General features: G+C 38.5%; 6 protein-coding genes across 10 annotated transcripts; 3 read left to right on the top strand and 3 right to left on the bottom strand.

Moving 5' to 3' along the window:
* Window positions 1-8599: 8599 nt before the first annotated feature.
* On the top strand, window positions 8600-28900 carry rimkla (ribosomal modification protein rimK like family member A). Its single transcript, XM_084721439.1, has 5 exons — window positions 8600-9294; window positions 19067-19297; window positions 21793-21879; window positions 24917-25120; window positions 27380-28900. Exons 1-5 carry the CDS (start codon window positions 9132-9134, stop codon window positions 27898-27900), a joined length of 1206 nt encoding a protein of 401 aa, XP_084577565.1. The 5' UTR covers window positions 8600-9131; the 3' UTR covers window positions 27901-28900.
* Window positions 28901-33319: 4419 nt separating this feature from the next.
* On the bottom strand, window positions 33320-42410 carry zmynd12 (zinc finger, MYND-type containing 12). 2 transcript variants are annotated; one of them, XM_084721440.1, is made up of 8 exons: window positions 42170-42410; window positions 39233-39362; window positions 37876-38047; window positions 37573-37742; window positions 36702-36824; window positions 36507-36600; window positions 35662-35807; window positions 33320-33560 (listed from the first exon to the last, which is right to left on the bottom strand). In XM_084721440.1, exons 1-8 carry the CDS (start codon window positions 42307-42309, stop codon window positions 33378-33380), a joined length of 1158 nt encoding a protein of 385 aa, XP_084577566.1. In that variant the 5' UTR covers window positions 42310-42410; the 3' UTR covers window positions 33320-33377. The 2 variants fall into 2 exon arrangements, with proteins under 2 accessions (XP_084577566.1, XP_084577568.1); XM_084721442.1 differs by lacking the exon at window positions 39233-39362 and having other exon boundaries at window positions 42170-42325.
* A 1063-nt stretch (window positions 42411-43473) lies between these two features.
* emp3b (epithelial membrane protein 3b (MAM blood group)) lies at window positions 43474-48409 on the bottom strand. Of its 2 annotated transcripts, none has more exons than XM_084720027.1 (5): window positions 47769-48409; window positions 46712-46799; window positions 46429-46531; window positions 45474-45614; window positions 43474-43976 (listed from the first exon to the last, which is right to left on the bottom strand). In XM_084720027.1, exons 2-5 carry the CDS (start codon window positions 46787-46789, stop codon window positions 43801-43803), a joined length of 498 nt encoding a protein of 165 aa, XP_084576153.1. In that variant the 5' UTR covers window positions 46790-46799; window positions 47769-48409; the 3' UTR covers window positions 43474-43800. The 2 variants fall into 2 exon arrangements, with proteins under 2 accessions (XP_084576153.1, XP_084576152.1); XM_084720026.1 differs by having other exon boundaries at window positions 46712-46802; window positions 47769-48404.
* Window positions 48410-49746: 1337 nt separating this feature from the next.
* On the top strand, window positions 49747-67415 carry ccdc30 (coiled-coil domain containing 30). 2 transcript variants are annotated; one of them, XM_084721437.1, is made up of 28 exons: window positions 49747-50000; window positions 50814-51045; window positions 52644-52826; window positions 53052-53172; window positions 53736-53926; window positions 54194-54274; window positions 54448-54525; window positions 54985-55141; window positions 55535-55606; window positions 56338-56457; window positions 56545-56659; window positions 56763-56955; window positions 57162-57260; window positions 57632-57760; window positions 57953-58090; window positions 59760-59938; window positions 60124-60391; window positions 60599-60721; window positions 61229-61399; window positions 61621-61830; window positions 63467-63624; window positions 63763-63928; window positions 64476-64597; window positions 64784-64925; window positions 65034-65170; window positions 66419-66536; window positions 66843-66907; window positions 67133-67415. In XM_084721437.1, the coding sequence occupies exons 2-28, from the start codon at window positions 51031-51033 to the stop codon at window positions 67338-67340; spliced, it is 3759 nt and encodes a 1252-aa protein (XP_084577563.1). In that variant the 5' UTR covers window positions 49747-50000; window positions 50814-51030; the 3' UTR covers window positions 67341-67415. The 2 variants fall into 2 exon arrangements, with proteins under 2 accessions (XP_084577563.1, XP_084577564.1); XM_084721438.1 differs by lacking the exons at window positions 49747-50000; window positions 54194-54274 and having other exon boundaries at window positions 51031-51045; window positions 54451-54525.
* Window positions 67416-70741: 3326 nt separating this feature from the next.
* On the bottom strand, window positions 70742-84552 carry znf362b (zinc finger protein 362b). Of its 2 annotated transcripts, none has more exons than XM_084721435.1 (9): window positions 84396-84552; window positions 80062-80125; window positions 79525-79786; window positions 79081-79185; window positions 77158-77476; window positions 75629-75853; window positions 74777-74855; window positions 73869-74027; window positions 70742-72975 (listed from the first exon to the last, which is right to left on the bottom strand). In XM_084721435.1, exons 2-9 carry the CDS (start codon window positions 80122-80124, stop codon window positions 72859-72861), a joined length of 1329 nt encoding a protein of 442 aa, XP_084577561.1. In that variant the 5' UTR covers window position 80125; window positions 84396-84552; the 3' UTR covers window positions 70742-72858. The 2 variants fall into 2 exon arrangements, with proteins under 2 accessions (XP_084577561.1, XP_084577562.1); XM_084721436.1 differs by having other exon boundaries at window positions 79525-79759.
* A 12762-nt stretch (window positions 84553-97314) lies between these two features.
* Window positions 97315-105569, top strand: LOC146325416 (tumor necrosis factor receptor superfamily member 1A). The gene is made up of 2 exons (XM_084720025.1): window positions 97315-97474; window positions 103849-105569. Exons 1-2 carry the CDS (start codon window positions 97387-97389, stop codon window positions 104214-104216), a joined length of 456 nt encoding a protein of 151 aa, XP_084576151.1. The 5' UTR covers window positions 97315-97386; the 3' UTR covers window positions 104217-105569.
* The last annotated feature ends 1746 nt before the right edge of the window (window positions 105570-107315 follow it).

The raw sequence follows: 107315 nt of genomic DNA, 5'->3' as shown, positions 1-107315 counted from the left end.
GGGCCAACAAATTTTCTAGCATGCAGAGTCGCATACATGGCACTGCATCACGTTTTCTCTACTACAGGCATCTTAGGGGGGTACTTCACCATGTTTTATCTGCTGAAAGGGCACTAGAGGACACTTCACCGTGTTGTGTCCACTGGAGGGACACTTGGTAGGCACTTCATCCCGTTTTCTCCACTGGAAGTGCACCCTAAACAAGGGTTATCATGGAATCCACTGGGATGGCACTAAAGGGCATTTTATGAAGTTTTGTCTAGAGACTGCAAGACCACTTAAAGAGCTCTTCATCACATTTTGTCCACTGGAGAGAAACTTAGACGGCGCTTTACCACATTTTGTCCACTGGAAGGGAATCTAGAGCTCATCATCAAGCCTCTGCAGAAGCCTGATAACAACCTGGGCCCCGTTTCCCAGAGCCTTCGTAGCGCTACGTGCGTTGTAAGTTGTATTTTAAGGTCTCCCTTAAGATTACAGGCTGTTTCCCAGAGTTGGGACAACCGCTAGGAAGGCTCTGGGAAACGGGGCCCTGATCATTTGAATCAGGTGTGTTGGTGCAGAGAAACATCTACAACATGCAGGGCAGTGTGTCCTGAGGACCAGAGTTGGGGAACACTGACCTAGAGAGCACACCGCATTTCGTTTACTGAAAGGGCAGCAATTTGCCATGTTTTCTCAACTAGATGGGCATTCGAGGGCACTTTACCACATTTTGCCCACTGGAAGGGTACATAAAGAGCACTTCATCACTTTTTCTCCACTGGAGGGGAACCCTTTAGGGCAATTTACTATGTTTTCCCCTCTGGACTGGCACTAAAAGGCATCTGACCTTTTCTCTACTGAAAGGGAACCTTAGGGAAGTACCATGTTATGTCCACTGGAAGGGCACCAAGGCACTTTATCATGTTTTATCTTACCATACAGGCATCCAAGAGGACAATTTGGTCCACCAGTGAGTACAAGTATATAAATTCTAGAAATCTGAAGTGCAGAGTGTAGCAACATAGTTCCTAAATTCTTCTCCATGTCTTGTGTAAACACATTGAATTACCTTGTTATTAAACAGTGCTACACAAATAAATAATCTTATCTTGCCTTGAAAGCTGCTTGAGGATGTTTTGATTCTGGTAAGAGGAGCAAATGAAAAGGAGTGGAAAACATTCAAGATCATGTGGCATGGTACACTTGGGTTCACATTAAAGCCCTCCTCAACTCGAAAGTGCATTTTGCTTATTGTTGCTTCACTTAGATGTTTGACCTTCAGTGTGTGGTCTTAAGCACTAGAAGACTGTTTTCATATTCACCTGGTGAACGGGACAAATTTCTCTGTGTTAAGTGTGTTAGTTTACAACATGAATGATTTTGTGACATCACAACTAGTTTAGAAACCAACAGTTGTGGTTAATTTAATATATATTTTTAGCAATTGAAAAAGTGGCATGGTGCTTTTCAAAGGAGTCCCCTGGTGCCTCACCTCAAGATGAATTAAAATGGGTTCTATGGGTCCCCAAGAGTCTCCCCTTTACAGGCACTTTATTCTAATCCAATGCAGTTTTGGGCAAAAAACAGTTTTTGCATGTAGAGTATTTTCTCAGATTCAGTTTCAATATCTTGGCACACCGGGATCCATAAACAATATTGAAGTTGCATAAATTGGGTATGACTGGAAAGCTGCGAGTCTTTTAGATTCATTGAGCCCAATTACATTCATGTGTGGTGATGTTAGCCCCCACAGTAGAAATTTCATTGTAATGAGACTTTTTTTTTTTTAAATTTGACCTCACTGTATAAAGTTACCTTTAGAGATCTGGGACATTCAGAGGATGTATGTCTTTGCTTGTTATACTGGTCTTTGAGCAATTTCCAGAAGTGGTCGCCATCTGGTCACTGAAAAATGTAATTCTTGCAAAAATCTCCAAAATACCATAATATGTTTAGATATCAAATCACAGCATTAATTTTTATATGGTGTTCCCTTGGGTTTTTGTGTCTTAATGTGGTATTTTGGAGGACCTTTTGACCACTTTTAAGTAAATTTTTAAGTGGTCAAAATGGTTAAAATGTGCACTATATCTGTGTAAAAATGGTATCAATCCAAAAACTGCTGAGGTATAACAGAGCATGGGAAGGGTCATCATAATGATCTAAGCCCTTACATATTCTAAAAAAAAAAAGAAAAAGACACACACAGTGCACACAGTGCACCTTAAACTCATGTTCAGATTCCCGGCTTTCAGATGATGTCGTCTACACCGTCTATGTGACATACACTGTTGACCTGCTATCCTCCCCAACATCCCCTGTTCCACCCTAAAGAAAGACATGTGTATGGTACAGAGGGGTGGACAGTAAAATAAGAAAAGATAAACTTTATTGATCCCACACTGGGGAAATGCACTCATTACAGCAGCTCAAGTTAGTACAGGTAGAAAAAGGAGTGTGATAAATAAAGTACAAATAGAATAGAAAAATAAGATACAAATAAAAAGGAAGAATAAAAATACAAGTTAAAAAAAAAGAATAACTGCCCGAGTATTTTGATACACACATGGCGTGTAGCAATATACTAAGAGAAAAAATATTTTAAAAAAGCATTGACATGTAAAAATTGATAAATTGCACAGACATACAGAGACTGGTAGTGCAAGATACAACAGTAGGAAATTCACAAAAGAAACGCAAAGGATGGTTTCACAGTATGAAGATATTATTGCACGGGATGATTTCACAGTGGAGATATAAATATACAGTGTATTGCACAGGAATGTCTCAATATCTGAAGGAGGATCTTTAAGCTTCCTCCAAACACCATTGTTCAGCTGTCAAAACAACTACAAGTACATTTCTGATCAGTATTCTTCTGATATAATTTCCTCTTCAATCTTTTAACACCACCAAATCAAGTCAGACTTGGAACTTGTTATGTGTTTTTGTCTGTGAGCTTAGTCACATGGATCCATCTGCACTGTGTTCGGCTCAGAGACAACTCAGTGCTGCACTCATCTGGATGGTGGGGGTGTTTGCAGTGGTTCATGAAGTATTTGTCATGAAATTTGACGGTTTCAAAGAAGCAATATTCCTTCATAATTGACACACTTTTGCCGCAACAGATTGTAGAACTGTAATGCTGAAAAACTGCTCTAACAACAAAAATGCAGGCAGGTGTGGGTAGAGTATTGAAAATCTACACTCAAGTAATGAAAATCTACTCTTAAGTAAAAGGAAATGACCATTTTAAAAATCTGCTCAAGCAAAAGTTAAAAAGTACCTGTTTAATAAAAAACTAAGAATACAAGTTACTTTTCATTTAAACATTTTTTAAGGTGTACTACACTTATGAAATTTAATATTAATGTTGGCATTACATTTGGTTAACTACTTTCTTAAAGACACCAATTTAAAAGCCAAACAAATTACTATAGCTACAAAATTAATGTCATTAACATTAAAGGTTAACCTTACACAAGAAATATTAACATAGCTAACATTAGCTAGCTAAATGTACCTGCAGATAGTGGCATAATCGGGGTAAAGTTACCTTTCGAAGCAGCTGGATTCACAAGTGCAAGAATCCATCTCGCCAGACTGGTTGAAGTTAGCCTGTAGTAAACATGATAGACGGATGGTTCATCCAATCACCTACCAAGTGTTTTATTTAAAAGTGCCTGCCTCTTTACAAAAATTTCCTAAGGACGACTTCCCAGGTGGTTCTGTGTAACAAACCATCTTGTGTGTCAGGTGAGGGGTAAACCCAAGTAAACTCAGTTTATCCACCTCTTACAAATGACCCTGACAGTTCACCCACCCGCTTTCAGATCAACTGTATCAATCAATGATGGAGAAAAAGGGCCTGTTTACCCACCTCTGTATTTTCCTCTACACTCCTGCATATAGGCTAATTGAAACAAAGTGTAAATGGCAAATGTAGCATACTACTTTTTTTAACGTATGTGTGTTACATATAACTGGCTACTACCCACCTTAAATGCAGAATTATGTTGAAAATAACAATTTGATAATGTTAATAACAACAGTATGTGCACACACACACACACACACACACACACACACACACACACACACACACACACACACACACACACACATTTCAATTATTAGCCCCCCTATGAAACTTAAAGGTTTTTTCCCAAATTTTCCCAAGTGCTTTTTAACAGAGCAAGGAATTTTCAACATAGCATTTCTAAACATACTAGTTTTATTTAGAAATCATAAATGATTTTCTCTTTGCACACAATAACAGAATTATTTCAGAAAAAACATAAGTTACCAGGATCAATATTATTAGCTCCCTTAAGAACTGACCTTTTTATTGAGCCATATCACAAACCACTGTTGTGCAATGATGTGCTTTAACTTTGTAATGCTCAGAGCTTGTAAAATCAAGTTAAAACTGAGGGTTATCTTCCAATTTACACACAGTATAAAAACTTAAGTGAGGGTTTGAGCTGTTGAGAAAAAGAACTGTTGGTGCTCACAAAGCAGGAGAAGGATATACAAAGTTATCACAGTGTTTCCAAGTGTCAGGAACTGGAGTGAAAAGTATCATCAAGAAATTCAAAGAGAGCCACACAGTACAGAACAAGCCTGGCAGAGGTAGGAAGCAAAAGATTTCAAAGACTCCGGACAGAAAACTAGTGAGAGATGTGTCTAAAGACCCCAGAACAACTACGAAGACACTAGTGAATGACTTAGCCAAGTTGGGAATTGTAGTCTCAAAAAAGGCAATCACTTGAGCTCTGCACAGGAAAAGACTGCAAAGTTGCATACCAAGAAAAACTCCACTTCTGCAGAAGAGACACTTTTAAGTCAGACTGAAGTATGCTAAGGACAGCCTGGAGAAAGATTATGCATACTGGAAGTGTGTGTTATGTTTGGAGAAAGAAGGGAGAGGCGTATAACCCAAAGAACACTGTCCCCACAGTGAAACACGGTGGTGAGAGTATTATGCTGTGGGGATGTTTCAGTGCGTCTGGAACTGAATCTCGTCAAGGTGGACGGAATCATGAAGAAAGAAGAATATGTGAAGATTTTGAAAGAAAACCTCAAGCAGTCAACAGCAAAACTGGGTCTGTATCATCACTTTGTCTTCCAACACCACAACGACCCAAAACATACGTCGCTCCTGGTGAAGAACTACCTCCAGAAGACCAAACTGAACGTTACTGACTGGCCTGCACAAAGCCCTGACTTGAATCCCATTGAAAAAATTGAACTGAAGACCAAGGTCCATGCCAGAAGACCATCAAATCTGGAGGAGCTTGAGAGATTCACCAAAGAAGAATGGGCTGGGATTCCTCAGGAGACGTGTCTGAGACTTGATGAAAACTACAACAAATGACTGCAGGCTGTTATCTAGAATAGGGGATACACAATTGACTATTAACATCAGGGGTCTAATAATTTTGGCCCTGGTGGTAGTAAAATACATATATATGTACAGATATATACATATATATCAGGATATCCCTCCCCAGCGACCTCTGATGGAGCCACTATATATATATGTATATATTTATTGATGAACATCAAACCTTTAGATTAAGAAATTACACCAAAAGCAAATGAATAATTATAAAAACTGAATTTCCTCTGGGCCAACTGTTGTAATCTGAGTCCACCACCAGAGGACGCTCTAACCAAAGACAATATATTGCCATAGTTCAGAAGACGTTTGGAATGTGTACTTTATGTGTGGTTTGCATTAATTTCACCAAATGTACTTATAAATGTACACTGGGAACTGTGAAAAGCCAACCCTTGTGCGTTATAACCTCATAGTCAACAACAATAATGAAATGTTTATTCATGGAAAAATGTAAACATACAGTGAGTGAATCAAGTTAGACTTTATGTTGTCAGGATATACTATTACTTAAACAGACCTGTAAGGACCTGTCTGTTTCAAGCGGGCTGTACAGTATTTTGCTGTGCTGCGTGTGAAACAAATGTTGAAAACATGGGGAATAAGAAGAGGGGGTTGGTCTTGCAGCGGAAAACGTCTGTCTGTTGTGGACTGCGACGTTCATCAGGAGGAATGTGTCTACTTGGGCGCCTTCCCCCTACTCTGCGATGATTGGGCAGTACGACTGGCTGTGCCCGGTTTGATCCTGTTGGCTCTCCGACGCTGCAGTGGTCCGAGCTCAGGGTGGATACTGAAGACGGCAGACAAAACACAATTACCGGCTATGCAACTTATTAAGGCAGACATTAAGGTTTTCCATTTTTAATCAGCAGGTTTGAGGTTACATCTCTTGTGTAACGTAAAGGCCAGTAAGAGCTATATGTCGAGGTAACATATATATAACGAACATAACAAAAGGAAGGATGCGGCAATAAGTTAGGTAGACTTGTTTAAGGAATTTGCTTTAACTTGAACATGTATGGTCCTTAACTCTCATGGTCATTAAAAGATGAGCCTCTTGTTTCACCAAGGATCATCAGCCGAAATGAGGCATCTAAATGGAAACTTGGGTAGATGGAATTAATTACATGGGTTATGGTTTCAAATTGTTAGATCATATCTACGCAGCTGTTGCTTTGATGCTCATTTTTTCTGTTTTGTTCATCATAATAAAATATTATATTATGTCAGTATTGACTCAGTGTGTTAAAAAAATGTATTGTAATCCTACATTTGGGCAACAGACCTTTATGTTTGCTATGCGTAGTGAATTTAGGCTATATAGCCTAATTCATTAATTAGGACTATCCTGAAACTGACATATTGTGAAAATGTCTCAGAGGTTCAGACCAGGCAGCCGGGCAGACAACTGTCTATGTAGCCCAGAGGTTTCTTTTGTAAACACTTGATAAACATCAATAAGCTGTTACAACACATTAGATAAAAACGGGTGATAGCTACCTGTTGCTTGCCAAATAGTGAGCCCACGTTTATTTGTGCTGTTCTCACTGTTTACTTTGTCTCCTCCATCACCAGCATTTATACCTGGGCACTTCAGTAAGTTAGTAGCATTTATCCACCGTCAGCATATCTTCTATCATATAGTCAAAAAGTTTCATTTACATATCAAATTAAGATATCATATTACCACATCCATACAATAAAGCTTTGGCGATATTGTTTACCTGGGTTATTTCCGCGAGCACCTTTTTACACTTTACAGTAAGGCTCCATTTCGCCAGTTATAGGCTAAATGAGTCGTTAATGGTGATATGTTGTATACTGTACAATAAGGGTCCCTTTGGTAATTATAAATGTTAGTAACTCATTAGTAAGATGAATTAGTATTAAGATAGCTGGATCTTGCCAAACAGTGAGCACTGAGGGATACATCGATCAAGGTGTTTACAACCTAACTAATAACCTAAACATATTCAAAGAGTAACGTTAGTTTGTTTGAACTTCACTTCCCATAATACTTTGGGGACTATAAACAGGAAATGTAAAATTGCCGTGTAAGTAGCAAGTTAGCTGTGTGCTTTTAGCCTATATGTTTTAACTTTCGGCAAATTCGCACTACTAAAACTATGCCGAATTAGCTATTAATAGGTCCTGTTTGCAGTTTACAAATGGGTGTCCAAAAATATATCTCTGAAATTACTTTTACAGTGGCGAAAACTTAAAAATGTGATGATTCTCAATGAAGTTCGGGAGAAATCAGGACAAACTTTTTCTACGTGGATTTATGGACGTTATTTGGATAATAAAGTCAACAAGTCTATGAAGCCTTTAAAGTTTAAATCTTACTGAATAAAAAAATGACATATGTCGTGTTTGTGTGATCCAGTTTGGTTACTACTCGTGGCTAGTATTCACACTGGCACAGAGAGGGTCGCGTCTAGAAGAGAACCCTAGACCCGCGGAAGATGTCGGAAGAATGATCATTTTAACCCAAATCATTATCTTTACTGATCCATAAGCAAGTGTATTATGTCCCTTGCGCGAGCTTAATCTTAAACACTGCGTTGCCAGATTGTAAAACAAAATTAAAATGCGCTACATACACAATGAACTAAAAAAGATTAACACATATATCGCGAGGGTGTCGCAGATCAAGGGTTCCCTTTTGGATACGTCCCAGAGAGAACGAGAACAACAGAAGTGGGTCAATCGCATAATTTCGCGCCGTTGTCACATGGAAGTGTTTCCCTTCCTTTTCTGTGTGGCACTATGAAACGGAAGCCGCACGTTATTTGAAAAACGCCTCAACCTTTAGTTGTTGATACAGAACAGAAGAAAAGAAGAGGGAAGGACAGGCTATTTGCCCTGAGATGACCTTGTTTCATCTCCTGCCACTTCGACATGGTGACAGCGATGTCGGAATTCGCCAACCTCCTCGCCTCGCAGACCGTCTGGTCTGAACCGGTTCGGGAAGTGCGCGGTCTCGTGCGCACTGCAGACACCACGCACTGATTCACACACAACACTCCACGCAACCTCACACAGGCCCCGCCCCACACTGGGTTTAGACCTCTCTAATTGGTTTGAATGGCCGTAGCTCGCTCACACCGCCCGGATGCTGTTTGGGCAATAAGACAGCCTCTGAATTGTGATTGGTCAGTGCCCTTCTAAACCTTTTATTTTGGGGCGGCCCCGCTGACTGTCCACGGGAACGCGGAGAAGTATAGTTGTATAGGAAGCGTGTGCACGTTTCAGCACCAGCATCTTGTGGATAGCGGCCAAACGGAGAGAAGAGGAGGGTTGACGTTGTAGTAGGGTAGCTTAAGTTCATTGTGACAAACCGACGAGTTTGCGGTTTGCAACGCCACACAGCCGCTGCGATCGCGGGAAAACTTTATTGATAGTTTTGTGTCGGAGGATATAAACCAGCAGTGCCGTGTCTTCAACTAACTGCGAAGACTAAATGGCTGCAAACGAAGGTAAACAAAGGTGATAAAGAATATAATTCGGTTCGGTCCAGACAACGGTTGACCAGTGGCCCTGTTTTTAGCCACATCACAGCCTGCTCCTACCGTTAGCCGCCGAGTTCTCTATTGTGTGAGCATCTCTCTGCTAACTATACCGCTGCCGCCCGCCCGACCCCTGGAGCACTCGCTGCCTGCCTGTCACTACACACCTGCCGCCTTTTCCACAGCTACAGTTGTGTGTTTTCAGCCTGATTTTTCTCAACTTTTTGAATCCAAAAATGTGTTCTCGGGTTTGGTTCGTGACCGACCGGCGTATCAGCCAGGAATACCCCCAACTTCAGATCCTCCGGGCACTGAAGGAGCGCTGCGCCGACGAGGATGTTGAATTCCGCTCTCTTCTCATGGACCAAATAGTGCTCACGATCAGCGAGGGACAACTAGGCAAGTATCACTCAGTTAATCAAAACAGGTCGTAAACTGTGTGGGTTAATGATGCAGTATAACTTGGATTATTTAGTCCACAAAGTTGATAGCATGTGTTCATTGTTTGGGGGTCGGGGGGAGGGGGGCTGTACTGCCGTAAAGCAAGGAGAGGGCTAGCCCGGTCTGCCTGCTAGCAAGGAAGCGAAGTGTGTGACCACAGCCGTGACCGCCTAACCCACTTTCCAGCTAGACTGCCTTCAGACCGAGGGGGAGCGATGCTACTTATTTAATTAATAATCTGATTACGCTGTCTTGGATGATAATATGCATTATAGCAACAAGGAAATAGTTTTTTCAATATTGTAGAAGCCCCATCATTAAAGTATAGGCATTTATTAGTGAGAACAAATTGAACTGGTGAGATCTGTAATGCACATAAAGACACTCAAGATTGCAGTTGTGGGTTTTGTGAGTATGCATGACACCAGGTAGATCTCCTTTAAAAAGAGGCCAGAGAAAAACACGTGAAACAGACAGGGCCATGTTTGAATGATCATTTCAGTATTGTCTAGATGAAATAGGTAGAATCTGCAAAGAGCTGCAGCAGAATGATAGTTGATTGATTGAATCTCAGGTGGTAGAGTGTCCCAAGCATGGCAAAATAATGAGAGAATAAGGGGATACAGGCAAAGGGCAGGGTCTCTACAGATACTGACTCCACCACACACTTTAAGTGAGTCATATGTGATGATGTAAAAGGATTATGTTTATATGTGTTTATGCATTGGTTCATATAGTCAAAACAGAAGCAAAAAAAAATTCGGTCGAATGAAGGAAAATAATAAGCAAATCTGGCATCTGTGGAGCCATAACCAAGTGCTGTTTATTGGTATCCCATGATAAATGACTAAAATGACACATTGATTCTCAAAACTTAAATCAATTAACCAGCAACAGGGGTCCCCAGCAGGAGGAGGAATAGAATATATTTAATTTTTATCACATTTTTTTTTAAAGTTGGAACAAGGGAGGAAGTATGGTTTGCCATTTTGATTTATTGTAATGTACACACTGATCCTAGTTTGATCATTGATTGACTATGAAGACTTCATTGTCTTCAGAGGAGATCCCTCAAGACAAAATCCTATCAAACTGGAGGTCCGTCATCAAATGTGTCTGTATATTCTGGGAGTCCTTGATATGAAAAAGTTTGGGAACCACTGTACTAATATACTGTATCTGTATATCTTACCTTATCTGTACTATTTACAGTATGTCATTATGACATATCTTCAGTTAGTCTTTTGTTATTATTTTGGCACTGCTTTGTCCAGAACATATTGTTTGTGTTCTTCCTGTTGTGAAATGACAACATGTTACAGTACTGACTCAGGAGGCCTTGATAAAGTGATGGTAACAGGAGGATCTCTCAACAAACAGACACATGTAGAATTCTTCAAGGCTGTGTGAAGTGGGACCGTGTCACCAGATGAGAGGCATGTAGGTCTCAATTAACACATAAATGGCGTAGGCTGGCACTGTCAAAGGCTGAGTAGTTGGGACAGGATGTGGAATGAATAGGGGTAAGACTGGGCAGCACACCCCTCGAAGACTACATACTGCAGACCTCATCATGGCAAAGTTTTATACTCACATGTGTTTAACAATAGAGTATTACAGTGGAAGTCATGACATTTAAGCAATTACATATATTTCACACTCCACAGCACAACCAAGGAATATTTGTGAACACAGACAAATAATTTTTCTCTTCTTTTTAAGTTAACAGCCTGCACACAGTGTTGGTACAGAAAAAAATCACTGATTACTGTCTGGTTTTGCTGCTAGCCAAATTTCAGGCAGAAAATGAAGACTATACTGAACTGAGGTTTTGAATGCCCAGTTGGATCTTATGTTTTTTACAGCTTCAGTACTATCACATGTTTGTATTGTAGTGTTTTTCAACACATGATTTTGAAAAAGTTTAGAAATATCAATAGTTTTACCATTCTTACACTAAAATGTGTTTTTTGCTACCATGGCTGAATGAGAGCATATTTTGAAGACAGGAAGGTAGACAGCTGTCTAGACCTGTAGCTTAGCAAGATACACTCAACTGGAGCAGAGCGGTTAGCATGACTTGTAATCCATGCCGGCCGCAAGTCTGCATAAAGTAACTGTCTTGACATCACGGATTAACAGCCAGTGGACAGATTGGCCAAGCTGTAGGCTTGTTACACAGGAAGCCATTGAGTATATACTCTGATGAGGTACATACAGCCCCCGTACATCTAGCATTACTGCTTTTATCTACATATTAATTGCCCACACTTTGTTTACACCTAGGCTACAAAAACTCTGGAAATGGAAAGTATTTTTCAATGCATCCAAACAGGAATTGGCAGTTTGACAGCATCATCTCTACTAAAAAAGAGTTGCTAATCCTTTTTAATTTGCAGACTGTATGAATCTTCATGTGCATTAGCCTAAGTGTGTGGAGTGCCAGAGGCAAGAATTGAGTTAATGCAGTTCTGGAATTTAAGATACTGAGATGTGATCAGTGAGTGTTAATTTCTGAACTGGAAATATAAGTGGTATTTTACCATAATGGGATCAATAATGCCCTTGTGGTCACTGACCACCTCTTTAAGTGGTTGGAATTATTTAGTGTGCCTGATGTCGAATTTACTTTTGCACACAATCTATAATCCGACATACATACTACTTACACTTCATCTGTGTAGATTTTTAGTGTATTACAACACAAGCACAACAAAGTGCACACAAACAAACACATTTCTCAAGTCTTATCTTATTCATACTTAATACTTTAAGCCAGAAACTCAGTTCAAACCTTAAAATGTTCCACATTATGAGATTTCAACTTTTCAGTCCCATTCATAGTAATTAGACTCCTTCCCACTTTCCAGCTATGAAAACTTTTTCTTCATACAAAGATATTAAACTGCATTGCTTTAATAGACATTTTCAAACAATGAAGTTGTTCTCCCAAACATTATTCAAGCAGTGCAGTTTAGCTCCCAGGTGTTACTTCACACTTAATCAGAATATTGTCAAAACTGCAACATAGCCAAATGCAATATCAAAACTGCACTAGCTTTTCTTTTGATAACGGTTAAATGTGTCACAACATACCACTATAAATGAAGCACTGCATTACAATTTCCATGCCCACTAAAATATATCGCAACATCTAACAAAATAATCACAATATATTTTTTTTTCTGCATATCCTTCAGCCCTACTTAGTACTTGTTATATTAGTATGTAAAAAGACAAAAATATGCCAAAATGAATACATGGCATTTAACATTAAAAATTACATAAGAATCAGATATTGTAGCTTTCTACTAGTAGTAGACGCTACATAAACAACCTGAACCTTTCACATATAGTATTTGTTTTAAGGAAGATCAGAAGGCAGTCACAATCCTAAAACTGATAACACATTTACAGCTCCCTATTTCGAAGGTTTCTTGTCGTCTTGGTCCAATTGTATGTTCTCAAGTCTGGTTGACATCCATGTTTTGCACTGAAGTTAATGGGTTCCATATGTCCCCAGGAGAAGAGATGAGTATGCACACACACACACACACACACACACACACACACAGGTTATAATCATGAACAATTATGGCCCCTCACATAAGACAGCCAAATCCAGCATTCAGCTAGCTAGAGGCATTTCACATCCCATGATTTGTGCTGTGAGATGTTAAAACAGAGACCAGATATGAAATAATCTTACAATCCTTTGTGAGGTACACTTCTACCCCAAAGATGATAAATGCAACACTCCTATGTCACTGACTAGGAAGATGGAACATTAAGGCCTCCAGCATGTGAGTGTGTATCAGCATCAACATACATGAGGCAGAAGTACTGTAGTTTTATTGCCAGTCCTTGTTGATTTTATGAGAAATGCGACCATTTTAATGATCAGCAGTATGGTGGGTACTTGATTTACATCTAAATTGCAATAACTTAACTTAATAACTTTTATTTTAATTACTTTATTTTTATTTATATCTTGCAAAATAACACTTCTGCTTAGTTTATTGCGTAAGCATTTAGGAAATATGTTAAGTCTTAAGATAATAAAGAGAGTGTACAGTTTTGGGGGGCTGTAACTTCATTGCATGTCGCAGCCTTAAAGGACAACACCTTGTTCATAAGTTAGCACACCGTAGCCTCATATCTCCTTTATCACATACAGCCTGAACAGGTACATTTGCATTTTATTGGTGTTGCTGAAGAAGCTCACAGTATTTTCTGTGTGTATGTATGATATATAACCACACATATCTTATTTTGCCCTGTGCCACACATAGAAAAGTAAATCTTTGCTCCAAAGTACATATCTCACATGCAGCAACGCACATGTATGTTACTCACTGGATTTTTGTGGTAATTACTACTTGCATCAACAGGCAGCAAACAATTCCAAGTACTATCAACCTTAACTGACACAGACAGAAAATCTGTTATACCTAATGCGTATTCCAAGAACAGCAGATTGTTATTAGGGAGACTGACACATCTTTCCATATCAGACCGGACCACGTTGCTGTGAATATTTGGCCTTTCTTTTTATACATGGTCATGCTGCAAATAAGCACTTGCATTTGTAATTTGCATAGCCGCAGTAGCCGAAGAGAGGAGTATCTGCTCTATGATTACTGGACTATAAGCCCTCTAACCTTGCATTTTCTGAAGCCGAATGATGTTGCATCACTGTAAAAACTGCGGTGGGAAAAGGCTGCAAGTGACCACAAACAAAGAAATCTTATTGAGAGAATGAAGGAGTCCTTTTCTTCTCTGACTTTTCTGTACTACCGCATAAATGGCGCACCCTTCAAGAGACAAAATGTACTATCAGGTTAGAAATTTGATAACAGCCACAAGCCAAAACTGGTTGACTGACCATTATTACCAGCCACTCTGGCAGGTAATGAAGACTCATTTGAAGATGTCACAGACACACCAGTTAAAATAGCAGTGGTTTTGTGTTTGTACCAGCTACTGTGACTGCTGAATACAAAATAGTTCCTACCCAGCATTATGTCAAAAATATAAAAATAGCCATTGAGTAAGGATTGGCAAGGCAGTGTATATACTCATTCTGCCACTACACCCAAATACTTACTCTTCCATTCCCTTTAGTAAACCTAACAAACTGATGTTTGAACGTTAAGTGTGATTTCAAAGACAACTGATAACTTCAAAAAATCTTCATGAAACATGTTTCATTCTGTTTGCTTTATCAATTTAAATACAGAATGTGGGTCTCATCACAGGATCCAACATTAACCATGGCCTGTGGCCTCAAAAAGTTACTCTGTGGCCACTAATACTGTATATTCATGTAGGTGGTCCCCTACAGCCACCAAGTTTAAGACCTTACTGTAACCCTTTTCTAGCTCAATGTTATATTTCCACAAACACCCCGATTAATGTCTTTTAGTTCAACATTATACAAAAACAATTAACTGTACTTGTTGCCAGGAAGCTAGAAGACGAACCAGAAACACAAAAGGTGAATTATGAAAAAAACAAAAAAAGGAACATTTTGGAGTGAATGGAAGCTGGACTTTAAGTGGTGAGAATGACACATTGTTTTGCCAGTTTCCTTAACTAGCTGAGAAGTCTGGCTTGTTGTTTTTATCTGAAACAATGCTTTCAGGGTAAAAGTGGACAACACAAGTGCCACAGTTAAGAAATGTTTTTGCCTTTTCTGTTTTGTTATTGTTGTCTGTATATAAGTTTACATTTGGGTCACCAAAAATGTACTTTGACCACCAGTGGGGCCAGTGCTTAAACATATTAGTGACTATCCCCTGCATCATTATTAATTGGTTAAGTTCTTTACAGTGATTAAATTAGACTAAAAGATTACTGTAAATTCTAAAATGCAATACGGGTTAGAACTATTTAATTTGATAATTTTTCTGTGGTGGTTGAATGTGTTTGTTGACTTGTTTACAAGAGCTGCAGAGTAATTTTTTAAGGGAAAAAAAAAATCAAAATTCTCTGATTATTCCAATTTATTAATTGTGAATATATTCTGTTTTTTACTCTGACAGTAGTCTGACAGTAAACTGCATATCTTTGGATTGTGGACAAAACAAGACATTTGAGGATGTCATCTTAGGCTTTGGGAAACAGTGGCCTGCTTTGTTCACATGTTCACCAAACAACTAATTAAATAACCAAGAAAATAATAAATAGATTAATGAACAGTGAAAAAAATCCTTAATTGCAGCCCTACCGCTAGCATGCTATTCAGCCTTGACTTTGCTAAATATTTTTGTTGTCTCATGGTATTTCTTGTCTGCCTCAGTTAGTTCAAGTACTGTAACTTGCAAAGTAGCTCTCAGCTGTACAGTACACCGACAGCCTCACAGAGGATATGTCAACCTACATGGCCTCTGTTCTCGATGAACAAAAGATTTTTTTGCTTGGCCTCACAGTCTGCCTGAAATATATGTTATTGTCTGATACATGTCACTGATGACAGATATGTAAATAAACCATGGAGGGCATTGTGATCCCAAACTGTGGGGAACCTGCAGCTCCATCAGGCTAATTTAGACAGGATACCCAGACCCAGACTGAGACTGCATTCAGGGCTGGCAGGACCCACTGGCCAAACACTGGTACAGTGCTTGTCGGCATCGGCTGCTTTGTGACGTTGCAGCGGTATGCATAGAATGCTTGTTATGCTTGTTAGCTTTGTCAGGCAGATTGAAAATGGGACGCGCATATATCGTCCTTTCACCCATAAAAACATTATGATTCTGCCGTAGATTTAAGAAAAAATCCCATCAGTTGTGTCTGTAAACAGGTCACACCCACTCTAAATGTAGACATTGTCACACAAAAACTTAATGTTGCCTTTGTTGTACACCAAAAAGGTCAGGAGGGGATTCTGACTGTTTTTGCAAATGGTCACATGACAGGCAGCGCAGTGCACACGAACACTTGCACAAATGAATAGGACTGATTCATCTGGCTGCCTCATTGGTCTCTGTTTGGTTCCCCTAGAGATGGAGACGAGCACCGTGAACAGTGAATACTGTCTGTCAAAAAGCATGAGACCACATCCCCTGACACTTCCCACTGTAACACCACTCACAGTGCCCTCAATGGCTGCACAATCAGATCAGTGTGTGAGAGTGTTGAATAGGCCTGGAAAAACAGTGAATCCTCCTGCTTCTATGCTGAGATTGTGTGGAGGAGGAGGAGGAGGAGGAGGAGGAGGAGGAGGAGGAGGAGGAGGAGGAGGAGTAGAAAAAGGGAGGGGTGGCAGTCTTTTCATGGCTTCATACTCCTTTTTTCTTGTGCCTCCATTTCCCCCTCCCCTCCTCTGTGTTAAGGCTACAAGACATCCCCGACCTTTTCTGCAAATACTACCTCTTTTCTGTTCCCCCCTCTTACCTGTCTATACACAGAATGACCCTGTGAAAGTGTTAGTCCCACCCATAGTATGTGCTTGATGCGCTGTCTATCCACTGACAAACCAATAGCTGTGTGTCTGATTATATTATGTATGCAGGAACCATCAAGCTTTTCGTGACCCCTTGTGATCTTAGCCAGCAGCGCTGTCACTGTTGTGAGTCTGCCGATTCTAAGATGGCCGCAATTCAGGTCACGGTAGAGGTGAAGTGCTGTGCCAGTGACAAATGTGTCTCCTCCCCTCTTTCCCATACATATATATGTGTATGCATACTCACACATATGCAGAGGTTCTCCTTGCCACCCAATCTGTTCTTCCTGATGAGCTGTTGGGTCTTATCGCCTGCTCAAAAATCTCGCAGTCTGTCTCTGTTTCCTCTTCTCATCCAGGGTGACAAAGTATCACCAGTCACCAGGGAAAGGCTGCCAAATCTTTGGCTATGGCTGCTGAATTTGCCATCTGTGTTCAGCAGATATCAAGCCAATATTCTGTTATTTCAAAAATCTTATTCTGTTCTGCTGATCCAGACTGAAGATTGCAAGTGAATGTTAAAATTTGCCACATTTTTAGCCTTGTGGAAATGTTAGTGTATACCAAGTCATGCCAGCTTTATTCCTGCCATCATATTACAAGCTTCTCTTTGTCAAGTCTCCCCTGTTTTCCGTGGCTTTTACATGCTGTGCTTCATTGAAATAGCTGATCAGTGACCTATTCAGATGTGCTCAGTTAGCCTGTTGTATTTCCTTGGCTTACATTTACATAATAAAAGTGGTGTCAGGCTGAGACATTGAAAACCAATGTCAGTTAGACTCTAAATAAAACAAAACTTCATCATTTCCAGATAACTTAATTTAAGGAACAACAGACCAGAGTGTAGTCAGAAATATCCTGAAATATTTAAACTTAAATATTTTATTTTTTTTTCAAGTCATGCTTTTCCTCCTGCTTTGTGTTCATATGTGATTAAATTCTTGCACCCATGAGTTCTCCTTACCCTACTGCCCTACATTGAAACAAAGTGACAAAGGTGAATCAGTAAGGATATGTCTGTCTCAGTCAAAGGGGAAGCTAGTATTAGGCAAAATGGCAGAAGAGCTGACAGCCTTGCAGAGGAATACTGTATATAGATACGAGCATTGTGTTGATACTCGCATCAGTTGGCCAGGCCAAGCTCCTCTTTTAAAAGCACCAGCCTTGGAGCTGGCTGCCTCTGCCTGGTCTTGTAACTCGGCCAACTCCCAGTCAGAGCTGTGTAGTGACAACTGGAGTGGTGTCCACAAACAGTCTCCACATGAGGAGTAATCTTTTCCACCAGTAACTGATGGATTCTAAATCTCACTAACCACTTTCACAATCTTTCCAGCTACTGCAAATAGGATTTTTAGGATGGGATGGTAGCTATAAACAGTGGTGTGTTACAGGTCAGGTGCTGCTCTAAAGCTTTATGTTTGAAGTTCAGGTCCAAGATTTTGTATAATTCCTGTACCCACAGACTGACAGAATTGCAACAAAGGATTCTTGTTTGGTCCTTAAAAAAATCTTAAAAAGCCTAAAATGTGATCATCTGAATTTTGGGCATAAAAATCTCTGTAAATGTCTTTTGTAGGATTTGGACAAGTATTTAAAATTGATTGGATTATGGAGTTAATGATGTATTAACTTCAGCCTTGTCTTTAAATGTGATTTTGGGAAATGTGTATGGCTTGTTGATTATTTTCTCAGTTAATCAAAAATGTTGATCACTATTTCCTCAAAGGCCAAGGTGGTGTCCACAAATGTCTTGTGTTGTCCACGACCAAAAGATATGCACTTCTGACATAGACAGGAGTAAAGAAACAAGACAATATTCACATTTATGAAGCTGAAATCAGAGAATTTTTACTTGTTTATTTAAAAAAGTGACTCAAAACGGTTAATCGTTGCAGCTCAAATAACGTGTGTTAATCACACTATAATAACTACTAAACAAACCCAGAACCAGTAACCACTAATTCAAAGTATGCAACTCGGTAAGAATTTATCTGAACACACCCTGCTAGCTTGGCATTAAGTGTGGAAAGGACAAAGTCTTACATTACTTCATTTGGATTAGCAGATTTCATTAAGAGGTTAATTCAAAATAATTAATTAATGAGGCATTTACTAATGAATGAATGAATGAATTTGGTCGTTGACTATGTTTATTATGGTCTTAAAATGTCTTAAAAAGTATTAAATTTAAGTTGTTGAAACCTACAGAAACCCTGTTAATTATGGTTATCTTGTGTCTACCCTCTCTTCTCCAACCAACCATCCCTCTACATAACCCTCCAGGTCTGCGAGTGGAGCAGGAATTGGTGACATCTTATCCACAGGTGGTGGTGGTACGGGTGCCCACACCCTGGGTGCAGTCGGATAGTGACATCACCGTGCTGCGCCACCTGGAGAAGATGGGTTGTAGGCTGATCAACCGGCCCCAGGCCATTCTCAACTGTGTCAACAAGTTCTGGACCTTTCAGGAGCTGGCCGGCCACGGTGTGCCTCTTCCTGACACCTTTTCCTATGGTAAATCGACATTCGCCTTTTTCACTGTGTTGATGTGTTGCGGTAGTTGTAAATAAAACGTCTGAAGCAGCATTTTTCTCCATGACTATGATCAGAAACTCAACTGATGATTGTGTGATGCAGATGGCTTTATTAATACACTGATATACAGAAATGGTCTTACTGTTGGTTTTGTTTGCTTCTGTAGGTCATATAGAGGCATCAGCAAAAAAAAAAAAAAAAGATACTGTTTCATAAACAGATAAAACAGTAAACAGTACATACAGCCATAGTTAATTGTATTTTTTACATGCCTTCTTCTCAGCTAGCATTCATATTGATTTAATTAAAATGCTGATGTTAACAGTACCTTGTATCAGGTCCGCTCTGTAGACTGTATTATTTCTGCTGAGGTGTTGAAATGTTGCTGTTGTGCTATTATGGTAGGCTGGTTTGGTTTTACAACAGACACAGACACTACAGAGTTTTTGTTTTGTATTATGTTGAAATGATTCCAAACTTGGGACACTTTCTGTCATTTTCTCTGGCCTGTCTCTTCTCCTTGCCCCTTGCTATTTTCTCTCTCTTCCTTCATTTTGCAATCTGCGCCATCAAATCATGTCTTCATCACATCATTTGTCTGCAGCATTTAAAAATCAGCATCTACAGCAAGTGCATTGTATGGCTATTGCATATAGATTAAACAAAGCTTTGAATTGAATTTGCATCAGTGATTTTTAGTATTTGAGTTACTTCAGTTTGTTGAGGAATTATTTCAGCCCTCCAACCAGCCTTCAGTTTGATGATGCTGAGTCCGTGTTGAATTGCACAGACTACAGAATGCAGACTCTAATTCCCTGAGTACATTAAGGAAGTGTTACACACAGAGGCACGGGTGAATAAACACATGCACCCTGTTTCTAATAGAGATGTCCATCACAGCACCCTTTGGACAGCTTATTATATTAAGTCTCACAGACCCAATTAAACCAGTTTTTGTGTAACCAGCAAGTGTAAATTGTTTCATACATCCGTTTATTTATGATTTGTTTCTATCATGCTTTGTGTTTATTAAAAATGGATAGCCCTTCTGCTTAGGTCAGTGATATGACTTTGTATGTTAGTCAAATTAAGTGAAAGTAAGCAAACACAAGATATTTATTATGGAAAACAAAATAGGTGAAAATATTGTCTGTAAGTAGGTATGTATAAACAAATTATAAGGGAATGCAACTGCATTATCTACAGTCAAATGGAGATTAGCAGAAACACCAGCACTGCTGTGTCATGTGTTTTTTGACATTTCAATCACATTAGTTGCATCACAGGCTTTGGTCCACATGTGTCGCTCTGTATTTCAGATTAGTAAGCCATCATCACTAGTCCACTGCAATTACTGAAACAGCAGAGAGAATATCCTATTTACATACCTAGGTGTACACTGAACCATATATCTTTATCATTTTTACAATTTTTTAAAAATTTAACCTATTGTTGATGAGAGTGGGTGGATACAGCCCTCACAACACAAGCTAGGCTGCTGTCTTTATTTGTTGTAGTTAGCTGATTTTAAAAGAAAACACAAAGGCTGTCAACCAACACCACCTATTTCTTTCTGTTTTCCAAAAACCCACAAAGCTGTGGTGTTTGTGAGAGCAGGAAGAGAACGATACAGACATGGGGAAAGAAAAAAAGAAAGAAAGAAGGAAAGACAGAAAGAAAGAGGAGGGGGTGTTTGGCCTACATTCCATTCGTCTCTCTGCACAGTAGGCCAGGCGATGCATGCAGAGTGGCTGGAGAGCTTATGTAACACCCACCCCCCCACAACGCCCCACCCCATGCCCCCCTCATGATTTTTCAAAATAAAGGATGCCATTGCCTCCCCCCCTCCTGCTCTCCATCTCAGCAGCTTATGACGTAGTTGGACCCACAGTTGCTGTTCGCTCTCTCCCCCCTCTGTTCTTTCTGCCTCTCACTGAAAACGCATGTGGATCAGTGCATCTGGAAAAAGCCTTGTGACAGGGTAGCTCACATCTGTTCCCTTGACTGAATGCCAGATAAGACCAGACACAGGCACACAAAGATGGTGGGAAAGATGGAGACAGGGAAGGGGAAAGAAGTTAACAACACGTCCATTTTTTTCAATATTCTTAACACATTCTTCAATCACCTCTCAAGCCAAAGCAGAGAAATCTGAAGCTCAGCTGTTGCTACAAGCTGTCGGTCTGAATCGATGGTCAGTTGCTTCACATTAATGCCTCCTTCAGTGACTGCTCTGTTCCAACCACATGAATCAAGCTGCAAAATAAGTATAGGCTCGGGACAACACTCCTACAGTCAGCCTTGCTGTTTTGAGTCACCTCTGTTGCCATAGCAACAGGCCACATTCCCTCGCCCCACCCTGCTGAAATCGTCTGTAATGTGTGAACTGTGCTATCAAAACACAGACAATTTTTAAATATATTTTACACCTCTCTGTGGGCGCATGCCTGCGTCTGCTTTGTGTTTGTGTGCAGGAGGGCATGACAACTTCCGTAAGATGATTGATGAGGCGGAGCCGCTGGGCTACCCCGTGGTGGTGAAGAATGCACGTGGCCACAGAGGTAAGACAACCACCCATCTATTTTCTTCCCACTACACCATACCTCAAAAATCTGTACACTGCAGGCCACTAACAGCAGCTCAGTCCACCCTTATATGAAATTCATTGACAGAGTGTTAATTATTAAGACTGTGATGCTGTGACACATACAAAACAGAAGCTTGAAATTAGAGCTGCAGCTATCGGTTAAACTATTAATCGAATATTCTGCCATTTATTCTTTCAATTAATTGAGTAATCGGATAGATCTTTACAAAAGATCAATAATAAATATACAAAAGAGAAAATAAGACAAGTCTGAAAATGTACAAGTAATTGATTTCCTTTTTATAATGCTATACAATATAGCACTAATACTATACTCTACTGCATTATAGATACTATAATACATATTCCAGATAATTATACACTATACAGTATAATAATACTCCAATCTCTAGTTTCGCTCAATGTCCCACCCACAGCACTATGTGATTAGTTATCTGTCACGCCTAATAGCCAATCAGCACTGAAGGCTGTGTGTCACAAACTGACAAAAAGGACCGCAGGCCACTCAGGTGAGTGAGACGAGTGTTGTGTTGAAGGGAAAGCTGCAAATATCGCCCAAGTTACAATACACATCACAATTTTATGATCTTTTTCTATGATTACTAGGCCTGGACAATATAAAGATACAAGATATTGTCTGAGATGTTATATCGTGATATAGCTGCAATATAGTAGTGTTGTCTTGTCCTGGTTTTAAAGGCTTTATCACAGTAAAATTATGTAAAATTTATGGATTTATCAGATTATTCTAGCTGTTCAATTATTTGCCTTCAACCACTTGGTCATTATATCCACATTATTGGTGATTATTTAAAACAAATCTTATGTTAATATTTTGTAGAAGCACTAACATATATCCTTACAATATTGTTGGAATATCGATGAATATCAATAGGGAGGTCTTTGGTCACAAATACTGCGATATTTGATTTTGGCCATGTTGCTCAGCACTACTATAAGATCATCATATATTTGGATCATCTGAGAATTTATGTTATATTATTTTAGAGAAAATGTATGTATCGAGATATAAATTACATATCACAGAATAGCCAAAGATTAGATTTTAGATTTGTTTTGGAAGCCAATTTCCCCAGCTTTACTGATAACAAACATGCCAGTTTGCCAGTTACACCACTGAAAATGCTCAAAGTCTACAGGATTTCACTCAATGGAGGTGCAAGTGAATGTGAATGTGAAGGTTTTAAATCAGTTGTTCTTCCTCTGCATTGAGATTTTGGGAATTATTACTTTAAAAAATCACATCAGCAGTGAAACTGTTTCACACTATGATGGTTAAATTTTGTCCAGGGTGCTGAACAGTCATTCTATGCAGCTTCAATGCAAAGAAGTTGCAGAGAGGATTTTTTTCAAGGGATTGTTTCAGTCCTATTTGTAATGCTTGAAGTGGTTGCTTGGTTAGTTTACAAATTGACTCACTTTTCCTCATTTTGCCTGAATCCACATGGGACTTGTGTGAGAAGTTTCAGCCTTGTCATTTATGTTGTTCTTCCAAAAGATAAGCTCCAGTGTCTGTTGACCCATTAGCACTTTCCCATTCATAGTTATCGACACTTGAGTGGCTCTGCCATTGTATGGAAGAATAACAATAGGTCTTGGTCAGCCCAGACTGCCATCGTAGTGCATTGTTAGGAAAAGCAGCCGTTGGTCAACCACCAACTTGACCCTTTTTATAGAGTTATAGAGTCATGGGTTGCTTTCCTCCCCTCTGCGGTTGACCGTTGACACTGGCTGAAGTCCAGCCTGCTTTCCTTCCCATGAGCAAACAAGGTCTGTGAACAAACATAAAGGGCTGTTTCAAAATCTTAAGAATTATTGGTATAGAGAACAGGGAACAACGTCATGGCTCATTGCTGTCTGGGTAGTGGTCACCACATTTTAGGACACCCCTCTTTGTTTACATTCATTTCACTTACAGCAGCCACAAACACATAGCAACAACAAACATAAATCAACAGAGTGTGAAAACATGAATGGTCCTAGCAAAGACCAAGTGTGAGGTTCCTTACTGAGAGAAGGAGGCAAAGGAGCATTACTTTGAGTAAATGAAGGAAACGAACAAGCTGCATTGATACCAACCAACAAACAACACAGCTCGGCTACCCTATGCCATGTACGCAGAGCCAGCAGTACACAGTTCACAGCAGTGGACACATGAATATGTCTCAGGAAATGTTCTGAAAGTGAAGTTTGTTCTTGTTACAGTTGTGACCCTGCCTTTTTGTTAGTGTTGCGTTTCCCACCAGTCATGGTATTCCATTGTATTTTTAAGTTGGACATGGACACCATCATAATGTTTACTTCCAAAAAAACTAGTAGTAGGTCTATACTAGATCCCAAATTTAAATGTCATGTGCTCCTCCTGGCCAATTATTGGGATGTAAAATACTGTTAATTCACAACATTGCGTACACCTTTAGGTGCACGCTGTCCAAACAATGCATCATCAATATAAAGTAGTCATGTTCATACATCTCACTGAGTCACAGGACTATAATTCCATGTTTGTCTTGTTTTTGACTCGACTTTAGCCTGTCTATCTTCACATCTTTGTGATGTTACGAAGTGCTCGCCTTGTCATCTTGTTGAGATTGTCACGTAGACACAATGTGCACATACACAGACACATGATTTTCCCTGGTGCCGGAGCAGGGGTCAGAGGGCTTGACAACCAGGAGACGGAGCCAAAAGGTGCTAATTAAAACAGGCATCTTCTATCCTTTGTGAGAAACAGTTCTGTGGCTGCTAAGAGGAGTGTCCTATCCATTATAAGAAACAGGAACTGACATGAGACTTGGTCAGCAGAAGCAGCTATGTGTCAGCGAAACTCTGAGGAAGTTATCTAACCTCAACTAATATTATACAAATGTCAGACCCTTCAAGCATCTTATTTTCATGTTCATATAAACAGGTATAGTGATCCAAACATTCTGAAAACTAGCTCACCTTTCCTTCCTTTCCTCTCCCAGGCAAGGCTGTGTTCCTGGCACGGGACAAACACCACCTGACAGATTTGTGCCACCTTATCCGCCACGATACACCGTATCTATTTCAGGAGTACGTCAAGGAGTCGCACGGCCGAGATGTGCGGGTGGTCCTGGTGGGCGGCCGGGTCATCGGCTCAATGCTGCGCTGCTCCACTGATGGACGCATGCAGAGCAACTGCTCCCTGGGTAAGAAGACGCCTGAGTGTCAAAGGATCCATTTACAGGAACCCTAATATTCTTATAAAATATTATAATATTTTACACGGTGCAACAGTTTGCTGCAGTTAAACTTTGCCAATGAGAAACACAGATGCAGAAGTTCTTTGAATGTTCTTTGAATTTATCACTGACACCGACTTCATGCAAGCAAGTGTTTGAGTGTGTGTAGTTGTGATCAGCACTGTAGTGGGTGTGATATCACAGTCAGTTTGTATGCTGCACACTGCGGATGTGACCATCGTGCAGAACATGTGTGTAACAATGACGGACACAGAATAGGATATGTGACGCTGACCGGTCAGGGCCGGTCATGCTGAAAACTGGTCGGTTCCGATCTCTGGCCGGTCGATCGGTGCATTCCTACACATAGCTAATAATTGCACAGTGAATTACAGAAATGTTGAACACTATCACATATATTACATTACCAAACTCAATCGCCCTTAACCTCATTGTAGTTACAAACAATGCCGGCACTGTTAGACTGGACCAGTTATGAGTAGTCTTTTTTTTTAAATGTGGTTACTTTTAATGAACTAATTATTTGCACCATATGAAATCTGTTTGAGTTGCCTTGAGTCTTGTAGTGTTTTATTTCTAGTGGTGTGGTTGAATGGCTCCATAGTTCTTGGAGAACCAAAGCTGTTATTAAGATTTTATTTTTAAATAATAAAAGTAAAAGACATGCATTTATTATTAACAAAGACCATTAGAGAAAAAAAAAAAACTTGAACTATTGCTCTGCATGCCACATTTAAAGGAGATTGCTCTGATAATTCCTGTACAGTAATTATCAGTCATAGCGCCTTCTAAATTTCCATCTGCTCCAAAAACCAGTTGGGAACACGGTGCCAAAACAACAAGCTTGTCCTGAATCTGCCCCAGAGACATCAGCAGCATTCCAGCTGATGAGACTGATTTTCAATGTCAGACCATGAGCAGTTCTGCTGTGGTTGTGGCTGTAATGCACTGCGACATATTTAGGACATCAGTCATCAGATTGTTCTGCATTTATGTAACACATCATGTTGACGCTTGTACTGACTCTAGGTGGATCTTATGTTGTATCTGATTTTATGATACTGAATATTTAAAATGGTGAAATTCTTTCTACCATTATTCATAGTAAGTTTATTTTTATGTATGTGCCATGCCAAACATTTGGCCCATCCCACATGGGATTACAAGGCACCACCATATTACAAAACATAGATACAATGAGAAAACATGCCTGACATAGATTTCAAATGAACTGTACACTGAGACGAACTGTTACAAAGGTACACTTCATGTTTGGTTCTCAAGCTTTCTCCAGGTAACTAGCCTATCTAAATATTTCATACATGAACAACCAACTCAATCTTTGTGCATCATCCATATTTACAAAATCATTATATGTAATTATATTACTGAACAAAGTCTTACACAACTCCCAGTAAAAAGGGCAAAAGAAAACAAAGTGAAACTCTTTTTCTATATACATCTCAAAGCACATTGAACAAATCCACTTTTCTTCTTCCAGCCCGACATTTCGTCCATTTTCAACTGTAAGTTGCAAAATACCAAAATCTTAGCTGAGCACATGAGGATCTTTGCTTTTTAGATAAATTATATACAACATAATTCTCAGTACCATATTCATATTTTATTAAATGCATGCCCTGTTGGTTTAGTCCACATACCATCAGCCCACTGCTCCTTACACTGAACAAGCATAGATTCCCTGAACATAAAAATGTTGAGCTTTTCATCATTAAGAAATGCCTCATCAAGCCCACAGTTATAAATCAGTATGCACACATCTCAACAAGAGCCTGTGATTTGTTTATCTCATACAGATATCATTCTTGTTAGACTATTTTCTTCCATATTAAGTAACGGATTCCATTACTGGGCTGTACATATCTCCCAGTGAGCTTAACAGGGTTCCCAACCCATTTTTATTCATCTATTAATTAAAGGGACAATGTACATCAACATCCAAATGACCTGAGTTAGCTAAAGAGTAGTTTTTATCGGCAGTCCCAGATGTTGTTAGGCAGACTAGAATAATTAAAATAATTCATTGTGCCACTCTAAAGTTAACTTTGGTTCATATTTGTACACAATCAGAAAGCATCGCACATCATTTAGGACTGCTCCATAGAATAAGTGTTTTTGCCAGTCTGGACAGAACCACAGATTGGTGGGTATTAACCAGCTCGATGTCTCTCTCTGGGTTGTTAGGTGGTATAGGTATGATGTGCCCACTGAGCGAGCAGGGCAAGCAGCTGGCCATAGAGGTGTCAAACATCCTCGGCATGGATGTGTGCGGCATCGACCTCCTGCAGCTCAACGATGGCTCATTTGTGGTCTGCGAGGCTAATGCCAACGTGGGCTTCATCGCCTTCGACCAGGCCTGCGGCATCGACGTGGCAGGCATCGTCGCAGACTACGCCCTGTCCATGCTCCCCAGCCGCCTCACCCGTAAGATGTCCCTGCTGTCCGTCGTGTCAAGCACCAGCGAGACCAGCAGTGAGGCTGAGGTGTGCTCTGTGCCTGCGGGTAATGGCTCACTACCCGAGGTCGCCTGCAACATGAGCGTGGGCTCTACTTCCAGCGAGAGTGACCCAGAGCTGGCCGAGCCCTCCCAGTCCTCCCTGCGCCAGTCCACAGCCCCGAACCTCCCTAATCTCCCAGTCCTCCCCGATCCAGCCTACAACTTCAACACCCTCCTCGCCAATGAGATCAAGTTATTGACTGAGTGAGATTCAAGCAGCTTCACGCACACACAAACATACAACAGGCATACTCACACAAACACTCCTGTACGCATGGCAACAGACATTCCTTTTAAAAACACATATCAATCCAAAAACTATTAACACACAGGATGTTAAATGCAAAACAAGAGCAGAGAAAAGCAGAACACACACATAGACACAGAAACACCAAAACATGAGCCTTCTCCTACTAACTTTAAAAAAAAAACAAAGATCTGAGGCTGCTCCCCTGACTCTCCTCGCTTTGCACCTCTATTCCCAAAACCCACGCTCCAAACTTAGCTTACACTACAGCACGGTGGCGAGAATGGGATATAGTACATACATTGTACAATAATGCCAAATGGGCCTTTCCTTGTTTCTCTTGCAAAATAGTTAGGGTGAAGGTGTTTTTTTTGGGGTGGGTGTGGGATTCCCATTAAGGTATACACCTGCCACATTTTTATCCTTACAGTACGATAACATATATTTAAAGAAGGATCAATAGTATGTTGTCATGAAAAAAAGAGGTTTCCTGCTGAGACTGTAGTCAGGTTTGGTGGATTGGAGGCGAAATGAAGTGTTTTTTTTTTAAGTGATTAGCTCCTTGGAAAAGGAACATATCCTCATGCTAATGCTAGGCATAATATAGTGTCAGTTCCAATGTAGCAATGAAGTGCACCTGTCAGGAGTCAGAACAGGATGGGGACCATCCTGCAGCAAACGGAGGAGAAATTTCAATTCCATTATTCATAATAAGTGAAATGAGTTGAATTCACTTGTTGTTAAATAACTGTGTCATATTTTGTAAATCCAACTAAAAGAGATTGTATACACAGTGTTCTTACAAATAACTTGAAATATGATATTTAAAATCCATAAAAAACAAATTTTGAATGACTGATATTAAAATATAGTTTGAGCTGCTACATGGACAGTGAATAAGAGGCTGACATGGTCTAAAGCCCGACTGATATTAGCTTTTTGGGGCCGACGCTGACACTGACACTAGGGAGTAACAAAATTCCAACATAGATATATCGTCCAATATTCTTTCTATAGAATATAATACAGAATATATACGTAAACACATTTTTTTCGCAGTTTCCCTCAAAAGTGGTTAACACTTACAACAAAGATGTGTAATAGAGGCAGGATATTTTACAGATTACAATAAAGTTTATTGTCCAAAATGACATCAGGGCACTGAATCAGTGAACATTACTAATATTTATAATAGTTATAAATAAGTATAAATTAAAAAAAACACAAAATACAACATGTATACATATTAAATGTGATTTATGAAAATGGACTAACTATATATAAAATGCTGCCTATAAAGCTAAAATATAAAAACATTCTGCATTATGCTGCATAAAAAGCTGCAAAAGTTATATTGGCACCTATCGGCCAAACATATGCTGATACAGATTGATATAGCTGAGATACGCCAATATTAGGCTGACAATATCAGTCAGTGGATATATTGGTCGGGCTTTAGTCACAAGTTCTGTTTCATGCGTAAATAAGATAATTAGATCACATATCCATTGCACCAGTCCATTAATTAATGTTTCTGTTCACTGTGAATGAAGCAGGCTAATATAAATGTAAGAAAAACTACCTTAACCTGTGCAAAGTAGCAGAAATAACAGTTAGCGATTCTGTAACAGTCACAACCTGCAACATAAACTATAATTGAGTGCCATTACTCGTTTTTTTTTTTTTTTTTTTTCATTTTACATTCCTAGCTTGTTTAATTAGCCTTACCTGCAGCAGCAGTCTGCTGCTTTTTAAAACCCATTAAACGTCTAGCACTTTATGACAAACAGATGCATTTTTTTTCTTGCTCAGATGACATATTATTTAGGAAACTCTAAGACAGAGTGTGAACAAAATATACCTCAAAACAGTGACTTCTCACTGCCATAGGATAACATAGATATTCAAACATACAGTACATATCAGCCAGGATCCTTGTGGTTTTCTAATGGCCCCTGATCTACCAGGCGTTCCTTCCCTTTATGTCTAAGAGCTAAAAAGGTAGTTTTGTATTATTTTCTATTTCTTTTTTAGCTTTTTTGTAAATATTTAGGTCGTGATTTAGCTTCAGTGCATAATAGTATCCAGCTGATGAAGCTGGAGCGGCTGAAATAACTGCCAACGTTGAAATTTTCATAAGCTATTGTGGACAAACTTGTTTGTACAGACCTGCAATACTGAGAGGTTGAAACTGAAATTTGGTGCTAACATTTTTCTGGATTTGGTTAGTTGTGATTTCTCAGTCATATGATTTGTAGATTTTACTTTTGTTGTTTTTAAATTGTTTTTTGATAATAAAAAATAGGTATCTTAACCCACAAAATGCAAGATGTACAAATAAAAAAATGGAAACTATATTTTTGCAGTCTCTTTGAATAGAATGTTACTTTTCTTTCCTTTAGAAAAGAAAGGAAAAAAAAATCCAGGGATTTCAGTGGCCAAGAGCTTTTTTGCTTATGGTTTTTGTTCCTGTTGATTTACCTCCTGTACGCTTTCTGAAATAACTATCAACATAGAGGTTCATTGACAATAATTTACAGCTCTGATCAAAAGCACAAATGTAAACCCTAAGATGTTCCACATAGTAGCGTCCATGTTTGTAGGCTTATAAATAACCCTTTCTGTTGACACACAACTCAGGGAAGCAGCCTGGATCTCACCCATGACCCCTCAAAGGCACGACATATCCATCCGAGCTAGAGACATGTCAAAAACACACCACATATCAAAAAGATACACAGACAACAATGAAAAAAAGGTTGTAAACTACAGTCCAAGACAATGTGGTGTATACCATGGTTAACATGCACTTTTTTTCCTTGCTTGTTTTATATTGTTCCTTGTTTTCTTCCTAATTTATGGTATTTTTAAAGAAGAAAAGTGGTTTGTGTGCACTAATATTGTCTCAATTAAGTGAAACCGCTGTGAAGCTTGATTTTATTTTCCTTTCTTGTGGGCCGAATTTTACTAACTGTCTGGAATCTAAAAAGGGGCCTGCTTGAGGGTGCCAAAACTAAACCCACCAGACAACAGGAAAGGCAGCTTTCATTTAATGTCTGCTGTCAAGTGATCACAGTGGCTCCACTGAGAGAATAACACCATTTATACTACTGTGATGTTGTCCGTATCTAATATAATGAAAGTATCCTGACAAACAAACTGTGAAATCCCGCTGATGTCTGCTCTCCTAACATTCAAGGGCCAAAAAGTCACATCCAAACATAAAAACTTCTATGGGTGAGCTATCTCCAGTTGTTGTTGTCCCCTATTTTTTTTCCCAAGTCTTTTGTCTTTGTATTGAAGCCTGTGTCATTCCACGTTGTGTACATGAGTGTAAATCAAACAGCACATAACCTTTCAAGACATTAAAAACCAGCCATAGGAAAGAGTGAAATTAATTTCTCTCTTACAGCCCATTATTTAAATCTGTATTTTATACATGATCCATATGCAGACAGATCCAGCCATTGGAGGTTCATTTAACTGTGCCCTAACAACTTTCAAAATGCCTTTTCACTGTCTGGTTTTCCTTTGGGAGCACTGATTTGAGGGTCGAGGTATCAGTTGAGATGTGTTTCTCACAGATCAGTGATGAAGTGGATAAATGGCATGAAAACTACTGAATAAAATGGGTACCACATGCTAGTGACAGAAGGAAGGAATTAAAAACAATTGTGTAAATGATGAAATACTCAAAAGCGTATTGGTATGTGCGGTGCTTGGCCAGCCTGGAACAAATATGTAGGGACCTCTGGACTAGTCACTGTGTACACACAACAGAGCACAAGGTTACTATTTAATTCCAAACTGCTGCTAATGTATATTTGGCTCAAAAAATTAAAAAGGGAATATGCGGAAACCCAAGTGTTTCCACGTTTTGCTGCCTCTCAACACATAAAAATGAATCTGAATGCCAAAAAACAAACTTTTTGTTGTATAATTCAGTACTAATAACACTAGTAGTGAGATGATTTTAAAAGTGATTCTTTGTTTTGATATAATGAATAAATGTTTCAGAATTGTATATAATATGTAGGATTTCACAGTGATCATCGGGTTCATTTTATGTCAATGTGTTTTAAAACTGACCTGAGGTTTGCTTAAAGGTTTACACTATACTTTGATTTGCAGGAGGAAAATGCAATGTTTATGCTTCAGTGGAATAATGCAGCTCTCTATTGAGGACACATAGACATTAGAAAGCTCATCTTTAATTCTATCTGCAATGATGAATTGATGAAGATGTTCTGGTCTGCTAGGTACGAGATAAGCAAAAACATCGCATAAATAAAAACAGGTTTTTAGTAAATGCCCTCACCATCATTCTGTTCTGTATCATTCTGACAGTGTTATAAACTGGATCCCAAAATCATGTAATTCACAAATGTGGAAAATGATGTAAATATATATCCCTCTCTTTTTTTAGATTAAAATAAAGATGAGTCATTATTCAAAAACAATGAACATGTCTCCTCCTTATTTTATCAAGCATTTCAGTATCAGGGCCATTTAATAGAATTGTTGCCTTTACATGGATAAATGTACATCTAGTACATCTGTAATACGTTACGTTATCAATCAGTGTCCTGCACTTTGTCCTACTTGTAATTTGAAGATACATTATGTAAAACATTCATAAAATCTACTTAGAACACTGAAAAAATAGGATTTTAGCCCATCCCAACACTTTAACACTTGACTTTACCATGAAATAAAGTGACGAGATTCCTTCAGAAGTCATTTTTTGTATTATTGTGTGACTCTATTTCCAATTTAGACATTTAAATACATTTTCTCACCAGAAATTTATAATATGTTGTTAAAATACACATTACACATACAAGTCCCCAGGTTGTCACTCAGTCCTGTTACCCTGACACATTCCCCCTGAAATTCTACAAATCACATGATCAACAAGAAGTGCTTTAAGTCTCCTGAAGGCCTCGGTAAAAGACCAGAGTAAATTCAAACGTTCAGTCCTTTTATCTGAATTACTTCTGAAATGTGTATGTTTTTTCAAGATATTTTTGATTATTTTCATTCTATTAGTATGCCATGTGGCTAAATTTCATGTATTTAGTAATGCTATGCTAAAAACTCAGTCTTGTTAATCTAAGTCGTGCATGATCCTCATTTAAGAAGTCTTGTAAAAAAAAAAAAAGATTGACCACTGAATATTTTGAATAGTTTTATGTGTGTTATTAGATACAGTGCTGACAAAATATAAAGAATGGAGCGTCATGCAAATGGCACAGATTCAGTGGCATGGCCTATCAACATTTGTACAAATGTTAATATCCGTCCCCTGGAATTTTCTCATTATCTGCTTAGGATACCAAATCACAACATCTGGGTAGACCCTAAATGACATCATAAGCTCTGTACTCAAACATTTTATTTGATACCAATTGCATTGTTTCTACATTACACAGGATGAATCAGCGTGGGGTCCTGATGGAGCAGATCTTCAAGCAGGGCAGGTTCGGTGACTCGTCAGAACCAGGATGTTGTTCTGGCTGCAGATTCTGCACCAGCTGCAGCAGGCTCTGGATGGGCTCTGTCAGGTCATGGTTTGGTATCAGCTGGCTGGCCTGCAGGGCTGTGCTGCAGAATCCCAGTGCCTGGCACACAGACAGAAACAGAAACAAACACAGCAGCTGCAGCTGTTAGACTCTCAGTCTCTGGGGAGAGTAAAGCTGACTTATATAATAATATCACTGAAAATTGGACTGCAACTCGGTCAACTTAACTCAACCCACTTTACCCTTCTGACATCCTGATCTGCTAGGCTCTCACATTGTCCTTTATGTTTTATAAATGAGAGAAAATTAGGATGAGAAATTAGATGGAAACACAGCAACCTCAATGTGGATTTCATTGAGCTTTTCACAGCGGCATCCATGGAATTCCTTCACTTTCTGAGGTTTTATAAACAGCTGCGTATAAGGCTGCACAGTAAGCTATTGGCTGTTTCTTCCATCCCTGCAACAACACTTTGAATCACAGATAAAAAGTGAATGAACTGAACCACAATTCCCTCAAAATCGTAATAATAACAAATGTATGTTCTTACATGTACTTTTCAAAGTATAGCACTAGCACTGCAACTCACAATGAAACCATGGTGTGGACAAGAACGTGGTCGAAGTCAAACTACAGCCAAAATTGCCAGTGAGCAACATAAAAAGAGCTTGTTAAAACTGCACGCCAAGTTTTTCTGCTTTGTAGTTCAGTAAATATAAGGACAAAACAGACAGTTGGACTGAACAGTTGACTTGTGGCTGCGTAGCAATGTGACTAAATCTGCCTTCAACCATGTTACAGTCACACACACCACACAAATCAGGAAGCATCTACCCAGCTGACAGGCCTGGACACTTTACCATAGCTGACTCTACACTTAAATTAAAGTTAAATTAGGCATTCTGGCATGGTGAGCCCTGGCCCTTATTCGTAGAGCTGTGATCTTGACACTCAAAAGTGTGTATTCAACAACATAAGAGTAACTGTGCTAACTCGTGTCATTTTGAGTCTGCTTGGCACCGGGGTCTAAATGGCATGAACATTTCAACATAGATAAAAGTAATTTAAAAATGTCAATTACTGAAGAAAATCCAACGTGAATGCTGACTATTGAATAGCTGAAGCTAAACTGCATTGCTGACTTTAACAGTTGAATCATACCAATACTGTATGAAAGATGTGGACTATTTTAAGGTTTGTTGAAAACTGATGCTAAACTGCATTTCTGACATTAAAAGTCAAATAATTCCAATAATGTATGAAAGATGTGGAGTATTTAAATGTTTCTTGAAAAGCTGACAGTAAGCTGAATTGCTGGCTTTAATCTGTATTTAGAAATTGTGGAATCGTCATTATACACCCAATACACACAAACCACAAAGTGCTGCGATTTTAAGGGTTTGATGGTGCTAACCAAAAACTCACCATGTCACCACTGTGAAAAGTGCAACTTCACTGTCAAACTCAATTCATTTTTGTTGCCTCCAAAGCAAACCCTGGACATGCTGGAAGTTCATCCTCATGACACTTCTGTCTGCTCTCATACCAAATAACAAGATCAACTTATGTTGGAAAGAGGCGTGCCAAAAACTCACCACCAAAAAGTAACTTGGGTGTAGCTGTTGTTGAAAAAAAAAAAAAAAAACTCCAGTTGTATTTCATCCAACCCCAAACCACCAGAAACAATCTAACACAATTTTATTGTAGTGTATTTGTGTAACTGTCTGGTGTTGGGTCTAGTTTTATGTTTACTGTTTGCTAGAGTGAGGCTACTTATGCTTAGCCATAAAACCTAACCCAACCCACTGAACTTAGACCCTGACAAGGTTTTAAGTCTGTAGTGGTCACCTATCTGGTTCAGAACCTCCTGAACAGTCAGTGGAACAGACACATTCCCAACACAATTGCTGCCTCATCCCCTCAGCTGGCATAACTCACTAGAAATCTGCTCATTCATAACACATCTTACACACACACATATGGTGACATTACAGAGCGGTACTGCAGAGAGATTACAAACCAAAGTGGAAGTCAGAGTGTTGAGACAGCCACGTCAGCTCCGGCTAATTCAAACCCCATCTTTACAGCTTTACCAATTAGAAATAATCCCATCTTGAGACGGACATTCCTCTAAAGGGGGTAGTGGGGAAATGTGTCACTGTGTCAAACTGAACTGAACTGAGTGCCCGGTCACCTCACCTTTAGGGAATCTCCTCGCAGGAACCACAGCATGGACAGGCAGTGGGACAGACGTGCAATCTGACTGGAATCTTTTTTGGAGTCATTCTGCGCAAACTCCAACACAGTTCTTAGCATGTTGTGTGCTTCAACCAGCTGGGCTTGGTCTGAATGAAAGTCAAGGACAAAGACAAAGATGCAAATGTCCTTTAGCTTTAACATGAATGCACTGTACACTTGAAATCTGAAAAAAAAAAAGCCTGAGGAATTGCACCGTAGCTAACAGGCTTAGCATCATATGTAGGCCAGCAGCTGTGACAGAATGGCTGTGGATGCTGCACAGCCAGAGATGTATCAGCACTGGTCTCTAGTCAGCCCTAAGCATGGTAGTGTAAATCTGGGGTTTAGCCTTCGGATTGCACAGCAAGACAGCCCAGCTAAATATAGTACTGGTGACCTTATTTTTCAGTGATACATCAACAGATCTCTCTACTGTTTACAGGGTGCAGCAAATGATGGATTGTCATTTTCTGATTGTGCACTGAGGTTGAATAGAAACAGTGGAATTGAATAAGTGGACAAAACCTAAATGTATGGTTTTATATTGTCTGTAGTGGCTTTATGTGGTTCTATAATAAAGGGAGATCGTGTTTTCACTGTTTTAGCTTCAACTCTCCGTCAACATCAGATCAGCTCAGTCAGTGCCTCACTTCAAAAAGCATTAAAAATATATTATTTAATCTATTCAAATTATTTCAGTGCTGTTCTTTTATATTTTGTTTTATATGTCGATTTCTGTTTTGTTGCATTTTTTTTAATTATTATAATACACCGACATTGCACATATTTAATGTAACAAGATGTACCATAGCAGGGCTCCAACAACATGTCAGGATTCTGGACATTTTTGATGTGGGTCTTGAGCAGTTTGGTTAGATGGCAGTGCCAAATACGTACCACCTACAATAGGAGCAATATAGGATAATCCATGAAACACATAAACAAACATAAATTTGGTCATATTGTCACATTATAATTACGCCACATCTATTTCATTTTACCTCAGAGTATAAGGAAAGAGCAATGGGTATCTTCCCCTGTTTGGCAAACACATCCGCCATGAGAAAGTAACCACCACAGGTGATTGTGCTATCTAGACCATACGCTTCACTGGCAAAGTATATCTGAAAGAAAAAAAAAACAGAGAAATAATTTTTTTTTTACAAGGTACACTCAACAAAAATATAAATGTGTCACTTGTTTTTGCTCCCATTTTACATGGGTTGAAGTTCAAAAAACCTAAGACGTCTTCAATGTATACAAAAGGTTTAGTTCTCTCAAATTTTGTTCATAGATTTCTTAAAATCCATGATAGTGAGAACTTCTCCTTTGCCAAAATAATCCATCCTCCTGACATGTGTGGACTAATGAGATGTCACTCTAAAATGTGCGGTTTTGTCTTGAAAAAAGACATTTATTAGGCAATGAACTACGGCTATTTCACATATGGCTACAGATATCAAATTTCTTTCCCAGGAGGGAAGTCATGACCTGCCCTATTCTGCCTAATCAGTATCTCAATATGCCATACCTGTAAGTGTGTGCGTAGAAGAAGTCTTGGATAGTCAAATCATGAAACATGGGAGCAAAGACAAAAGTGTTGCATTTATATTTTTGTTGGGCACATATTCATATATACTTGGTATTTCTAGTGTTGGGATGGTGCAAATGACATGAAAGTAATAACATATTGTGCATTGTGACAGATGACCACTGTACACCACATACTGTTTACATTTAAAAATGCAAGCAAGTTTGCAAGTGAAACAAAATATTTTCCTTCATTTTTATCATCACAATTAAGGTATTTAACAGTTAAATACTTCCTCTACAGAAGACATTTCTAGTGAGGGCATTAATTACGACACATACATCATTTGCAAAGTTAAACAGAGCTGCTTCCAGGTTTCCAGTCGCTGTATGGAGGCGGCCCAGACTCCTGTGCAGCCCGTGGTGGACTGCGGGAACACATTCTGGGCTCTTCAACGTTGCCCACTGCGCCTGGGACAGCAGCTCTGCCACACGGGCTAGATTACACAAACCTGGAAAGGCAAGTACAAAGAGACGCACAAATATACATATGCACACAGACACACAAAGAGTCATGCATTCAACATCTTGGGAGGACAAAGGAGACAATTTGAGCTGAGAAACCATTTTAAGTTCCTTCCTCACCTAAGTTAGCCTCTGCCAGCAGCAGGTAGGCAGGGATCATTTGGACAGTACTGGGGCCGTGGACATCTATGGTACAGCGCAGGCAGAACTGGGCGGCAGGAAGAGCCTCCTGGTGTTTTCCCTCAGACAGTTTGCTCTGAGCCACAGACCTGCAAATCTCAATCAGTTCCGCCTGAATAGGGAACCCAAGGAACATGTCAGGTTACTTTTACCCTACTATTAATTCATCAAACTCCTCTTCCAGGAATATTACGTAACAATTCTCCGGAATAAAACACTCATTTATTTACTGACAGCAGTCAGAATAATCAATATTAGCTTCTATATTTCTGTAGTAACACTTATATGATGAAATCTCCTCTTCTCTTTTTTCTCGCCAATGAAAACATCAGCCAAGCTGTTCCTCTACCACTCTTCATCTATTCTGAATGTATTTCACAACATTTTCATTTAGCTTGTAATGGGAAAGAAGAAAAAGAGGGGAGAAGAAGCAAAGAAACAAAGCTCCAGGGTTCTTGTGTGTTTTTACAGTTTAAATTCTAGAACTTTTCCATTACCGTTTCCTAAAAGAGTACATAATCACATGAGAATTTTTCAGATTTCACACACTTTTTTGTTGTTAGACAGCAGCGATGGAAGAAGTACTCTGATCTTTTTCTTATTTACTAACTTACGTAAAAGCATCTAAGTATTAGTGTCAAGCATCAAAATACACTTAGTACTGATTATGCAGACTGTCAGAGTTTAGAGTAATACATAATATGACTAGATTATAATTAGTTAAATATTCACGAGTAAGCTTCAGTTAAATGTTGCAGGTAAAGGTGGGGTTAATTGTAAATATTTTATATACTAGCTCGTGTAGCTTAATCCATAATAAAGAAAATCATAATTTATTGGACTGATATTTTGTATTAATATCTAAATCTGCAAACTAGTGACTAAAGATGTCAAATAAATCAAGTATGTATATAAAAGTACCATATTAAATATATGGTATATAGTACCAGAGTAGCTGAAATGTAATTACTCATGTACCTAGTCACATCCTACCACTGTTAGAAACAATTTTATTGTGTGCTCCTGTTTTAGATTTGACAATTTAAGAAAGCTCAAACTAAATACCCGAAAGCTAAACACTGGATCATTTGAAAAAAAATGAGAAATCGTACACAGAGAACATTCAAAACCTTGATGGCCTAGAGATTTGGTTCAGAGAGAGCTCATGTTTTTCTTTGCATTTTTCTTGACAGTGGCAAATATAAACTGGAGTCATAATCATAAAAAGATGCCTACACTGTGCTGTATGTTTCATATTTTTCCATATGTCGTCCCAATACATCACATACACCCTCACCTTTTTAAGCTGCATTTCAGCCTGGCCGGCTTGCTGCCGACTAAAGAGCGTTGGAGTGCGAATGGGAACAAGCAACTGACAGATTCTCTCATGGATCCCCACCCAGTCAGCCTGCTGATGCTCTGCATGACTGAAGAACAAAAATATTTTTTAAAGAACTGCAACGTTAACTGATTTTTATATTCCCAAACTGAATCCATTTCTCAGTTTCCTTCTCTCCCTTCAGCCACCTCAGATCCACAGAGTCCTCATGGCTTTGTGTGCAACTTGCTTTATTTAATGCTCATGGAATCTCCCCTCTAGCAACAATGTGGCTGATGTTGGCTCAGGAATCAAAACCTTTCCTGCCTGCTATGATCTGAACAGCTGAGATGCACATTATACTGTAAGTGTAGAACAGAAGCCTTGGTATGAGAGGTCAAAAGCGTGGATCAGACTACATTCAATAATTTGTATCATTAACTGTGAAATACTTCTTTACTGTATATATCAGTTGGTTTGAACTCAAGTGCTAACATCTCCAAAGCAGAGCGTATATCCTATTTAGAAAGTATCATCTGAGTACACAGAGGGCATACTAAATTGTATGGCATTACATAACTGGTCTGTAATTTTGCTCATGTGGCTCTTCTCTCCTGAACACTTCTGTGGAAAACTGTCTTGGTTTTCCTTGCATTTTTTTCCTCCAGAGGAGCATGTGTGCTGCTCACTCCAGTGTATTTGTGTTTCTTGACACAGAAGCAGTGAGCAGGCAGTGATCTGGCCACGTCACGTCAACAGTAGAACTGACACAGCTTTTGTGTGTGTGTCTGTGTGTGTATGTAGACACAAATCAAGGGGTCATGTCAGGACGCAGGCCCATTGCACTTTCTTGTCTCTGCTGAGCTTTGTTTGCATAATACTTCTCAATCTGCCAGAAAAAATAAAGAGTCATAAAAGACATTACTGTGGATACTCAGTGGTCAGCAGCTTAATAATATAATACGGCGCATAAGGGCTCCAATAATCCATTTTGCCCCTAACAATGTGATAGCTTTACAATCTTCTTTTGAGTCTAATTTTTAAAACATGGAAATGATGTTGCTCTGACAAATAATCAAAGATAACTTATGTCTTAACTGACTACATGCGCATAGATAGAGAGACAGATAGCGACAAAGCAAATGAAAGCAAAATATACTCAAAGATAAGCATTAAAAACTAGACAAAGTTAAACAATGATGGTAAAGAATCTGCACATATTATGATATATTAAAAACTGCAATATTATAGCAAAGTGTGTACTGTGTGAAGTTATTGCTCACTATAAGACTGGGTAATATATTGATATTACATCAATTATGTGACATTAGAGTTTATATTCTCTTTGGATATTGTCATATCAGGATATGACTTTGGCCTAAGCGTTGTCTTTTTTTCTGGTTTAAAGGCTGAATTACAGTAAAGTGTTATAATTGTCTGAACTTACCAGTCTTGTTGTATTGTTCTCTTGTTTGCCTTTACCCACTCATCAGTAGTGTGGATGGATATGACTACCAAAAATCTCATTGTGTTAGGCTAATATTTTGTGAACAAATCAATAATCCCCTCTACAATACTGGTGCAATATCGATTAATATCAAGGCAGCTGGTCAAAAATAAGGTGATAGTGGATTTTGTCCACATTGCCCAGCCCTGTTGCTCACAGCAATCAGTCTTTGGGTAGTGGAGGGTAAACACAGGTCACAGCTTTTGGAAAGAAGCTGTCAGACGGGAGGGGTCTAAACAGTGTCCAGGGAGGGATGGTTCTTTCAAGACAGAGATTCTCAATTTTTTTCTCAGCAAAGTGCTGCTTACATGATAAAAATATACAAGGGACCCGGTCTTTTTGTCTCAATTGCTATTTGAGAACCACAGTCTTAGAGTACAGCTGGCTTTTTTGTAGTCAGCTGGAGTAAATGTAATTCATGTATAATCTATGCTATATTTGCTTCAATTCTAATAAAAACTCTTGTTTCTCCCCCCTGAATGATTTGTAGACTACAAATATTCATCTATTTCAAGAAATGTGCTTGATTTGCAGTTCAGTTTACAGGCTGAGAGGGAAGCGGGCACGATAAGTGGCTGTAAGATCCCTTTAAGAGACTGGATTTAGTGGCTCATCCCTTTACATAAATCCCTGCAGAGGGATGTCGCCACATGCTCCTCTTCACTCCCCATGCTGTGCCAAGGAGGATTTCAGCCAGCACCATCTTATGATTTGTAACTGAGACTGTAGAGATGTCCACCAAAGCCAAAGGTAGGCCAATGTTGGCTTACATAAAAAAGCTGATGTTGGCCAACTGCCGTACTCGAACAGACACAGGCAATAATTCCCCAAGAATCACATGAACAAAAATAATCTCTGTGGTTGAAAAATTACCCCCCCACCCCCCGACGATACGATCACATGATGAACAGTCATGCCGACGTGTTCTGTAATTTTGTAGGTGTTCGGGTTTGGAAGAGAACCCTTGAATTGCACAACTCTCGCGATATTTGTTCCCGTTATTTCTTAACTAAATGCGTCCCTTATACAAAGTAGTTAGTTATGTTTTATAATGTTTGAAAGGCTCTGATTAACGCCACCGTGTAGGCTTAGGTACACACCTGGAACTAAGATCAGGGAAAGTTCACAGCTGGGAGTTTAATCATTCTCGCGAGATCTTTCGCGGGTCTGGGGTTCCCTTTTAGACAGACCTAATTTTTGCTGTGAAAAAACAAAGGAAGCACTGCCACCTAACGTCCACGCTGTAGACATGGTTTAGATAAGTGCATACACAAAGTGAACACGACTATCGTGTGGCATTTGGAGATAATGCTCTCACCAATAGCGATAAATAGTCCAACAGACACCAACGGCCCTAACGTCTCATGATAAAACAGCTAACCTAGCTAATGAGGATAAGTGGATCTTACCAGTAAAAGGTGACCCGACATTCGGTGCACTGCAAGTGAGCTTCCCGTTGACAAAGTTCACACAACTTTTCCGTCCCTTTGGGGAATGAAAGGGGAATTATCTCGGTTGTTGTCCCCAGATGTTGCGGTTTATCCTCCATTTATCTCGAGGAAGTCCGTTTGAGACGAGGAGGATAAACACGCGGCCAGTATTAACTAGTTTTTCAACAGCAAATTAGCTGATGAAGCTAACAGCAGCTGAGGAACTTGCGGTCACTATGGCAACGACCCTTCCCTCTCTGCTGGTAAAGACGTCCATTACTGAAGGATAAAAATGTGAAGAACTTGTACATCATTTATTCTATATATTTTACAACATGTACATACTGTTACTGTATACATGTGGACTGCTTTCTGTTTTTTGAACTATTTTTATATAATTTATATTTTATACTATAGTGTTTGTCTTTCATTCTTTTTGTTAACCTACGTTTGTACTGTTTTAGCTACAGTATATTTCACACCGTATATTTTATTGATACACTTATTTTCCACTTAAAAAAAAAGTTTTTACACTTATTAAACTTTATTTTACACTTTATTATGTATAAAGATTTACCCTGTTCTGAGATTATTAGTGTTAAGTCAAATTTAATTTGTATAGCCTTTATTTAAAAAAAAGGTGACAGTTTGCCTCAGGAGGCTTTACAATCTGTACAGTATGTGACACTCCTGTCCTGTAGACCCTCAAAAGAGCAGTAAGTAGTATTGTTTGTAGTCTTTATTACTTTGTATTGTACTGTATTACTTTTTATTGTATTGCCTACTTTCCCCTATCCCTTATATATCTCTACTGCTGTGAGACTGAAATTTCCCAAAGGGGATAAAGAGCTACCACACTTCCTATGTAAAGTGTGTATACATACACATATGCAAATACACAATAAACAGTATACATTCTTTTGATCATTTTAGACTACATGCTATATCCTAAATATGATCAAATAATTATACTAATAGTAATAATCTAATACTAATAATCTTACTAATACTAATAATCTTTACGAATTTATTTGGTACCAATCATGCAATTTATTATGATCAAAACTGAAAAAAAAAAAATAGGGTAACAACAATGGATGTGTGTCATTTAGCCATATGAAAAGCAGCTACTAAATATATTCTATATATCAGTTTTAGGTACAAAAATATATATATATCCAGTTTGCTCTAAGTACAATTAACAGCAATTCAAATACTTGATAAGACCTACAAAAGTAGTAAAAAAAACAACAACAACAACAAAAAAACAACACTACTTTGGTATTTGCTTTCTTTGGTCAACACAGTACAACAGTGGACAAGAACAGTCTCTTATAGTAAACATGTCTTAAAACAGAAGTTGAGCATTATTGGAATGATAATAAGAGTTCAATGTTTTCTCTGGATGTGGTCCATTATTTTTTCAGAATTTGTCCACTATTTATGTACAGTTCAGAAACATAATCACATTAACTGATGCCTCAGCAAAAATCATAACCATGGCAATTGTGACTGTGTGACTTCTGAAAAATTTGCATTTCTGATTAACAAGAAGTCAATATAATTTCTTTTTTCCAATGCTGTTATTGACATTGTCTTCCTTTTTCTGGTCACTCTTTTTTACGCAAGTGGATATATATGATCCCACTACACAGCAACAAAGGGACACACACCCAGGCCAGGATGAAGCAGTAGCCAAAGCGTCCTGAAGTCAGTTCTCTGGAGTCTTGAAGAATTTCCTTGTTGTGTAATGTATAGATGAGAGCTCCAGTCAAGGCAGTCAGCCCTAAAAAAAAAAAAAGGGGGGGGGGGGGGTTGGGGGGGGGGTATGGGAAATATGATGTTTGTTTACCTATCGATTAATATCATATACAACAGAGTGATTGCAACAGCCTCCCCCGTCCACCTGTAGGCTACGTGCTATACAGGCAAAACTTCATAAAAACATCACAACGTATCACTTTTTTTGTATATACCACTCAGCGCTTGTTGAATAAATTCCATTAAGTATGCCAACCATCCCTGGAATACTATAATAATGTCTGCACTACAAGAAGTATAACTTAAGGCCTGTAACTGTTCACCGTAACTTCAACACTGTAGAATCTTATTTCAGCATGTGAGTTTGTTTTGTTGTTGTTTAATTTATTTCTTGTCTTTGTATTGGTAATACTATTATTGGGTTTTTGTTTGTTTTTCCACTGTTGGTGCTGATGTTGTAACCTGTAATGTATAATATGTAAACATTTGAAACCCCAATGAGTAATAACAGTATAACAACTTTTTGTTGACACTGTGTCACAAAATAGTTAATGTCAGTAAGGAATGCAAAATTTGTCACGCTGTTTGTGTTACTCATTTAATATAGACAAGACAAAAGGTAAACTAAAGGTACAGCAACTGTACTGAATGATCGTGCCATTGTTTAACAGCATGTTTTGGTCACTTTTAGTACTTTCTAAAAGTACAAATGTGGTATGCAATGGTTCTGCAAGAAATGGTGCTTTAATTTACCTGTAACAGGCTCTTCCTAACCAACAAACCCTTGTACCTGTACATTTGACCCCGTCTAAGTCCTGTTCTGTGTTGCTCTGTACTCCAGTAACAGTCAAGCAACTTTTCTGTACTTAAAGAAAACCACATTTTGAAGATGGTTAAAAGATGTTGCTGATCTACCTGTAAAAGGGATATAAAGACCTAGACTATAGACACATTTAAGTTAGCTAATGTTAGCCATATGCTAGATAACTTACCAGCTTATGATTTATGCAGGTTAACTAGCTAGTTAGCTTGCGTTTTGCAAACATTAGCTATCAGACATAACTAGCTAGCGAGCAACTGATGTAGATTAGCTAGCTAGTTAGCCAGTGTTTTGCAACAGAGGAAAACACTAGCTAACTAACAATCTAACAACTGATCATTTTGCTAATGCTTACGTACATAATCCTTTTACACCCCGCAGCAACATCTTCTAACAGTTTTCATCCATTCCATCAAAATTTGTTTTTCTTTTCAACATAAATGAACCTAGCACTTATCTAAACAGGAAACAGAAATAGGAAACAGGAAAGAAGAAAGTTGACATGGTTTCTAAAGGGGTGGGACTTAGGGGTCAATTCTCTAATTGTGCTGTACCTAAAATATAGACGGCCTGGTCTCTAAACATTTAGCTTATTTGCCAACAGTGGATGTTAGACATGTACTGCCCCTCTCTGTTTGTAAGTGCAAGTAACAAGCTCTTTTCAAATGGTCACGTTATACAGTGACATGTCGGCAGCAGTACCTGCAAAGACTTGACACAGCCCAGTGAAGTAGAAGAGTCCACCCTTGGACATGGTGAACAGTTGACCCAGGAACACCAAGAAGGACACAGAGGAGAAGACCACCGATAGAACCATCAGGACCTGCACTGCCTGAAGCCACTCTGACACAGGAAAACATTTTCATATCTAAAAAACAGTCTCAGACATTTCTTGTTAATGCAAAGTACCTTTTATTGAGGTACCAACACTATAAAAAAAATCACACAGGAATTCAGTGGAATCATCTTTTCTTCATTACTGAAACATTACTAACTTCAGAACTTATAAACATGAGTTCTTCTAACTTGAAGTCTTTTGACTTGAAACGATGAGTTGAATGAATGTACTGTACAAAGTTCAATCAACTCAATAAACTAAAATTCTAAATATTAGCAGATTTTCCAAAAAATGCAAGTAGAGAAAAATCTTCTGAGGCCCTTCTTTTTTAAGGTTTAAAGAAAATATATATGATGAAAACTTGCTCTGTATTTAAGATTAGTCATGTTTTTTTTTGTTTTTTTTATTCTAATGAAACCACTGAACTGTGACAAATTCAGTCTCTTCCTCCTTACACATAAAATGTAATAAATTCACTGGGAGCAGTTTCGCATATTGTCTTTGTGCCAGTGCTGGAACAAAGTAGCTCCAACAGGAGCAGCTGCAGCTGGAAATTCATAATGTGAAACGAAGAACTGACTTTTCAAACTGAGAAAACGCAAAAGCAAACAAAATTTGTTCGTAATACACCTCGATAGTTCAACTTAATATCTTAATCTTATTGAACATGTTCTCAACCAAATGAATATTAACTTTAATTTTTGTTTTGGATCGTTACAAAATTACCTCAACTTGTTCTTTCAAATTTAGTCAAGCAAGAAACTTTTTTTAAAGATAAAACAAAGAGCTTTTTATAATGAAAATGAAATTGTTTCTTACCAGTTTCTTTGGAGGACGCACACAGCCATGTTCCTGTGAAGTTGTCAAACCTACAGTTGTACCATAGATCTGAGTTCTCCATGCCTTCCCACTCCCACCAGGACTTTAATACAGAGAAATTAGACATGATACACACATCTGGATAATGTTGTACTTAATAAATAAATAATAATACAAATAAATACTACTACTACTACTACTACTACTACTACTACTACTAATAATAATAGTACAGTTTGTGATGTTTGAAGAACAAACATCATGTTGTAAATATGACTCTTACCTTCTCCATGGTTGCAATGAACAGCATTGCGAGTGTGATGAGATGCAGCAGGGTCACACACATAAGCAGGTATGCCATTTTTAATTCCCTGCTGAAGAAAAACAAAACAGTTTAAATTTAGACTTCCAGTTAGCGAGGAAATGGTCTGTGTCTGCGACCAATTTAATAAGTTTGTTGGTTCCACTGTGAAAATCAGTGTTAGAGGAACTTTCCTGTTTTGCCTTGAATCTTAAAGTGGAAAATCTGAGTAGCTGAACAGAGTATACTCTGTGTTGCGTAATAGACCACGCTTCAAAAGACAGAGCAATGAGTTATTTCTAAAACCTTGACTGACCTGTGTGTTGCCATCGTACAACAAACCTGTAGAGAAACCTGGGCGGGCCCTCAGAAATCTAAATGGCTCCAAAATATTTACCCAATTAACCTCTCTGCCCTTCTGAATAGTTGTTTTTCTTTTTGTGCAGACCAGGGTAAACAGGCTGTAATCCAATTTAAGTTTGGATTTCATTAAAGCTGTAGAGGAAATTAAAGTCTGAGGGAAAGTCTATGATTTTACAAAGCAGTTTAACATTGCAGCTACAGTAGTAGAGCACACACACACACACACACACACACACACACACACACACACACACACACACACACACACTCTAACAATAAGGAAATAAGGAAACATGATGCAGGATGAAATTGTCTGTAAAGATCTTTATCTGTAGGAGAGGTTCATTTGGGTGGGCGGTGGAGTCATGATTACTGTCAAATTATATCATTACACTACTGTAAATCTCATCCATCATATGAAAGTGAATGAAAGGTAAAAAATTCAGTGAAAATGACCATGAAAAGAATAATTTCAGTGTGAGCAATCAAATAAAAACACACATATTACTTTTTTTCTGTTTACATGTTTTCCTGCTGTGGTCCATTACTTTTAGAGTTTGTGCTATTGAAGATGTGATGCAATAATCGCAACAATGACAGCCTTGTGTAGCTGTAACTGCTGAACAACAAGACATTTATTGAAATGCCATGAAAAGTTAAAGAAATATCTACTCACCTTAGGTATCTCCTGTTCCTCTGAATCAGATCTCAGGAGCAGCTTCACCACTCTTCTACAACATTGTGCCCCTCTTGGTGGTCCTCTCCTCTCCTTCCCAGCCTTGCCACACCCCCTGTATTTTTTCAGTCACTCCATCCAAACTTTCCAAGGAGAACGCCCATTTCCTCTCAGCAGAACAGAGCTCCCTTTTGCTCTGCTTCGTAGTCCCTCAGTACAACATCACCACCCAAAAAAGACTCAAATTTGAGACCCACCCATAGGCAGTGGAGGCACATAGAGACCACATGAAAAGCCCTCCTCTGTAAACAGTCCACTTGGAATGCTCTTCGGCATAATGAGTATTCTGCCATTCCTCTGCCATTCACAATCTGAGTTAAAGGGCAGATATGAAAAATAAACACACAGCTGCAACATATCTAGCATTTCTACACCAGAGCATAATGAGTATTCAGAGAGCGCTGCTCACACAGACCAGCATCTGGGCAGGCAGGGCACACCATGCAAACATGCCTCAATGCACGTAGTACAGTTATTGACAGTACAGACAAAACAACAAATTATGAAGTTTCAAAACATTAACTATACATTTACATCTAGGTTTAAAAAGAAAAATAGACACCAGTATTTTTCTAAAGTAATTCTGGCTGCTAGTAAGAACACCATAACTAGAAAATGGTTCTAGTCTGAACCACAACATTTTCATATTGGACCAAATGGACCTGGTTATTTAATTTCATAACATTTTTGTGTGTAAACAAGGGGCAAAATTATTTCACTGTCTTTGTCATCTAAAGCAAATGAATGAAAGCTGTAAAGAAGAGTTTATTCCAGTCTGCTCCCAGTTTCTCCCCACTTGTCATTCTTTTTTTGTTTTGTTTTGTTTGTTTGTTTTTGTGTCTATATTCCTTGTAGTTTGTAATTTCATATTTTGAAAGAGCTATGTTGTAAAATGTATGATTTACAAAGTTCTCTCAATAAAATCATTAATCACAAAATAAAAAGAAACCTAGGAGGCATCTGCACTTGAATGTTTGTATTAATGCCTGTACCTGTGCATTATTTTAGAAATAAATTATTTCAAGATATATAGGTGACTGAAATCATGACACACTTATAACAGGAGGAAAAGACAAATGTTGTGTTTGAAGCCCCCTGGTGTTGACATCCATAGATTAATGAGGGACGCCTGATCAAAAAGCAACTACCACTGAGAACACTGAATAGAGCATGATATTGATAGAGGCTGCCTGTACAGCCTACACACAAACAGGTGATATTTTATGGGTTATTAACTAGGACGAAATCATTTTTGGAAGGTTTAACTGCAAAAAATAAATACCACTTCATTTTAGGCTAAACTTAAACCCCTATCTAGATTAGGTTAACTCGTTTGGGTTATTACTTGTTCCAAACTACTGTTATTCATAACACAAACCTTGGAATATTTTTTCTAAACTAAAACAGACTCAAACAATTGGTTTAGTCGCAATATACCACTCGTGCCTATAAGGGAACCCTAAACCCGCGAGAAGTCTCGAGAGAGTGCTCATTTTAACCCAAACCAAGATCATTCTCCTACACTAACGGAGTGGGGTTTTTTGGTTTGTTTGCTTGTTTTGTCTTTAAATTTACCCAGATTTAAAATATTGAGTTGGCACGTTATAAAACATAACAGGTTTGTGCAAATTGCACAATGAAGAAACTATGCGTAGAAATCTCGCGAGAGTTTTGTAAATTAAGGATTCTCTGCTAGGCGCACACGACCTTTGTCGACCCCTGGTGTTTACGTCTATGGATTAATGAAAAAAAGTCTCATTAAAAGCAATGTCCATGAACTACCATCACGCAGTAAATAACGCATGACATCGATACAGGCCGCATGTATGACGTTACATACTAGATTATTATTATTTTTGTTACTAACGAAACCATTTCGACATTTTTGTTTAATGGCAAAAACCTTTATTTTAGATTGAACCTATAACACAATCTCGAGTGGGTAAACTGGTTATGGTTATTACTCGTACCAAAACGTAAAGCTTTCGATCACAACAACAACAGCACTCCTTGGAATATTTTTCAAAACTAAAACGAACAACTTTTCTTGTCGACTGTCCCCTGAATCTCATGAATGGTACGGTCCGTTGCCTAGGTGCTAGTAGAAGCCAATTCACTCCGCCACGCCTGTCCTCAGCACTTGGTTTTCTTGTCGCATTTACCCTTTGAAAGGTGAGTCAAACTTTAACGTCACCCTTGTTACTCAGTTTCACCAATGTGAAGAAGTTTATATGTAAGCAGGAGTCTTCAGTTATCGCTGAAGCTTGCGGCGTTCACCAGTGGCTGCCAAGCGGCCACTGGAGAAAGCTATGGCTAACGGTAGCGAGCTAGCGTTAGCTGAATGTGAAGTATAACTTACTACGGTAACTTTGGAGCTAACTTTGCTAACGAGCTACTGCTGCAGGTAGTCGCAGTTGCCAGTGTTGGTTATTTGGCTACAAGCCTATTACTCTGCATGGCTAGCAAATCTGTGATTATTAGCCAACCACATCTTTCTTACCAGTGAGATTGCGTGGCCAAAAGGAATGCAAGTGGCTGTTGTCCTACAAAAACCCTCGTTCGCTCCTCCTCGTCAGACATTTTGGGAAAAATAGTTAGCTGGAAAGCAAAGATTTTAAACCCCAAATTGTTACTTGCTGGGAGTAACATTAGCGACACCGTCCACTTTGCAGGAAATGTGAATAGATCTTGTTGCTTGATGCAACGCTTCAAATACAAGGCAGAAAATGCCATGCCATGTTACCCATATATAGTGGCTGTCCATGTTATATTCCTCATGATAACATGGTAGCAGATTAAACATACTTGCAGGTAAAACACAGCTATCAGTTATAGCTTTGCATAGCCTCCGGTGATGTAATTCTGCTTTGAGAACTAGAGTGTGCTTCCTGCGCCTGTCTAAGCTGAAGTAGCTCGTCTAATCTCGTGACTGCAGGTCCTAACATGACCTGACAGACTTGTTCTAAAGCATGTCATCTTATACAGGACAGCGACAAGAGACGTTTCCATGGATGAATTGCAACAGCAATGGAAGTGAAGAAGCTTGAGAGTCTGCTGATCTTTGTCACATCATTGCAAATCCAGCTGTCCTTTATGCGGTGCCATGTAGGCTGACTTGTTGTGTGGGATCAGCACTTTCACTATTTGTGGAAAAAGTTCATCATTCACAGATGCAGCTACATCTGCGACTTAATGTGTGACCATGGACCATGAAGAGGTAACATTCATCGCTGTTAATTTGCTTACAGTTAAAATAGTGCCACTGCTGAGATGCTTTGTTCTAGTGTTCATCAACAGAAATATTTGATGGAAGTTGTGTGACCTGTTTTTCACAAAGTGTGACCTTATTTTATTATTTTATTTTTGCATCACAATTTTAATTTTCACTGGAAAAACAATTAGACAATTAACATCATGATGATGTGACATTTGTTGGGATTTGTACCAGGCAATCATGTTTTCTTACATCTGATGAACAAAATGCCAGGTCATCTCTGTAGCACTACAGTACTTCATTATAATGCTGTTTTATCACAACTTTTCCCTTGATCAAAAGTTGCAGCTTCTGATATTATGATATTGCATTTGGCCATATTGTGATTTCACTAATATTTCAATTAATTGTGCAGCCCAGCTTTGTTATCAACTTGACAAGTACAAGTTCATGTAAAATTAATAATTTAAGTGCAAAAGTGGCTGTTGGAGTGAATAAATCTTGGACAAACAGCCAACATTCACCAGTACTCCATTAGCATAGTGGTTGTAGTGAGTGTCTCATCTTTTCGCCATTTGTTTCACAATTGCAAGAGCAAAGACCAGTTGCTGTGATGTTTAAGCACAACAGGCATGTGACACCTGATACACAACCTGTGACAATATGGTGCATGTTGTTGGAGTGGTGACCGCTCTTGGAGTAGTTAAAATGCTGCACGGGGGGCCTGCTCAGGTTACAAGCCCTACAATGTACAGTATTGAGTTCAGCAACAGGTGTTTAGTGCTGGCATGCCGCTCTGATGTTGTGGCCATCTCCTATGTGTCACACAAAAGGATCAGTTTTCAGTGAAGCTGACAACCTTGATGTTGAATACTTGTTTGGTAAAATTAAGTAATTCAAGAGTTCAAAAATAGTTTGCTTACTATGTTGCAGGTTTTGTAACATGTCATATATTCCAAAAAGCCTATAACAGTATGTAACAGTGCATAGCTTTGGAATTGACTTTTAGCTAAATGAAAATTAAGCTGAATATCCATTATTCTATCAAGCAAAGCTTTGTGATGACAAGCAGTATGGCCAAGAACACTCATTTACACACAAGCTTAATTTGTAGATCCTTCATGATTCAACACAGAAGTGAGAAGTATTTCATTTGATAAAACTTTACAAACCGCAGTTTAAGAAACAGTACACACTAAAATAAAAAAATACAAATTTTCCCTCTTATCCCTGGTGCTATTAATCCATTTAAATAGTTTTCATATAAGTTGCTGAGTTTTAGAGATACTCATTAATATTTGCACCTTACAGTGTCCTATGCATGAACCTTGGGTGTATTTCGGCAGTAAGAAGATAGTTCCTACATGAAACTGCTGACAACAAGGTCTGTGGATTGTCTTGAGTAATTGTATCATGATTTCTGGAAAGAACATTGCTGTTGAGTTTTTCGGCCAATCTCTACATCTTGGCAACTCACACCAAAACAATTTTGACTGATAAATAGCACTTCAGGCCGAGAGGAAAATGATATACATTTGACTTGGGGTTGAAGTGTCCCTATTTACATAGCAGTTCATTCAGCTCCTTCTCTGGGTCCTCAGGTACGGACAGACCTGGACCAGATTTCTATGCGGCTTCAGGAGGATGGCTTGCCTCCGGGGGCCAGCGTTGAGGAGCGGCAGTGTCACCTGTGGCACCAGCTGCTTAATCGTGAGACAAAGCTTCGTACAGCCACCCAGGAGCTGCAGACCTTGCGTACCCAGCAGGCCAATGAGATGCAGGAGGTGAACATTTTCTGTGAAATTTTAGTTCACCACAGACAGACCTCTTGAGCTGATTGTGTATGATGGAAGGCTCTCAATCATCCTGTCTAACATATTCTGCTCCTCCTTTTAATTGGAACCATAGACAAATGAGTGATTTAGACCATGACTCCATTCACGTTTCTGAAATGCTCAAAATGCTGTATCGGTTACAGCTGAAATAACTTTTGTCTTTTTGTCTGTCAGGTGGAGAGCTATGTAGCACATATTCGTGGGCTACTGGAAGAGCGCGAGTGTCTCACTGCAGACTATGAAAGAGACAATGAACACTTGCGACAAGAGCTTCACCAGATCCGACAACAACAAGGTGAATTCGATGACAATCTAGGACAATGTTGGCATTCTTTCCTTTGGGCTTCAGCCTTGCCTCGTTCAGCCAAGCTCCTGAGTAGAATATTTCAAATACACCTTGGCAAGTATTTGCTGTGGATGGTCTGTGAAATCTGTGAATATTCAGAGCATACAATCTGTGAATGACATATTTACTTGTGTTTGTCCTAAATCTGCGGCTATACACTTATAAATGTAATAAATGATATTAAATAATCCTCATGGAGGCTACAGATCTTTGAAGATTCTTAAACTGTCTTACAATTCATATTAACTGATAAAAGGCCTTAAAAGTATGAAATAGTCTTCCAAGTATGCAAAATAGTGTGTAGGAAATATTACAGGCTAAATAATTGTTCAACTCCACCAATATTTGGGCAGAAGACAAACTGTAAAAACTGGAGCAAACATCAGTTCAATCTACAAGAAAAAAAGTTAACTATATTCATTATGACAACAGACTGTATGTAGGTTAAATGAGACAGGATAGCTTTTACAGCAGCTTAAACGACTGACCAGAAAACTCCTCTTTTCTTCCAGAGAGTCAGAGCAAGGAGCTGGCAGAGATGTTGGCTCAGGAGGACCTCGGTGAGATAGGTCTGAGCGGCCCCAGTGAGCAGGTGGCTTACCTGCTGGTGGAGAGAGCCACACTACTGGAAAGGCTGGAGGCTAGTGAGAGGAGACTGGAAAGTCAGAGCCTCACTGACAGCTTGAGGGAAGTCCAGCACCAGGTAAAGGACTGACCTGTGTGCATCAGAGGTCGTGTCGTGTTAGTGTGGTGTAGTTCATTTTCACCATTTGAACTGTAAATATCAGGCAATATCAGTGAAAGTACAGAGGTGCTACCATCGTCTTGAACAATGAATGTCCAGTCTTCAGTTATTTTAAATTTTCAAATGAACATGTCCTAACCTGATTTTTAGCTATCTAAGGTAAATGGAAAGAGACTATATAAATGCTGTTAAGACAGTCTCTATCTCTCTGTGACACTTGGACAGGAGCTTATTCACCACACAATGGGGGAGGAGCTAAGGCAGCAGAGAGAGGATATGCAGAAAACCATAGATAATGTGACAAAGGTGAGGAAACAGACAGACTTGTTACTCAGCCAAGCCACATGACAGTGTAACTGCAGGTTAAGTGCAGTTTGTGGAGACAAGAACAACCTAATTTGTCCCCAGATACAGGGAAACTCACGTGATGCTTATGCAGTTTCTGTTGAGATTGTCCACACACGGATCTTTCCTCTCAGCAGTGTTCATCCCAGAGTCCATTGAAGAAGCTGTTTGGGCTGCGCAGGTCTGGTCAGAGCAAACACAATATTACCCCTGTAGGTTTTCCACCTTGCAGCTTATTATACTAACCAAGTAACTAACAATGATGTTGTGATAAAGGGCATCTCTGGTACTACTTTTCAAAAATACATTCCACGCTGATACTGTGACCCCATATCTGCATGAGCACTATGATGCAGATGACATTGCTTGTCTCAATAACACATTTGTTAATGTAACTTTCTAACAACCGATGAGTGCTTGAAATGGTTGGAGCAGTAATGGCATGTCACAGGTAATCGCATGTGTAATTTTTATCCCACTGGTTTCTCTATGCAGGTGAAGGAAAAATCAAACTCACTGCTCTGCTTTCCAGGCCTGCAGTGACCACGAATCTCAATGTCAGAATGCATGTCTCTCTTACAACAGCATGTTGAACCACTTGCATCTTCACTCTCAATTACTAATCTTTGGACTCTCTCCGTAACCATCCACCCTTGATTCTTTTACATCAGGCCCACAGTGAGGAGATTTCCCGAGAGCGAAATGAGCGCCACAGGCTGGAGCGGGACCTGGAAGAGGCGTCTAGGAGGCTGGCGATGGCTCATCAGGATATCCGCAGGCTCACCAATGAACTGGACGCTGCCAAAAACAATAACTTTGACCCAAGTGGTATGTAGCAGAGACTTCCAACATGTATTCCACAAAGAACTATGAATCTGTGATAGTCTTTGATGTGATATTTCTAAAAAAGCTTACAGTTTTGTGTATTGTTCTTTGAATTAAGAGGTTTCAAGAAACATACACAGAGTGGCATTAAGCGCACCTGAATGGCCAGATTTACACATGCAGCCTTGGTCTCTTGATCTTTAAAATGTTTTAATGTCCATATCCAGTAGCTTAAATATCTTTCTCCTACTGAAATGTCAATATTACTTGTTGTCAGGCTACATGAATATAGGAATTCTTAAACAGAATATGAAAGGGAATGTTTTAAAAGGCACAAAAGAGCAGAAAGCTTATATCCAGCTCTGTCTAGAATGAAAAATCTGCTTATAATCTCAGGATCTGAGCTTCAGGGAACAGTCCAAGAAGTAGAGAACCTGAGGAAGGAAGTGGACAAACTGAAACACTGTGGTGAGACCGACAAACTGCCATTCAGTGTGTGACATTAACACCAGCCACATTGTTCGAGATTTTATTTTACTGGTCTAAAATTCTGGTTGGCTGAAATTTTGTTTTTTATATTTAGATACATTTCAAAGCCAGTAACTAAAAATAACGCCTCGAAATCAAATGACAAATGATTCTTTTTTTATTGTCATGAATTTTATAATTTGATAAAAGTAGACGCTACCTAACTATGAAGCTGATTTTCTTACTATTACTTTCACAAATGGCACTCCGATGTCCCCATACAGTCATTTCAGGCTTGAGCACAATTTGTTTAATTTAGTTTGTGTGAAAAATATTTCCTCTTCCCCTGTACTGGTGGTATTTAGGCTGGATCTTTGACTTTTGTGAGGAGGCTCAGTCAAGTCTTAGAGCATCTGCCACATACATATTATTATATTAAAATACTTTGTGTGGTTTGTTTTAGGGACTAATTGAGAAAATTAGAAAGAAATCATGTTTCTTAAGAAATCCATCTTTCTGAACAAATTGAAATTTGTTGTTAATTGCAACGTTACACTATAATTATTGTCATCATAATTACTGCATTTAGTATGCATGTAAAAGTTTGTATAATTTTGTAATATTGCAATAAGGTCTAATAAGTCAGAAGACAGAAACAAAAATTAAATTTCCTGTCTATATTAAATATAATTTTTTTAGATATTCATGGTCATGGTTTTGTCTCCTCACAGATATGATGAAGCTGCAGCGAGCCAAAGAGCAAAATGACAGACTAGATGCTGAGAATCTAGCTCTGAGGGACAGAGTGCGCACTTTAGAGTCTGAGAAGAAAAATCTCCTGGACCAGGTTGGTATTTCACTGAATTTCCTTATTAAAATAAATACTAGATGTTGTTGCAGCAGCTCTCTATTGTTTGGTCTTGTGTTTGTACAGTCAGCCATAAATGATGCAGACCAAGATGTTGTAGCCAAAGAGGATCGAAAGGACAAGAGCCTCAGCAGTGAACCACAAAACAGTCTGCCTAGCCACGAAAAGGATTTCATTCACAAACGGTAAATAGATGAATTCCTCAACAGTTGCATCCTGGTTAATAATGTGACTAGTTAACATTCCCACCTGCCCTCTCTGACTTTAATCATCATCATTCTCTGTTAGGTGTCGTGAGGCGATGGAAGATGGTCTTGTACAGGTGAGGGAGCTGCAACGACAACTCCAGAGGCTTCGTAAGGACCAGGAAGAGCTGGAGGAGAGGAACGAGGAGCTGGAGGCACTGCTGGGGGAGGCCCAGAATACCAGCAAGGAAGAGAGGCATCGCCACGAGGGAGAACTGGAGGGACTCCACAGGAGGGTAATGAGAATCATTAAATTATTGATCAAAACCTCTATTCATTTTTTTTTTAAGTGGATGAAGGATGGATGGATTATTTATGGATTATTATTGTGGTTTAGAAACATTTCACAGACCTTTCAGACCTTCATTAATGCTGTCCTTGATTAGAAGACAGTGAAATTTGGTCTAGAAGTTGTAGTAATAGTCTTAACTGGTCAATGCAGATCAAAGGCCTTGAGGCAGAGCTGAAGAAGCAGGATAGCCAAGAAAAAATACTGAAGAATGGAGAAGAGGTCAAACCCGCTGAGTCCTACTTACAGTTGGTAAGAAATTACTCACTTTTGAATGTCATTAATGTTATCTCTCTGTTCATAATAAGATATGTGTATATATATGTGTGTGTGTGTGTGTTGAATTAAAAGCCCCCTCTGAAGCACAAAGAGGTGGAATCCTAATGCTTAAAATATAAACTGAAGTTTTAATAGTTTGTCATGTGTAATAAGCAGCAACATGACAATCAAGAGAGATGTATGGTAATCTACATGTGCTGCATAAAATTAGAGGAAAATGTGAAAAAAAAGAGGAAATCATCAGCTCGCAGAGATTAAATTATGGTACATCAAAGGAGTTTATATGCTTCAAATTCCATGACTCTATTCATCTTATAAATGCTTTGTGTTCACCATGTATGAAGCACCTAAGGGACAGCAGCCAGGAGAGATTGGCTCTGCTGGAGGCTCGTCTGACCGAGGAGAAGGACTGGAGGAAACAGCTTGAGGTCGACCTCAGTGCTGCACAGGCTGCCCTCAAAAAAGACAAGGAGGTAAAAATTGCACGTACCCAACACTTCATCTGACAGAAAAGAATAACACCATGTAAAATACATGAAATTCAGTTTAGAGTTTGAGAGATTTAGTCCTACTGCAAAAGATTGCTGTTAGATTTAAAGAAAACACAACATTTACAAAGTTAGAGTTACAAGCCATCTATAATTGTCTCATTCTCTACACCAAAGGCTTTGCAAATAGGTGAGCGAGAGCTGAAGAAGCTGAGACTTGAGGTCAACAGCCTTCAGACAGAGTGCCAACAAGGGAAAACACTCATCAAGAGCCTCACCCAGGTCAAGGGGGAAAAAGCTGTTCTGGAGGAAAAGGTTTGTTCATTTTACAACTAACTCTGCTTGCTATTGCTGACTCCTTTCATAACTTAGCACTTTTAAACACAGTGAAACTGAGGAAACTATTCTTTCTACAGAGATAAATGGTTATTGAATACAGGGGTGCGCTCCTGCTTTTGTAGCCTGTGATGTTCTGGATATCTTGCCACAGATTTTTGGTGTTGTTGGTGTTGTGCTTTCTCTCGCTTTGCCTCCTGGATGCCAGTTTTCAGTCTTGCTCTTAGCAGTGCTTAAAGCTTCCTCATCACCTGACAAAAGGGCAGCTTCTTTTACTCTGCATAGAATCCTCACTTCTCCATTCATTCAGGCTTTTTGGCTGGGGAATGATTTTATTGTCTTTGTTCTCACCATATCAGCGACGCATTTGTTGATATGTGATGTCACTGATCTCAAGGAATATATATGATCTGTGTGGCAGCATCTCTGAACATCTGCTCATCAGTGCTCTCAAAACAGTCCTGTAAAGCCCCAGTAGCTTCATCTGTCCACATTTCAACTGTTTGACCCTTTTAATCAGCTGGGTGTAAACAGGCAGGAGACGCAGGGAAGGGTGGTCAATCTGACCACCCTTCCCTGCGTCTCAGTTCAGAGTTCCCTGCGTCTCAGTTCAAAGGACTGTTTGATTAAAATCACCAGCTACAATAAAAAAATAACAGTTCTTGTAGGCATTTTTTGCATTTTCATCTGGAGGAATGTAAACAGTAGCACCAAACACACTAATGAATTCTCTGGGCAGATGAAGCCAATCAAAGATTCTCCAACAACAGGAGCGGAACAGGACATTTTAATCTTTGTTTTAGAATGTGTTTTTAAAAACTGACCATGGTACACTGATCAAATACAAAAAATACAGTTGGCCAAACATAACAGGTCATCCAGTTGAGTTTGAGAGTAAAGAGGATATCCACTGTAATTTATAGACACTCCTATTGTGTTTGGTTAAGACATCATCAAACATGCAAGAAATAGTAGAAGCAAATCTGGGGCAAACGGTGGTTATCACAAAGACAGCAAAAAACATCTGTTTATCCTTATCAAAAGACTTATCAAAATCATGGAAAATGTAGGCATATCTGCTTTTGTAATCGTCTCTTGAATCACACCAGAACAGTAGGCTACTACAGGCTGCTGGAAAAGGCTACACCCCTTATTAGAAGTACAAATACTTATTACAGGGACTACATCTCTCCAGGTGAGTGACTGATAGTCACATTGAGGTTTTTGGCAACAGGTTAGTACCAGTTATGTTAGCTCAATAAAGTCACAGTCCAATGGTGAGACAAATTGGCATGTAGGCATTATGAATAATTGAAAGCATAGCAAACTTACCAAACTTAACCAAACATGGACAAACAGAGATTGAATCATCTTATCTCTAAAGTAATATGAGCAATAACAAGAGCCATGACACACATATGTGTTTGTAGGAGAATATTTGATTGTTGGACCATCATGTGCTTAATATGGTTGCTAAATATACAAAAAATCTATAAAATACATATAAAACCCCAAAAAGTGAGCATGAAAACAGATCAAAACTAGTGTATGTGCAGGATAAACAAATCAAAATGACATCATTTTGATATTTACAGCATATTTACATGAATTTCTTTCCATCTTCTGTCTGTGCCTCTCTGCCTGACAGCTGGCCCAAATGGAGCGTGCCCACAGCCGGCTGCATAGTGAGCTGGAACGCTACAAGGATGGTAACCGGACCCAGGAGGACCTCAGGGAAAATAAGCTTCAGGTGGATCAGCTGCAGGAGCAGGCTGACAAGCTAACTGCTGAACTCAGCAGCCTCCAGACGGCACACAACGCCTTGAGGTTGTTATCAGCCCAGAGTTCACAGTGTGAAATATATTGACTCATGCAATAGTATCTTTGAGATGTGGGGGGAAGTGGGACAGTGTTGGGAGATAAGTGATTGCACTGTTGCAGCTGGTACTTCTGTCTTGCACCATGGTCAGTCAGGAGCTTTCTTGTTTTGCATAAATGTGCATATTTTTCAGAGAAGAGTTGGTTTCTGAGCGGCTGCAGACTGCTGAGCTCCAGGCCAAACTGAGCTCCAGTGTCCAGGAGAAGCTGACTGCTGAGGGAGAAAAAGAGATACTGGAGCTTGAGATGCAGCGCCTCAAAGAGCAGCTCAAGTGGTATCAGGAGCAGCTCTCCTCTACAAAGGACGCACTTATAAACAGCCAGAAGCCTGACCCTCACTCAACTCCTGTAGAGACTAGGCTGAGTCCAGTGGAGAGGAGCAAGGATGAGTGCCTTGATCAGGTAACTAGATTACATGTCCATTGGTAGGTCATTTTATTTGTCAGAAGGTTGCGTTTTAAATCATCCTGTATGACTCTTGACTTACCGAGATTTTCTGAAAATGAGGTAACACCACTACAGCAAGGAATTTCCTCTACCGGAGTCATATATGGTTCATATGTGTGAGTCTGTGTGTGTGATTTTTATTTATTTATTTAATTTTTGTAGGTTTCTGGTCTGAAGCAGGAGCTGAATCATCTGCAAACAAAGCTGGGGGAGGAGCGGCAGCTGGCCTCTCAGCATCAACTGGCCCTGCAGGCTCAGGTCAATGAAGCCCAGGCACGCATCAAGGTACATATGATCATAACACAGAATCCTGTTGCTGTTTCTGCAGTTCAGTTTAAATGGTAACTAAGTTATTTTTTAAACAGCAGTTTTTGAAATTGGTCCAGTATTAAGGGAGAGCTCTTGAGCCGGCAGAAGCCAAAATAAGCTACGACTGAAGCCTTTAAGGTTGCAAATAATCTCGGTCTCCATTGTAGTTGGTGTTTCTGAGCTTCAGTTTATAACATCATTGGCTTTTGCATTATGGCTTCATACTTAAAGTAATAGACAATTTGATATATATGACATATATATATTATATTTGATATAATTTTCTGAAGTAATTTCACTAATCTGAATTAAGTGACATTAATACAAAAGTCAAAAGTCAAAAGAAATTATTGTGAGATAGGCTTGATGATTCCTAACAGCCACAAACAAAATAATATCAGGGCACACTTGGCTTCCTGTATTTATCTTTACCACCCTTCAGCATAAATGCATCCAAACCTTGTTTCTTATCACTGTCTTCAGTCCCAGGACGTAGTGCTGAGCCAGAAAGCAGAGGAGGCTAAACAAATGAAGCAGGACCTGCAGAGGGCCCAGAGTCTGTTCTCCTCAGCAGAGAGGGAGCTGCGCTACGAGAAGGAGAAGAACATGGACCTGAAGAGACACAACACTCTGCTGGACCAGGAAAAACTTAAGGTTGGTATCTATTTGCATTTTCTAATTTTCTTTGACATTTATCACTTAATCACTCTCTTTGTCACTCAGTCATCTTACTGACAGAGTACTATGAGCAAATGTGAAACTGTAACCTAAATCTTAACAGAGAGGAAATGAGCTTTAACTGTCAGAATAGCTGTTACACTGGTGTTAAACATCTGTGTCTGTGTTCTGTCTGTTATTTCATGCGCCTCTGTCAGCTTTGTGCGGAGCTGAAGCAGGTCCAGACCAAGCTGGTCCAGGTGGAGCAGAGCTTCCACATTCAGACGGCGGAGTGTGAACGTCATCAGCAGAAAATCAGGGAACTGGAGTTGGAACTGGCACGCAACTCCTCAAACCGCAGTGCCACCACCAATCTGCAGGAGGACCTGCAGGCCGAGAGGGCACGGCTCCTTGCTGCTGACAAGAAGGTCAGTGCTGGTAAAATTTCTCCACAGCAATCAGCTGTTTCATCTGAATAAGGGACAGTGCCTGACAGTTGTCTCTGCTGAGGCAATGATGTGCATTGGGGAACTGAAAGGCTATGGTTAGACCATTAAAAAAATTAGTATTTCAGACTAATTTATATTTTCATGTCTTTTTCAATCAAACGTTTTCACAAGTCATACCTTCCTTTCCTTGGCAGCACCTCAGGGCTTGACTAATATCTGGAACAATTATTACCGTCCCATTAGGTTCTTATGCAATTGAAACGTTGTTCTCTATCTCAGTAAATAGGATGAAACTTAGGTACGACTTGGCAATGGAAGTCATTTCTAGTCTGCTCAGCTCATAGAATTGCTATTTTAACACATTGTGTGCAGTTGAGAAATGGTAAATATTATTTGACAGTATGTTTAACACCAAGACTTAATAGCAATCCAGTCATGTCATTGTCCCTAAATCAATATCAAGACATTCACAAATAAATGACAAACCACATGTACTTGTTGCCCACAGGCAGCAGTAAAACAAAATAAAGAGTTAGGCTTGGCTCTGTGAGGCTAGCCGCAGCCTGAAGTAGCAAGTTGAACAGTAAATGGGATTTAAGATGATTACATATGTGATGCAAAGTATCAACGAGGTCAGAGGGGCACAAAAAAAGTTTAAGGGGCAGTGTACTTCGGGGGCAGTTTGTGTGCCACAGTCGCCATCCTGTGGTGATCAAAGGATGAGGCACTTAAATCTCCCACTGTTGCAATACATTATTGGCTAAGTGGAGGCGACACTGTTGCTATGGTTACTCATCCAAGTGCAGTAATGTAGAATGGTGAGTAGGCATTTTCACTGGAAGTACTGTACTTAGTAAGTGTACATTATCAGGAATTATCGGTCACCCTGCAGCCAGTCAGAATCGAATATTCACCAAGACCACGGTGTAATCTATTGTTAAACTTGGTGCTCTTGTTATCTTGATGCTGCATGTTATGTAAAGGATAATTTACAGTGAGCAGATTATTATTGTGAAATAAACTCTGATAGGGTAACGAATGAACCTGATCTGAAGCAGAGGAGTCTTGAATCATGCTGAAGGTGTTTATATCGCAATAATGACCTACTCCCTGTACAGTGTCCTGCTTATTTATGAAAAAATCAATATTGTGAAACAAAGCCTGTATTTAAAAAATATATTGATGATTTAAAATGATAATACTGCTCCTCCAGAGTCTATGATCACACCCGCATCTGTAGCAATGGTCTGTTCTTCATGACAGTGGTCTGTTATAGCTGATTATTCATGGTTACCAATTTTAGCTTAGTGAAGCCAGCTTACACAAAGAGACTTTTATATACTACTAGTTGAGATTTAATAAAGTTGATCCTTATTTTAATATTGAGTACATAGAAGAAGCACTTGTCTCTTAGTTTATGAAGAAACCTTGGAACATGATTCTTGCTTTTGTAAAGATGATGTAAGATGTGTTCTGCTTCACTTTCCCTGTGGGCTATTTCTGTCAGACCCATTGAGGAAATCCTGGGATACCGCTGAAATGAATGGGACATGGGTAGCTTCATGTCTCTTTGTGTCACTGATTGATGTCTGTCTTCTCTCTGTTGGGATGATAGGTGTTGGAGCTGCAGCAGCAGCTAAAGAGCGCCCAGCACCAGCTGCGTGTGGAGGAAGCCCGGGCTGGCGAGAGCAGCCGCCTGGAGAGGGATAGCAGGGATCTGTCTGACACCCTGTCAGCCCTGAGAGCCAAGCAACAGGAGGAGCACATCACCAGGTCACACAAACTGTTTGACGTAGTCCCAGTAGTTGTAATAGTTCCATAAGCAAGGCTGCAAGTTTAAGGGCACAATTCTGATCCAATCTATTCACTGATCATCCCTCTGTCAATCTTTTCCTCCTTTTCCAATTTCAGGAGGCTGTTAGAGCAGCGCGAGGAGGAGCTGCAGCAGCAGGTACGCTCCCTGAGGCTGAAGGAGGCCTCCATGACTAGGACAAATGCAGAGCTCAGCCACCGTGCCCAGAAGCTGGACACACGCCTGGCCGTCCTGGAAGCTGAGCTCAGCAAGACCAGAGAGGAGGTAAGGACAACAGCTGCAACAGTTCAGCAGATGTAACTGCAGGGTTTTGCACACATGAGGCACCTTTCACATTCCTTAATATTTCATATCTTTTCAAAACTTTGTCAAACTAGATTCCCAATTACATCAATTTCTGACCCTTTAGAAAGTTTGTATTTCATAAGTACAAGTTCTCATTAATAATAGTAGTAGTGTAACACAAAGAGCCACCTTTTTTTGCAGAGGTGTCGTGCTAACAGCTTACTGTATATACAGTCTATGAGCTCTGACACTTTGTCTCTACTTCTAGTCTTGTTTTGTTTCAAGATTTCAACCAGTGGCTGCAACCCAGTAAATTCCTACAATCACAGCGAGCAAATCTTTTGTTTTACTGCATGTTATCAATCTTTTTCAAAAACTGTTATCATTTAGTGCTGTGGCTGACAGTTTTACAAAATCAGTGTAGACAGTCTTTGTATTGAACTGCGGGTTATATTTATATTAAACTCAAAATGTGTTTAATTCAGTGTGATTTTAGATTGAAATGTATGTTTAATGTGCGCTACAGGTGAGAGACAGCCAGAAGTCAAGCCACAGACTGCAGGAGGACTTGGTTGCCAGTCAGCAGGAGTGTGACAGACTGCAGGGGGAGCTGCAGCAAGTTCTCCTCCAACTGGACACACATGTCAGGTAGGACACATACTGTACATGCACAAACATAAATATTTTTTTTTGACACAATATTAAAAAATGAAGAAGAAATTACCATATATTTTGTGATCAGATGAGTAAGGTTATAGCCTAATCAAGAATAGAAAAAAAACCTGAGAAGTTGTTACTCTTTCTGTGGTTACTACCCTCTGCTTCTCCATCCAGGAAGTACAATGAGAAGCAGAGTCAGCACAAGACCAAGCTGCGTCAGGCCAAGCAGGTCTTTCTCAAGGCGACTGCACAGAGAGATCGTGTCATCCAGAAACTGGAGAACGACCTGGTGTTGGCCTCCAGCCTCTCACACAAGGTCACGCACACAGTGCAGAACTCAGCGTCCCTTTACTTCTAAATTTCACAAACATTTGTGCGAGAAAAATATTCATGCTTTTGTTTTTTTCTGCCTTATATCTTTCAGGAGAAAGAGCGGATCCATACAGTGATGGAGGAGAATGAGAAGCTTTTGGAGGAGAAGAGGGAGCTGTTGCGGAAGATAAGTGAGGCAGAGGAAATGGGCAGCCAAGGCATGAGGACCGCCTCCACGGTCCAGCACAGGTATCTTAATGAATCACACTCATTAAATAAAAATCGTAATCATGATTCATCCTCTAAACTCACCCTCCTGTGCAGGGACTGCTTGTCAGTGAGGTTATATGAAGTTTGGAACTAGCAATAAGAGAACATAAAAAAACACAAGCTTCACAATTTGCCTAAAAAGTTGATTGAGGAAGCCTTAGATCACAATCTCAATCTAAAATTGTAAGATTGCCCACCCCTTGTTGGATACCAGATTTCTATATGTATGTTCAAGGGATAGTTTGGATTATTTGATGTGGGGCTTTATAACATATTTATTGATAATCTGTGTATTACCTACAGTAGATGGCGGTTGAGTACCAGCACAGAAGCTAAGCAATAAACTGCTGTGGACAGGGTCAGCAGAAAAAGGCATTTTAGCTGCTTAAAAAATCTCTATCAGTTTAAGTGGATGCTATATTTTGAATAATTTTACTGCTTCACGTTGCCATCAAGCAGCCTTTTCTGATGGGAATCTGCCATCATATATCTCTCTCCTCTCCAACCAGACTCCACGGTAAAAGTCCGTATTTTTACCTCCCAGAACATAGGAGCTGCTGGTCTACTTCTGCCTCAGTCGGTTAGTTTGTTTGTTATTGTGTGACTTCAATGAATCTAAACTGTCCTCTCACAGAAGTGACACAGTAACGCAAACTAACTAATAAACTAACAAATGATGCAGTGGTGTTCTGCAAGGTGAAATGACTGATTCTGTATAGTATAAGTATACAGCATACACTTAGTCTGATGCTGTTTTTCTTTTTTAGGTGGACCTTTTTTAAGTGTCTAAAATACATTTTGTTGCTGACCCTGTACATAGCATTTCATTGTTTAGCTTCCATGCTGGTACTCCTCTCTGCTCCTCTCTTCTCCTAACTGGCGGTGTATCAGCCAGTACTACTGTAGGTAATACAGTGATTATCAATAAATACATCATAAAACCTCACTTCAAATAATCTGAACTACCCCTTTAAGTTGACTGAAGTGTCTTATTAGTTGGGATTTCAACCAAGAACTGAAATCTGATTTTCAAGGAACATGAATTCATGAATGAATATACTAAAAAAAACAAAAGTTTGTCTCCTAAAAATGTTTATTTGGATGGCTTGTTGACAATTTTCATTGACAGACAAACTGTCATTAATCTTCACGTGTTAGTGGGGACATAAAGGACACACTGTGTAAATTGTTTTTATGAGTGAGTGTGAATATTAATCTGTGTTCCAGGGTAAACGTCCTGGAAGTGGAAAACAGACAACTTCAGGATCGAACCCTGAAGCTCTCCAATCAAGTCAGTTCTTTAGAACGTGCCCTGAGGAACGTCCAGTCGTTCTACAGCCTGGAGGTAACGCCATACAGATCTTTATGCCTCAATGGGACATGCCACCCAAAATTCACAGTTTTTTATTTTTTTATTTTTTTTAATTGTTTTGAAGCCGCTCATACAGCATTAGCGACATGACATGAAGAATTTTATATTTAAATATCTGCCATTGCTGCTGAAAATGGTTCAAGTTGGATTCTATCATGGCTGAGGCTGTATGTTTTAAAGGTAAGAGAAGTGTTTTGACCTAATGGGTGACATGTCCCCTCCTTTACTGTAATTAAACATTCGTGTGTTTTGATCATAAATGTTTCAAATGATCAACAGAACACCAAGAAAGTCCTCCCCTCTGAAAGCCTCTGTGATGGCATCCTGCATACATCTACACTAAGGTAAGGCTGTGTTTTGTTTAGGCCTTAAAATGTCTAAAATAAAGTTTCAGCAGGTCTTAAAAAGTGATTGGATTATGAAGTTAACTTTAATAAAGCTTCATTGACTTCAATGTTGTTTAAAATGTGTTTTAGGGGAAACTTTAACTTGTTGAAACTTGCACAAAGCCTGGCAGAGTTGGATGTTTGTGCATTTTTTGCCAGTTCTCACTACGTCTTTGTCATCAGTCTGACGTCAGGTTCATGTGACCCACTGGACATTCTGGACGCTATCTGTCGTGTGAAGGTGGGCGAGCGTGTGGCGATGGAAGGCCCTCAAGCATCTATCTCCGCCCACCAACCATCAGAGCAGGGCTACCTGAACCTCACCTCCCCACTGGTTCCTCCAGACACCAAAGGCACAGAGGAGACTTCAAATAACAGTGACCAGGTATGAGAGGTGTTTGTGACAGCGAGCCAGAAGCAAGGAAGAGTGTCGGCGTGCTGAGTAGTACAAGAGCATCCACTTACTTCCACTGAGACATAAATCACATAAATATGCAGAATGTAAATAAACCTTGTTTTTAAAAGTCAGTTATAATGAAAGGGGAGTTTCCACTGCAGTTCTGCTCAGGGTGATGTCTCTTTTGTATGGCAAGCAGATTTTTGTTAGACTTGCAAGTACTGTTTTTGATCCAGGTTCAGACTCACACACCTTCCTAACATACAGCGAGTGAGCAAACTTGAGCAGATATAGTGTGAAAAATTGTCCAGATTTGATGTCACAGTGGTAGTACTGGTGATTTTTCCCCTTTGCAGATGAGTAAGTTAATCGTTTAAGTTATTTATATTTGATAAAAAACTTGGACAGTTAACTTTAGTAATTTTCTTAAGTCGGCCATGTTTCTGTATAGTTGAGGGACAGCTTACTCGTAACTTCTAACAGCTGCTCGTTTTCCTTCCAAACTTTGTCCTTTTTATAGTATTCCTATAAAAAGGGTGCTGTGGATCATAAAAGATGGGCTGCATCTCAACCACAGAATATTAGTCTCTCACTGATGTAATTAAAATATCAAGGATGTTGGTGCCAGTTTGTCCAAAGAAAAGTTTACAGAACTGTGCTAAAATATGACAGGGGTGGAGTTTTTTCAAATTAATGACACATTGGTTAGCCTGCTCACTGACGTACAGAGCAGGTTAGGACATCTTCTTTGGGAAAAACTGAAACTATCTGATGTTTACTCTTTTGCATCACCTCCAGTTATGTAATGGTATTATGAACAAACAACTTAGACACTTAACTTAGAGGTAGAAGTAAAAAACGAGGGTGGCAACTAATGATTACTTTCATAGTCGATTAATCGATCGATTATTTTCTTGACTAATCAATTAATAGTTGTTTGGTCTGCAAAATATCAGAATATGGTGAAAAATGTTGGATCAGTGTTTCCCAAGGCTCAAGGTGATGTCATCAAATGTCCTGTGTTGCTCCCAACACAAAGACGTTCAGTTTACTGTCATAGAGGAGCAAAGAAACCAAAAATATTCATGTTTAAGAAGCTGGGATTTTTATGTTTTTTCTTAAAAATTTACTCAAACCACTTCATCGATTATCAAGATCAGTCGGTGATTAATTTAATAATCGATTAATCGCAGCAGCTCTGGAGAAAACATAAGTGGTGAGTTCACTTGCTCGCTGTATGTTAGGAAGCAGTGCAAGAGTGAATATTTGAGGGATTTGTGGGGGAAAAAAGCCTGTGTAAGTGTCAATCAAGTATTTTTTTATGAAAGATTTAAAAGGAAATGGGATTTTAAAATTAAAATTTGAAGCTAAACATGTGGCACACCTGTTTTTACGCACAGATGTGTGCACATGTCAGTGGAAGTTGGTCAGTTGCAAATCATAAAGCTTGAACGCCTCATGTTGGCTTATAGGAAAGATTATCATTTTTTAAACTATTATGGTAAGAAAATATGAATGTCAAATAGACATTTCATGAGGGAGATCTGAAAGAGAGTAGTTTAAACTGAGCACTTTATAAGACTGTGTGTGTTTACATTTTGGGAAAATGTAGCAGTGGAGTATGACAGTGGGTATAACAGTATATCAATGGTTTGTATTTTCCTCAAGTTAAATTTAATCTTGGCAGTGTTTTCAATAGAAAAATGCCTGTGGTGTTGTATTTTTGTGGCTTTACCGTGTCAAAATTTTTTAGAGCACATCAACGTTTTACAATTCAGCAAAATCGTACTTATGTCATTTATATAACACTGATGATACCCACGTTTAGTCTAATAAGAGACTGTGTGGTAAACAGTCTAAATATTGGGGTCCTTTCTGAGATCAGTCACTCTTACTGCTCGTCAGCTGTAGCCACTCCAGTATTTACAACGTACAGCTTTGCTCGTAGTTTAAAAAACAGCCAAAATGAAAAGCCACAGAATTCCAGGAGCTTTTTTGTCTATTTAAAGCATCCTGAGCTTTTTTTTTTTTTTTGACATTGGTCAACCTCAATGGTTTCCTCCAGGAAGGCTCAATCAGAAAGCGCTTGTTCTCTTGTACAAAGAGTTGTGTGTGACATGGGAGTAAAATCCACATTAACCATTTCATACCATTATTATTTAGTGTCAATAATGGAGTTATACACTGTGCAAACTGTCTATTTTGTCTTCAATGTGCCTGACATGATGAAGTATTTAACTTTATCCTGCTGCTGCGTGAATAAGAAAAGCCAATTTGCAACAGACATGTAAACTGAGATCTAATGGACAAGAAACTTTGACTTTTGTTGTATATGTGTAAATACATTTTTAAACATAAATATATTTTCTTAAATAAAATTGGATAAATAACCGACTTAATGCTTGATTTTTCTTTTTCTCCATCTCACAAAGCCATGTTCATATTGCAAGCCTGAGCGCTCAGTTCAGTTGTTCACATAGTTTCTTAAATGTGGTTAATATTATATTCTAGTAGGAACCCAGTCACAGTCCTGAACTGACCTGCATGCACAAAAGAACAATAAGAAAGACGTCACACAGTGCACTGTCATACACAAGTAAACATAGTGGCCCCTGAAGTCGGCATTTACAGTTTCATTTATAAGATGATAACCAGGACGAGGAGAAAGCCAGAGGCTTGTTATGTTTTTTTTTTTTTTTTGTGGAGGAAAACATCTTTCTACTTCTGTGCAGAGGTGTGTGTGTCTGTGGGATCATGACATGAATGACTTCACAGAAACTAATTCAATCCAAAATTTCAGGATGTCAAAGCCTACTTTTAACCACATCTGTCAGCACCTGTATTTTTGTGTTTACCGAGTAACTCCTGACAGAAAAAATATGTGGAAATAAATGACTGTTCTTATTTCAACATTTTAATTTTCATTCATTGTTGGTGCACGTCTGAAGTGATTCTTACATTCTGCAGTACAGGTGCTGGAAAATTTTGATGTTTTTTTTTTTGAAGGCTTGAAAATTGCTTGGATTTGGGATAAAGTGCTTGAAACTGCTTGAAAATAGATTGCTGCCTGACTGAATAGTTAGCTTTTTAGATAAAGAAATAAAATAAGTTGGATATTGGCCCAGCCAGGTTATATAGGATACCAAATTCACAAACAGACACATTTTGTTAATTTGTCAACATTATGTAAAATGCTACCACAAAACAAAATTTTGGATGATTATAACTCAATAACATCTGATTTAATATTGAAAAAGTAGTGAATAATCATTCTGAGTTGTATTTACATAATTTTCTCCAGCTTTAAGGTGCTGGAAAAGCTTGAAAATGCACCTTGAAAACTGCTTGAATTTGACTTTGGAAAAAGTGTAGAAACCCCGAAAAGCAGCCTGTGATGAATTTATAACAGTCTGTTTATTAAACAAGGTAAAGATACAAAGCTTTTTTTCCTTTTTTAAACATTGATACCCTTAGTTTAACTTCTCAGTCTTGGCTGTGCATATTTAGTTGTCTAGAAACTGTATATGAAACCACAATGCAAGACAGGAAAAAGTGTAATAAATCTACGCAATATCTTTTCATAGAGAACATGGGTTAAACAGTTATCATACAGATTACAGCTCAGGAACTCCATGCGGAAGGAAGGAAGGAAGGAAGGAAGGAAGGAAACAAAAAAATAAAAATGTTTACACGACTGAATACTGCAGAACACAATACAGAGTAATGGAAATGGGATGATAAAACAGTTAAGGCTTACATGTAAATAACTGATATAAAACATGAATATTAATAACATACGGGTAGACTAAAATAATTACAGTAAGTTCATACATAAACTCTTACAAAACCCAAACAGAACATGTTTATGAAAACTTAAAAATAGGTACTATAAATGAGTAACATGTTTTACAGTACAGCAACATGTACATTTTTCCCATTATCTCAAAAAGAGAGAAGAGTAAGTTGAAGAGGCAGGGTCTGTTGTTGGCGTAAATGTCTGTTTTTCAGGCCAGTGGCTTGAGTAATAAGTTTTTATTCTTTTTTGAAAACATACTATATACTGTATATGTATTTTACATTATTCTCAGTTCAATCTCCAACGTTAACGTCTAGCTGTAGCACCTTTTTCTGAAGTGCCCTGAAGAATCCAGGGTACCCTATTAGTACCATCCAGAGGTTAAAGTTACAGTAAAAATACGACAAACAATACTGTGTACAATAAAAAAGAATACTAAAGGAGAAAAATAAATCAAAAAGGAGAACCTCCACATGAACTCATAATATAGACCTATGGAATATGACTTATACTGCAGTTTATTCCAAATGGGTAAAGCTTATTAAGGATAAAAAAAAATACTTAACTGGGTCAGAGTAGCTGTACAGTAACTTCACATTTTGGTCCAATGTTTAGGTTTAAAATTAACCACTTAAGTAAAATTTCTTTTCAGCTGAGGTGTATTTTAAAAGTAGGGCTGGCACTGATACATGTGCAATGAATTCAACTTTTTAATACTTAGAAAAAAAAAACAAAGCTTAGCTAAGTAGAGAAAGCAGACACACACTAGAACACGCTTTCTCTTCTTTTAAAACCCCAACAAGGTTCATATATGGCACTAGTTAATGGGACGTGAGGAAAATGTAATATAAAAAGCAGTGTTTCTTTGATCATATGTATGCTATGATCATAAAGGTGCCATAAAAGGTGAACATCAAATAAGGAGTGAAAGATTTTGGAAATTAAAAAAAACATTCATCTTTCTTCCCTTACATTTTTTGCCTCCTCAGGTCAATAACACAACTTCTTAATACAATCATTAAATGTTTAAATTGTCATTTACCGATTGCCTTTCTCCGAATTTAGATAACCCTGTAACTGTGACTAAAAACAAAGAAAGTAACAGAAAAAAAGACTGTTATTTATACACAGTCAGTACTCTTAGCTGCCATGAGTAATGCCCTTTGGCATTTTCCATCCGACAAGATTGAAACAATTTGAGCCAAAACCACAAAGGCCTAAAAAGTGCTTTAAGATTATCTTTGGATGTCTACACCCAACAAACATTTTCTTTTTTTTCTACTTTCTCAATTCTGTATAAGGGCAAATATCATCTGGCACATTTTGGAAACCCATTTCATGGAAGAGGATTTAAAAGAAACAAACAAAAAAAAAAGCTAAACTAAAACATTTCTGATGGCCAATGCATCCGGCAGTTTACATGACGCTTACGAAAGTGCTTATTAAATCTGACGCAAGACATTCTTCAGCCACTCGATCCTCCGGACAACATCTAGCTGTATTGTTACATTCACAAAATAACGCTGTGCTCATTTTTGACAGACGTGCCTGTGTCGAGATGGATGGAGGCAGCCTGTTTTAACTGAATGCTCATGTCAGCTGTCATAATGCTAATGTAAGCCTTATGTAGATGGCTGTGGGTGCAGGGCCTCATAAGCTCCAGCCTGACGTAGACTCCAAATCCGACCTGCTGCTGAGCCGCCCGGCGTGGGGAGCTCAGATGAGGGAGATGCGTATGGGGATGCTGGGGGACTCGGTCCTCTGAGGCGACTGGTGGCTCACTAGGTGCTCCACCACCGTGTGTTTGGACATGTGCTTCATAAGGTAGGTCTCCTACAAACACAGGAAAACACCAAAATGAAATGACTACCAGTAAAACAACAAACAGACTGGAATAAACACATTTTTCCCCTGAAGTATGTAATGTAAAGATAGTGGAGTCATGACGACCTAAGCAGAGAATGACGTCGCACTCCCGCTGTGTATATCATAATCCAAGCATCTCTGTTTATCCAGGATGGCTGTTAGTACATGAGAGCATCTCTAAGTTTCTTGTTTTACAGCTAAACAGTGCATGAAAATATGTTTCTGAGAAGTCACAACCCTTCCAGTGGACCTTGAGAACCTAACTTTGGAAAAAATGTGAACTGGGGTCAATTGTGAAAGAGAAATTATTTTCTGATCCTGTTTGAAATGTGCTAACGTATAAAGTTTGTCAATTTAAATGTACAAGTCAGTGAAGTTGCAGTTTGTTGTAAGAGACCGTGAAGAAATGTAATTAGAAAGACTACACACCCAGAAGTCACGTCAGTGATGTCATGGCTCCCTGTTTAAAATACAAATCACAGTTTCACATAGCTCAACTAGCATATTAAAGTTTGTTTTGTTTTGTCTGACCAACCATTCAAAACCCAAAGATATTCAGTTTATTATTACAGAAGGCAAAAAGGAGATGTTAGCATAATTTTTGATGTGCTGATGTTAATCTGTTGGATCCCTGTATGCCAAAATGAGGAGAACTTTTAAGCAGTTCTTCTGTAGTTTCAACTGGAGTAAGAACACACTGAAATATTAAATATCACAAACAGGAAACACACTTAGTTCCAGGCCAAGTGAGTCAGGTTATCATCAAAGGCTACCATCTTATCAGCCATATGAAGTATGACTCTGCTGGGAAAACCTGACACACGCGAAGATATTAAACAGATTACATGCTGTGTACTTACTGAGGTGTATGCCCGGCCACACATGCTACAGCAGTAGGCCTTAGCGTTTTTGATGGCGTGCGCTGACAAGTGGATCTGCAATGATGCGGAGTCTGAGTAGGCACGGTAGCAGTTAGGACATTTATACGGCTTGTCTTTATTGTGCTGCCTCTGGTGAGACTGTTGGGGGAGAAACAGATAAATGTTGGTAATTTAACATTTGTGACGGTCAGTTAAAACAATGAATCTGTTTATGTCTTTACCACATTATTCACTGTGTAATGGAGTAATGGAGTTTTCGAATTTAAGGGATAGTTTTGTTTAGGTAGATGATGTATTTATCCATAGTCAGTCTATTACCTGCAGTAGATGCCAGTTGACAGCAGCAGCCTTTTTCTGACAGGTAACCACCGTTATACAAGCCAAGTATCGCTCTCTCCAAACAAACCAGACTCCGCAGGTGAAGTCAGTAAGTTTACCTTGCTGAACACAGAGTCACTGGTCTACCGCTACTTCAATCAGTTAGTTTGTTCGTGTTTTTGTGCAACTTCTGTGAATTCAAAGTAACATTTTAAAACACCAAAGTCACACAAAAACACAAACTAACTAACTGATCGAGACAGTGGCAGTGTCCTGTCAGAAAAGGCTGTCTGAGGGCAAAGTGTCAAAAAATATTCTAAATATCACATACATTTAGAATTTTGTGGATTTCTTTTTAGGTGGACCTTTTTTAAGTGGCTGAAATACCTTTTTTGTGGCAGCAGTTAATTGCTTCGCTTCATTGCTGGTACTTTTCTCTGATTCTCCAAACTGGGCGTGTGCCAATCACCATTTACTGTGGCTAATACGCTGACTATCGATAAATAATTTATACAACTCCACTTCAAAAATCCAAACTATCCCTTTAAGCCGTGTGAACATGTCCTGACCTGAAGGTTAGACAGCTGGGTAAAAGCCTTTTCACATCCGGGGTGAGCACATTTATAAGGCCTATCGCCAGTGTGGATTCTGTAGAAAAAGGCGCAGATTAAAAATGTTAGAAATGACTCAAAATTCTGCTTTTTAATGACTTTGAAGTAAATGACTGCTGTGAAAAGATTCCACAAAAGATTATATGACTCCATCTTCTTGCCGTGTATTTAAGTTACAGCCTCGATGCATCTAATAGACAAAAAGATAAATCCCTCGTTAGAAAAATAAAAAAAGACTAGGGAAGATTTGAGAAAAATTCCCCAAATGATATGTCAAAACAGGGTTTCTGCAAGTTCAATTTAAGAATTAAGGCCTTTTAAAGACCATTATGAATGCAATTTAAGACCAATTTCACATTCATACTTGCCAAAAAATATATTAATTAATCAATACTAATTAATCTGTTAGGCTAACAAAATCCAATCCAAATCCCATAACATAAGACGTCCTGTCCTTTCCACACTTGAAGGTCAGTACTGGTTGTTGGTTTTGTAGTTGTTTCAGCATGATCAATACAAAAACACACATTTAAAAGAGAGAGTGCAATTAATGCAACTTTGTAAAAGTAACTTCATAATTCATCGATTTTTAAGCAAAATCATATTTAAGACATTTATAGACTTTATGGGACCTGCAAAAACCCCACAGAAGTGTAGAGGGATGCCAGCAGACAAATTATCTTCAAGGAAAAACACACACACACACACACACACACACACACACACACACACACACACACACACACACACAACCTTCAAAAAGACTGAAAAAATTATTAATCTGTGTGTCAGCAGTAGCTCCGGACCGACCTGGTGTGCTGCTGCAGGTGTGACAGCTGACGGAAGGAGTTCTCGCAGTAGGAGCAGTGGTAGGGTTTGATCCCCAGGTGGATGCGCAGGTGCTGGGACAGGTAGGAGGCGTTAGCGAACGTCTTAGAACAGTGGGGACACTTGTGTGGTTTGGCCTCCGTGTGGGACTTGGAGTGAATCTGCATCTCTGACTTGGTTAAGAAGGTGAGTGGGCACACTTTGCATCTTGGTGACAGAAAAATGACACAAAGATACAAAAATACGATCAGTTTGGGCTGTTTCAGTCAAGTTAAATCTTGTCTAGAAATAGGTCCTTAAAGAGACTCGACAGCATAATACCTTTGGGCTGGTTTGCAAAAACAAAGATTCATATTTAACCACAATTAAAAACTGGTTTAATTTATGTTGCACCAAACTTTGAATCAATCTTAATATAAAGACAGATTAAATTTAAGCATGTGTTTTAAATCTCAGATTAGTTTTTACTCTAAACCCAGATTACATTTAAACTCCAATTTAAAATGTGATCCAGTATTAACATTATTTTTACCCTTTAGGGGGTTAAACTTTTAAAATGTCTGTCTTCTTAAGATGGACTGCAATCATGAGTAGAATAACTAGGCTAACAAATCTTTTTGTTGTTATTTTTAGCTTGGTACCAAACAATGCAACATTTTACAGAGCAGCCAAAAGTTAACAGGTTTTATACTTACTATGTCCTAATAGCACTCAAAATTATATTTTATTTATTTTAATTTGGGTGAGCAATCATCTCCATACTGATTAAACTATCCAATTTTGGTTTACATCCATAAATCTGATTTACTAAATGGAGATTAGTTTTTAAATTGTGCAACACAGCTCTGCTTAATTTTAAATATGGATTTATGCATTTTAAACCTTGTTTTGCTGAACTCTGATTAGAACTAATCTTAGATTAACTTAATCTTTGTGTAACATAGTCTTAATGTTTTAAATGCATTAAATATTTGCTGTCTTCGTAAACTTCAAACTGCAATTCTGAATCATCATCTATATCCAAACTGCAGTGGCAGCAGAGTTCCAACCAAAGTCAGAGTCGAGTTTAATTCTAGATTAATTCAATGAAAGTAGTTAATGGCTTTAAATTCCTACAGACCTGCACTGTGATAACCTCACAAATGAAGTCTTGCAAGCTTCAGTTTAGCTACAAAGTTTTATTGTGGAAAACAACTACTGAGAATCGATTAAATCTGGCAGCTGGAGGTCGGACTAATTGGATAATGATGTGACTCACTAAAAACTCCTGATCCTCAACAAACTAAAATAGAAAAGGAATAATGAGGGATTCTCCATGTTTTTACCAGCAATAAGAGGAAGCATTCATCCAATCAGGTAATTGGATGGTTTCATATTAATGTCTTAGTGAGGAGGAGCACATCTCAATCATCTACAGCCTACTTAAAATCTAACTTGTCTCAGGAAAATGCCTATTGATCTTCTACAGATCAAAGACTTGAAGATGATAGTAGCAGCTTTCTGGGTCCAACCTGTAGGTTTTGCCCTCTTTGGGTGCAACAGTGACACAGCCTTGGTCAGCTAGGATGGGGTAGGGCACCACCAGCAGGGGACCAGAAGGGTTTTCTGCTTTGATCTTCTTCCGTCCCCGGGGTGCCTTGGGTGGGGGGCCCAGGAGTCCGGCCAGGCCTCCAGCTTTCATGTGGTCCATACCAGGACCACTAGCCAGCCCGGAGATGATGTTCACAGAGGGGGCGCCGCCCAGGCGGTTGTGGCCGCTGGAAGTTGGAGTTGTGGGGGTCAGGGCCTCTGAGGTGCTGTGGCTGTCGGGTCGGGATGAAGGAGCCAGACCTGCGGAGGGGAGAACTAGAAGTGTCTTAACCAGAACAACAACTGCAACTCCACACATGACTTCTCATTTTAATAACCACATTATTGGTTTTGCAAGTTCTAGATCTAAAAGTAAGATGTACATATTTGGTGCACGGGCAGATTTTTGGTAACAAAACATGAACGCGTGCCAGACAGTTTTAGATTTTTTTGGCCATTTCCAACTATTACAAAGATCCATTTCCTTCCATTTACTTCTGTATGATATAATTAGTTAGCAGACTCTTAAAACCACTGCAGTGAACATCAAGTCTGTATAAATTTTGACCCGTTTCAAAAGTCTGCTCATTGATTTTTACATTGCACGTTCTGTGAATAGAAACAAACAAACAAAAAAATACACTGAAATTCCTAAAATACAACTGTTTACAAAAAGATTAGCTGTGATGGCAAGAATACAGGATTTGTACTAAATAGGCTAAAACTTGCCAAACTACTCATATGGTTGTTTAACAGCTCAATAAGCCTCTAGCATCCTCAGCATGTGTATCATTTGGGGTTAGACCAACATAAATTGATTTTATATCTTGCCGGTTTACCATGTTGGTCTAAAATTATTTGTACTAATCTTCAAAAACCCATATCTGTGTGTCCTCATCACCAGCCATCTGCCTGAAAACCAACAAAAGTGTCTCTCAGTGTTATTCCCTCAGCGCTGTTGGCACTGCTCAGCCTGCACAATACAGTCTCTCTGTTCATTTACCCACTTCATGCCTGAGTAACTGTTCAGAAAATCTTATTTGAAAGGTTGCACACTTTTCAACCAACTTACTGACACATTGAGACTGGGTTGCACCAAGATTAATTTAATTTAGAGTTTAGCAGACGGTCTAGAGCTCTGTTGCACAATTAAAAACTAATCTCAGTTTAGTAAATCAAAGTTTATTGACATAAGTAAATTTGAGTTTGTGAGTTTAATCAACAAGGAGATACTTGATTACCAAAATTACAATAAATAATTAAACAAATAATGAATTCAAGTGCTGTCAGGACTTATTATGTTGAGTTTAAAAGAGTTTCAAATATATATAAAACTGCCATCACCTGACAGCATGAGGCATTTTAAAACATTACATGGATTGCTAGCCGGCTAAAAACTTTGGCTCGGCAGAGAAGCTCTAATTTCTCCTCCTCTGAGGAAAAACTGTTGTCCAAATTAGTGGAGCAATATGGCCAAATAATAGAAGATTAAAAACAGACAGCATTAAAAAAAACAGGGACTGGCAACTGGTAGCAACTGACTGACTGTTTTAACAGATCACACATCATAAAAGTCAATTCGGTTGGGAATTTGGGAAATTTTTGTTCAATCCAAAAAAGGTAGCTTCAAAAGGGCAGCTATTTTAAAAGTTAAAGCTCCTCATGTGTAAGTTTAAATTTTAATCTGGATCACATTTGAAATTGGAGTTTGCAGTTTTGGTGTGATAGAATTAAATTTAATCTCAGTTTATACTCTTAATTGACAATTAAACCGTACGAATGATCTCACTGTTGTTGATTAAAACAACTCTAGAGGTTGCTGTTCTTACTGATATGTCCCCATGTCAACAGACTGAGTGCCGTACCTGAGCGATGGTTGATCCGTCCAGGTTGCTCACCGAGCTGCCTCATGTGCCAGTCTTCCCAAAGTCCTTTGGCCTTCACTGCTGACTTGTCGTCCATATTTCCATCTGGAAGTTGTCAGGTGATGTAATTTTAATCAGTAAACAGTAAATTGTGTCTTGGCATCGACAGATCCTATACTGTAACAACCTTACTGTCTTAATACTACATCAATATTGCAAAACATGAGTTTCATTTAAAGTCGTTTAAAATACAAAGCAGTTAGATTAAAAGCATCAGCTTCATCACAGAGATTTAAAACAACTTGGGTATAGTTTCATATGGTGTTTGACACTTGTGCCAATATGACTGTGCCAATAACTCTAGTTTTTCAATACCTATTTATGAACACATTTCTTTTCATTACACTTTTCAGTGCCTCTAACACATAACAAAGAAGCCCGTACCTGGTCCAGAGCTGGAGGCAGGGCGAGCGTGCAGAGCGATGTCCGGCTGTCCAGAGCCCTGCGGCTGTGGGTGGTGGCCTGGCACCTGCTGCGGCTGGGGCTTTGGCACCGACATGCCGTGCTGAGTGCTACCGTCTGGGGACGAGGTGGGCACCAGCAAAGGCTGCTGGGAGGGGGTGGAGGTAGGCGGCAGGTGCAGGGGTCGGATCTTCTCGGCCATCAGCTGCTCCTTGATCTTGTTAATGAGCACCAGGTTATCCAGCTGAAAGGGTTAACGGGTCATGCTCAACAGAAAACAGCCACCGTGTGTGAATGTCATTCATGCCCCAAAAACCCAGAACAGAAAACACTGAGCAGCACACTGTATAAAATCCATATTTTTTAATCTATGAGGACAAACTGTGACTGATTTTTGCTCTGAGAGTTTGTGTCACTGACAGACTGGTGCTGAATGGCTGAAAAGACATTCACACATGGAAAGAAATGGCAATTAAAGGTGGAAATGTCACAGTAATTACATGTTATGAGTGGACTTACCTGGCCTGGCATGGAGGGAGGTGGCGGCCAAAAATACGGGTTATTAAATCGAGGCTCTGCCATCCTGAAATGAATAACATTTAGTATAATCACAAGTCAAGTTATACTTAAAGGAGCATTATGTAGCAATAACACCTGCAAAAATCAGTATAGCAGTCCAAATAGCAAGTTGGATCCATAGACAGTATATTAAATAGGTTTAAAGTCTATTTAATATACAATCTATGGTTGAAGCGAGCTGTTCCCCCACTGGCCCGTCCTCTCCGGACTCTGGGAAGATCGGGCTGCAGGAACCAAGGCAGAGCGCGAGACGAGCACAGTATTATAATTTGACAATAACAAGCAATGACAAGTTGTAAGCTGATCAGCTGTCAATTGTCTGTCAATGTAAAGTTAAGCCTGTTATCCTGAAAATAAAACCTCACTGCTCTGAAAATACACACTCTGAGGTTTTAGTTAAGTGGCTACCTGCTTTCCTGCCTGCCAGAATCCTTTAACATATCGTTCAGTTTAACCGTTATAAATATCATCATCTCTACAAGATTAATAATGATTTGTTACGACTCACAAACAGATAATTACTCAGCTGGTATTCAACATTAACTTGAACTCGAAACAGCCATACAATAACATTTATTCTGGCCCAGAATGGAAATGTCAAAGAGGGGCACCATATTTCAACATATTTCCTTCATTTCTGATGACATATCGTGGTCATTTTATGGTTTATTACTGTAAATATATTACAGATTTCTCCTTTAATGAGCTATTATCTTACTACACATTAGCGATGACACGATTACCAATTCCACAATAAACTGTTGTAAAATTCAGTCATTCTTGAACATTTTCAGGATATTTTAACAATACTGCAAAAATGCTGACAACTGTGATAATTTTGGTCAGAATAATCATGTAATTTTCATGTAATGTCATGTCTGCTACACATTTGTTTAAGTCAGTCAGGATAAGAGAGGAGTTTGCGGCGCAAGGAATTGTTTTTCAGGTATTTACTGAACAAAATGTGGCCGAGTGTGTCAAAGTGTTAACGTGACTTGCTGGAAGGCTCTGAAGACGAAGATGACGACACCAAAACCACAAGCAACGTACAGGTTTCATGTTAAGTAGAAAATGTGAACATTTTCCATTGACCCTAAAATAAGTTAAGTTAGTTTCCACCATGTTCGCTTTCACCCAGCTTTCTATACACTTGTATGCTTAATCACATTTTTAAGTAGTAAGAATTCTGGTGCTAATAGTCATAATTTCACAAAATATTATGTCTGGACAAACAAGAAACTTTTCATACACTTTTAAATAACACAAATACGGTAGAATCCATTCACACAGATAAGCAAATGTACATGTCAGGATAACCGTCACTTGTACTGGGATACCAATATACCACTGCAACCCTAGCTTGGCAAAAGGGTGAGCATTTTATAAAAACTGTTGTAAGGCCAAAAATAAACATATTAAAAAGAGGTATTAGGATACATACTTTGGGCTGCAAAAAGCTATTTTCATGATCAACTGATCTGTTGATTATTTTCTTGACTAATCGATTAATTGTTTGGTCTAAAATGTCTGAAAATGCTGAAAAAAGTTGATCAGGTTTCCCAAAACCAAAAGTGACATCCTCAAATGTTTTGTTTTGTTCACAACACAAACAGTTTACTGTCACAGAGGACTAAAGAAACCAGAAAATATTCATGTTTGAAGAGCTGAAATCAGAAAATTTGGAATTTTTTTCCTTAAAAAGAAAAAAAACTAGACTAAATACTGAATGAAAAACGATCAATCAAGTATCAAATAGTTGATTCATAATTGAGTAATCGTTGCCACTCTTCACATCCCACAGACAAGTTTCACTGCATATTCAGAACAATTAAGGTGGAGGATGATTTTAATAGGGAAATGTTAATATTATACTTTAATTGAAAAAAAAAAAATAAATAACTGACAGATTAATCGATAATGAAAATAATTGTTAGTTGAGGCCTAGCTCAGCTGTCACTGATATGGCAGACTCTATCCACTGAGGAGGACCTTGAAATACAGTCAAAAAGATGTAGTAAGTGTACACTGAGTAATTTATTTTTGTCAGAACCTAGATTTAAGGTATTTTTCTAATTTTAAGAACCTGTAAAATTTAAAAAATTAATAATGATAAAGTCATGTCCTTGGATAAAGATGTCAAGGCTAAGTATCACAAACAAAGACTTTGAGATGGAAAAAAATTAATTTAAGATATTTTAAATACTTTTAAAGGACTTTAACTAGCCCTAAAGATTAAATTAAGTAGTGAAAAAATACAATAAACTCTTTGGATAAAGATGTCAAGACTAATTTCTAACAGTGTATGTACGTGCTATGTTACATTTAAGTGTGTGCCTGCAGTGTCACCTTCAAGCCAAGACAGATCAAAAGCTAAATGTCATAGAAATATTGTGTCAATTACAAAAACGCATTAGTCGGACTGGGCTTTAGCTGTTTAGCTTGTTCATACAGCCCATAAATACAAATTTAAGACTTTTATCTTTTTGGCTGTTTGAAAATGTAAATATTTAACTTGGCGCAAGAAATCTAGTCAAATAAACTGAAGGTTCCCAATACTTTTCTAGCTTTCATCTGCATATAGGCTAACAGGAGGGATTTAGTCAGTTGTCATGAAGATGGATGAGTTATCATGAGTCAGAAACAGCTGGAAAAAAAAGTGGACCTGAGTTAATTTGTTAATTTTAAAAATGGAATTAGTGCATTTTTAGTTTTTAGTTGTTGTTTTTTTAACTTGAACTAACCTTTAAAGATAAAACAAATAACAATAATAATGATAATAATAATAATAATAATAATAATGATAATAATAATAATAAAAACTCATTACAGACTGGACAACTTCAAGATGACACAGATCAAACAGCTAAAAGTCACGTAGAAATATTATGCGTCTATAAAAACTCTGACTAAGCCTCAGTTCATTTAGCAGCCTGTGCTCTTTTTGTCCGAGAGTCTTCTGGCTAGTATTTGAAAATTTAAAGATTTAAATTGACCTCGGAAAAAAAATTTAGTTAGACAAACTCCAGGTTCACTACATGTTTCTGGCTTTCATCCGCATTTAACGGTCTTCCTCAGCGGGAGAGGTTTGCTCAGTTGTCATGGAGATGGCTCAGTAATCATGAGTAAACTCCCTCTCGACAAATCTGGTAAGGGAGTTAAAATTATGTCGTCAAAAAACTGGATTTAAGATATTGTAAGTAATTTTTAACACCTGAACTAACCTTAAAGGTAAAATGAATCCATAAATTAATATAAAATTATCATAAACTCTTTGAATAAAGATGTGAAGACAAATTTTTAACAGTGTAAGAACTTCCTCTGTTACATTTAAGCGTATAAATTAGGCCTGTAATGTCACCTTTAAGCTAACACAGGTCAAACAGCTGAAAGTCACGCAGAAATATTTTGTCACTTACAAAAACAATTGCCTGACTGAGCCGTAGCCGTTTAGCTCGGACATTTAGCCCCCTCTGCTCCTTTTGTCTGAGAGTGAATTCCTGAAAATAAGTGGACGTCGCTTTAAATGTTCAGATAAACGCAGTGGAAAAAAAAACTTTCTATTCTTTGACTTTTCGGACATGTCGGCTGTCTGGGTTCACCTCCGGACCCGAACCGGTGGAGGGTTTCACGGACGGACCCTCCCGGTGCGACTCAGACATTCTCAGACAGTTTTCTTTAAACATTTCCAGACAAAAGAGAAACAAAAATGGCAGCCTTATTTTTATAAGGCGGGACGCCATATTCTGCAGACCCCAAAAATTTAGGAGCATGAACATGTCGTGGGGACGGTGCCGGGGATGAGAAAGCGGCCGAGGCGGACACAAAGGTGTGTTTATCATGTCAAAGGCATGAATGATTGTTTACGGCGAATTGCAGGTTTGAATAGCCCGGCCTCCCCACCTCTTAAAAAAACTGACACTTCCTACAACAACCATGCCCTGCAAAAAAAAAAAAAAAAAAAAAAAAAAAAAAAAAAACAGCACGGAAACGGACAAGATGCGGGCTCGACCCAAACACCACATCGATTAAAACAACCGCACCAACGCGTTAAGGTCAACATATAATCGGGCGCACAATGCTCTGTGTGCCGACATGACGCCGTGCCAGCTTCACCAAATTTCACTTTTGGGGCTGCTTTTTTTCACATTCTGCAACTTTTGGACGAATCAAAGGACAGCTATTGCATTCTGTGCACAATTGCACGCATTTCAGGAAGCTATCGCTTATCAGAGACATGCACCGCAGTGAAGACACGAAAAGACATGCACAAATACCTTGTGTCCTGATTGCAGATATTGTCTTGCGAGTACAGCTATAATATAAAAGGTTGATGTTCTTTCTGCCTGCCTCCAGTCGGACCACCGCTTCCGGGTCGCTTTGTTCACTTCTGGGTGCTGCTGCTGCAGGCTCACCACAGTACAGACACACATACAGAGGCAGACATTATTCAGCTAATGTTGCTTTTTTTTTTACACGATGACCTACTTTATTCACGTTTAATGGACAGCGCACGTATTCTGAATCTTATATCGTTATTTCATTGCGTGTTTTTGGTTGGATTTGGCGAACTGCTCTGCAGGAGTGGAAGTCAAATTATGAGACAAGCAACGCCACTATGTAAAAAAAAAAAAATAAATAAAATAAAACACAAACTCCATTGCAAAGAAAAGTACTGCGTTCAAAAATTAACTCAAGTCAGATACTGTATGTACCCAAATATCAAAAGAAGCAGTGTTTTTTTTTTTTTATAAGAAAAATGCACCCATCAGGGTGTTACATATGGAAACTGCTCAAACATGCTTTAATCTGCAGCAATGCATCACATAATGAGATAAAAATAAGACAAGAAAAAATAAGATAGAACTATTCCTCCAGAAGGATATTCTTGTGCCATAGATTTCTTCAAAATTACAGTAACTTAAAATAATAACAACAGAATATTTAACATAAAGTGAAATTAGAATATAAAGTGTATGATGAGAAAATGCAAAAAAAAGGTGCCCAATTGCATTTTAAAAAGTTTTTTTAAGTGAACAAAAATAAACTAGAATAGAAGTCTTCTATGAAAGCAGAGGTAGAATTGGTAATGTTAATATATGCAGCGATATTGAAGGTAATAGCATTATATTGCACCTATTGAATGTAAAATTGTAAATGATATTAAACATAATATTGTACATGACAATAATAATGAAAAGTAATATTGCACATGATGATGAATTGAATATTGCCCACGATATTAAAAAGCATTGCACATGATATTGATAAAATACCCTCTGGGGTGCCCCTCAGCTGTCGCAATATGCTAAAGTGCCCTCTAAAGTGCCCTTCCAGTGGACAAAACATGATCAAATGCCCTCTGGGTTGCCCTTTCAGAGGAAAAAAGAACACAAAATAGAATTATATTGGCTGCCTCACATACTAGAAAATTATTTGCCTTTAAACAGTTAAATGGTTCCCCATGTGTTATTATCACAGGGTTGTAGTATTGTTGTTTAATAAAACAAATTTCTACTAAACCAGGAATTAGAACTATTTCACCTTAAATGCATAATGATTTTTGTCACGCTGGTGCAGACAGCCTGAGTCTGCCACAGCTGCACATCATTTTGATAAAGTAACACTCCACATCATATTGGTATTATTGTTCTCTTTGTCAGATGTTTCAACTGTCCTTCCTGCAGATGGAGGAGAAGTTATAGCCTACAGTTTTATGGCCAGTGGGAGAAAAGACCTCCTTTGGTGTTCTGTGGTGCTCCTGGGTAGTCTTAGTTTACAGCTGAAGGGGCTGTGATAGGACTTTGTTGTGGCAAGAAGGGGGTGAGAGGAATATCCATATTATTGAGAAAATATGAGCTCATCTTCATCATCATCTAAAGTACATCTACGATATTTTTAAAATGCAGTGGAAGAAATTAAGAAAGTGTTTCAAAACTTAATAATAATATATATTAATAATAGTATATTATGCCACATTGTCATGAAAAATGTTTAGACTCATAAAAATAATCCCTTTCAGTCATCACTTGTGACCTCCTAGAAGTGTGTGTATTTGTCTGTATATGCAGAGACCCTGCCCTCTGCTGGTATGTCCTTATCTTCTCATTATTTTGCTGTGCACAGGATGCTTTGATGTCCAGGCAATGTGCGTTTATGGAAAGCTTGGTCAGTTCCTACTGATTCTACCTTTAAATGCAACTGTGTTCCAATTAAATGAGCCAAAAGTTAATTCCCCCCATTTTAACATGGTGAAAGTATCATTGAGATAAAATACTACTTTTTTTTTTTTTTTTTTAAAAAGAGACCTTGGTAAGAAGGCAGCATAAAAACATTGTTCCAGAATAAATACAATACAGACATCATAAACAGGCAAATATAGCTGTCACATGCTCAAAAGAGTACATTTATTATAAGTAAATTGTAAGATGAGTTGTACTTCAATGTGTTGCTGACACACCAGAGAAAGAACTACAGATTAGAATAACACTATAGATATTTAGCACAATTATACCCTAATTAGACATCAGACACCTAATGGTAACAAAGGGAGGATAACAAACTGTACTTGTATAAAAAATTAATTTATGCCTGTTAGTGTTAGACCCTATTTGATTTCATTAGATTTTATTAGAGAGTAATTAGGGACATATTACAACACATCATCTAATAAGGGTCTAACATTGGGAAATAATACACTTTAGTTTACAGTACATCTCTGTTCTAATATGTCCAGTGTTAATCTCTAAGATAGTCTAATAAAGGGTCAAATACTGTCCAATAAAGAATATATTATTTCACATTTTGTCTAATTTAATACAAAGTTTGCTTTGTTAAATACTCAATTCTAATTACGATATTCTAAGGTCTGTCATTTCTGAATAAAAGGCTGTTGCTCCAGACTCAGAAAGAGCACAAAATCATTTTTAATTCACTAAAATGATTTTAAATATATATATGTGTGTATATATATATGTATATATATATATATATATATATATATATATATATATATATATATATATATATATATATATATATATATATATTTTTTTTTTTTTTAGTAAGTAGCCATGTAATAAGCAGGTTGCACCACCATCAGGATTTATTTCACAAAAATGACCTGCTCACTGTGCATTTCTCCATACATATGTTATTGTGTGTAATTACAATATACACAAAAGGCATTGAGAGTTTTTCACAGTGAGCACTCACACATACAGCAATTCTTGAAGCACAGTTGAGTTTTACTGCAGCAAATGTCCACTAATTTTAATGTGTGTGTATGTGTGTTCAAAGGCTTTTCAACTGTCAGGTAGACTTTCATGTTTGATTAGATTTTTCAAAAATCCACATACACCCTTTTGATCAGAATTTGAGTTTACTAGATTTGATTGGTCCTCACTTCTGTCACCTGCCTCCTATTTCATCTAAATTTGTGTCAGAAGTAAAATACAGTTGCACTGTAGCCACTAATGTTCCTAATATATCCAGTGTGCCCGTCCTCCTCTTAAACAAAACTACCACAAACACCTACTGCATCCGGCTCATGAGTTAGTCCCATGTCACCAGTGCTTGTGTCTGAACCACATTATTATTATCAGAGAGGAATTATAGGAAACAATCAGACAGAAGGACTCATGCACTGACGTTGACACCAGTAGCAGTGTCACTGTGTGTGTGTGTGTGGGGGGAGTGTGTATGTGAGCTCACTGTGTTTCCTGTTTCTTGCACCACTTCTCTGAAGACTCCAAAGAACTGACAACTCTGACCCCAAAACACGCAAACACACAGAGACGGGTTTCCTTTAACACTTTATTTGACTCGGCTTTAAAGGGAACTCTCAGGTGGCTTGAAGTCAGAATGCCTCATCCTGCCGGTGAATTTACTGGTGTCGTCACCTGCTGATATATTGTGACAACCTGGCCTTTTCTTTTCCAATGAGCGAAAATAACACCCGCCTGAAGTTGGCTGTTTAACTTCCTCACGGTTGACTCTTCCAACATGGACCTTGTCATGGTAAGTAACCCAGTTCAGATGTTTCATTCAGATGGCTGTGTAATTATTGTTACAGGAAGTGTTGTCACTATGTTGCTGATATTATGAAAAAGATAAAACAATCACGCAGCATCACTCAGTTTTCAAGAAAAGGTCAGTTAAAGGGATTGTTTTCATTTTAAATGCTCATCATTTTTTAAGAATGTGTGATTCCTATGTTCACTGGTGAATCCGTGACTATAGTGGTTGATATGCAACCAACAACTTTGAGTACTGTTGAGATTTATAGTACTGTATGTACAATCTCACTGCGGCGGTTTCAGTTTTTCAGTTAAAGTTAGGGCTCAACATGTTACTTTTTATCTTCTTATGATAAATTTGCTCAGATTCTTACTAATGATTATTTATGTCATTGTTTAACCTCCTTATTATTTCCTCAATTAACTGTTTGGACTGTAGAACATCAGCAAATAGTGGAATACGCCCATCACAAGTTCCCAGAGTCCACAGTGACATCTTTAGATGTCTTGCTTTGTCCAACTAACAGTCCAAAGTCCAAATGTATTCAGTCTATTATGTATCACCTGAAAACCAATAAGCGAGGCTTAATGTTTCAACCCATTTTTGCAATTTAGTTGTTGACTAAAAGCTGGTGAAAAGCTCAGCTCTTAAGGTTTCATATTTAGTTGTCTCTGCGACAGTTACGGTCATTTACGCTGGTGACGCTGGGGACATGTCCCCACCACTTTTAAACACAAAGTGATGCTCTTGTTCGTGACACACCTAAATGTTACCCACTCATTTTAAGATATGTCCTGGATACAGCCACACAATATCAGCCTGTCTTTTGCTGCTGATTTAACACAAACCCCGACACTTACACCAAGGTCATTTTTCAAGGAGTGAAGTAAACACGCATCTACATACATTTTTAATTTAACTTTGGCCCAAACTAGGGGCAAAGACAGAAGGAAGATGGATGATTGTCTCTGCCAAATTCTATGTATTATTGGACAGCTAACATCTGTGAGCTGGTGTTTTGGGTCAAGGGGGAGGTGGGTGAAGAAATCCCCTCTGTGGTTTCGCTCCTGCAACCTTGTTACATTTAGATCTTGGATCTGTGACCTGCTGCCAATAAGCAAGCATCTTTGTATGAACAGTCCTGTTGTCTGTATGGCTCTTAAGATTTGGGACCAGTGGACGATTTATTTTAACTGTAAACAACTCTTTCTGAAAGCTACCATTTTCAGTGACTCTCTGTTCACCTCACCTTTGCTCACCTTTCCAACTGTGGGTTAGAACCATTGTGACCTGTGTTTTAATTGTTGTGAAAACAAAAAAACATGATTTATTTTAAAGTATATTAGAGACACATGAAATTTTCATCTTCTTCAAACTAAAGAAGAAGGGTCCTCTTTAGTTTCTGGAAGTTTGTTAATATGTTTTTCTTTTGAAACCTAATGTAATGAGTTGATTGAGCTTGGTATAGCACATTCATTGAACTCATTTAAAGTCAAATGACTTTAAGTTAGAAGAACTCGTGTTAATGAGTTCTGGCATGTTATGAAAATAAACAGACATTTTTAGCTTAATCAACTTGAAAAAAAATTAAACTTGTATGTTCACATTGAGTTCATGAGAAAAGAGTAGTTAATTCCACTCAATTGTGTTTGAATTTTTGCAGTGTTTTTGAGTATTTGATAACCTGGAGATCTGTTTGATATCAAAAGTATATGAAAATTAAAACGCAAAATATGTCCCTGCAACGATGTCCTTTTGTAATGGCAGCTGTGGTGTCAAAGTATCAGGACAGTTGCCATGTGAGCATCCTCCTTTCCACCTCAGATCACTAAATCTCATCTTTTGTTTCAGGTTTTCTTGCTGATATTTAACTTCCTTCCCACTAGACAGACTAACGTCACTGTGGGCAGTACTGAATGTTTTGAAAAGTGCCCGCCTGGTAAGTTATGACAAAGGGCTGTATGTGTTGGCCTTGTGTTGTACAGTTGCAGTGGAATGATCACATGTTGACTCAGACTCCTTTTCTTTGTTGTTTCCCAGGATATCATGCAAATGTGTTGTGTGCTAATGGAGGACAAAACAGCCAAGCACTGTACACATGTAAAAAATGTGAGAATGATCATTTCATAGATCTGCCAAACACTCGTGATAGTTGCCGTAGGTGTAATAAATGTGAACGTAAGTATCTTGTTAAAGTATGTTGTGTTTTTGAACCATTAATTTGATTGGCTGTTGCTGTCAGCCCATGTACTTTTATGTAAGCTTTTAAATTTGGTCAAACTAATAAAATGGATTCAGCATTTTCTTGTCATTTAAATAAAAATCTAGCGCTTTGTTGCAGTGAACATTCACATCAGACGAGATTCATTATCATTACTTCATGCCATACAACTTTTTCACAGCAACCCTGTGGAGGAACAAGTGTTACTAATGATCCTAATTAAGTTCCTCTTTGGTTCCCATTTAGTTCCCACCATGGACAGTTGACCCTTCCTATGTCCCACTGCTTTTTGTTATGTGCTCCAAAAACAGTTGAACAAACTTTCTAACTCAGTCCACTTTTCCTGTAAAGATGACATATGGGGCTCTATCTTATGTTGATCTAAATCACAAATCGAAAGGCACTATGAATTTAATTTCTAAATCCACCTTTGCTGCTTAACGCAATACCTGTGAAGCTGCATCTCAATCCGATTGAACACCTACCTGAATCAGATTGAGGTGGAACATGGCGGTCAGCCGTTCTCCATCTCTTTCTCCCCTTTCTCCCCATCCTCGCACCTCCATCCCATTAACACTACTGTGAGTGGAGGAAACAGAATCAGAGAGTGTTGGTGAAGTTTGATAACCTGTGCACAAAATACACAACCAGCAACACACCTTTTATACCTTTTTCTTCCTGAGTCAGGCCGGTCTTGTGGTCAGATATTACGTCTTGTTCATTTTGTATGTTACAGATCATAACTGTTTAATCCTTGTTTTTCTGGATTCCAATAAACACGCAGACACAAACAACACAGCTGCTCCAGCTGTTTATGCTGACTGATCTGTTAAAGGCAATCTGACAGCTGTGATCTCGTCCTGTGTGTACTTTACAGGTCTATTAAGATTTATTAGGCTTTATCCTAATAATAATAATTCCTTATTTGTTGTTAATGAGAATAATTTTTGACAAACACATATGTGCACGCTATTTAACATAAATGTGTGTGTGCCTCAGCCAAGCATGAGACACACACACACGGACACACACATTAACTTGAGTATTTACTCTTTATTTCTGGCTGAAAATCTATTCAAAGGACACTTTACTAATCCACACTCCTGTGTGAGAAGAAGGCTTAACATAAATGAAGGTGTTTTTGATTGTGGGGACGTGTGTGAGCACCAGTTTTTATCTTGAGCAGACAGACATATTGCATCAAAGACTTTGTGCTTTGACCAGGATTAAACCGGTTTAAGGTGCATTTGGTTTTGACACCAATGCACCAAGTATAATATAGCAAGGGCGCCTGGCCTCACCTTTATTTTGCCTTCATTTTGCCTTCATTTTGGGTGCACAGACAAGGTGCAAGTTCATTTGCTATCTTGCAGACATGGCAAAAATGGCAATTGCACTGGTGTAAGATAGCAAAACCACCTGCACCACTGGTGCACCCGCTTTGTGCTGGGTGTAATATAGGGTCCATAGAGTCATATCTTAAGTTACCTTATGTGAGAAAAATGCTTGATAACTAGCTATGATTGATGTAGATTAGCTAGCTAGTTGTAGTTAGCTAGCATTTTGGTACCATTAGCTGACTTAAGATGTGAATATATGTTGTTTATACAGGTCCCACAGCAACAACCTTCAATTTTTTTTCCAACATAGATGAGCCCAGCACATAGCATATCTATGTACAGTAAACAGTAAAGGAGAGAGTTGACTGAGGTGCCAAGCATCCTCAATTGTCACTGGAGCTTAGAACAAAAAGAGACCTTGTAGCAGCAGCACACTGACTCTGTTTGACTGGACTGGAACAAAACCTTAATTAGTATCATTAGTACTGTTCACTGCAAAGTAGTGCGTTGAGACTGTTTAACATCTGAGATTAGAGACTTGTGACACAATGAGTGTTGTTCCCATTTTAACTCCAGATTAACTCCAGATGTTTACATTTTCTGTTTGATGTGAAAAGTCAGGATTTTAAATATATCTAAAACAATGCATCTTTGTAATCCTAAATTAGAAGTAGCTTGTTGTTTTAATAAGTTGTTTATTTAACATAGGTTTTTTTTCCCATTCATTTTGACTCTCCAAAATTCCCTCTGCTTAAAGAGCCAGAGTTAAAACGTTTTAGATTAACAGACATAACCAATGACAGGGCTAGTAATAAAATGATGATCTTTGAACAATGTAAACACTCATTCACTTAGAATGTTAGCAGGTTACTTAAATAAATTTACAATGATGTAGGCCTACTTTTTTTTGTTATATTTATGATCAAAGGGGCAGGTTGAAGTAGTTAAAATGCTGCATTCGGCCCAAAGGCATGCACTTTCATAGACCTGTCTTAAAAGTTAGTTCTGTCCTGGAACAGGTTTAGCACACATTTTGAACTAGAATTAGGAAACTCAGTCAACTGATATAATGTAAAAACTGCTAATATATATAATAATAATCCTTTATTCGTGTAATTTTTCATTTGTACATTTAATTATTTCCCAGTTTTGTTGTACAGCATGAACTCATGTGGCTACTTTGCCAGGACTGTGAGTTAATACTGTGGACTGCAACAGAAACACACTGTCTTTTGATTTTTTTCCCCAGATCATCAGAGAGAAAAAAAGCCCTGCACCCCTACTAATAATGTGGAATGTGTCTGTAAAGATGATTACTACAATGCATCCCCTAGCCCCAACAGTGAGTTGGATTGCCAGCCATGCAACTGTAAATATTGCAAAGGTATGTAAAGTCAAATGGAGTTAAAGCCCTATATTAGGATTAACAGCTGCCTCATTGATTAATTCCTTGCTTTTGTCAATAGCCTATCTTATAAACACCCTCAAAAGGAGGCCATAGAGGTTTTTTGATTCTCACATTCACCTTCACATTCTTTTTCAGGATCTGATAATCCAGACTACCAAGAGAAGTGCAAGCCCTGCCGAAGGTGGGAGATCTTACAATAAGACTGACAGAACGCTGAAATGCTTAGATTTGTATTTGTTTGTGACAGAGTGAGGAGGGAACACAGAAATCAGAAGAAATCCATACACACACTACAGTGATGGCTCCCATCTACCAACTCTGGGAACTTAAACTCTTAGAAATAAGGGTTCCATAAGGGTTCTTCCTGAAGATCATGCCTTGTTTGAAGAAAGGGTTCGACAAGGGTTCTTTATAAGACTAATGGTTCCATTAAGAACCCTTCTCATCCAAAGAACCCCTTTTGGAAGAAAGTTCTTCAAAGATTGTTGAAATCTTTGAAGAACTCTTTCAACAAGTTTGTCAAGGTTTTTTTTTGTATTATAATATGAAAGGGTTCTCAGTAGAACCTCCTGAGTGCATTTAGATAAAACCCTTGGAAGATAAATAGGTTCTCGGTAGAACCTCCTGGGTGGATTGTTGTTAGCACCTTATGAAGGTGGAAAGGTTCTGGATAGAACTACCAGAGAGGGTTCTGAGTAGAACCATTACATTATAGAAGGGTTCTCTGCAGAACCTCTCAAAGTTCTGGGTTCTGGGTGAAACCTTTCGCAGATGGTCTGAGGCATAACTGTTTATGTTGGGTTCTTGGAAGAGCTTTCTGAAAGGGCTCCAAATGGAACCTTTATAAAAGGGTTTTACCAGAAACCAAGAAGGTAAAGAACCCGTGGTGGTTCTAGTTAGCACAGTTATTTCTACGAGTGTAGTTGGTTTATTTGTCTGTTTCTGTGTAATACTTTCTGTGATATTTGCTTCCTTTTTGGATAATTTTAAGTTTTCAGTGTACATTTTCTGATGCCGTAGATTGATGTGCTTTTTTCTGTTTCTGTTGAAGAGGCCTTTTTAATCTTTTAACTGCTTCTTAGTCTTTATCTAAAATGTATTTCCGTGGTCAAATCAGGCACACCAGTATTTAGGTCAGAGAACACGTTGTCTGTCTTCTCGTTAGAGTGGAGGATATTCTGCGAGTCTGTTGCAAATTTCCAAATTTATTTTAGACACTCAGTTCCTGTGGTTTCACTGAGGCCCCGCACTACCTGTGCTGAACAGTGTGGCTGCCGATGTAATAGTCTCAACATAAAGACGGTTTTGTTGAGGCTGTTTGCCTTACTGATAAAGGATTGTTGCTGTGCATAGAAGACTGCTGCTTTGGCTTTTTAAATATGCACATTAACGACAAGTCTACCCTAAAACAATAATCAGATGCCCTGGTCTACTGCTGCCTTGATTGGCTAGTTTGTTTTCAGAATTGTGTGACTTCGATGTTTTAAAAGGATGGATTGGATTCACCAAAGTCACACAGTAATACAAAGTAAATTAGAAAGCAAGGCAGTGGTAGACAGAGTATTTTAGGTGGGCCTTTAGGTGGCTAAAACACATTTTTTTTTCTGCTGACCTTGTCCATCGCTGTACATTAAATTAGCTTCTATGCTGGGACTCTTCTACGCCTCTCCAAACTGTCAACCCCCATCTGCTCTAGGTAATACACTGACTTTGGACAAGTACTTCACACAACCCTACATCAAATAATCTGAACTATCCCTCGAAAAGGTCTCTCTGAAGCTAATATAGCTTCATTTGTCAGAGTTAGGCTAATCCATCCAAAAGTTTCAGTACAAAGCGGAATGATTACAAACAGCAAAAACTGTTTAAATGTTCACATGAGACTAGTGTTTCGAATCTTAGGAAAAATGTGACCCTACCCTTTAATATATGGCTAATTATGTGGTTAGATATCACTGTTGTCTATACTAATCTTTATGTTTTTTTTTCCAGGTGTTTGAATAACAGAGAATGCAAAAAGAAATGTACAACTGCAGTTCCATCTAATACAACTCCATCTACAACTCCAAGTACATCAGTGACTACGACAACTCCAAGAACCATACCTTCAAACAACACATCGAATCCTCATTTTGTTACGCTTCAACCTAACAGTTAGTCCTAAATATGTATTGTAAATATGTATGTCAACGAGTAAAATGACTCACTGGTCTGTGGTTTTGCAGTTTTATGACTCATATGCCCTTTAAACTCACATTAGCTGTGGATGTTTTATTATAATGCAGCCTGACTGTTGCCCCACGAGCTGCACCTTTAAATTATTCACATTATCTGGAAGATCATTCATGTGTTCATCATCAAAGGTTTTTAGACAGTTAATCAGAACTGATGAGTGGTGGGATGATGTCAGTGTTTCTTTGTGTCCACAGCAATTGTCAACCAAATGCCCTGGCTGGTTCTTTTGGGGGTTATGGTGACATTTTTGGTGCTCTTTTTGCTTCTGCTGCTTTTCACCAAAAACCCTTGCTGTTGTCTCTGCTGGAGTACAAACAAGAATGTGCGGCTGCCTGTTGAAGACCCCATATTCAACGGTAACCAGTGGAAGCACTTGAATACTTTAATTATATGCAAGTTATACCTCTATTTCACTTTACTTCAGAGGCAAATATTTTACTTTTTTACTCAACCACATTTATTAAACAGCTTAAATTAATATTTACTTTAGAGACTGATATTTTACATACAAAACATGATCAACTTGTAATTATGGCACAGTGATATATATAAAACTACTCAACATTATGTAAAATACAACATTAAATTGCTGCTTAGACACAAATGCATCTGTAATAATAATCCACTATTATGATATATGTTAAGACCCCTCACCACTGTTTTGTGGTTTATTTTGCTCATTGTATAATAATCTGCTTATTACATGGCTGCTCATTAAAAAAAAAAATACTTTGACATAAAACATTAATTTAATAATGATTTTATTGTTTTGAAAATCATTTTATTACAGAGTCCATGATCAGACCTGGGTCCATAGCAGTTATTGTTATTCAGAAGTAACAGACCTTAGAAAGCTGAAATTGACCAATCACATTAGAGTATTAAACAAAGTTGTGTAATAAACTAATTTTTCACTGCCAGGAGCCATTCTGCCCACAATACTTAAAGTAAATTTTGCTGCTAATGTCCAGTACACTAAAATTGTGAATTTAGGGCTTTTGCACATGGTGAAGTATTTTTACATTGTGGTATTGGTACTTTTTCTTAATTATAGGACCCTAGTACGTCTTCCAACAGTAATAGCAACATAAGTAGCTACATGCTGGGGATTTTATGGATTTTAAGTTGTTAATTTAGCTTAAGGAGGTTGAGAATTTTCCCAAACCCTTGAAGGAACACCTTCAATCTATTAGAAACATTAAAAATCAACGCATTTGGGGATACATGTCTTTTACTAGACAAGAAGGTTATGAAAAATTGTAATCTGAGGAGTAACTAGTAACTAATGCCAACAGACAAATGTAATGGAGTAAAAAGTACAGTGTTTGCCTCTTGAGATGCAGCGGTGTAGAAATGTAAACTAGCATTAAATGTAAATACTCAAGTAAAGTAGAAGTACCTCTGCTAACTTAAGTTCAGTATAGTGCTTGAGTAAATGTACTGAAAATAAGTGAGCAAATACTCTAAATATGTACTTTTTCTGTGTAGTTTGTTTGTAGATACACAACAGGTGCTGTGACACAACACAACCTAAGTTAAATTTTTACATTCAAGTTTAAGAGACATTTATTGTCACAGAAAGTATTTGAAATATTTAACAAACAGACCAAAAAAAGTATTTTCACAGAAGTTGTTTTTTTAATGTGCTTTCTTGACTGGACATGGAGGAAACCAACTGATAATATCTGTTTTCCTCCTAACAGAACAACACGGTCATCAAGGCAGAGAACCACCCATGCTGGTTTGTGCTCAGTTTCAAGCATTTTGCATTCTGTTGAAATAGATATGCATATTGGAGTAGTGCTGTAGGTGAAGAGTCAGCTTACCTTGAGAAAAAAAAATATGTGAAGATCAATATGAGCAAAATGTTGAATGCAATTTGTTGCTAAATTGAACCAAAGCTGTAATGAATTATCAAAGTGATTTACTTCTGTTTTTATAAAGCTGAAGTATTTCAACCATCACCCTCTTAAAAGAGTTGCAACAAAGATTTTTACCACCTCTTTCTTTTGTGTTTTTTCAAGACATTAAACATTTCAGAGCAAATGCCCATGATGCCTCTCAGTCAGAGTCCAGCCACACCACCACATCCAGCACACATCGGTCCTGTACTGCCAGGTGCTGAACACAAAGGTAAGAAATATGTGCATGTCAAATATTCTTTCGCTTACATTGTGATCGTTTACATTTCTGCAGCAGAAGCATGCATTACAAGTATGTAAGATTTAGGGGCAACTACTGGCAGAATATGTCAGGAATTAAATATAATGTTCAGAAGTATGTTTTCATTCATGTATAACTAGGTATAATTAGCTGAAAATAAGAATTGTTGTGTTTTCATTATCTAGGATCCATTTGAGGGCACAGGTCCACTCTTCCATGAAGGTTGCCATATTGTATTGTAACAAACATTATAAATAGCCCAAAATGGACAAATCAAACACTGGTTCTTTTGCAATTTTCATGAGTTTTGCGGCCACCATATTTTTTCCTACATGCTTTGAAGGGGAGGGTGAGGCACGTGCTATTCACTTGCTTCCGATCTACAAGCTCAATGCCAGAGGTGGCAAAAGTACAAACATGTACTCAAGTAGTAAAAAAAAAAAAAAAGAAAAAAAGAAAAGAAAGAAAAAAAGAAAAGAAAAAAAAGAAGTACTGACTTATTTGCTCAAGTAAGAGTGAAAAAGTACAGGCTCTAAAAAGTTGTCAGAGTATAAAAATAAAACAAATCCCTCTGAAGGACATTTCTACTGTCTGTTTCTCTGCAAAGCTCACCTTTTCTCCACAGTTTAGTCTCCCTCTCTTGTCTGTTTCATCTTTGTACACTTTTCCATTATCTTTGTCTTGTTATGTTTGTCATGCCTGAAGTACAGTAATGGATACACCAAAGAATCATCTTTTCTATGTGTTATTGTCTCATCCATTAAGGTTGAAATCAGTCTTGGTATTGGGAAGGCAGTGTGCAATTAGGAAAAATTATCGATAATCAGTAATTCCCCTCAAATGCATTAAAACTGAAGTAATAAGCCTGTTTTGAAAACATCAGGAGTAGAACGTACAGGTATTTGTGTTAAACGAGTAAAAAACAAAAAATGTCAAGTGAAGTACAGATATCTGAAAACTAGTACAGTAAGTATTTGTACTTAGTTACTTTGCATCTTTGCTCACTACTAGCTGACACACATACTGGTTCTTTAAATGAGATATGGAATGCTACAGTAGGTTTGAAGAACTAACCATGGATTGTAGCTATTTATTTATTTATCAAAATTGCTAAACCATTTATGTAAAATATAAATAATGTGACAGTGCATCGATCTGCACAAGTTCATTTCCCTTCAGCCTTTCTAATGATCCTGTCATGATAATATTACTACAACTACTGCTACTAAAAACAACAACAGCAGTATCTGATTCAGCGTGTATCAAAGGGAGCCCAAAGGTGTTATGATCTGCTCTGAATCAAGCTGTGAAATGAAATCATTAACCTGTAAGCAGTTTCAGTACTGAGGTGAGGAGTGAAGTCAGATGCATATTGCAAAGTAACATTTTGACCTTCTTCTTGGCCCTGCACTGTGTGGATTCGAAACTAAGAAACTACTTTCCACCACAGTAAAAAAAAAAAAAAAACATTTGTGAAATTGGTCTAAAACAGAGCTGAGTCAAGTCCAGACAACACTGTATATGAAAGCTGCTTTTTTGAGACGGACTGGAACTGCACTTAAAGTTAAGAGAAACTGGTCTTTTGAAAGATGGAGGGAAATGCCTATTTGACAAGAAGAAAAGAAAAGAAGTAAGAGAAAGAATAACTGATTAATTTTAGCTAAAAACTCTTGAAGTCTGTTAGGATGGATTGAACACAAGTGACACAAAGATGTGTGATATGAATGTGTCGGGGGGGGGGGATGATTGGCTATCAGACCCCAGAGGTTACAGTATATCATCACTGAAAGTCTAAATTCTGGCAAAAACCAAGGGTTTAATGGGCAACAAGGTGATTTGCAAAGTCAAGAAAATTTAAAAACACCTGGTAAAGTAGTTTAAGGTAATAATATATTTAAATATTTGGGGTTTATTTGCCCGATGAGCACAAAAAATTGCAAAATAAATGTATTATATAAATGTATTATTGCAGGTTAGACATTGTGTGGGAGTTAACTTACAATGTTTGGTCACTTTAGGGTAAAAAAAGCAGGTGATTTTTATTAGTTCATGTATGTGTTTGTATTAGTGCTGTCAATCGATTAAAATATTTAATCAGACAAGCCTGTTTACATTGTCATTTGACAGAAGCTCGCGTCTTTGTGAATGCAAACTACCGGTCAGGCCAATATAACAGAACGTGCATTAATCGCACATCAAAAAAATTAGTGGCGTTAAAATTAATTTGCGTTAACGCGTTAACTTTGAAAGCCCTAATTTATATGAAGTTGCTGTTGTTACAGATCAGGACCATGACCACCAGCACAAATCCTTGGTACTGGTATAGTTTAAATACTTTCACATAATGGCATAAAAAGTTTGTTTCCTTCTGCACCACGGAGGAATTTTTCTGATATATAAGCCAAGGTCACAGCAGCACAAACTGGCACTTAGATCACCAAGATCATAGTTTTGCTTCCACTTTGAACCCACAAAAAAAAAAAGACAAATCTTAAAGTCATGTACAGACCCTGGATATCAACATTTCTCTGAAGGTTTGCCAGATCGCATTACAAGGTAGAAAAGATGCACCTGTTGTGTTAATAAAACCAACATTTCTTCAAATATGTCTGTTAGGGTCTAGAGCATATTTGCTAAGTCATCACAATACTGCCACCATTTTATGTTTTAGAGGAAATGTTTTATCTGTAGTCTTGATTCAGACCTCTAAGTATGACTGTAAATGACTCTTTCATCTTTCATGGTTCATCAAGGGGTCTTTATGGCATAATAAAGAAGGGTTCTTGCCAGAAGCCCCTGGGTGTTCCAGATAAATCCCTTGGAATTTAAAAATAGTTTCAACCTTTATAAAATGTTGCACTTTTGTCCTTTTATAAAGGTTCCACTTTGAACCCTTTCAGAGAATTCTCCCAAGAACCCAAAATAAAAGGGTTCTACCAGGAAACAAAAAGGGTTATTTTATGGGGAAAAGCCAAAGACCCCTTGATGGTTCCAGTAAGCAACTTTATTTCTAAGCGTGTATTTCTTTGATAAATGGATGGGCTGAGATAGTAAATCAGCTTATGTAAAACTGGAACTTTACCTCGAATGATACAAAGAACTTCAAACAAACTAGAAATCCCAGCATCAACATTAGAGCAACATTATTTGAAGTGTTAAAAAGCTCTCTTCAAACATCACCTGTGAAGGGTTTAGCATCTTGCTTAAGGACACCTTTGCAGCATGCACAAAGACATGAGCTTGACCAGTTTTCAGCTTCAAATGTACATTTGCTGGTGATCATGCCACTCATGCCAAATGTCTTGTGAAGAAAAAAAAATGTCATGCTGACACTTAGGTTGATCTGATTACTGTTGTGGCGTACCACTTTCAGCTGCAGTGTTTTCACACTCTGAGCAGCAGCCTTTTCATCTCTACTTGTTCAGCACGCTTATTTATCACTGATCAGTCATGTGGCCCACAGTGTGGAGGTGGAAACTGGGAAACAGGACGCCCTCACTTTTTCGCATCAGTCAGCAATTCGACATTAGGGGAAATGGCAAATCAGATAGTGAGTACATGTCACTGAGCTATAAACAATTTGCATCCTTGTGCATGATGTTGGAACTCCTTTGAAATCTTCGACATCACACATGTTCAGAGGTTATTTATAGAATATGGAGGGTGAGAGGTTGATGAAGCCACATATATTTTTCCACTGCTTTTTTACCCTTCATTTGCTCATATAGACTTGATTCCTATATTTTAAAGAAATTACACTGTCACCAGGGAAACTGCTGAAATACAGTTAAGTTACAGTAGATGGCGGTCGACAACCCCCAGTTTGGAGAACCAGCAGCAGAACCGGTGTAGGAAGCCAAGCAGTGGACAATCAGCAGCAAAACATATTTTAAACTTTTCCTTTTTGTTTGTTTAAAAACAATCAATATCAGTTTAATTGTACACTAGAATCTAGGATATTTTCACCTCTTTAACTTCCCATCAACCTTATACAATGGGAAATCGCCAGGAGGTGTTAGTGGTGGGTAAACTGTGGGTGTTTTTTACCGAACTGGTTTCCCTTCATTCCTTGATGCAGTTTATCTGAAAAAAGGTGAGTCAACTTTCATCCTCATTTCAAAGTGGTGAATAAATTAAGTTAACTTGGGTTTACCCCCATTACGCCCCTGGAAACTGCCATTATGCAAGCCAAATATCACCCTCTTCAACGCCACCAGACTCCATTTGCAAAATCAGTAACTTTGCCTCACAGAACACCAGAGTTGCTCGTTGTACCCCTGCTTCGATCTGTCAGTTTATGTTATTGGGTGATTTTGTTGAATCCAAAGTCAGTTTGGTTTTAAATACTAAAATACCAAAGTCACATAAAAAGAAAAACAAACTCAGACATCGAGACAGCCGTAAACCAGCAATCGTAAACCCACCAACTGTGAGGGAAAATGACAATTACAGTTGAGTCTGGTGGCTTTGGATAGAGGGACATTTGGCCTAGATAATGGTAATTTCCTGTCTGAAAAGGCTGACGCCAAGGTGTATTTAAATTTGAATTTAATTTGCTGGTTCCAGTTGAACAGTTCCAGTTCTTGACCCTGTCCACAGCAGTACATTGCTTAGCTTCCTACACTGCTAGTCCTGCTGCATGTCCAAACTGGGGGTCTGCTGACTGCCATTTACTGCACTGATCATAGATAAGTATCTCATACAACCTAACTTCAAAAAAATGTGACCTATCCCTATAAATGCAACTACAGTGATGTCATGATGTTGTGCCTGGTGTGGAAAAGCCCCTTGTGGTTGGGTGTTCTCAACATTGTGGTTCTCTGTTCCTGTCTATAAGGTAAAGGGCAGCAGTTGTCTGATTTGCTTTTACTGTCTATGGTATACCAGGAAATCATAACAAATCTGCATGCAAGTTACTTAATTCTTACTGTTGTTGACTGTCTTATGTTCCATCTCAAAACATGTTTCAATGTCCCTACTTTTGGCGTGTGTGTGTGTGTGTGTGTGTGTGTCTGTGTGTGTGTGTGTGTGTGTGTGTATTATTTTAACTGACTGTTTTAATATTTTTACCTGACCGTGTAAGTTCCTGAAACAGTTGGGTACAGTAGTTCTCAAGAACTGATGACTAATTAAGAAACATCATCAAGTTGCAACAGTGTGTGACTCTTTTGTGTTTTCAGAGCAACAATCATGCTCTATGATCCAGAGGAATACAATATGGCAGGCTTTGTAAATATAGACAATAAATGTCAGTATAATCAGTTAATTATTTTCTTTTGGTCTTTTCTGTGCCCAGTTGCATAAGACCACTTAGGCTAAGGTTTCCCTTAAATTTTCATCAAAGGATGGCTTAGGAAAAATGAGTTGCATAAAATCAGATTCTATAGTCCCTTGTAACATTGGTCTGGGCCCCTCTGGGCTCCTCACAGTGGGTCCCCAAGACTTTGTCTATTTCAAGGTCCTCAAATCAGACTTGCACATGCAAAAATTGCAGTTTCAGGGTTTCAGGGACTTTTGAGACTTTTCAAGCATTTTCAAGGTGCATTTTCAGGGAAATGGGCCAAGGGGAAAAGGCTGGGAACCACTGGATTAAAAGTAAAATAAGGATTGACCGAATTCATGGTGATTGAAGAGGACAGAAAAAACCCACTGAACACTATGAGCCATGTGCAACTTGTCAGAGAGTATAGCTTTGATATTAGCACAAGCAACTTTGTTGCTAGCTAGCCTGTCTTACATATTATTGTTAGCTCTATCATTTATATGTTCATATTTCTTCATTGCTTCCTCTACTGATTTCTCTTTCTCTTTTGTCAGTTAGCTTACTTCTTGCCACATCTTCTGTTTTTGTGTGCGCATATGCTGTATTATGACAGGAGCTGCCCTAAAAAGCCTTAGTCTAAACACTTAGGCAAAAAGACAACCCAAGAGGCTTTATGCAATGTTCCAAAGTGAACTCCTTAGCTTAGGGAAACATTTTGCTTCAGGGAAGTTTGAATCTTAAGGCATTTCATGCAACTGGGCACTGAACCTTCTCATAGTGAATGTAGTCAGTACAGGACTGATCTCCTGATGCTGCTCAAATGTCTCTGCATGCTTTCTGTATCTTGATGACCTTTAGTTTAGCTTGACTCTGGGTTTACACAGGGCCAGAAAACAAGCCAACATAAGATTCAGCACAGTGGAGCCATGCAGTGAATCACGAAGGGAAAACTTGAGACATTTGAAAGCAGGAACATGTTTTATCTTAATGTGGTTAAGCAGCACTCTTGCAGCTGACCTTTTCCATAGCAGAGTTTTCAGTTTTACACAACCAGTGATTGTCTGTTATTCTCTCCTTCCAGCTGCCAGACAAGATGAGCAGTCGGGGCACTGGCCAGCCATCATCCTCTATGCCATTATCAAGGAGGTGCCCTTGCGTAGGTGGAAGGAGTTCTTGCGTCTGCTCTCGGTAACTGATCAGCACATGGAGCGGGTGGAGCTGGAGACCAGTTTGGGTCAGGGGTCTATGGAGAGGCAGTACCAGATGCTGAGGCTGTGGAGCCAGCGCTCCTCTGCGAACATGAACGATGTCTTCTCGGCCTTGCACTACATGGATTTATCTGGCTGTGCTCAGCTCCTGCAGGAGAGCCTGGAGAAGCTGCAGTGGAGACCTGAGCTGAAGCAGGGTTTCACAGACCATGGTTTTAATGGGGCTTTGCAAGACACCTGAGGCTGCACCTCTGCACACAAGTAACACGCTATTAGGGCTGGGTATGTTCAAAAGATTACGATACCAGTACCAGTACTTGTACCGGTACCCTTAAAGTGATACTGATACGAATGGAGTATTCAATACTTTTTTTTCAAAGGTTCTTCTTTGTGAAGAACACATGCGGTGATTGGCCGAGAGCAAAACCATGTAAATTGTCATTTTTTCTAGATCTGGGTACCAAAAGGATTGAATGCAGGTCTCGTTTGACTTGAGAAGTTTCAATACTACTTGGTAATGGGTTGTTTTAATCAATAACTTAAAGGTATTGAATACCGATACCCAGCCCTACACACTATCATACAATGAGAGACATTGGACTTCAGCCTTGGATGCCAAGCATAAAACTAGAAACTTGAAGTTCCTGGAAAGGACATTACTAACTGTAGCTACTACATGGTGCAACCACAGACTGCTATAATATCACAGATGAGTCATACACAGTAATGCAGATGTACTGTATATTACAGCCCACCTAAAGATTAAATGGCGTAATGGAGCAGCATGGAGATCCTGATAGGCCTAACTACAATTGGAGTATTTCCTCTTTTTCTTATTTATTTTAATGGTTAAATAATGTGAAATACATTCAGGACAATTGTATTATATTCCCTTTATTGAACTGAGCCTTATTTTACCTCAAAATTAACACTTAAAATGCAGACTATACACTGACCTAAAATATAAATGCAGAACTTTTGTTTTTGCTTCCATTTTTAATGAGTTGAAGTAAAAAAAAAAATCAAAGATTTCCTGAGTGCACACAAAAGGTTTTGTTTACAAATTTGTTGGAATCCATGTTAGAGAGCACTTCTCCTTTTGTGGTCATTGAAGAAGCCTTAGAATATCTACTTACACTCATGAAAAATAAGAATAAAAACTAAAGTGTTGTGCTTATACTTTTCACAAGAATACATCTAGAAAATAATGGATTTTTGACAGTGCAAGTCAACTGCATACCTTGAGTTCGGGTTATCAGGTGGATTCCTCAGATGCATGTAACAACAACAACAACAACAACAACAACAACAACAACAACAACAGTCTCTTTTTAAGAAAGATACCATGGCCTGTTAACACTCAGGCAGAACTCTAGCAATGTGGGTGGAGAAAAATTATTACAAAAGAAGAATTAAGGGAAGTCCCCTTCCATTAGTACTGTCAAAACAACCTCTAGCATCCCACAGCTGCTACTGTGGCAGTTTTTAAAGGCCAACCCTGGAGGACTGCGGTTTTACAGCACACTGGTGAACTGTATGAATGTGTATGTATGATGCGTGTGAAGAATACGCAGGAAGTGCCGTAAAGGAAGAAAAACTTCCTTGTTTGAATTCTAAAGAATTTTTTTCTTTAGCATTTAACTATTTAGAGTAAGGACTCTCTTCAGTTTGAGTACATAAACTGTGTGAGCATTTCAGTGTACATCTATGATGTTTGAGATCTCCTTTATCTCGTTTGACATGAAAGTCAGTTGTAACAATTCAGCCACTGATTGTTGTTGCGCAACCTCACAAGAGACGAAAACTAAAATCCCCACACAGGACGTCAGGTTTTCAGTTTCCTGCAGAGAAATGTTGTCAATGTGCAGTTGGCTGGGTTTTTCCTCACCACACTTATTCCATCCAAACTGATGGTTTCCAGTTGTGAGGTTGGAGTATCTCACTTTGAGAGTTTTTATGGGTCAATTCAGTTGCTGACAGTAAAGGAGTTGGACTTTCCAATTTATGGAGTTTATTAATGAATGTTTTAATATAAATCTAAGTCTGTGGTTTTTGACTTAAGGCCTTGAGACATATGTGTGTTTATATATTTTAGAATTATTATTTTTAATTTTCTGAAACTACTTATGGATGCTTGCATATTTTGTTACAAACCTCAATGAGTGGATTTTCATAAGGAAACAGTCAGGGTTCGGAAATGTATTCTCACTGAACTCGCCTGTGGTACAAATGTGTGGTTACATGGTACTGTAAAGTGTAATGGTACCGAATGAAATGAATAAAATTCTTGGCCACAAGGTGGCAGTGTTGGCTGAGTGTTTGAACACAGCAGCTGGTGTGCAGTTTTGAGCACAAGACCCCATACAAAGAAAATGTGGGCAGGGTGCTCAAGGAGCTTTTATTCTTGAGGTGGATTAGTACGATCTCATGAATTGCAAATTCTGTTTAAGCACAAAAAGCACAGCTGTCCTACATTGTCCATATTCCCTGAATAGAAAAAGCGTAGAACCCATACAGTGGGACTTTGGTCATATTCACAATTTGTTTATGAACGTGCAATAACATTAACCCGATTTTCCCCAGTACAAACCACAGTTATTATAGTCTGTATATTTATTTGTTGTAAATGTTTAATTTTAGTGTTTTTATTGCTAAAAAAATATTAAGTATAATATGTGTAAGGAGTAATATTTAAGAAGTTCAGAATAGAATAAACACTTCAGGCAGTTGGCTCACAGTCATGAAGACAACCCAGTCTGTGCACCAGTGCCTCCTCCCATTCGTTGCGTTGACAAATTTGATCAAAGAATAAAACTGCAAACATTTTATGTTTATTTTTTATTTTATATATGCTAATTCCAGTTAATTTGCGTTTTTAGTTTAGTTTCAGTTAACTGAAATGTTTTCTGACACTTACTTCTAGTTCAGTTTTAGTGAACTATAATGGGTAACAAACATGTTAATATGTTGCCAAACATATCTAACGTCTGGTGGAAAGTCATTTTTACAACAATTTTGGTAGTCTTGTCAAGCCACAATTTCAACTGTAACGTCAATAGTGACTTTTAATAGGCGATATAAATAAGCAGTATCATTATATTTGTGCTGTCTAATCTATTAGCTAATGTAGGACACTCCAGTATGCCACATTTTAGTTTAGTCTTTGTACAAATTTCAGGTGGCATTTAAATGACCTGTTCTCATCCTCATAACCTTTCTCTCGCATTCTGCAATCCCAGAAGCAACGTGCGTGTAGGTTACTATCCGTTAAATGAACATATTATATCGCCAATTTTAGAAAACTTCAAGTCATGAAACAATGAGCGATCTCCCAGCCCAA

Source organism: Lutjanus erythropterus, chromosome 6 (genome assembly GCF_056507025.1).
Source record: "Lutjanus erythropterus isolate fLutEry1 chromosome 6, fLutEry1.hap2, whole genome shotgun sequence".
In the NCBI taxonomy this organism is placed as follows: domain Eukaryota; kingdom Metazoa; phylum Chordata; class Actinopteri; order Lutjaniformes; family Lutjanidae; genus Lutjanus; species Lutjanus erythropterus.
The sequence above is the reverse complement of the archived record's forward strand: the minus strand, read 5'-3'. Positions and strand labels throughout refer to the sequence as shown.

Coding starts and splice junctions, on each gene's coding strand:
- LOC146325416 (XM_084720025.1), top strand. CDS start 97,387: ATGCCCATGATGCCTCTCAGTCAGAGTCCAGCCACACCACCACATCCA. Junction 97,475..103,848: donor GCCAGGTGCTGAACACAAAG/GTAAGAAATATG, acceptor CTCTCCTTCCAG/CTGCCAGACAAGATGAGCAG.
- ccdc30 (XM_084721437.1), top strand. Junction 56,956..57,161: donor TGGAGGGACTCCACAGGAGG/GTAATGAGAATC, acceptor TGGTCAATGCAG/ATCAAAGGCCTTGAGGCAGA. Junction 64,926..65,033: donor CCTCCAGCCTCTCACACAAG/GTCACGCACACA, acceptor TATATCTTTCAG/GAGAAAGAGCGGATCCATAC.
- zmynd12 (XM_084721440.1), bottom strand. CDS start 42,309: ATGGAGGATAAACCGCAACATCTGGGGACAACAACCGAGATAATTCCC. Junction 38,048..39,232: donor CTGAAATGCAGCTTAAAAAG/GTGAGGGTGTAT, acceptor TTCCCTATTCAG/GCGGAACTGATTGAGATTTG. Junction 36,601..36,701: donor CTCTTTCCTTATACTCTGAG/GTAAAATGAAAT, acceptor CTCCTATTGTAG/GTGGTACGTATTTGGCACTG.
- rimkla (XM_084721439.1), top strand. CDS start 9,132: ATGTGTTCTCGGGTTTGGTTCGTGACCGACCGGCGTATCAGCCAGGAA. Junction 19,298..21,792: donor TCCTGACACCTTTTCCTATG/GTAAATCGACAT, acceptor GTTTGTGTGCAG/GAGGGCATGACAACTTCCGT. Junction 21,880..24,916: donor GAATGCACGTGGCCACAGAG/GTAAGACAACCA, acceptor TTCCTCTCCCAG/GCAAGGCTGTGTTCCTGGCA.
- znf362b (XM_084721435.1), bottom strand. CDS start 80,124: ATGGCAGAGCCTCGATTTAATAACCCGTATTTTTGGCCGCCACCTCCC. Junction 74,856..75,628: donor CACCTGCAGCAGCACACCAG/GTCGGTCCGGAG, acceptor CTTTTTCTACAG/AATCCACACTGGCGATAGGC. Junction 74,028..74,776: donor CCCAGCTGTCTAACCTTCAG/GTCAGGACATGT, acceptor CTCCCCCAACAG/TCTCACCAGAGGCAGCACAA.
- emp3b (XM_084720027.1), bottom strand. CDS start 46,789: ATGGCATACCTGCTTATGTGTGTGACCCTGCTGCATCTCATCACACTC. Junction 45,615..46,428: donor TGCGTCCTCCAAAGAAACTG/GTAAGAAACAAT, acceptor TTCCTGTGTCAG/AGTGGCTTCAGGCAGTGCAG. Junction 43,977..45,473: donor GCTGTGTCAAGTCTTTGCAG/GTACTGCTGCCG, acceptor TTTTTTTTTTAG/GGCTGACTGCCTTGACTGGA.